This window comes from Leptonotus elevatus, chromosome 17 (assembly GCF_054856555.1).
Source record: "Leptonotus elevatus isolate MCC_2025b chromosome 17, RoL_Lele_1.0, whole genome shotgun sequence".
Lineage (NCBI taxonomy): Eukaryota > Metazoa > Chordata > Actinopteri > Syngnathiformes > Syngnathidae > Leptonotus > Leptonotus elevatus.
In genome coordinates, this window is record NC_141255.1 from 15939723 (window position 1) to 16062618 (window position 122896).

General features: G+C 40.0%; 6 protein-coding genes and 1 long non-coding RNA gene across 20 annotated transcripts; 1 reads left to right on the forward strand and 6 right to left on the reverse strand.

Annotated features, from left to right (window-relative positions):
- The first annotated feature begins 663 nt into the window (after nt 1-663).
- LOC147160179 (uncharacterized) lies at nt 664-2933 on the forward strand. 2 transcript variants are annotated; one of them, XM_086059777.1, is made up of 7 exons: nt 664-831; nt 1178-1247; nt 1350-1550; nt 1708-1821; nt 1892-2130; nt 2200-2264; nt 2335-2933. In XM_086059777.1, exons 1-7 carry the CDS (start codon nt 764-766, stop codon nt 2670-2672), a joined length of 1095 nt encoding a protein of 364 aa, XP_085915903.1. In that variant the 5' UTR covers nt 664-763; the 3' UTR covers nt 2673-2933. The 2 variants fall into 2 exon arrangements, with proteins under 2 accessions (XP_085915903.1, XP_085915902.1); XM_086059776.1 differs by having other exon boundaries at nt 688-831; nt 1708-1844; nt 1915-2130.
- A 1602-nt stretch (nt 2934-4535) lies between these two features.
- On the reverse strand, nt 4536-24484 carry ipo8 (importin 8). Of its 4 annotated transcripts, none has more exons than XM_086059895.1 (25): nt 24108-24484; nt 22074-22155; nt 21195-21351; nt 20293-20451; nt 20021-20177; nt 18853-18942; nt 18629-18723; nt 16921-17005; nt 16689-16823; nt 16177-16276; nt 15991-16067; nt 15571-15687; nt 15255-15344; nt 14803-14968; nt 12905-13065; nt 12667-12792; nt 12038-12104; nt 11777-11902; nt 11543-11640; nt 9924-10019; nt 9609-9829; nt 8982-9187; nt 5672-5902; nt 5420-5549; nt 4536-5038 (listed from the first exon to the last, which is right to left on the reverse strand). In XM_086059895.1, coding segments are annotated over exons 1-25 (3057 nt in total). In that variant the 5' UTR covers nt 24192-24484; the 3' UTR covers nt 4536-5037. The 4 variants fall into 4 exon arrangements, with proteins under 4 accessions (XP_085916021.1, XP_085916019.1, XP_085916020.1 ...); XM_086059893.1 differs by having other exon boundaries at nt 12029-12104; XM_086059894.1 differs by having other exon boundaries at nt 12658-12792.
- Nucleotides 24485-25208: 724 nt separating this feature from the next.
- Nucleotides 25209-36410, reverse strand: caprin2 (caprin family member 2). 2 transcript variants are annotated; one of them, XM_086060142.1, is made up of 20 exons: nt 35522-36410; nt 33746-34000; nt 33599-33661; nt 33430-33516; nt 33124-33362; nt 32912-32994; nt 32560-32637; nt 32275-32312; nt 31443-31589; nt 30921-30962; nt 30731-30856; nt 30544-30631; nt 29590-29630; nt 28922-29017; nt 28775-28846; nt 27723-27863; nt 27338-27437; nt 27129-27190; nt 26410-26461; nt 25209-26140 (listed from the first exon to the last, which is right to left on the reverse strand). In XM_086060142.1, the coding sequence occupies exons 2-20, from the start codon at nt 33983-33985 to the stop codon at nt 25566-25568; spliced, it is 2370 nt and encodes a 789-aa protein (XP_085916268.1). In that variant the 5' UTR covers nt 33986-34000; nt 35522-36410; the 3' UTR covers nt 25209-25565. The 2 variants fall into 2 exon arrangements, with proteins under 2 accessions (XP_085916268.1, XP_085916269.1); XM_086060143.1 differs by lacking the exon at nt 30921-30962.
- Nucleotides 36411-36569: 159 nt separating this feature from the next.
- Nucleotides 36570-39035, reverse strand: ndufa5 (NADH:ubiquinone oxidoreductase subunit A5). Its single transcript, XM_086060144.1, has 5 exons — nt 38973-39035; nt 38252-38296; nt 37164-37280; nt 36919-36984; nt 36570-36738 (listed from the first exon to the last, which is right to left on the reverse strand). Exons 1-5 carry the CDS (start codon nt 38991-38993, stop codon nt 36637-36639), a joined length of 351 nt encoding a protein of 116 aa, XP_085916270.1. The 5' UTR covers nt 38994-39035; the 3' UTR covers nt 36570-36636.
- A 525-nt stretch (nt 39036-39560) lies between these two features.
- LOC147160183 (zinc finger protein aebp2-like) lies at nt 39561-43337 on the reverse strand. The gene is made up of 8 exons (XM_086059531.1): nt 42739-43337; nt 42118-42349; nt 41798-41905; nt 41526-41712; nt 40663-40787; nt 40504-40571; nt 40192-40305; nt 39561-40088 (listed from the first exon to the last, which is right to left on the reverse strand). Exons 1-8 carry the CDS (start codon nt 43239-43241, stop codon nt 40076-40078), a joined length of 1350 nt encoding a protein of 449 aa, XP_085915657.1. The 5' UTR covers nt 43242-43337; the 3' UTR covers nt 39561-40075.
- A 1748-nt stretch (nt 43338-45085) lies between these two features.
- LOC147160184 (pleckstrin homology domain-containing family A member 5-like) lies at nt 45086-104023 on the reverse strand. 9 transcript variants are annotated; one of them, XM_086058769.1, is made up of 31 exons: nt 103792-104023; nt 103601-103677; nt 102807-102864; nt 77474-77557; nt 76911-76964; nt 75680-75836; nt 73808-73912; nt 73601-73673; nt 73189-73289; nt 72757-72911; nt 70483-71481; nt 66910-67196; nt 66523-66755; nt 66009-66086; nt 64250-64369; nt 62422-62475; nt 58024-58104; nt 57522-57569; nt 57357-57437; nt 57132-57284; nt 54018-54119; nt 53834-53939; nt 52949-52992; nt 51643-51840; nt 50394-50535; nt 50074-50195; nt 49798-49992; nt 48469-48558; nt 47843-47982; nt 47195-47358; nt 45086-47013 (listed from the first exon to the last, which is right to left on the reverse strand). In XM_086058769.1, exons 1-31 carry the CDS (start codon nt 103881-103883, stop codon nt 46979-46981), a joined length of 4428 nt encoding a protein of 1475 aa, XP_085914895.1. In that variant the 5' UTR covers nt 103884-104023; the 3' UTR covers nt 45086-46978. The 9 variants fall into 9 exon arrangements, with proteins under 9 accessions (XP_085914895.1, XP_085914894.1, XP_085914897.1 ...); XM_086058768.1 differs by having other exon boundaries at nt 50074-50198; XM_086058771.1 differs by lacking the exon at nt 58024-58104 and having other exon boundaries at nt 50074-50198.
- An 8173-nt stretch (nt 104024-112196) lies between these two features.
- LOC147160185 (uncharacterized) lies at nt 112197-116825 on the reverse strand. The gene is made up of 3 exons (XR_015090512.1): nt 116618-116825; nt 116226-116355; nt 112197-112543 (listed from the first exon to the last, which is right to left on the reverse strand). It is a non-coding gene; the product is annotated as an uncharacterized LOC147160185 (long non-coding RNA).
- Nucleotides 116826-122896: the final 6071 nt, after the last annotated feature.

Consider the following 122896-nt stretch of genomic DNA (forward strand, 5'->3'; position numbering starts at 1 on the left):
CTGTTAAGGGTATACTGGTAATTGTAGTACAGTACAGATACATATTGACGCCTTAAAATCATGGCCTAAATTTGATATTTCAGGAAACAAAAAAATTAGCATTTTGCATTATGAGATGATTTAGGCAAAAAAATATTTTGGCCAAAAAAAAGCAAACTGGCAGTTATTTTAAGAGGGTGACGATATAGCAAAGCATTACGTGATTGAACACAACAAAATCTAATAATGGTGTTTAATTTCAGAAATAATTTGGCAAAAAAAACTTCGGCAATTATTTTAAGAGAGTGACGATATAGCAAAGCATTACGTGACTGATCACAACAAAATCAAATAATGGTGTTTAATTTCAAAATTATTATTCCCAAACGGACACTTGCAACTCTAATGTCCCCTGGCGGACTCCGTACAACTCAGACTTGCAAAAAAACAAACAAATAAAAACACGAGTTTAAATGGCAATAAAGCTTTTGGCCACCAGAGGGGGCAGTGTGCACAGAAAGCCCAGCCTCACGAGATGAACCATTTTGTGGAGGTGGAATCTTACGCGCAGATGCAGCTTCAGCCTACAATACAATTTACAGTCCACTAACGTCAAATTATGCCCCTTCTAACTGAAGAAACGCAATTTCAATTTACAGTGGGTTGTGTCCTGCAAGAATGCAGCAGCCAATCCTATAGCAGTGGGGCGTTCCCTGCCTAGAACACGAGTGGGCTTACTTCCGGTATCCCCAGCTTCCGCAGGAAGTACCGCGAGCCCGAAGACATGCAGCTGCCAGTTTCTCCAAATCGTAAACCAGGCGTGAACAGACTGAGTGGAATTACCTTGAAAGGGTAAGAAATTACTTTTATTCCTGCGTTTAAACTTCTGGCACCAATTTGGGAGAGAGAAGAGAAGCTGGAACAGTTTGAAAATGTATCCCTTTGCCTGCTACCCACCAAACAACAACGATTTCTTGCAGCCAGTCGGGAGTTTTAAACGAGAAGTTTCACGTGTTTATTGAAGAATTGAACACTTAACAACTTCCCGTATTTAAAGAAATAGGAGACGTGATTGCTACATTTCAAAAGACGCAAAGTGCGTATCGCTGCCTGCCGTTCACGGTAAAATAAAGCTAGCAGGAGATTTGCCGGTTACGGCACAGTAACCACTGCTTTTTTTTCTTATTGCATGATCAAGATCCTGTGGCAAGAAAAGATTTACTTGCACCAACCTTAGCAAGAATATTTCTGATTTTCCCGCCTTAAAGGTACATCTCGTCCACTTTATATTGCAGTGATATAGTGACCAGATTTTCAAACCCGAACGCACTAGTCTTGTCTTGTTTCAAATTTTCCCTCGTGTTTCATAGGACTATCTGCCAGAAAACTATGATTATCACGTCTGCGACTTTGACCTCATCAGAGAGACCGATGATCACGTTGACTTTAAGGCAACTTTTCGGATGGTCTTGTCATCAAAAGATGAAATCCAGCTGTGGCTGAAATTGCACGCCGTCGGCTGGAGGGTGGACCGAACATATGCAACTAAGGGCCAGAAAGTTATCTTTAAGGTAACACATGCTTTCTGATCATAATTATTTTATATATGTCTACATTGCTATTGCACAAGCACTGGTCGGCCAGGGATGTCAACAGCAGTCGATGACAGAAAGGCGTGAAAAACAGCAGTTTGACATCTGTTTGATTTACTTGTGTTGTCCTTTAAAGGTGGACTACAGATGCCAGCATAAAACAAGACCCCGAGGTCCTGTAAAAGTGCCCGGCCAGAGCAAAAACACAGACTGTCCTGCTAAAATGAGCGTCACGCTGCTTCGCACTCAAGTGAGCAGAGGCAGGCAGAGTCTGTAAGTGGACTTTGCTGTGAATATGATGACATATTTGATATCACTAGCTTTTTGTCTGTCTCCTCATCAGAAGCGCAGATTCTCACCTGCCCATCTTTCCTACAATGGTGAGCATTTGCAATGAGCACAACCACAACATCCGAGTGCCCGAGTCACTTTTCGAAGCGCCGTATTCAGCTTTGGATGTGGTGGAGTACCATTTTGAGGAGGATCATGGGGCCGATTGTGTCGTCGGCGCCGCCACCGCAAATGGAGCTTTCCGCCCAACTCTCGATCACTGCTACGTGTAATGTGGACGTTCTTCGAAATGAAATGCATGAGTCAAATGTGTTAATTGTTCATTTGTCGTTGTCAGTCATAGCTGGCCAGAACAAGCAGACTTGGAGGTGCTACTAGTGCAGGAGGATGCTTCAGAAGAAGGCAAGCAGTTCAAACTCTTCAAAAGTGGACGCCGTTATTTTCACTAAGATGATTGGTTATGGATTTCCAGCCTTGCATCAAGCTGCAGCGTTGGAGTTTGAAGCCATGTGCCAGAAGCTGTCAGCTATTGTCAAGAGCGACAAGTCTCTCACTTCCTCAGCGGCCGGCGTAGTGAAAGCCTTTCATAAAATCCAGAACAATCCGTCGAAGATCGCCACGGCCCTGCGGATGTTTGCGAGGTCCGGAGCCGTCGCCACCGGGCGCAAGGTCACCTTGGGGGGAAGACGTCGCCTCGCTGCTGGACGCTCTGCCGGGGTCGCCGCAGGACTTGACCTTGTACGCAGCCAGTCAGTCAAAAAGGTCATAAGACCAGCTGGCAAAAGGAAAATAGACGCTCAAAATAACTGAGGACTGGTAAATGTATGTGTGTACAAGTAGCATCGTTTTTTTGTTTGTTTTACTTCTTTTGAGTTTTTGAGTGTGCAGTATATTTTGTCAGCATTGATTTCACAATGCAAATGTCAAAAGGAATGTAAAGAAGATAGCATAGGCTGTAACTTGCTCATTTCTTAAGCGATTCTCATTAAGTGCCCTTTATAGTAAACTTTTTTTTTTTTACGATTTTTTTTTTATAACGAAAAATAATAAATGTTTAACTTATTAAAAGCATTTACAAGGAGTCAGCTTTTTTTTGTGCTTTTAAATGTATTTTAATATTCAATACTGTTGCATTCCAACTCTGCTGGCCATTATATTTAGCATTTTTAATGCTGGATCACTTGTGAAGTGAGAATTGTCATCATGTAGTATGTTTTTAAATGTAATCACCGCACACTGGACGGCTGGGAAACAAAATACACACATACGCACGCACACAAAATGAACGTTCACAAATATGAACTTGCTTGCAACCGCTGATCTGTATAAATTACTGGATAGCCGATAGGCCAAGACTTTTGAAGTCGTGAGGCCGCCATATTGCTCCTCCCAACAAACGTTTCTCAGCTACGATTCTATATATTTATAATATCGAGGTTGAAGAACATTTGAGACAGTAATTAGAAAAAGCATGATTTATGATGTTTTAAATTTGTTAAACATAAACAAGAGGAATTCAGACATTTTACAACTTGCCTTTAAGTATATGTATAAATTAGATGCTTAATGATGTTTACAGAGGGAAACTTCTATAGTTTTTTTTGGGGGGGGGGGGGCACACTGCGCATTTTGCAAGTGGACTATATTGCGCAATCACGTCAACCCGTGTGACGATCTGTTCTCCCAACTCACCATTGGGGGGGGAAAATGACAAATTTTGGAACAGTGATTGAATGTCCAGCAAGCGGAGGAGCGGTTGCGCTTGACTATTGAAGTCATGCAATTGATTACGATTAAAAGCTTTAATCGCCTCACACCCCTAGTTTATAGAGTAGTCTGCTCGAGATGGGAGGAGTAAGATGGCCGCCCTGTGGCTTCCACGGCTTGCACGTGCATGTATAGGCGATCGGCTGTCCCGTCAAAGATACAGATCAGTGGGTGTTTTGCACTTGTTCCCACAGAGAGCTCCGCCTAAACTGTTTCTCCGAATTCCCATACAAATCTCCCGTAATTCTACACTTTCACAAACTGTTTATCTGCCGCCTGGACTCTCTTATTTCTTTGGTGGGTGTCCGCTGTGTCGTCGGACATATGACACTGGACTAAACCGAAGTTTTTCCTCATTCCAACATAAATAGCACTTTTTGCCGCGTTTAGGGCGTCACGTGACCATGGACCAGTAAAGCAGTTTGCTTTATTTAATGAGTTTGTTCTTTTTTGGTGAATAAGTTAATGATTGTTAATGGATGATTTTTGTTATGGTTAATATAAGATACGGATATTATTGACATGCTTTAGTTACTTTTTGTATTAAACCTGTGTATATGTTAAAATGGTTTGCTCGGTGGGAGGGGCTAGTGCAAACTCGGTCCTCGGTCCGGAGTCCTGTGTCTTCTGGATGTTTCCCTGCTCCAAAAACCGCAGGACTCCGGTACCAGGACAGGACAGAGGACACCACTGACTTACAAATACAAGTAGATGAACCGTTTTTCCATTTGGGTCTCATGCTATATGGTCTTTGTGTGGTGACGTTGGAATGGTGTGAATTAGCGAATACATGTAGAAATTGAGGCAAATAATGTAGAATACATGAATTTGTGATATTTTTTCTTTATGCCCTTGGTGTGAGTCTGTAAACAATCAATACTTGAGCACCAAAAAAAAAGCAAGCAGTGAGATTTTACATGATTTTATGATTCTCAAAATTGTTTCAGTAAAATTTTTCAGTACACAAAACAAGAAAATCCATTTTTCCTTTAGGACACCATCGGCAGATTGCAAATGTATGTCCAAAGTAAACATCAATCTTACACTTTCGAAACCCAGCAACCTGACAAAAATCTTTAGCGCGCAAATTCCATCTGATGAAATTGTTTGCTACAGCGACAGTTACAGGAGGTTATATTACATTACATGCAAACACATTTGTGTTTGTGTTATTTTTTTTGAGAACCACACACAGGCACACACTGCAGTTTACTAACAGTAAGAATGACAACTATGACTTTTTGAAATGTCAAGAAAATATAAATATAGTCTGTCGTGGTGGATTGTAATTTGTGGGGACTACATAAATTGCACAATGTCCCAAATGACAGCAAATGAATGTGAACCTAAAGTTGCCTGAACAAGTCAGATCAGATCTTCTTTAGAATCCTCCGCACTTCAGTGGAACTCTGAAAAAGGGGGGAAAAAAGTTGATCAACACACAACAAATAAAACACACCTCACGTGTATTATTGTAAAATTATACATATGGATGTGCTTTTTGCAGCATTAAGGTCCAGCCGTTAGGGATCAGTCTGTCTACTTTGTATTAGACGGGCCACAAGGGGGCAAGAAACGGCGGTTCAAGTTCAGCATGAGCAAAAAATAAAAAATAAATGTTGTTAAAACAAAAGAAAATGATTACATAAAACTTGATTGATTTTGAATCCAACTTGGATATCAATGTACCATCGATTTGCACACAAGAACTCTGGGAAATGAAAATGCTTGGCACGTCGGAAATCCACGATCCATGTTTGTTGTCCGTCACTCGTCATGTTGTTCCTTACCACTGGCCCTTGGTGGCAGTGCTCCTCTTCTGCTGTGAGATGCTGTAAATCTCCTGGAGTTGGGATTTCTGGTCATCGCTGAGGGGTGCAGTCAAACGCTGGTACCAAGCCACATCTGTATTCTGGATCCCTGACAAGTTACACACATTTTCAAGCCTTACCTACTCATTCAAAATAGAGTGATCTATCGATTGATCAGCAAAAAAAAAAGAAGCAGTTTTTACAAATGTGCAGAGGAGGGGGGAGACTTACTGAGTAGGGCAGATGCAAAGAAGTGATATTCATCTTCTCCATTGTCATAGTCGAGGGGTGTGCTGTACTCTTCCAGAGGTGTTCCTTCAAAGCAACTATCATCGTCCCAGTAGTCGTCTTCATCGTTACTCTCATCTCCTTGGCCCATCGGCACGCTGGATTGCTGCTGCTGCTGCTGCTGCATGATACTGCACTTTTCATTCACTTCATCCTCATCACTGGGAATCTCCTCTGCAGATCAAGAACATCATTTGCATTTTTTCCCCTTTTACTGCCAAACATAATCCAAAAAGAAAACCCTTTCCAGACGATTTCGAGCATTTTCACTCATCTTTCAAGGCAAACTGAATATTGTGTGCTATGACTACGTTAACATGCTGGAATGACTGGATTCCATTTTCTCATTAGAAAAAAAAAAAGTATGATTCTACCTTATTCCGTTCTTTAGTAATCACCAATTGAAAAAAGGTAATTTGAGTGACACCAAGCTGTAAAACAAGCTTTTTGTGAAAAGATACATTTTCTGCACAACAGTGACTTTGACACTAACGTTGTTTAGTGACACTGTGAATTAGATTTAATATGACAAACGCTTTAATCATTCACGATATCCTTGAAAACGTGGTATTTTCTAAGATCCACCATCTTTTCATGTCATTTGAACCACGGGGGCACATTGAAAAGAGACACAATGCTGCCACCTGCTGGCCATAATTAGTGGGTGTTTTTTCTTCTTCAGCTCATTCATGAAACCAGAGCTGCCAAGACTTGCTGCCCATTGAAGAAAATAAAAAAACGTAGTTGACGTCAATTAACGTCATTGGTTGTCCTCGTTGGGAATTCCGTTAACGTTATTTAACGTTCTTAGCAGGGGAAAAAGTTAACTCACTCAAATTTTGACTATTTGTCCTACATATCATTCCAAATCTAATTCCAAAGAATTATTAGGCATCAAGCAGAGGTGCACGTGCGTGTGAATAATCATGCGTGCGTCAGATTCGATTGCCTCAACACGTTCCAAGAATATCGCAGCCATCAGTGACTGTGAGCAGTCAAGTTAACGGCCACCAACGACTGCTTGATCGGGAAAGACAAGCACAGAACTACTTGTGACGTTTTTATTTTGAAGTTGGCATTGTGGCGCTTGCATAGGAAGAACAAGCGCGATGGTGGCCAGCTTGAGTCACATTACATCAGAGGTGGGCGATTTATTTTTCAAAGTTGTCTTGCTAAAAGCCACCAACGCACTAACTGATTTGTGTTAAATATGAATTTAATGTCTCTTTTTATAAAGCATTAAATTGTAGTGTCACTTGTGCCCCATTAAAACTGACGGAAAAAATTGTTTCAGTCACATCAAAATAACCAAGCTATCGCCACATATTAACAATAAATCACTATTTAATCAACATTCATACAAAAAAATGTCTCCAGTGTCCACATTTAAAAAAAAATCTATTTTTAAAGTATGCTGACACGCTCAAATCATTCCCAGGGCAAAATCCTCTCTTCCCTCCATTGTGCAGGAAATAAGATTGTTGTTAACATGTTGCTGTTGTCGCTATTCATTAAAAAAAAAAAAAAGTTGCTCAAATGATTTGTGAAGTCACTGCATATAGTGACAATATATAAAGTTGGCAACACTTACAAGGCGTTGTTGTTCCTTTTGTGCGCCAAAACGCATGTACATCAAAATAAAAGCAGTGCATACGTGACATTTTAGTTTCACTTCCTAAAGACTGACTGGGCAGCACCAAACAACAACATCTGGTGTTCATTTGAGAACCACGTCAACATTTTGGTGTGTAAGATTAAGAACCAGTTGTAAGCACAACTAGGACATGTCTGCCATCTAGTGGTGAATGGTGATATTATGACTTAAAACTATAGCGCAGAGGTGTCAAACTCGGTCCTGGAGGGCCGCAGTCCTGCAGGTTTTGGATGTTTCCCTTCTCCAACACAGCTGATATATGATCAGGTCATCAGCGAGCTCTGCATGAGCCTGATAACGATCCTGTTGATTGGAATCAGCTTGTGTTGGAAGAGGGAAACCTCCAAAAGTTTGACACCTATGCTATAGCGGATGCATTTTCGCCGTTCTGCACCCGCAAATTCGCATATTGGTGGATTTCTTTTTCAGTTTTTTAGCCACAGTAACCCTGCTTTTTCGTGAAAAACCTATATTAAATCAGTGTTTTTTTTTTTTTTTTATGTTTTCCTGCGTTTGTTACCATTTTTTTTTTTTTTTTATTAACCAATGGACCACTCAAGAGTGAGGTCAGGTGCCCACGGGCAACCAGTTGCCCATCCCTACTGTATATGTAAATGCATTGTGTTTAAGACTATATTGTACTGTTGCAGCATATTTATTTTATATATATATATATATATATATATATATATATATATATACATACGTTTTTAATAATTTGTCCTGCACTCTTAAAATTTGTTTTATGCTAGAGCATACAGAAGGCTTTGATAAGCTTCTGACCTGAAGAGGTCGCTTAAAGCAATGGTAGTACAAAAAACGGCCAGCACGTGGCAGCAGAGTATAAGAGATTAGCCAGGGCCATGTTGCAACAAGCTCTTTTTTCCCAGTGTTGCTCCCAAAAACATATAAATATGTTCTATTTTAAATGTCTTAAGTGTCCCAAAGACATATTTCTACGTTTTAGGTGTGTGGTTTTTTATAATGCTAAAGCATGCAGAAGGCTTTGATGCAGCCTCTCAACTGCAAAGAACAGTTGACGAAATAGTAGTTATTACACAAACGGCCAGGAGGTGGCAGCAGAGCAAAGAAGGTGAACCAGGCCCATGTTAAAAAAAAAACTCAATTACTCATAAATCTAAACAGGTTTGTGAATAATGATGAAACTTAGCTATATTTTAATGCTAGCTGCTGCAAAACGGAAACAGATAGAAATATATATATTTTTTCCTGATGAAAGAAGATAATCTAATCTTTCTTTTGGTAGATTGCATGTTTTTATAACAATAGAACACAATATTCTGTGGGCCTTGCAAAATCAGTCAAAATACAGTAAAACAGCCGGGAGCAAAGGGGGTTGCTTCAGTGAAAACGGCTGCCAGTGAAAGAGTTAAAGTAGAGCTGCAGGAAAATGTTTGATTTATACTCTTTTTTTTTTTTTTTGTTGATGCTGATGACAGTAAGCTCTATCAATACAAGCGCACTTTCCATATCCTTCTGTCGTATGACCATTTGACTGATCGACATCAGCATGAATATGACGGATGTTGTCCATATCATTCAGCCCAAAGGCACGCTTTCTCACACACACTGGCTCACCATTTTGATCTTCATCCAAAGCCCTTGTGTTGGCCAGCAGGTCAGGTTTGTTGACTTGATGAGAAGCAGAAAGGTGCTTGAGGCCCAAGAAGAGGAGCAGAATGGAAGGAAGGATTTGGGCGGCGACGCCCTCCAGCGCCGCCGGACGGCTCGGAAGCTCCATCAATACAGTCAGGCCGATGATGCACATCTTACGGTCGTGGATCCTACCAGTCGAATGAATCAAAGATGCAAACGGTCAACATAGTTGTAATATTAGAAAAGTAGGGATGGGCGAGTATTGATACCAGGTATCGGTATTGGGCCGATATCTGGCCTTATTTCAAGTATCGGTACTTGTGACATTACGACTTCTGGCCATTTTACAATCAGGAACTAGAAATTAAAAGAATAGAAATTTCCATTCATTGTATGCAATTTTAAGGGGGGAAAATTGCTATATTGGGGTATACATATAGACTTGTCTTTAAAATGATAGTGTTTTTTGGGGATATTTTTTTATATTGAAGGTTGGTATTAGAATGACTACTCAGGGCTGAACTGGCAAAAAAAAAAGAAAAAAAAAGGGGGGTCCTGACATTTTGACTGATGCCCACTGTATATATAAGGACAATTGGTGTTTCTGACCCAAGGAAGAATTCCGTGTCGTTCATCCACTGGTTGATGAAATGGGCGGTAATGGTCTGCGGCTTTTGGGAGAAGCGTGCGTTATCCAAAGTGTGCATGAGAATGGCTGGGCTGTAGTAAAGAGCAGCGATGGCCACTTCCAGGCACATGATCCTCAGCTTGTTGGACTTGACGCCACGTGTCAAACGCTCCAGCGCCGCCTCCACAAACAGAGGGATGCACTGCAGTGAGCAGACAGAACACACACTTGTTACTTCCTTGATGAACGGCAAGCCAGACCCGGAGTCGGGATGTGTTGTCGGAACGCTTTGTGACCTGGTCAATCCCTCTGCCTTTGCACTGCAGTATGACCACCTCCAACAGTTTGGCGGCCTGACACTCGGCTTCTTCGCCTGAATCTGAGGTCAGCACCTAGCACAGATGAATGATCAAAACTCACCAGAGATGGGAAGTAACAAAGTACAAATACTTTGTTACTCTACTTGAGTAGTTTTTTTTAGCACTTTGTACTTTCCTGAGTATTTATTTTTTAGATACCGTATTTTCGTGACTATAAGGCGCACTTAAAAGTATTACCCCCCCACCCCCCCAAATCGACGGTGCGCCTAATAGTGAGGTGCGCCTTTTGTTTGAGTTCCAAAATCTGTAAATGTTGTTGTGCGACTACGAGAAGCGCTCCGCTTGACTGTCTGCGTGGGAACATTTCTGCCGACCGACAGTCAAGCGGAGCAGTGCTGACATATTGCTTATACAGGAAATCCAGCCCTGGTTGAAGACTGGCAGGCATGAGAAACCTAAAGTCTCAACTGAAAGATGACATGCGTTTCTCATGCCTGCCAGTCCTCAACCAGGGCCGGGTTTCCTGTATATAAGATACAGAAGGACGTCATGGTGCTCACTGCTTGCACTTTATGGAACTGCGAGAGCGAGTTACACCACAATTTGTGAATGAATTGTGCATGCATGCTTGAGCTAAACGTGTCAGCTTGCACTAATGTTGTCGCTTTCGCAAAAGCCGGCATCATTTCTGAGGAGCCGCACAGTAACAAGACTGACTCTGACAATGATGAGAGGGAACCTGGCTGAACTGAACTCACTGTTTACATTGTTAAATACTTAAATAGAGTACACCCAAACCCAGTTTTGTTCCGCTGCCTTTTTGCATGCATGCTAGCCTATGTTTTAGCGTGAAAGCATGCTAGCGTATGATGAACCGAGCTTGTGCCAAATAGTGCGGTGCGCCTTATGTGTGTGTTAAATACAGAAATAGCACCCGTAACTGAGACTGTGCCTTTTAATGGTACTTTTTACTTTACATTTTATCAGTATTTTTTACTTGATACATTTATAAAACAAAGTCGTTATTTATGTTTTTAAATGCATGAAAACGATTCATATGTTGACCTGGAAGAAAAAGCAATGTCAATGTCAATGTCTCCTATGAAGTCCCCCACATCCCAGCTTGTGATTGGTTCTACGACACGCTATCACATGACGTCCAATTTGCTAGATTAGAACAACAAGTTCATATGAGGGCAATGCGCGCCGCCACTACAGAGAATAATTTGAAATTGATAAGAACGCTGCAGAGTGCCAGTCAACAATACGAAAGAAGGTTCAATCAGGTCAGCGAGGAGCGGACCAGCAACATGAGCGCGTGATACTCAACAGTGTCGACTCGACGCAAAGCAAGCCATAAAGTCAACCCATTTTTGCTCCATTAGCTAATATCTTTCAAATTGACGTAGGAAGAAACATCCGGAAAAAATACTTTTTACTTCTACTTGTCAAACTATACTATTTTACTTTTACTTGAGTAATTATTTGAGTGAGTACTTTTACTTTTACCAAAGTTGTTTTTTACACAAGTAAGTGTACTTTTCTCAAGTAAAGCAAACCTAAACTGCAAATTTTTTTGATTTAGTTCAGATTACCTTTTTGCACATGTTGTAGATGATCTCCAAATTCTTGGGGCTGGATAGGAAGACATCTGTATCCACCGTGACGTAGTTGTGCAAAAGTGGCATCATATCTGTACCACAAACACATCATTTGTTTTAAAATCACAGAGGATTATTATTGTGTCATCAAATAATGTTAATAAGATGACACTGGTGCCCATGGTATGTAAACTTGTGAGCACAAGGGTCAAGCCAGGTGAGACCAACCAGTGAAGTAGTCAAAGCAGTCATGCTGAAAGACGTCATACAGGACACTCAGCAGCTGCCACATCTGCGGCGAGATGGCCTGGCATGTGAGTCCGAATGCCAGAGACAGAATCTCCTCATAGAATTCTGTCAATGAGATCAGTCAATGTGACTTTTTTTATTCTCCACATATTTGACGAGCACCACGGAAAATAAGTAGCAGTAAAAAAGTGTGAGTTTGCCAAACACGATAAAGCCCCTGCACACACACACCTGCCATACCTATGGTAGGTTTCTGCAAGACCAGGCCAATCACCTGCAAACAGATACCTTCCAGCTGTTGGGTGATCTGAGAAGGGTAGAAGATAAAAAGAAGACAAAACAATCATATACAATATAATATTCCATACAGTATTTCATTTTGCTCCTTCCGAAGTGTGTACCGTACTATAAGAGCATCCATTTATCGAAAAATGCTCAGATTGACCTATCCCCCATTCAGGTGTGTTGAGGTAATTTTCTGTCACTAGGTGGGATTAGTGTTTCATGTTGGACATTGGTGACAGGACCAGTACGTTTTTCTTTCCAAAGTCAGAGCAATTGCTATTGAGAACCTGAAGCAACTTATGGACTCCTTCACTTTGTTCATTGTAAATTACAACTAGTAACCAGTCAGTCCACACAAATAAACATATTTTTTAATCACATTTATTATTGCTAAATTGCATTGTAATGACTTATTTGTACAATGTTGCATGTAAAATAAAGCATGAATATCAACTGCATTTAAACTTTTAGTGCCTCGAGACATAATGCTTTTTAATGCTTTTAGCAAAATCCATTGAATGACTTTTAATGTCCCGCGGCAAATCCTGTCTACGAAAGGTGTGTGAGTACTATACATGAGTAACCTCCTTGTGGTCCTCCATGACGGTGAGAATGGTGTCGATGGTGCTCAGAATGCCAAGGGCCATGACAGTCTTGTCCTCATTCTCCTCGTATTCCTCACTCTGAAGAACCCTGGTAAAGATCTCAGCCTAGGAAATACATATTATACAGCACACGCAATTGTTTCAAAACATACAGCAGAACATTGATTGGCAAACTTCACTCATTCAAACCGAGACAGTTTGCGTCCCAATATCCTACCAGGTTCTGCGTCATGTCAACAGCAATTGCGGCAACTTCTTCGTTGTACTCGCAGATCATCTTCTGAATGACATTCGTCAAGTCGTCATTCTCTGTCTCTTTGACCACATGGAGCAGCTGTTGCATAACAGGTCGAATGTGCGGCCTGATGTACAGCTTTGCTATACAAGCACACAGACACACACATACAAAAATGACAAAAGATAATTAGTTGGCAGTGTTGGTCAAGTTACTTCCAAAATGTCATATATTTAATATTACTAGTTACTCATAGTAAGGTTCTTTACAATATTACCGTCTGTGTGGAGTAATGAGTTACTCAAGTTTAAGTTGTTGTTTTTTTTTTTTTTTAATCAGGGATTAATTTATTTAATCATGATCTTGAGATTCTAAAAAGAAAATGCAAAATTTGCAACCATAGCTGGTAAAGTATAAACTATATACTATATAAACTATATAGCAAGGGGTATAATGTGAAATATTTTCACTGCGTTTGATTCATATATGTATCAAGATGTACTTTTCAGATATTTAAACTTTGGTCCCCTAAATAATCACAGGCTGTACACCATAAATGAAATGATCAACATATTCAAATTACATTACACACAAGGGAAAGTTCACTTTATATTGCCATATGCCATGTTCCTCTAAATAGTCTAACAAATAATAGTGATAGATGAAGTATAATTGATAACAAAATTGAAACATGAAGTATTAAGTTGACATTTGTGGCAATAATAGAAATTCAGCCCCGCAGGCGCTTCATTTATTATGCACGCCACGGCAATGATGTGACATCAGCATAAGTGGACCTCTCCAACTCTCCATACGTCGCCTCGTTTCCCCAAAACATTTCTACCTCTTCCTGCCTCCCAACTCTGGTGATATGAGATTGACAAGGCACGGACTTACATATAAATCCAAGTGATAAGATGATCCCCGACACCACGCAGGACCATATGTACTTCCGCAAACCGGTGTCACGTGACGTCACGTTTTGGGTGTCTCGATGTCGTGCTTTGTGCTTAATGTGAATGAGTACATAAAATAAATAAAAAAGTGAACGAGTACATAAAAAAAAAAAATATATATATATATATATATATATATATATTATTCTTATTATTATAATAATAATAATACCGCGGGAGCACACATTATAATAATAATAATAATAATAATAATAATAATATCGCGGCACGGTGGCTGACTGGTTAGCACGTCCGCCTCCCAGTCCAGAGGACGTGAGATCGAGTCTGGGCTTCGGCCTTCCTGGGTGGAGTTTGCATGTTCTCCCCGTGCTTGCGTGGGTTTTCTCCGGGTGCTCCGGTTTCCTCCCACATTCCAAAGACATGCATGGCAGGTTAATTGAACACTCTAAATTGTCCATAGGTGTGATTGTGAGTGTGGATGGTTGTTTGTCTCAGTGTGCCCTGCAATTGGCTGGCAACCAGTTCAGGGCGTACCCCGCCTACTGCCCGAAGCCAGCTGGAATAGGCTCCAGCGACCCCCGCGACCCTTGTGAGGACAAGCGGTTAAGAAAATGGATGGATGAATGAAAAATAAAATCCGAATTGGGTAGTTTGTCCAATTGAGTTTGTTTAGGATGACGTCATTGGCCACTGGAGCTCTTCTTTTGGCTCAGAGACAAACAGATTTTTTGCTCGCTAACAGCCAATCAGAATGATCATCATTCTTCATTATGCAAGTGATGGCGCATTCATTCAAATCTTATCTAAAAACACAATGACGCTCAATGCCTAAATGGTATGTATATTTACTGCATTGTTAGTTGCACAGACACTTCCTGTATGTTAAAAAAAATGTTTTTAGCTTATAGCAAATCTGAAAAAGTATCAACTGATGATGTTTTTGAACAACATTCGTCCACGTACCCTCTTCCTGATTGCTGATCAACATTTGTAAAGCAATCGCTGCCTCCACCTTGACTGGCATCTGGTTGTCATCAACCAGGTCCTTCTTGACCAACTCCACAGCATTCCTCAAAGCCATCACGTTGTGGAAACGCAGTTGACTGAAGCAGTGGAGGACCCAGCATGACTGACAAAAACAGCAAAACCACAAATGAATAAAAGCATTCATGACCTGAAAGTGCCGTCAATTCACATGTTATGATTGCAGACTTTTTGTTTATTCCTCAGTCCACACCAGTAACACTTGCTTACAAAGCCAAACATCTTTTGAATTTACAGATGAATTGCCTTAATTGGAGTCAGCCCAGAAAGCTGAAATAATATTAGAAAACACGCCTGTGGTGGTGTGGTTGTAATAACAACCATGCATTGTGTTGGTTTAAAACATAACTTGTAGTGTATGGTTGACTTACCCTAGCTCGCAAGTAACCTAATTGAGAGTTGAGCAAAGGAAAGACATAGTTTTGTAGCATCAACTCCATCTGCTCCATGTAAATCCGCTTCTGTAGAACACACAGAAAAGCCCAAAGAAAAAAGAAGAAGATTGAAAAAGAGTCTTACAACTCCTGTAAAAACGGATGACGTGTATTTAATTGAGAATCAATCAATCACTGAACTCATGACAGTAAGTGGAGACCCGCCAACAAGATTAAAAACAACGTTCAGGAGTTGTCAACAAAAATAGATATGTCAATATCACACAACACTCACCCTCTGTAATGTACATACCTTAAGTAGCAGCTCAGCCAGTGCTCCAATGCAGTGCAGTGCTCCATCTTTCCTTCGGGAGTCAGACGTGGGATCCATCAGAATCTGATGGCAGAACTCCATCATTTGAGGCAGAACCTTTTAAGGGAAAAGTAAAGCGTTAAGTGGACTCATCTTGAACATGTTTAGATGAAACACCCGAAGTTTGAAGACCATCAGATAAAGTCTCTTAGAGGAGTTAGGTTAAATATAACCTCTATAAAAGGCCCCCCAAAAAATGGTAACAAATTCCAAACGTAAATCAAAATGGCGGGTTTTCATTCATGTTGAGAGTCTCAACAGAGAAAAATAATAAGAATTCCTACAGAAACGATCGCGCTGAGTCCCTAACAAGGTAGTCTAGTCCTTTTTTCGATGATGATACTGCTTTCTTCTCCTCACCTCCTTTCTCTTTCGTGCAGCATTGCACAAAAGGCTCTGTGCAGCAGTGGCTGGAAGGGCGTGATCGTCATAAAGGTCTGTGGAGAAAAAAAATATTTTCATTGATCTGAAAGGCACTGACATCTCTACATGTCAGTTATTCATTTCCCGAGATTCAATGTAATGCGCGTAAGTCAAAGTACACACAAAACTTCATGCGGATGTATTCAAATGGGTCTTCCTGCCACAGCCTCTCGTCCTCATCTTTGTAACACATGAGTGGGAAGATCACCTCCTGACAAATGGTCTGCAAGAGATTAAAGTCACAAATCACTCAAAACTAATAGTGCATTTTCTTCTTTGCTTTAATAATAATTTCCTGTAACTTCTTCCAATATATACTGTTACTTATTGGGACAGCATGTAGACTTTTTCAATTTTCCAATTTTCATTCATTAAAATAAAAACATTTAAAATTAAAATTGGGAGATATGTTGAGAAAATAATGAAGTTGCTGTTTACAGATTTTCTTTGGCAATGTCACACAATATTCCTAAAAAAAAGCCTCTTTTTTTCCCCAGACACAAAACCCCCCGAATTTTCTGTAATGAAAATTGCAATGCAAATGTGTTTATCATGAGCCTTGTATTTTGACAATTAGGTTGGACGCCCCCCTCCCTCCAAGAAAGAATGATGTCAAACTTCATATTTCCTCTGACCTGCATGTGAGGCTTCATGTGTTTCCACGTCAGAGAATGTGAAATTCCCTGGTGGAGGTAGTTGAGACACTGCTGCAGAACACGAGGAGTAACATACTGCTTGTGCCTGTATTGATCCACTACCTTCAACAAGACCTGGGCAGATAGCGACAACAGAAACGGACAAGTCAGAGCAAGAAAGAGCATTGATTTGGCCTCCTGTTCATTTTATATCCAGTTGACAATCACTTACGAGCTGTAATCCCACCGCATAGGTCTTCAAAAAGAAATCTGCAAATTCAAAGTACTCTTTTGTCACGTTGCCTGGGCTTCCGTATCTGGCAGGGGAAAACAACTCAAATGAAAATGTATTTTATTTGGATATCATGTGATGGACAGACAAAAAGTGGGGTATAATTGTCAAGTGGAATGAAAAGTATCCATCAGTGTCATTATTAAGGCCACACGGTGAAACTTTCACCTGTTGGTCCAGGAACAGGTAGAACAGCTGCTTTTGTGGAGACCTGCCTGGCTTCTAGCTCTGCTATTGATGCCGGCTGCGTATCCTGCTATGTCTTTTCTCTACTCCGTCCTCTTCCTCACTAATCCCCTCCTCTGTTGCTGCCCCTGTCGTCTCTTTCTGTCCTGTTCTAATATTCCTTCTTAAAGTGGAAGTCAACCTTAAACATTTCTTGATAATAATGTGTTATATATGACCTCACTTGTCTAAACATGACATTCTGATTAATATATTTGTGGATTATGAGTTAGGAAGCAAAATCCAGCCGCTTTTATCCATCTCAGGAGGCGGCCATTTTGCCACTTGCTGTCGACTGAAGAGGACGTCACAGTTGCCCAGGCAACGACCAATCACAGCTCGCCTGTTTTCTGAGGCTGCGCTGTGATTGGTTGGTACCTGAGACCTGAGCAACATTGATGTCATTTTCAGTCGACAGCAAGTGGCAAAATGGCCGCCCCCTGAGATGGATAGAAACAGATGCTTAACTCATATTCCACTAACGCAGTATTAACCAAAATACCATATTTAGACGAGTGGGGCTGCATAGAACATATTATTGTAAAAAAAAAAAAAAAAGGGGGGGGGGTGATTTCCCCTTTAAAACAAGAAGAGATTCTTGTGGGCTTTCTCTTTACTGTCTCAAATGGACTGACATAACATAGCTAATGTTAGCTACGTAAACTTATTAACTCATTCACTGCCATTGACAGCTATAGACGTCAAAAATTCATTCGAACTATTTTTATTAGTTTCACATTTTTTTTCCACTTTTGTTAACAAGAGTATGAAAACCTAGAAAAAAATGTATTGTATGTTTAGAACAGATATACAATTTGTGATTATTCGTGAGTAAAGTATTGAAGACATGCGATTAATTACAATTAAAAAATTTAATCGTCTGTCGCTCTTAATTTTTTAATAATATTTTCTTTTTGTTTGATTACTTAATTATTTAAACTCGAGATTAATCACAAATTTTATCTGTTCTAAACGTACAATAATTTTTTGTCTAGGTTTTACTCTTACTCTTACTCATACTCTTGTTAACAAAAGTGGGAAAAAAATTGAAACTAATAGAAATAGTTCAAAAGGAATTTTTGACGTCTATAGCCGTCAATGACAGTGAATGAGTTAATGACAGCATCTGCACAACGTAGAGAGGAAAGTCGACTTAACGGTCCAGGGACAAAAAATAGTGTCCCTTTGTACAGCAGTTGTCAAAGTCCGTTCCACACAGTCAATAGACAGAAACTGGTTGTGCTGCAGTTTTCACAAATATACAGTTCAGACTAGATCCGGCAAACAGATGCGGCTACGCGGTGGCCATGTTGGCAGGGGCATGAAAGGAAATGGAAATGGAAAGCATGGGCGTTAGCTTTGTGTAGCTATTGTGAGTTGATGAGAGTGAATCGCGATGTTGCAAAAAGGGATCCACGCTCACCGCTTGAACAGTCTCGTGATGACACGCAGTGCCCATTTCTTGCACTTCCACCACGGTAACTCAGGACGGTCATCTTCATCCAGTTCCAAAGTCTCCTAAGAAATGAAGTGAAATGTGACCTTGTGATTCTACAGCAAGCAGTGACCTCATACACAATTCAAGATGTAATGGAGCCGTTCGAAATGTATTAGAACAGTGAGCGACCGGTTAGTAATTTGTCTTACAGCAGGGACGTCACGATCCATTATGGCACGAAAGACTTCCATCCATTGAGTCATCACCGTGTTGTTGATCAGCTGGAGAGGAAGCGAGTACTGCAGGTAAAAGATTAGTATCAGTACCAGCAGCAGGAAAAAAATTTAAACACAATTTTGAAACTGGGCTGGGCAAAAAATATTATGTTACACAACTATTTGTCCTTTGGAATTGGGAACCAGTTCATCTACACAGCAAATGCTGTCGTGTCAAATTGAGTTAAAAATCTAGTGTTAATTATTTTCGAGTTACTGTACTGGGTGTTTATTTGGGAGTTGTTTGAACGCTCACAGTGCAGAAAAAGCTCTAGCGAGTCACACTCATTGACTCCAGGCTGAGTTACCTGATACATCCGGGCTCTTTTCTCCTACAAGGCAGCCGCATTTTCCCCTGGATTTTAAGGACAACTCTGGGTCTGGATTATTCGGTTTTAGAGTAGTGTAATTTATGTTCATTATTTTTCTGTTAAAACTAAAAATGAAGTGGATATTTTGCCGTACCGGCAATTTGTATTTACCGTGAGTCGTGCAGGAACTAGGCCTACAAGAAAGAATTTTGCGGCAATGAACATGTACTATCTCATGGTGTACTTGTTAGTGTTGTTGCCCCACCAAACGCAAGGTACCAGGTTCGAGTCCCACTGTCTCCATTTGGGTTGGAAAATAAAAACTTGTCAAGAAGTAACAGTAAAACTGTGAAACATAAAAAATAAAAGTAATGAAAATAACACTTTGTGGATAAAAGTAACAACAAAACTGTTAGAAATTAACAGCAACAAAAAAGAAAGGAAATAACACTATTAAGTGTTAAGAAATAACACTAACAATGTGAAAAAATAATCCTGATATGTGAAAGTAGATAACACTTTAAATTGTAAAAAGTTCACATTTATGTGTCAAATAATAACTCTATGGGTGTTGTAATTTCACTCTACAAAAAGAGTTACATTTTTACACTTTTAAAAGTGCAAATTTAATTTGTAACAGTCTGGGACAGCAATAAATGCTTTCAATACAAAGGGACGTGAGCAGTGAACCTCTAACACACAGCGTTGCACCCCTGCACAGCAGCGAGCGATACTACCTCCATATCGGTCCAAAGATTTGATATCGGCAGCCCGAAAGAGGCAAAACATACCTGTATGAGGGAATGGAAGATTTTAAGGATCTGCTTTTGAATGAGGGCCGAGAAGATGGTGGCGTCATTCAGCAGCTGGATGATGAGCTGCTGAATCCTCGGCAGAAAGATTTGCATGGCTGCAAGCAGCGGCTCCCTCTCATCCGCCTTCCTGTACCTGAAGTGCAAACACGTCGTCATTGGTAGCAAAGACGTGTTCATTTCCCCACACAGGACAGCAACTTTTGATTCCTTTGTGCGTAAATAAATGAGCACAACAACAGGTGACTTACTCGTAGGTTTTGACGAGTTGGTAGAGAGCCAGCAGGCTGCCATACCAGCTGTCACTGTTGTTGGACTGCAAGTACAAGCTCAACTCGTCCACTATGGCAGTCCAACGTCCTGGGAAGTCGTGCTTGATGATCGTTCGAAGACACATCGTCAGCTGGGCGCTGCGTAGCAATCAAGTTGCTCGAGTTATTACTGCCATACGATTACAGTCACATTTGATTTCAACTCCGATTATACATGTTAATAAGATGCTGATATATATTTCCAATCATATACCGATCAATTAGAAATATCAGCTCAGGATAGCTAATACTAATGGCTCATTACATAGTGCTTTGCTTTGTTTGTTGTTGCTTTGCTGTGAAAAAGAGTTCAATTCTTACTTTTGCATAGTTTCGCCACTCTAATGTTTAAGATCATCCAAGAAATGTAACCATCAGACAACGATAACTCAAGTAAACATAAACACAGTTATTAAAAAGTGATTTGATGTATTATTATTATGACAGTCTAGTAATTCCCAAATTTTTGGTAAACATGCAACCAGCACGTGCACACACAGTGTCAATGAAAATACCACAGGGAGTTATGCAACATATACTGTAGGTTGTAACTAGTCTGCCTCACTTCCTCCAGTTCTATTGCATTGATACATATTAGTCATTTTCGTTTCATTTTTAATTAGAACAATATTAACATTTATCAGTATTAAAAAAATGGATCCGCAAATATAAAGGCCTCCCTGTTTACAATATAGATGCCCTCCCCCCAGCTGCAATAAACGACAGCAGCAAGCCACTATTTCCACAAATTGTGTATGGACAACCCTGCCGAATATAAAATGTAAAATGGAGTTGACGGTAAAGATGGCAAATGGCATGAAAGTTTGCAAACAGATCTGTACCGTATGGTCTCGGGACAGCGGATGATGCCCTCCACAATGTGGTTTCTGATCTGCTGGCGGTCGTTTTCATGAATGTTGAAGGGGAACACCACTTTTCCCACAGATGGCTCCCTGTCCTGCCAATACTGGCCAATCATGTTCTTCAGATAGATAGCCGCTGTGGGAATGCACACACAAACAGATAAACAAATAACAAATGCAGAGTGATCAAGATACAGTAGAAAAATTCCCACTGAGATTTTGAATGGGTCTGCTAACTGTTGCATATCTGAAACCCGCATTTGAAAGTCTTGCAATGGTCCAATTTTGAAAGACTGTTGCTAAAATGCTAACAGTTGGCATGCTAACATATGAGAAGATGGCATACCAGGTACAAAAAAACACACCCGTAACCCTGGCCCGTGATAAGGGAATCGATCTAATGCCAACATGATTACACTAACCATTAGCAAGATAGCAACCTGTGTGAAGAAAGCGCTGAGGTATAGAAATGAGGACTGTGGTTCTAATTATAATACGGATTAATTTTTAAGGTGAGCAATTGTATTTTGATTTGCTTCGTATCATTCTTTCTTTTTTGCTTTTTGATATTTCTGAGTTATAAATATTTTATTATTTTGGCCTTGTTGACCCTAAAGTTTGTCCATTAGTTATATATCGAATGTTGAATGACTAATATTGTAACGATATGATTTTTCATCAAGTGTCATGATAAAGATGTTATTCATTTTCACCATTCCTGATCAATACACTTCTGTCAAATGCCCATGTCTATTAGAAACGACTGACTAAACTAGTCATGGAATTGGCAACATCAGTGACTGAAGTCAAACACAACAAAATCTGCAAGACATTCATTCAATGGTCAGAACACCATACCTGCCTGCCGAACTGGAAACTCCACCTGCTCTGATGCAATGATCTGAAGCAGGGTTGGTGCAAAGTTGATGATCTTGTAGGACTAAAACGCACCAGAACAACCAAGTTCATGCAACATATTAGTTAATGCACGTAAAACACAAAGTGGGTCACAGAAAAACTTGAAACTGACAGATGTACAAACACAATTTTCAAAAAAGTTGGGACACTATAACTGAATGCAATTATGTGGAAGTGCCCCAAAAAAATAATTGAATTCAGAATAGAACATAGAGAACAGGTCAAAAGTTTAAACTGAGAAAATTTTATCATTTTAAGGGAAAACTATGTTGATTTTAAATTCCATGGTGTCAACACAAGGCCATTTTGACCACTGTGAGGCATCCCCTCTTCTTCTTACAACAGTCTGCAAACGTCTGGGGATCGAGGAGACAAGTTTAGAAATAGGAATGCTGTCCCATTGTTGTCTAACACGCGTGTCTCGAGCTGTTCAACTGTCTTGGGCTTTCTTTGTTGCACCTTCCCCTTTATGATGCGCCAAATGTGCTCGAGTAGTGAAAGAAGTGGACTGCAGGCTGGCCGTTTCAATACCCGGATCCTTTTCCTACGCAGCCATGATGTTGTAATCGGTTCTGCATGTGGTCTGGCATTATCGTGTTGAGAAATGCGAAAAAGATCTTCTCTGAAAGTGATGATGCCTGGATGGGAGCATTTGTTGTTCTCCAATCTGAATATACCTTTCTGCGTTGACGATGCCTTTCCAGATGTGGAAGCTGCCCATGCCACACGCATTCATGCAACCCTATACCATCACAGATGCAGGCTTATAAACGGAGTGCTGATAACAACTTGTCCTCTATAGTCAGTATGATATAGCGCCCCAGTTTTCCAGTTTTTTGGAATCGTGATTCGTCTGACCACAAAAACAGGTTTCCACGTTAACCCCTGGCCCAGAGAAACGCCTGCGCTTCTTGGTCTGCTTTAGAAATGGCTTCTTCTTTGTACTGTCGAGTTTCATCTGGCAACAGCGGCTGGCGCGGTGGATTGTGTTCACCCACAATGTTTTCTGGAAGTATTGCTGAGCCCTTTCTGTGATTTCCCTTACAGTAAGCATTCCTGTTTGCGGTGCAGTGCCGTTTAAGGGCCCGAAGAGCATGGGCATCCAGTATGATTTTTCGGCTTTGACCCTTACACACAGAGATTGCTCCACTATCTTTCTGCGCAACATTGGAGGAATTGGTGATTCTCTACTCATCTTTGCTTCTGAGAGACACTGCCACTCCAAGAAGCTCTTTTTATACTCCAATCAAGTTGCCAATGGACCTCATTAGTGGTAATTGGTCTTCCAGCTGTTTTTTTTTAATAAGAGCAATCAACTTTTCCAGCCTTTTATTTCTACCTGTCCCAACTTTTTTGAGATTTGTTGGCACCATGAAATTTACAATCAACATATTTTCCCCTTAAAATGATACATTTTCTCATTTAAACTTTTGACCTGTCATCTATGTTCTATTCTGAACAAAATATTGAATTTCGGCACTTCCACATAATTGCATTCAGTTTGTATTCACAATTTGTATAGTGTCCCAACTTTTTGGGAATTGGGTTTGTAAAAATGGTAGAGCTGATGTGACTTGCCGGAACGCTCCATACATGTAAACACATACGCAGTGCCAGTCAGTCTCTTTCCTGTTCTTAACTACTACGAGCTGAAACTGGATAGCTATTATAGAAATGTAGTCGTGAAACACCAGTTTAGATGGTACATTACATTTTTCAAAAAAGTCTGCGTGGAACTGTTACAGAAAAGTGTAAGAGACTATCTATTACAGGTGATGCAACAGAATATTAAGCCATGCCATGTTCAAAAGATCCAAATGTTGCCTGTCAGATACAGCCCCCAGCCACGCCCCCCCCCTTTTTTTTTGAGCACCTTGCCCTCCAAAGGTCTCTCTGCACGCCCCTGCCCCTAACCCAGGTCAAACAGTTTCCTCTCATAATTTCAATGAGATAACCAATGTCTTTAGCACCCACCTGATTGAGTTCATCTTCAGCCGCTCTTCTCAGATTCGGGTCGATAGTACCTCTCAGAGCCTGAATTATCCGGTTGGGATCCATCACTTGACTTTCCTCTTAAGACACTACATGCAAATACCATTGACGCTCCTCACTTAATTCTGCAGGCCGTTGTGGGCATGAAAAAAAATTGTCGTTAAGCGGTGACTGAATTTGACACGTTCAGACCAAACAAAACCTGAATAAATATTGCTTTCGTCGAGAGCCGCTACTGAATATATTAGCCAATGGAAGTGGATTCATCTAGGAAGCAAAATAGCATCCTTTTCAAATTCCATCAAGCTTTTAAAACAACAAAAATACTCTGCCGGTGAGAAGGAACTGGAGGACGTAAACGTAAACTGAAAGCACGACTAAAACGTACACTTTACGGCAGCACTCATGAGTGGCTCTGGAAGTCTGCTGCCTCTTTGCGTCTTGGGGTTGTTACTGCAAGACCTAGTTATTTAGTTTAAAACAATGATTTGTGTACTATATTAATTTAAGTTTATTGATACACCGTTGTATACAATAATACAAATATAATATAAATAGAACAAAGAGAGGAGAAAAGGAAGGCCACAACGGGAAAAAGTAACTCTGGGATGGAACATGAAACACTGTGCCAGGGCCAATCACTTATTTTCAGTCCCGGAGTTTCATCACTTTCAAGGCTCAAACCGGCCCACTTTACTTCACAGTATTTGAATAAACATGAGCTCACACAGTGTACTATCAAGCATATGGCCGTATATGTGTGCCTCCACAATTTCATGTCCTCCTCCAGGTGGCAACAATTTGGGAACCAGTTTTGAGTTGCAAGTAGAGTCATCATTAGTGATGGGAAAATGAAGCTTCATGACGCACTGACTCCTCGAGATGCCACTCTTGGTTGAAAGATGCAGTGGAAATGTAATCAATTTCCTTTGCACTAGCCTTTATATTTAAACCAAGAGCACCATCTAGGGGAGTCAAAAAATATCACAAGTGCTTCATGAAGCTTCATTTTCCCATCACTAGTCATCATGTGAGCAATGCACTTATAGACAATTAGAAAAAGAAAATACAAACACACAAGAATTACTGCTCAAGTTTTATTAAGCCACGTCAAGAGGCTAAATTGACCTCTTTAGTTTGGATTTTAATTCAACATACTGGCCATTTGTGTTCAACACCATACCCACCACCAAAACAGTTTTCCTTCCATCAGAGCCCACAGCAAGTTTGACTGTCCACATTTTACCTTCATGCTACGGACATTGCATTGCGATCAAGTTGTTGGTCTACTTAGGTCAATAAATAAGTCAGAAACCCAATTTCGCATTTTAAAGACGCGTATATCTATAATTAGCTTTTGGGTGAAAAAGGGTACTAGTATGCTGGCCGACCTAATGATGTGTCAACAGTTTGGTACAAAGCCAAAATAGTGCACAGAACTCAGTCCTGGTAAAGCAGAAAACCAGAAAATGTACTATACTTCCAGGTGCTTCCATAAATGGCACCGCGATGTAATCGGAGCCAAACCTGATCACCTTGGAAGAGGGGTAAGATGGCATGGTTGCTGGCGGTCTCGTGATCCGGCGCACCATCATTGGCGTACGCCGACACCATTACCTCTTCATTGCACATCAGGTTGATGTAAAGCGGCACATTAATTGCCAGCTTAAGGATGTGGAACATGAAAACATACAGTCCATTTACAGGACAGGTAAAGCAGCCAATGTGTGTGTCGAACATCTCTCCGAAGTTGCAGTGCAGCTGATCAAAAACAATGGGCTGGTCCAGGTTGCCCGGAGCAAAATTGACGGTGCGAGAGGCCGTGAATGCAACTCTCAGTGGCTGGGAGACAGGGTAAAGTTGCATGGGAAGAACGGAAGTATGATGGTGGCCCTGAGGACTATGCGGGACTTCTACGACGGAGACGGGCAGGGAATCGCCATGTCCTGAGTCCGCCATTGTGAATTCTTCCGCACGGTCTGGGCTGCTCACCCCAGACGACTCGCGCCAGGCTGCTACAGAAGAAACGGGGGAGAGAAAAAAAAAATTGTGTACCTTTGACTGTGTCAATCAAAGCGGAGCATTATCTTTGTAAAGGCAGAATAATGTACACACAGACGTAATTGTTAATGAAAGAAAAATGAGAATTAGAGTTCAAAATCGCACCCCATATCTACAAAGCCCACGTGTATAATATGTCTTTGTCCGTGGCTGGTCCTGTATTCAAGAAAGTTTTTTTTTTTTTTTTTTTTTTTTAAAGGAGTAGAAAAGATTGTGTCCTTACCACTGGGATGATGCTGTTCTCCACATCCACAGACATGTTGGGATCCAGAGTCCTACAAACATATTAAAGACTATAAAACGTATTTTGAACACGCAGGCAGCACTTGGCATGCTAACTTCTGCTCAGCATGTACATGCACACTAACTACATGGAAGATGTAGTCAAACTTATGTAATTCACTGCCACATCCCAAGTTAGGAGAGGGTGTGCACACTTGTGCAAATACATCATCTCAGTTTTTTTTCTCCCTCTCCTACCACGAAGCGTTTACCAGTAGCAAGCTTAAAGTGGAAGTCAACCTGAAACATTTCTTGACAATACATTTTTATACGTGACCTCACTTGTCTAAACATGACATTCTGATTAATATTACATTTGTGGTATATGAGTTATGAACCAAAATCCAGCCATTTTTATCCATCTCAGGGGGCGGCCATTTTGCCACTTGCTGTCGACTGAAGATGACATCACATTTGCTCAGGGCTCAAGCAACGACCGATCCATTTTCTGAAGCTGAGCTGTGATTGGTTGCTACCCGAGACCTGAGCCACTGTGATGTCATCTTGAGTCGACAGCAAGTGGCAAAATGGCCGCTTAACTCATATTCCACAAATGTAAAATTAACCATAATGTCATGTTTAAACCAGTGGGGTCACATACAACATTATTGTCAATAATTTTTGTGGGGGGTTGACTTCCCTTTTAAGAGATTGACTTACCCTTGGAGCACCGAAGAGCGGGCCGTAGTTCTTGAGATGAGTCTGGAAAATGCACGTCCCGCCTGCCAAACACAAATCAGAGGCCAGTATCAAAATGTGATTCCTGCTTAAAATGTTTTACACAATACCATGAAACTATTTGGCTGCAGTCTATGCAGCTTATTTAGTGAAATTGAATACAAGTTTAGACAACTTTGGCAGAGACGTACCCAGCGTCTGCGAGTCGTATTCTGAGGGTGCAAACTCGGGTGGTGTTTGGGTGCTGGAATTGCTGTACTTTGGCTCGACCTTTGCACTCCCGTTGAAGGCCTAGAACACAAAGAGATTGGTGTCTAAATTAGCATGATATCGCTATTGAAATTCATCCTATAGTCAAGCTTGCACAATTAATGAAGTTTAACTAAGAAATAAAGCTCATACACAGGGGGGTGTTGCGACGTGACTGAAATGAGAGCAGCAGAGTTGAATGAGTCTTGGACAAAAAGCCCTTTTGTTGCTCAAGTCTTTCATGGAGAGGATGCAAATGATTGTCCATAACGGAGAGCAGTTTGCTCAATTATCTTTCAACGAGATCAAATAAGTTTGAAGACTTACTGATGGCATGTCATGAAATTGCACGGAGGTGACAGTTTGCCTTGTGGGCGGTGTGGAGAATGTGTGCTTTGGAGCAGGGATGGAGATGCTCAGTGCCATCCTGTCACAGGGAGAAATCTTGCCCGGTTCAGCTACCAGTGCCTGAGGAACACAAAGTATGATAACACGAGTTCATGTCCCAGCTTCGGGAAAATGAGGAGAGTCACAGAGTACATATTAGACATGGGGCAAAATATCACGTTTATCAATGTGTAATACCCATCTGAAGTGACTCCATATTTTCCACCCTCCAACACATATGGACTTCTAACTAGTGTCAATTTCGTCAACAGAAACTAAACAAAAATAATTCAGTCAACGCACATTTTTCCCCGGACTAAAACCTACATTGACTAAATCCATATGCATTTTTGTCGACTAATGAAGAAGAGACGAAAATGTACTTCACTTAATAAAAATTGGATTAAAATCTATGGACATTTTTGTTCATGAACAAAAACGAGACGAACATTATATGATTTTGTAAAATCTTGTCTGCTAATCTATCACTGTGACACACCCCCTTTCAAATCTGCAGCTAGTGAGTGAAACATGCACAAACAGGAGGTGGATTCACGGTGAAAAGTTTTTTTTTGTTTAAAAAATAAATAAATAAATAATAGTTATAACATAACATTCCAACAATAATGTTAATCTGACCGCTAACTAATTTACTAGCTCATAGCCACTTGTTGATATATTGTAATTGTGTTTCATCAAAAAGATGAGAACATTTTATGTGATAGTTTTAGATCCGAAATGTTCAACATAATCTGCTGACAAAAAATATATATACAGGGGTAAAATGATTATCCTGACTAAAACTAGACATATAAAATTATATTTTCTTGGACTAAAATGATAGATTTATATTAGACTAAAAATACACTAAATAAAAACAGCATGAGGTTAACTAACTATGATTAAAAACCAACAACCGTGATTGAAACTGGACTAAAACAGAGACCAGATTTTAAAATGGCAGGAAAAAATTAACACTACTTCAGACTGACAGAGATGGCAGACTCCGGCGTGGAAAACAACGGTGAAGGAAATTTCTTCTGTTCAGCCAAATGCAGAGGCTCCTGTAGAAGGACGAAACAAACATGGGGTGAAAATTGATATTGCAAAACATGTCATACTGTTACACAGAATCTTACATGTGAGGAAATCTCCAGCCCAAAGCTTTTTAGGCACTGATCCCCATTTGTCAGTCTGGCTTTGCAGTCTAGAAGTCTGGTAGGCAACGGGGTGGACTGTGAACGCAGATGAAGTGATTAACACTTTACCATGACAGTAGATATATATATATATATATATATATATATACACAGTATATATGTAAAAAGTCAACACACCCCTGTTCAGATGTCATGTTTTTGTGGTGGTTAAAAAAAAAAAAGACCAAGATAAATCATTTGTAAACACTTTCCACCTTTAGTGTGACCTGTAAACAGTACAACAAGACTTTATTTCAAAGATGATGATTGTTCCTCGTATTTTCCGATTTCTTGGGGAAGTCTAAAGTTTGTGTCCCAACACTGACTGTTATTTGGAACTTTGACGAAGACCCCAGGTCCAGATGAAGAAAAACACGGATGGCCTAAAGGTTCGAAGGTCACGGGTATTTCAAAGTTGGCTTTCGGCCTTGCCATTTAAGATTCTCGGAATATTTGGATGATATTCTGCACCAAAGATTAAATTTATAATTGTAGTCACATTAATGGTGGAAAATTTGAAAAGATTTCTTGGTGTCATTTTTTTTCACGTCACAAAAACTATTTCCAGTGTGTTTGATAGACACTGCTAAATGTAAATGACTGCTTACATGCATTTCTTTTGGCAGGGCATCACCTGAGTTCCTTACAGCTGTTGTTTGGGAGAAAGAACACCACGTATGAAATATTTGGGGTAAATAATTTTTCTCAAACTATACAAATCAATATTATTGTAAAGACTGTGCTTTACATTTCATCAGCACATCCTTGATGCGCAACTCAACTTGATTATAAAGCACTTTAAAACAATTGTTGCTGCATACAAAGTGATGTACATGGAATTAAAAAAATTAAATAAAATCGGTCCGCGGTAAACAGAGGTAAAAGAAAATAAATATAAGTAGCGTTATGGAAAATAATTATTCAGCACATAAACATAAATTTATAACTTACTGTATTGTGGACACCTGTATTTTTGTTAATGGGCTTTTCACTTCTTGCATGTGAAGCAATACCAAAGCCTGCCTGATTAGCCTGCTGGGAACAGACAGCTTGCTTTCCTGTCTAGCTGACCCTCCCTTTCTCCTCCCAAATTCCTAACTAGGCAGCATAAACAATCTTTCTGTGAATCTTACTGCGCACTCTCACACATTGACTTGTGTATATTTGAAGCTTTAAATATATAGAAACCCAAAAGACAAATTGTTTTCCAGATCATTTCATTTATCTCTCCTAACTGCTGAAAATGCCACAACAGTAGTTAAGTAAATACAATTGATAAGTCAACAAGAGTTAGGCATGGGACTGTGTATAGAATTTAGCGCCATCCAGTGGTGAACTAATAGAATGCAACGGCCAAAGTTGGAAGTGCGAACGAACATTACCACTACTGGTGTAATATAATTTGCGATGCCGATTACTTACTATTGCCTGACTGCCAATTTGCATCGCGTTAAGGGATTGCTACGATACAAAAATGTACAGTTCTAAATTGATAGTTTTCTTTCTTTGGCACTTCAGCGACACAAACCTATTCAGCATTCATTCTAAAATTTGACAATTACCCAGAGGAGATGACGACAATTCTGATGGCTCCTTTTTAAATCTCGAGTTTCCATTTTCCGGGGAGGACACACAATCGAGAAGAGAATCCTGGAGACAAAATGTAAAAATCAGTACCTGCCATCAAAGCTTGTGTTTTCTATCAATTTGCTAGCACACTGGTCCAAGTTTTCAATTGCTACATTCCACCTGCATGAAAGTAAAAGAGCCATGGATGTTGGTCATCAAGTCCTCCAACTGTTTTTTCCTCATCACAGGGTCTTTGGGTAAGGTTGGAGAGTTGAATTGCATTTCAGGTAAACCTTTGTCAGCGCCCTGCCAACAATCACAAGGCGTCATGTTCAACATTTTTGGGGGTAATAAACAATTTTGTACTCACGACTTTGGAACTTTGCTTTCTTTTACTTTTCCTCTGCTTTTCCTGAAATCAAAGAAAATTAACACATTCACATGACATTATCATCCTGTTTTCTGTCCCAAGGATGACATTTGTTGTAATTGTGATGATTAGAACTGTGAATGATGTTTTCTCACTTTTTGTTTTTTTGACATTACTTTAAAATCGCCACAGTGTGGTTTTGTTGTTCCTGTAAACTTTTATTGCTATTTTCTTCCCTCTATTCTTTTTGTGCCATACTAAACCGTTTGCACTCTTACAAGATTATACCAACTTATTTTTTTAGGCCAAGAATATTGGTACTATTGGACTGCGGTTCAGTGGAATCACATGTACATGGATTTTTTTTATCCAATATCTAAAAAAATAAAAAATAAAATAAATAAAAATAAAAAGTTAGCCGTACTTCAGAGACATTTCTCTGAAAAAGCTAGGTTTGTGTGGCTGCAACTTTTCACCAATATAGGTCTAACAAAACATGAAGCCAAGGTGGCATTAGCTTACCTGCCTACTAGCAGCTGATTTGCACTTGCTGGCAACGGGCGCTTTGGGGATGAAAGTGGCTGCTCCTTTCCATGGTTTGGTGACTGCGGCCTGAGGTGTGGTGCCTTCATCTGAGAAATCCAAATCCCACCAGTCAATTGGCTCATCCTGTCCCAGAACAACAAACTTGTCATTAGAATTCTGAGCAAGAAAACGCAATGGCAGACATTAAGTTACAGCCGTGGAAAAAGGGTCATGAAATTAAATAGTAATGAAAAGTTGTTAAAGCTGTATTTCAGTGGAACAATAGCTCAAAAGTTTTTGTTTTGGACAGACAATAATTGATTAACTCATTCACTGCCATTGACGGCTATAGACATCAAAAATTCATTTGAACTATTCTATTATAGTTTAACATGTTTTCCCACTTTTGTTAACAAGAGTATGAAAACCTAGAAGAAAAATTATTAATTGTGAGTCAACTATTGAAATTATGTGATTAATTACAATTAAAAAAATGTAATCGCATGTCGCCCTAAAAAAAAAAAGATTATTCAAAACAAAATGTTTAGGTTTCCATACTCTCGTTAACAAAAATGGGGGGAAAATGTTAAACTAATAGAAGTAGTTAAAATGAATTTTTGACGTTTATAGGCATCAATGGCAGCGAATGAGTTAAAATCAAATAAGAAAAAACAACAACAACTTTCTAATGCAACGGGGGTAGTAGTCGTAGTAAAATAGTCAGATGTTGAGCAGCGTACTGGAACAGATTATATTTGACCTCAAAAGGTTCGACTGTAGAGTTTCAGTTTCCCCTCTTTAAAAACAAACAAGTGAATTGTGACCTTACCGCTTTAGAAACTTCAGAGCACATCAACTTGGATTTGGCTATCAAAGACAAACAAAGAGATCGGACAGTCACAAAAAGATACTTTGATGTAATTGTCACCATCATTATTATTATTTATAATATGCTCGCCATTGTTGTCCTCTTAAAAAGGCCAACATCAAGATGTGTTAAGGTCAGTCTTTTTATACATTAGCATAAAAATGAGTCTTAATAGCACTGTCACAGCATGGGAGTCAAACATTGGCTGTAATCACAACAATGTCAGCTGTACCTGCATGAACATACCTGGAGTTGTTTTGGAAGGAAGACAAGAGAAGTACTTGCAGTTCAGCAATTTGCTAAGCTCTTCTTTCAGCAATTTGTCTGCAAAACAAATTTGAGACAATCCTGTTTTTAAACCACATGGTTCCTTCCTTCACACGCCGAGGGTGACTTAGCTAAGTGGTTGGGCAGCGCTCTAGCGCCCTCTAGCAGCCATTACTGTAGCTACAAACTGTTAACACAGTAGCAGGAGAAATTGGGGGTTTCAGTAGTTTGCTCATGAGCACTACGGTTGCCAGGGACAGAGGACCTTTGAATTGTAACGATCACGTCGAGCGCTGGAGTCACGCCCGTCGGTAAATTCTCCCATACGTACAGGTCGATCCAACCACTGGTTTTTCTTCTCCCTCCAAGAGGTCAATGTAGATCACAGCCGCGTGCTCCATCTGCTGCTCTAAACTTCAACACAGCAAAGACAAAATTCATGCAAATTTTAGTCCATTATGTGACGTCTACTCCCGTTTGCAAGAACAGTAGTCAAAATCAAGTCGAGCTTGAAAAACTAAAATGGGCACAAATGTAACTCACCTCTGTTTGTCATTGTGCCCTTGTCCGAGTAATGCGGCCAGCTGGCTCAAGCTGTTCAGATGGCGCGCTGGTAGGTAAGGTGCCTGGTTGTATCCGTGTAGCAGGTCTTTCTTAACGTGTGCCTGTTGTATGCTGGTTAGAAGGTGTTGGACTCGCAGCACCATGCTTAGCCGCCGCCTCTCCACTTCCATCCTGACCAAATGCTCTCTCTTGACTGCTTTCTTCTGTGACGTCAGCAGCTGTTTTGTCCGGGGCAAATGTTACTCTTCTGATCAAGTAAGTGTCAACTAGCGATTAAACTCTTACGTTTTGAGTCAAGCTGTCTAGGGTTTTATGGAGCTCCTTGGCAAACTTCAAGTTATGCACCACTTGCTCATAATGATCAGTAGCAGCCTAAAGGGAAAAAATATATCAAACTAACAGCTTAGTCATGGTAACCACACAATTCGATGTCATTTTGAAAACATGTTCTCACCATTTGGTCTTTGTTCAGACTCTCACCCGAGTCAAGGCATTTCTTATAGTGTTCCAGTTTCAGCTACGACAAGCAAGACCAAAACCCGTAAATAAATAATCCACACGCACTCCAATAAGATATTTTCCCACATTTTCCTGTTCCTACCTTCTTTTTCTCCAAGTTGCGGATCTTGTGTTTGAGGCAGATCAGTCCATCTTCTATGTAGGTTTCATACCCAGAATAGGAAGTGGGGAAGTCAAAGGTCGGCGGGCTACCCGGGCTTGCAGGCAAGTCTCCTTTTGGACTGGCAACAATCACAGAACCTTCCATTCTTTCCTTCTTCTCATCTGATTGTTCACTGGCAAGTGTGACACCCCTTTTAGGGGAAGGCGGAAGCTGCACCATTGCTAGGCTCCACAACTAAAACAGAGGGGAAATAGAGGTGCTACCATTAATTAAACTAATAGATTATCAAACTCATCGATAATTATTTTTGGATAATAGATTAATCTGTTAGATACCCCCCTCACATTTAAAATTGTCCAAATGTTCAGACTTCCCGCTTCTCAATAGTAAATATCTGATTTCTGTAGTCTTCAATGAAAGCGAATTATCTCTGTGTTGACTCAAAATAAAACATTTGCTTTGGAAAACAATGATCAACATTTTTGATTATTTAATGACATTTTAGGGATAATAATAATGTCATGTTTTTTTTTAATAAAAGGTATGGAAATATAGGCCTACATGCTTTTACTTTTTTACAGTAAAAATGCAACTGTTTCAAAACTAACAAACTTCTCTCACATTCTGTAGGTATAAAAAGAAAGATTAAAGGAGTGACATTCAATAGGCGACAGCAAAATCTAAGATTATCTGAAATACTGTTTCCAGTCGTCTTTTTTTGTCAAATGTAGTATCTCATCTAGTGGCCAACAGTGGAATTACACCCAAATGTAAACAGGAGGCAGAACTAATTATATATATATATATATATATATATATATATATATATATATATATATATATATATATATATATATATATATATATATATATATATATATATATATATATATATATATATATATATATATATATATATATATATATAATATTTTTATATATAAATAAAGAGGCATTAACAGTATTTGTGAAACTTCACTTGAGTAGCGAGCATTTTTAGCATGCGATCGACGTAGGTGCATCGCTGTGCATTTATGATCTTAGATCAATATTCTAAATTGGACTACTAATACAATGTTTGTATTTGTTCAAAGTCAAACTAAAATGAAAACCGAGAGGAAACAAGTACTTCTTTCATTTGACTTTGCCAAAACCCTCCAAAATAAAGCAGTGCCTGGCGCCTATCCTAAGCCTGTTTGAATGGGATGAAATATTTTGCAAATAATCTGTTGTTGAACCGCTGCGGCACACTGTTTTTTCACCTTTATCCAGAAGGAATTCTAAATCCTCATTTGTTTTTTGGGCCGTAAGATATGAACATAAAATGCACACTTCTGTATCACATTGAATTTGATATGCCAATGGTAAAAATTTAAATAGTTTGACCCCTGAAAGTACCAATTTTAAATTTTTCTTATCATAGTAATTTTATTTTTAATTACGTTTAACAACGTTGAAACAATTCCTACTCATTAAAGTATGTGATTAAAAACGGGAAGAAGAAAAAAAAAAGTAATTAATTTCATTCAAGACTGATTGTTTGACAGGTAAGCCCAAAGTCAAACATTGGCCATGCAGTGTGAGCACGTGACCCGGCAACATGTGCTTTAAAATCACTTTAGTCAACTGACGTGACTTCCAGAAATCAACATTAAATTGATAGAGCAAATGAACGACCACATCGCCAATCAACCTTTGACATCATTCCAAAATAAGGCAAACCCATTAGAGAAATAAACAAAATAAAACACCAACCTCGTGGCTCGAGTTCAGGCGTTAATTCCAATATCAAAACCAAGTGAAGTCAGCAGCAGCAGCAGCAGCAGCAGCACTCCTACTCGATGACGATTTGCAAGGTAGTTACGACTCAGTTTGTAGAGGGCGCCTCTACGTCCGCTTTGGATTTATATTGCGCTCCGTTTGGAATACTTCCGGGTCAGTCCCAACGTGATCAAACTTAGAAAAATGTCGTGAATGGGTGGTTGAGGGCTAAATCTGGAAAAGTGGGAAAGACAATGGATGGAACTTATTTACATGCATGACAAATAAATGTAAAATTACGCGAAATAATAATATGAATACCCTTCCCAAACAAATAAAAACCCTGTAGGCCTACCTGAGTAAAGACAATAGTAATGATAACGAATTATAACTACAACAATTAAAGATCAAATTCAAATAAAATATGATTACTGCAATACTGTACAATAATTGCACACACAAAAACACATCACATAACTATGCAAAACAGTACTGTGTAGGAGTCTGCAGCTAAATAGAATTTGCGAACAAATGGATGGATGATTAATTGATTATGTGTAATGCAAATGTAGCCTATACTTGCCTTGATTTCCCCCAAAATAAGTCATCTATGACGTCATCATATGGCTGCCTTGGAGACCACATGACTGATGCTTACTCAAAGTCTTGAGAGGCGAGAATGTATCAGGTCGATCTCATGTATGTTCAAATGAGTTGAAGCTTGGAAAAGCTTGCAAAGATTTTTACTAAAGAATTAAAAGCTTATTATGTTTTCATAATAATATGACATTTTTATGTTATTATTCTTAGTTACGTTAACAGTAGCCTATGCCCGCAAACTGTGCTAAATGTCTGACATCGAGTGCTTCCGCTTCACATTGCCACTTAGTTTTTCCTGTCTTTGCTACACTTCTTTCCACCTCACCCCGCCTTTTCCTTTTCCCTTTTATGAATTATTAGAAACTAACGTAATTACATCCACGCCACAGTGTATTTATTAGAAAAGCTAGGTGATAAAAATGACATCAAGAAAAGCAAGCAATTTGGATCCAATGAGTATTCATTTTATTAATAATAGCATCAGTAATATAATTAACAAGATTTTTTTTTCAGATGGGCCACTTCCACTGGTTGGGAGGAGGCTCCTCAATCAGCGGCTCCCATGCTTTCCACTCGATCATTTTTCTTGATAGAGTCAGCTCGCATTCTGCCTGTAAACATGAAAACAGCACATTTGATTGTTCCACATCATCCACTCTGCAGTTGTATTACTTGAACTCATTCCATTTAAATGAAACCAAGTTGACAACTACATTCACATGATGGCATTTCTCTACAAAATCAATGATGCAGTACATTCTTGACTCAAATAGTACCGAAGTAAACATTACCTGAAAAATGACCTCTTCAATCTGTCCACAATTGATCTTCTTCTCCAAATTTTCAACGTCGGTCTCCTGTGAGAGCATGAAACATTATTCATCATTTTATTGTCAGTCTTATTTAAATCTTGAAAGTTTCACTTTGCGCTATGTGCACACAGACAGTCTCAAAAGCAAACATGTTTTTTTCGACTTAGCAGTTCACACAAAATCTCAGGTTGTTGTTGTTTTTGAAATATTGAGAAGGTGCTCACCGCTTTGACATGGTTTAACCTCTCGCTGACCAATTGTTGAGTATACTTCCTGTAGGCAGCGTCTTGTGGCATGGTCTGCAGCACTGTCAGGATTTTGGTGTAGAGAATCCTCAGTCGCTGAGTGCAGTTTCGAAGAATGACAGGTAGGGAAACAAAGACAAGAATGTTTTTTCCCCATTCATCATTTCAATAAGACTTTAAAGGATTCCCAGTTTTTTCTACATGAATCATGTACAGTATTTACATGATACAGTATCAGGAAAAATGATTTGCCCTCTTTTCAAATTCTTATTTTCTTGCATAGTTTTCCCACCTTAATTTTAAGCTTGTCAAACAAATGTCAGTGTTTCCCACACCATGTTAATACTGGGGCGGGCCTCCCTAGTAAACTGGCCACCACCCAAGTAGATTTCAAGAAAATTTAATTCAATAAATTAATGAATTCAATAAAAAAAAAATATATATATATATATATATATATATATTTTTAAAAAAAATAACATGTCGCTACCAGATATACCGCATGTAATATTAGTTCGCAGTCACTCACTTGTGGATCATGAGGTTAGAGGAGACGCAAGTAGCAGGATTGGGAATAACCCCCCCCCCCCCCCCCCCCCCCCCCAAGGAGTCCAACTACCCGATTACACCCACCCAAGTAGATTTCAAATCTGTGAGAAACACTGAATGTAAATATCAAATATAAACCAAGTAAGTATAGGCTTCTTTTTTTTTTTTTAATTAGAGTTCGTTTTTATTTTGTTTCTTAAATTCACTTACTTTTAATTAGTTTTTAGAGCGGGTTTGTTCATTTTTATATTATTTATATTTATAAAATGCTTCAGTTTAGTTTACATTAGTTTTGGTATTAGTTTTACGTTAAAGCTGTTGAACTTGAAAATATGTTTTCTGTGTCTTTAGCTCAAGGTGCCTCTGCAGTTACCTGCTGCAAAATGAGCAACCTGGATCAATCATCACAGAGCACTAAGCTTCATGTTGCTGACGTGATGTGCACTCCATTCTTACCCAAAGTCATCCCTACTGACGACTTTGGTTTGCTGGCTGTGCGCTGGATGTTGGCGTCTTACCTCATGTGGATTGTTGGAGACTGCCAGGCCCACCAGGCCGGTTGTCTACAAGAGAACATTGGGGATTTAATGACAGCATGGAAACACATATCGCATTTTTAAGGAACCTTTTACAAATATAAACAACATTATTACAAGCCTGTACATTTATTTGGGTTGATATTACCCCAAAATCCCATATCGGCACAAATTAAAACCATTTCGACACTCATTGCTACTAAAATGCTGAAGGCGCTAACATATTTTATATGAAGATAACACATCACTCCTTTTTTGTTGTTGTTATACATTAATAAACACCCGTGATTGCTCCATAGATATGAAAATGCATTTATTTCCTCAAATCCCAAGATTTTCCCATGACAAAACTGCCATAATAAATACTGCATTTATATTCTTGCCGCGAGATAAGTGATGTTGATAGGCTTGTAATGAGCTGCAAAATCAGCTTTATTTTCTTTATAATGTGTGAAACACACATCGCCACATCGTCGAATGCGAAGAATTTTATAGTGACAATTTACGTATACGCTCGATTCGAATCATGGCTCATGAAATGAGTTCAGCTTCCCGCTAGCTAGAGCGGTCACTTTACTTTGACGTCTAATACGAAACACTCTGTTGAATAGCAATGACTAAACAAACAATTGGGGAGCTAATATTCCTTTTAGTTGTTTATTTCGTGTGTGACAAAACTATAAACATTGACCTCTGCTTGTACCTTTTTCAGGAGCCCAGCCATCGCTTCAACACAGGACGACGCTGTTTATGATTTCCGGCCACTGTTTATGACGTCACTACGTGGCCCCGCTTTTCAACGTGCCTACGTTGCGGCCACCTTGGTGGGGGCACTTTAACTATCAAATAATACTCTTACCCGTAAATAAATCATAACTTAACCTAATTTAAACCCTTTTTATTGATTGTAGGTTGATTGTTTAATTGGTTAAAAGGTTTAATTGATTGTCAACATCAAAACGACTGTCAATTTAGCACATCTGAAAAGAAAATGATAGTTTCGAATAATGTAGCCTGCGATTATTTATTATTTTGGTCCAGTGGCCAGCGAATCCAGGAAATGTATCTGTGGCGTACATCATCTGCCTGAGAACCTAGGTCAGACATGTAGGAAGGCAGCACTTGTTTCAAATACTGCATTTGTTAAATGTCTGGACTGTTAAGAAATGCTGTTCTGTAGTTGTTCATTTGATATATGATGAACTTTTTTGCTTTTAAGATGTTAAGGATGCATTTGTATGTTAAGACAAAACAAGTCTGGTCAGAAGGAATGAGTCTCGATGTAGGAACTTTATATGTCTAAGAAAACAATTTACACAGGCACAATACAGCAGGTGGCATTAAATTGTTTAACAGGCTGTCACATTTCGCAGTAAGAAAAAGGCAATAAAGCACTAACTACGGTTAAAGAAATATGTTTCATGATGCTGACATACCTGATAATTACTTTAAAAATGTCCTTCTAAAAGCAGATAGAATTTCACATGACAAGGGGAAATCAAACCAGAGCAACTATTTCATCATGTTTGTTAAAAAAGGTACATACAACTACGGTCCACTTTGAGTAAAAATCCAAAATAAAAAAACAAGGTAAAAAAATATATTACAAATCTCAAGTATTTACAAAGACTGCTTCTCTCTACAAATGTGTCTAAGCTGAGTCCTCCGTTCACTAAAATTGATTTGAGTTCAACATCTAGCAGGCATGGCTTCAGCAAACCATGGAAAGAAGAAGAAGATAAGTCTCTAAACTCTCTAAAAATCTTTGTATATAGTTCAGGATTTCTTCAGGACTAGACGAAATCCTCAGAAGAACATCCTGTGAGTGGAAAAAAAAAGAAAAAGAAAAAGAAAGAATACTTTTGTTAACAACAAAAATTATTCTGGGTTCATTGTCTTGTCACATGCGCATACACACACACCTGCAAATATTGGGATCCAAGAGAACAGCTGTGTCAGCTGGCAGCTTGGACAGATGCACAACTTTAGTCTTCTGCTGCAGTCTGTCACTCTCACTCACCCAAACGTCAGGCAGTCTTTTACAAAAAAAATAAAAAAATCCATTGACATCTCGTGACAATAAACTAAGATGCCTGCTGCCAAATGAGAACAACGATGACACAATCCGTGAATGACTAAAATGATGTGAGTGAGCATCATCAGCACTATTAGTAGAGTAGCGGGTATTAAATACCTGAATCCCATGGATCGGAGGGAGAAAAAGAAAAACTTACATGTCTTCGGGTGTCCAGTGCAAAAGGACTTTGACTTTGCCAGATTCTTCTTTCCTCCTTGCTATTACCTGAAAACACACACATACGCCCGACTGCTTTTAACACGAGCAAACGACATGCAGTATTATTATTATTTTTTCATTCTGTGTGTGTGTGTACCGTGCTGTGGAACACAACACTGTGCCCGTTTCCAAGGCTCTCTATGTGTGTGGCCAAGTTGAGGCATATTGCTCGATGGCGGATGGCGTCCATGGTCTGGGCATCAAAAAAATCATGAGGGCGGGCTAAAAAAAACACACACACACACACAAAGAAAAGGGGACGCCAACTTTAAAATTTTCTTTACAATAATATGTTCTAAAGAAGCAAAATCTAGCCATTTTTATCCGTTTCAGGGGGGGCGGCCATTTTGCCTCTTGCTGTAGATTGAAAACGACATCACAGTTGCTTATGGCTCAGGTAACAACCAATCATGGCTCATGCCCAAAGAGGTGAGCCGTGATTGGTCGTTACCTGAGCAACTGTGACATCATTTTCAGTTAACAGTTATTGGCAAAATGGCCGCCCGCTGAGATGGACAAAAACAGATGGATTTTGCTGCTTTATTCATGTTCCTCAAACGCAATATTAATCAAATTGTCGTGTTTAGAATGGTGGGGGCATATAACACCTATTATTGTCAAGAACATTTTTGGGTTAATAATAACAATTCTATTTATGCCATGTCTGTTTTGAACTTCTCGCCTCCAGTTTAACATCTTATGTGTACTGTTTTACTGTAGATGTCAACTTTACTGATGCACAATTACCAGTAGATGGCAGCGATGCAATATTTTCAATATGAGATCAGCACACGTTCAAGCCCTTGGCAACAAAAGTGAGTACACTCCCAAGTGAAAATGTCCAAACTGAATAGTTAGTCATTTGTCCTCCGTAGTGCCATGTGACTCAAGATCTGATGTAAATAGCAAGATCAGGAAAAATAACTCTTGGCTCTAAATAACGATGGCGCGTGTACGTACGGAGTGAGCGTCGATGCTTGTTCTTGAGCTTCCTCCTCTTGTTGAGGCCAGCCTTTGACGGCGACTCCTCCTTCATTTTGCCTTGGTTGGAAACCTTGGACGAACTCTGGGAGCTGAAATGAGTTGGCACGTGCCGCGCCAGCCCACCCTGAGAGGCAAATGTGGCATTGCAGCCTCCAACCACACACTGCAAACACACACGCACACACATAATTACAGAGCGGCAGGCAAAGCGTGCGGACGTCACGGTCAATCTGTCAAGCGTACGTCACCTTGAATGGTTTGTCGCCGCTGTGAGTCAACATGTGCCTCTGCAGCCAGCTCTGGCTGGTGGACGGTGTGTTGTAAACTTTACAGCCCTTCCACAGACACACAAATACCTGCAAAACAAACACAGGCACTTGTAATGTTGTTCCAGAGTAGTATTTCAAAATGCATGTAGAAAAGAGGTGACTTGAAATACTGCAGAGCCCTCAAAGTTCAACGCAATACAATCAAAGATTAGGACTGACTTTTAAATTGTTCTAATCTGACAACAATGTCAACTCCATTCATAAAACTTTCAACTAGAAATATGAAATCCAATACTGACTCCTCCTCTCTGTCCATCCACATGCGTGGCTCGGATGTGATCGGCCAGATCAGGGCTGCAGGAAAAGTGCGCCTGGCAGTGATCCCAACAGCACGTGTAGCTTAACGACTTGCCGGTGACTGGCATGGAGCCGTTGCCTGCAACGCCGGAACCGCCGTGACTGGCCAACAATGCTGGGGTGGAACGGCCACTTGATGCTATGCTCTCCATGTCCATAAGTGTGCTGCTGATACTAAAACAACAACAACAATACATAAATCAATTAATAAATAATGCGGGCAAAACATTTTTTCACCAGGGCATGATGTTATGCCACTGATTCATGGTAAAATAAAGTGGTGAGGTGCCGGTCTCGGCAAAAGAACTACTGTGTTACAAAGTTATTAGTTATTAAAATTAATTAGCTCAGAATATATTGAGGCTGCTTACTTGCCGAATGAAAAAAAGATGTAAGTTCAAGTTTAATATTGTTATCTCTCTTTTTTATATATATATCTTGCAGCCCTTTTGCACGTGTAGAGAAATGGGGGGGGGGGGGGTCACTTTAGGGGACTAGGGGAACCTGTTCGTATTTTGACTGAGTGAAGTGGCCATGCTTGTTGCGTTACAACTTTGGCAGACCTGTCCTCGGAATCCATCCGACTAAGTGGCTCTCCGTCCGACGAGGTCACTTCCAGGCTGGCTCGTCTTTTCACACCGCCGTGCTCGTGTTTGTCGGGCGCCTTTGTGGGAGAGCCGTCGTTGCCTGCCTCCCTTTGTTCTTGCTTCAGCACCCGGGAGCCCTCTTGGGCGGACTCGGTGCTCGTCGCCAGACTGCCCTGTGCGGGACTCTTGCCTGGCTCGGAGACTTTCCCGTCCCCGCCGTAGTCTCCCTCGTGCCCCGGCGATGGCGTCGCTTCGACGCGCTCGTCAGAAAGCAACGAGTTATCGTCGTTTTCCGCCGCAACACCACGACCAGCAGCAACGTCCATTCGTGCCCCGATGTCGTTCTTGTTATCCGGTTCCTGTTTGGAGTCGGACACGGCCTGTCTCTCCGAGCCGGCATCGGCGCTTTCTCTGTTGTCAAGGCGCTCCGACGTTGGCTGAGAATCTTGTTCGGCTCCCTCGGCTCTTATCTGAGCCATATTTGGCGTCCGCGGATGTGACTTTGTGGAGATTCCAGTGGAAAAAGTTGCCTTCACGATGCTGCTCTTCAGTCTGCAATTCAAGCATTGAACACAGCAGGCGTTTGTGGTGACGTCACGACTCCTCATGGCCAAAGATCGCGTAAAAGAACTTACTAGCACTCGGGAACTTCAATATCCTTTCCTTAAAGATTTGGGACTTTCAAAATAACATGCTGCACATGTAAATTAAAAGTCAACTTGTCTTTAAAATATGTCATATTGCAGTTGCGACGATAGCCAGACTGCAGTTCTACTGCAAATCCGGCACCGCTGCTTCTGTTCGTATGAATGACTCATTCTACATACATAGACAATCTTTGGCATTGTGGTCGAACTCCTCCACGTGTTCCAGTGGACAAAATTATTATGTTTTTTTTTTTACCAAACTCTCGCCCTACAAGGTGCATGCAAGTTTTATATTATGAATTAGAAAAATATTTAAATTGGTGAAACATTTTAAATAATTCATTACAAAGATCAACATTTGGATTGTTAAAAATTGTGGGAGTTCATTTTAACTCCAAAATTGTCAGCCAATCGCAGGTCATTTTAACATTTTTAGAGTTAAGCAACACGACACAAAGTTCATTTTCCTTCATTCTATGAGGCAGCGTGTATGAACATTACTTCTTTCTTTGGATGTATCGGTATGAGTGTAATGGAAATTGTATTTGTGAGTATGAGGATATGATTTATAAATGTATTATGGTATATATCTATTAATTTTATGTACATATGTGGCTGGCAAATGTGCGTATGTTGAAGTGCACTTGTTTATACGACTCGCATCGTTTGTTGCTTTGTTTTGTTGCCCCTTTGTGTGTGTGTGCGTGTGTGTGTGCGCGTGTGTGTGTGTGCGCGCGTGTGTGTGTGTGTGCGCGTGTTGCAGAGGTCTGCATCATCATTAGCAGAGTATTTAAGAGCAGGAGAGACAGGAGAGGGGTGCCGAGATATTGTAACCTTTGCTGATTGCCATCGACACTGCCAACCTGATACTCTCGTGCTCTTTGCAACTTCGTCCTCGCCAGCAGTGCAACTTGTTCTTCTGTTTTTTTTTTAGTAAGTACTACTATGATTTTCTGTTCTCTGTTACTCCTTCAGCCTTGTGTAGGTTTAGAGTGATTTTTGCGTTTGCCTTCAGTCTCCTTCTCCCGGTAGCTCTCTACCCACCTTCCGAGTTGTGTACGGTTTGTTTCCGCGTTGGCCTCGTGTCACGTTGCTTTTGGTTGTCGTCTTTATTCACGCTGGCGTGCTCCCTATGTTCAAATAAAACCTGTAAGCTTGCTTCTTTGTTTTTGTCTGCCTTGGGTCCAAACACACGTTTTGCACAGCTGTAACAATGACTAGGTTTATACATTTCATTTGGTTGAAATACATTACCTTATCATTTTATCAACATAAAACGAATAAGGGGTAGGACTAGATAAGTTAACTTCCTCCTACCCCTTTCGAACATGTAAACTCTTTTCTTTATTCCTATTCTTGTTTTATTTTTCTTCAATTTATATTTTAGACTTGTAATGTGTTTTCTTTAGGTTTATATGTATATACAAAACCATTACAAGAGCATTTGCTCATCTGTGACATGATTCCCTGAAAAAAGATTTACGGCGATTAAGTATCAAAATAATGACATAGCCTGTATGCTGCCATATTAGACACTTCAGTTCTGTATCAATGTATTTAATCTATTTAAGTGTACAAGAAGATTGTTTACCATTGAATAAAAATGGCATTGAATAACATATTCAAACTAATGATGGTGATACTTTGAAAAACAAAGACCAGAAACAGCAATCAAGTTTGTATGAACATCAACATTTATTACACAATATAAAACACATGGCGTATGAACTTTTTGCATATTGGACCTAATAACATTAATAATAATCTCTATAATATATTTGCTATTTTTCTCTTTAATGTGTACATAAATGATTCTTTTTTTTTCTTTTTTTCTTTTTTAAATACAGATTTTACACTTCTTTAATTTGTTTTATGTTCTCAAGTCCTCCTTATTGCTTCGTACATGTGCTATTCTCTGGTTCTCCCACTGCGAGAACAGATCACAATTCACTATATCTTCTCTCTTTCAGGTTGTCAACCTTTTTCCTTCCCTTGGACAGAATCAACGTGACTGTCGACTCAATCCAGATCAATGAAAATCATAGTAAGCTCAAGCAGAAAGCAATGGTCACTTTGGAGTTGAAATAAAGCACTGCATGTGTTGTGTTTTTGGTGCCATTCACCGTTCAAGACTTCTCAAAATGCTCCAACTATATACAGCTGTACACTTCAACGTCAATCTAACCCCCTTGAGGCTGTACGATGCCATAATTAATTATATTGTAGTTAAATACTAATAACAAATATTTACTGCATATCGAAAAGCACTTTGACTGTAGTTCGAAGCAAAACCATCCGTATCCATCACAGCAGACGCTCTTGTGTCACTTTGTGACAAAAGCGACTCGAGCATACAAGAAGACCGCATCAGCAACATTACCACACATTTTTATCGACACGTGTTTGTATGCGAACCTACTAAGAAGTATTAGTACCACAGCCCTCCAAAATTATGATGTCAACTTTACAAGGATTACGTCGTAGTTTGGTCAATTTTGTCGGAATAAACGTTTGCGAGGAACACATATCTACAGTACCTTCCCTATCGATATATATATATATATATATATACATTTCTTTTCAGTGTAGACCTAATACTTCTTCGTACAAACTAATGTAGTTAACCAGTTGCAGCATCATCATTTCTTCCGAGGCTGGTCTTGTGAAGAGCAGGCTGACAGTTGCAAAACCAACCAACCAAACATTTCAATAAGTGTGGAATATATTGTTGATTAATATCATCTTGAAGCGAGCGAGGCGAAGTGGAGTGCACGACTTGGCGGCAACCAGCAGAAGCACAATTGATCGAGGGTCATCAAGTTTACAGTCTGGAGACGAAAAGCCAGGCCTCGTCTCCAAGCAGCATGGAAACAGGAGTTTGGAACATTCAGAGCGACTTAATTCATGAATAAATTAAATATTATTGATCCATCTGTTTTTGTCACATGCCCATCCATACCTCACGTACAACTGCCCAGCAGCAAACAGGTTCGAAAAGTGTTCAGAAGTTTTCTTAAATCAAGGAACTTCAAAAGGTGTAAAAACAGAAAGACTTTTAGTGCCATTTGCATTTGTCCGCGCAGGGCAAATATAATTCACAGTTTTGTTTTGTTTTATTAGACATATCTTTTCGGAAATTATGCATGACATTTTCCAAACCTAATCCATATATATGAATATCTCCAAAATTTGACTACTGAATGCAAATTCAGTTTGTTTCAGTAGTTGAATTCAAAAAGTGGAACTTTTGTATTGTACAGATTCATGATTGAACACTGCAAAAAATATTTTGTATATTTCTCTACACTTTCACTCTACATAAATATAAGGTTCACTTTTTGAATTGAATGACTAAAACAAGTGAAGTTCACCACAATTTCTTGAGATGAACAACGTTTTGTTTTGTATGTCAAAACTTTGGCATCAGGACACCTAACGTCTCTGCTTGCCGCCGACTTTTCAGTCTCCTTGTTGTTGTGTTGTCGTTTGAGGAAGCTGGGGAGGAGGCTCTTTGCAACTTGCTACATTTGGGCCTAATGGGATGTCACCGTTGAGGTCCAGCTTGATGCTCACGTGTCATTGCTCACCATAGAGAATATTTGTGCTGGAAGACGGAGAACAAGGACGGAGTTCATTATGCAAACATTCCTGCGTCACGAGCTCAACACCTTATACGGTCGGAAAAAAGATGCAGGATGAGATTCACTGGGTGTTTGGGAAAATACGGGTTCAAAATGTGCAAAATGCAAATGAAGGTATCAAAATAATGATTGTTAGATACTTACAAGCCAATAAGTTGTTATTGTTGTGTTCCTTGTCATTTGCTGGTAGCTGGTTGTAGGATTCAAAGTGCTTCTCCAGGCTCTCCTTGCTGGCATTTTCTTGCAGCTCGTCGACCTCCCCTTCTTTTGGCTCAGGGCTTGGCGTCTCTGGATCAGGACTGTGGAAGCTGGAAGCCATACAAGTAGAATAGCTAGCTCACTTGATTACTCACAGAAGAGGATTAAAATGTCTATTTTCTTTAGCTTGCTTTCCTGTCTAGCTGACCCTCCCTTCTCCTCCCAAAAACCTAACTAGGCAGCATACAGAATCTTCCCGTGATTCTTACTGCGCACTCTCTCGCAGGTCATTTTCTTCTTGTAGATTGCTCTGTAAGACTTTTGAAGTTTCAAATATACAGAAAGCCAAAAGTCTTAATTGTTTTCCAGACTGTTTTATTCATCTCGCCTATCTGCTGAAAATTACACAGCCGTGGCGCTACCACTACGATGAAAAATAAAAGTTTGTAGATGTCTTCAGGCCTGCCTGGACTCTTATCAGACGTTAATTTCACCCCACTTAGTGGGCGTGACAATCAGTTGTACTTTATTTTTGACAGGATACGATCATCTGGGTCAAGTTAAAACAGCAATGGGGTATACACACACACACACCTGTTTTCACTGGTGATATTTGTTGGCCAGCTGGTCATATCTTCTCTGCTTTTGTCCTCAAAGGAGTGAAGGTTTACTATCTCCACATGCTTGGTCTCAGCGTGCACGTCCAAAATGACTGCCGTCTGCCTCTCACACAGCTGACAAATGGAATGTAATAGTGGACAAAAGAAAATCCGCTTAGGGGCGGCAATAAAATGATGCACATGCATATCCTTCCAAATGAGAGGTTAACCCATTCACTGCCAGCCCAGTTCAAATGGAACTTTGACGTCTATAACCGTCAATGGCAGTGAATGTGTTAACGGGCCGACCTCGGGACTCGAGCATAGCAAACATGGCCGACCAGTCATTGTTTATAAATGTGAAAATGCCACGGAGAAATCAAAGTATTCAAGTTATGTGAGCTTAGCGAGTGGCAACGTAAGATGGCCGCACATACAAGTAGTTCGTGTACTCAAAAGACAAAGATACCTTGCGGGTACAGCGTGCGCAGAACATACACCAAAGCTTTGTTCAATGGAGGTACACCGGTCGCATTTATTCAGCTTTTTTTTACATGACCTTACAATAGCTGAATATTACCAATATTCAGCTTTTGAGGTAAACTGGTACTGGCAGGCTACCTCATTTTCTGTGTTGTTGGTGTCAGTTTGCAGCAAAGGCCCACTCGGCGAGGTCCTTTCCCTGTCACGCCATGTGTCTTCACACACCTCCTGTTGATTCAAACGCAATCACGACAATCACTACATCATCATAACAATCACCGAAAAGGAGCCACACACATTCAATGACAGTCCAAAAAAGAACAATCGTACTTTTATCAGTCCACAAAATGTTGACCCACTTTGGCAAATTGTAACCTCCCATTCCCAAATCAAGGATTAATCTCAACATCTCAAGAAAACATTTTGCACTTTGACCCTGACATATTACAAAATATTGCAGCATGCCAACAGACACCATTCAGGTGTCATGATAAACAAAAACAAAGGAAATTGATGGTAGGGAGGTAAATATTTAACACTTAATTCAAAAGCAAAAAAGTGGCTCGAGGACACAACAATGTTAAATAACTAGGGGTGTCAAAATTAGTGCGTTCAATTTTGGATAATTTAAAGTTCCTTTAACGGCACAATTTTTTAAAAACGTGCGATTAATGACCGCCCCCCTTACTTAGAAAGCCTGTACTTGGGGAATTCCAGTCGCAACGCAGCAAACACGTCCACATCCAAATTTTGCAGTAATAAATGTAATAATAATGCATATAATTGTGGAGACTGGGGTCAAATTGTATTAAAAATTAAAAATGTGCAGAATTTCACAAGTTACGTCATGTTAAAGATTAGATAGCTCTTAATATGAAAAGGAAAATGCACTGAGCTATTACCAATGACTTACAAATGCAATTATGCCATCTAGTGGCAGAAAAATTACCTCAACACAAATCAATATCACACTCGTTATTCACAGTACAGTACATCTTTTTCATTTTAAACTAAATTTTATGAATTATTATGAAATTATCATTATGCATCAATGACTGAAAGATACAGCCATATTTCCATTAGTTTAACATTTTTCTCACTTTTATGTTAACCAGAATATGAAAGCTTTAAAAAATATATTTGATTGTACATTTCATTGTTCATTTAGAACAGATTTATACTTTGCGATTAATCGCGAGTTAACTATTGAAGTAATTCCATTAATGACGATTAAAAAATTTGAATCGCCCGACACCCTTATAAATAACAGAAACGTAACTTTAAGTAAGATTTTAAAGAGTTAAGCAGCAAAATCCAGCCGCCACTTGCTCTCGACTGTAACGACCAATCACGGCTCAGCTTCAGAAAACAGGTGAGCCGTGATTGGTCGCTGCCAGAGCCCTGAGCAACTGTGATGTCAGTCCTTCATTTCAGTAGTCAGCGTGTTCCGTAAAATATTTGTGCTACCTGCGGCATAACAAAGTGGTCGTCTTTGCTGAATGAGTGCGAGCGGGATAGGGCTTCTCTTCTCTTCTCTCGCTGTGATGACGCCTCTTGGTGTCTCCTCATCCTTTCCATCTGTTCCTCCACGCTCATCCTGGCTCGGCCCACCTCTCTCTCCCCAGAGCCAATCTGGTCTAATAGCGCACTTCTGGGACGATCCTGCAAAGACCAAAAGACGGACTTACTCAGTCGTATCATCGAGAGGTCGTATTCTGAATTCAAGCCCCAAGCAAAACATACGGATCTGGGTTCAGGCTTTTTGGTCTTTCTCAGGGTGACGTAGGAGGCGATAGTCGCGGACTCGGGAGTGCTCATGGGAGATTTGGTTCTCGGAGGAACAATGCCCACTGGGTAGAGGGGTACTGCTGTGTGGAACAATCATCATGATAAGTTATATATTAAAAAATATTTAATATAAAAACAGTTGGGGCAAAAGTAATCCAATTATGGATCAAAAATGGACAGATCCACTTTAGGGGTCAATTTGACCCATTTCTTAAAATCGACCCAAGTAGAAGATCGGTCTATTTTCAACCCATAGTTTTTAGAGCGTACAGTACCTTTTGTTGCTACAATGTCCATCTTCTCAGCAGACGTCTCATTCTTGTCCTTGTCTTTGTCCTCAGCGTTGACTTCGTCCACTTCCTCTTTGACCGTGGTCAGCTCAGGTTCGCTCTTGTACAATCGATAGTCTGGACCTTGCTGCGAGGCGTCGGGGAGAACAAACAGCATTGAGGCACACGCATACAGTATATATGCAAGACATAGACACTACTAAACCTCTGCAGTATTGAAAATGGGACAGAAAATGCTCATACTAAATGAAAAATGTATATTGCCCGACTTTCATCAAATTCAATCAAATATGACCTTTTCGTCATTATTTAACAAACTGTTTTGTATCATGCCACATTTCTCAGCAAAAAAGGCTTTGCAAATCACACCAACACGAACCGCATGCATAATCCACATCAAAAGGCATGCATAAGTTGTCTGTGTCAACAAACTGAGATGGCTGATGTGGAATGAAGTCTTAAATAATAGAGCGGGTTGGAGCTGGTCCGTTCCTTCATCATCAGGTTCATGATTCGAACCCAAGGCCTCTGTTAATCCTTTGGCAGGCTGCTGCTAAGTGCATAAAGCGAGTTAAGGGACTGCTTGAAAATATGCGGAAAATTATGGTTGCTTGAATTGGCTTAATAGCGGCGTAAATCTCCCCAAAATAGAAAAAAAAAAAAAAAAAAGTAAACATCTACTTTGCAGCAATTCAACTATTGCAGGGGGGCTTGCAACTCATCACAAGTGAAAAGTAAGGGAACACTACTAACAATATACAGTAGATATTGACTAAAATAGTACAAATCAATACAATAATGTACATTAATTGGATTTGCATTCTAGTTGGTTCTGATTGGCTGCTGACAACATCATGAATAGACTTTATTTGGCTTTAAGCACTTTGATGTCATTTTCTAGCCTGAACACACCACAGGAAGGTCATGATCGTTCGCTGTAAGATTCAAGAGTCACTCTACATACAATTACCATCATCTGAGAGCTTTGTTGATCTAGAATTAATTAGCTTGTTATGTTTCCTCCGAACTAATCCCAATAGCTGTACGTCATATTTGCTTCAACAGCCTATTGGATGGTCTAAGTTCTCATAAGTCTGCCCCTTGAAAACGATGGAAATGTTCAACTAAGGATCTCAAATGAAGTGGGAATGTGAAAACGTGACAATGAAAGTTAAATAACAGCAAGATGACTGATGTCACAAAAACATCTACGGGTGTTTTCCTTTGTTCTTACGCTGTGCGTGCCATTCCTAGCGCCGGTTTTGCGGTCCTCAGGACGCTGTGTGTAAGGAGGCAGGCGGCTGCTGGAGTTTGGATGGTGGGAGGGCATGTGAGGGGGGTGCTCGGATGAATAGTAGTACTGTGGTAGAGGCGGACGGGGGGGAACGCCGTTTCCCGTCTTGATAGGACTGAGTGGCAGCAATGTGACTGCCTGTTAAAAGTTAACACAGCTGGTCTCATTCCAAGAAACTACAGATTGTTACTTTGTTGACGCAATGACAGATGTGGGGAGGGGGGGGGGGGGGCACTGTCAGTGTTTATGACTGTAGTTCTTGACAATCACATTCTTAAAAAAAAAAATCTTTTTTTTTTCTTAGCAACTTCCTTTTCATTTTTCCCAGTGGACTCAATTTAATGGATGAATTATGTCAAGCTGTCCTGACTGGCACATGTTAGTTGGGCGTGGAATGTTTGAGATTGGCAATCCAGTGAGCAGCCACCAAAACAAGCTCATTTATTGTGTATTCGGTTATTCTTTTCTGTTGCTGCATCCACGATTTATCTTGAGCTTCATCTTTCTCTATTATCCATCCATCCGTCCATTTTTTTCATATGGCCTGTCATTAGGGTCAAGGGAACCTCACACCAATGGACCATGCAGAGTCCTGAATGGACCTAAAACACGCCCCCCAAAGTGGGAGGAAACCAAAATGCTCAGACTTCCAATGGAGAATTGAATATCCCTTACGCTGAATGCACATCGGAAACTCAAAGTCAACCTTTCACGTTTCTTGACAATAATATGTTATATGTGACCTCACTGGTCTAAACACGACATCTGATTAATATTATATTTGTGGAATATGAGTTAAGCAGCAAAATCCAACTGTTTTTCTCCATCTCAGGGGCAGCCATTTTGCCACTTGCTGTCGACTGAAGATGACATCACAGTTGCTCAGGGCTCAGGCAATGACCAATCACAGCTCACCTGTTCTCTGAAGATGAACTGTGATTGGTTGTTCCCTGAGACCTGAGCAACTGTGATGTCATCTTCAGTCAACAGTAAGTGGCAAAATGGCCGCCACCCGAGATGGAGAAAAGATTTTGCTGCTTAACTCATATTCCACTAACACAAAATCAACCAGAATACCGTATTTAGGCTAGTGGGGCTGCATAGAACATACCATTGTCAAGAAATTTTGGGGGGTTGTCTGTTCTAATAGTAATAATATAAGGTAAACAAAATAACAATAATCATCATCAAACATAATATTCAAAGAGTGTGTTTTGTGTTCGGATCCGAATGTGGAGGAACTTACTTCATTCTTTTGTAGGCTGGAAAGTGGCTTGGAATCAGAACAACCTGCAGAAAAAAATCTTGTCATGAGACTTGAATTGTTCCATGTTTGCAATGTCACGTCACAAACAAGTTTCCGGAGATTTGGTATGATTAACTAATTTGCTCCCAAAATTAAATTACATGTTTTAAGTGTCCCAAAGACGTATTTATACATTTTTTTAAATGCATTTGATAATTTTAGAGCATACAGAGGGCTTTGATTATTGTTATTACACAAACGGCCAACAGGTGGCCGCAGAGCATATGAAATGAACCAGGGCCATGTTGAAAAAACCCTCAATTACTCACAATTCTAAATCAATTTATGAATAATGATGAAACTTTCTATTCTAATGCTAATTGCTGCAAAACAGAAACTGATAGAAATATACTTTTTTTTTCCTGAAGAAAGAAGAGACTCTAATCTTTCTTTTGGTAGGTTCCATGTTTTTATAGCAATAGAACACAATATTCTGTGGGCTTTGCAAAATCAGTCAAAATCCAGTAAAACAGCCGGGAGTGAAGGGGATTGCTTCTGTGAAAATGGCTGGGAGTGAATGAGTAATGTATTTTGTTTGTTTAACGAAGCGTGGCTGCCGGCGTGCGCCTACGGCCCCGCCGACCACCACCAAACATTTGCACCATTCATACACCAGTGTGAGTAGCACTGAAAGCAATGTGTGTGAAGTGTCTTGCCCAAGGACACAACGACACATGCCTTGGGGAGGGCGGGGATCGAACAGCTGGTTACTGAACGACCGTCTGTACACCCTGAGCCACCGCCGCCACAAAAATAATTGAATGTGTGTGTGTGTGTGTTTTTTTTTATGGCTTCATTCTGCAATCGTTAGCAAACGACACTCACTGTCTATGCTGCGCTGTGGTTTATTTTTACTCAGTGCCTCCATCACATCCTGAATTCTCCACAGCTCCTTCTGGATCTGGATATGCCGCTGGCTTGGAGGCTCTGTCTAAAGACACACACATACATGCACACAGTTAAAATGCAAATAACTTCAAAAAGCGACTGTGTGTGGAAGGTGTGTAACCTGAGGGCTGCCCAGGGCTTCCAGCTGCTCCAGTAGGTTGGACTTTGCCAGAGTGACGTCTCCCTCCAACCTATCATACTCCCTCCACGAGCGCTCCAGCTCCTAGAAGCACCAAGCAGCCAATATCAAACCCACTTCACAGCGGTGACCTGTGATTGCGCTGGCCAGCTTGACATCATCCGCCCGTGGAAGTCTGCTCACAGTTCCTTATAAACCAACTTTGTGTGCTTCAACATCTGCTGAATAGGCTCCGTTTCAAACCACATCTCAGTTTGCTAAAGTCACATGACCAAACCCAGAAAACAGGTGAGCCGTGATTGGTCGTCGCCTGAGCCCTGAGCAACTGTGACGTCATGTTCAGTCGACAGCAAGTGGCAAAATGGCCACCCCCTGTGATGGATAAAAACGGCTAGATTTTGCTTCATAAATCATATTCCACAAATGTAATATTAATCAGAATGTCATGTTTAGACTAGTAAGGTCACATACACCATATTATTGTCAAGAAATGTTTAAGGTTGAAATCCCCTTTAAAGGTATTTATTGTATAGAGACCATCATTTTCGTCTTAAAGGGATACTTGACTCATTGAGCCATTTTCAGCAGTAAGAAGATATTTTGTCTATAATTAATGTGATAACTTCATTGTACAATTAAGATCTTTGAAAACAAATTTTGCCACTTGCTGTCAGCTGAAGATGAACCTGTGCTGAGGAAACAGGTAATGACCAATCATGGCTCACCTGCTTTCTGGGTTTGGTCAGAAAACTGAGCTATGATTGGTCGTTACCGACTTCCTCAGCACAGGTGATGTCATCTTCAGCTGACAGCAAGTGGCAAAATTTGTTGTTTAAGGCATTATTTGTACATGAAAAATAATGAAGTTATCAAATTAATTCTACAAAAAATATTAACTTTTTACTGTTGAAAATAGCTAAATGAGTCAAGTATTCCTTTAATGTATGACGTTGCGCACCACAGGGAACTATCAAGATAGAAGGTTAGCCTTCTCTCTTTCCAAAGATGCTCCCAAAGATGTATTTATACGTTTAAAAATAAATACATATTTTTCTTATGCTAGAGCATAAATGATGCAGCCTCTGAACTGAAGAAAATGCTCAAAGCATTGGTAGTTATTACAAAAACAGCCAGGTGGCAGCAGAGTATAAGAGATCAACCAGGGCAAGCTGATTTCCCCCCTGTTTTAAACAGATTTGTGAATAATGATGAAACTTAAGCTATATTCTAAAATGCAAAAACGGAAACAGATAGAAATATCCTTTTTTTCCCCCGATGAAAGAAGAGACTTTCATCTTTCTTTTGGTAGCTTCCATGTTTTTTATAGCAATAGAACACAATATTCTGTGGGCCTTGCAGAATCAGTCAAACACAATCCAGTAAAACAGCCGGAAGAAAAGGTTTCTTCAGTGAAAAGTCAGTGAATGAGTTAATAATACTAATGATACTCATAATACAAACCCAATTTCCCAAAAAGTTGTGACACTATACAAATTGTGAATAAAAAATTGAATGCAATTATGTGGAAGTGCCAAATTTTAATATTTTATTCAGAATAGAACATAGAGAACAGGTCAAAAGTTTAAACTGAGAAAATTGTATAATTTTAAGGGAAAACTATGTTGATTTTAAATTCCATGGTGTCAACACAAGGCCATTTTGACCACTGTGAGGCATCCCCTCTTCTTCTTACAACAGTCTGCAAACGTCTGGGGATCGAGGAGACAAGTTTAGAAATAGGAATGCTGTCCCATTGTTGTCTAACACGAACTGTTCAACTGTCTTGGGCTTTCTTTGTTGCACCTTCCCCTTTATGATGCGCCAAATGTGCTCGAGTAGTGAAAGAAGTGGACTGCAGGCTGGCCGTTTCAATACCCGGATCCTTTTCCTACGCAGCCATGATGTTGTAATCGGTTCTGCATGTGGTCTGGCATTATCGTGTTGAGAAATGCGAAAAAGATCTTCTCTGAAAGTGATGATGCCTGGATGGGAGCATATGTTGTTCTCCAATCTGAATATACCTTTCTGCGTTGACGATGCCTTTCCAGATGTGGAAGCTGCCCATGCCACACGCATTCATGCAACCCTATACCATCACAGATTCAAGCTTATAAACGGAGTGCTGATAACAACTTGTCCTCTTTAGTCAGTATGATATAGCGCCCCAGTTTTCCAGTTTTTTGGAATCGTGATTCGTCTGAGCACAAACACAGGTTTCCACTTTAACCCCTGGCCCAGAGAATTGCCTGCGCTCCTAGGTCTGCTTTAGAAATGGCTTCTTCTTTGTACTGTCAAGTTTCATCTGGCAACAGCGGCTGGCGCGGTGGATTGTATTCACCCACAATGTTTTCTGTGATTTCCCTTACAGAAAGCATTCCTGTTTGCGGTGCAGTGCCGTTTAAGGGCCCGAAGATCATGGGCATCCAGTATGATTTTTCGGCCTTGACCCTTACACACAGAGATTGTTCCAGATTCTCTCAATCTTTGGATAATGTTATGCACTGTAGATGATGATTACTTCAACCTTTGTGCAATTTTTCGTATTGGTAAACACCTTTCTGATATTTCTCCACTATCTTTCTGCGCAACATTGGAGGAATTGGTGATTCTCTACCCATCTTGGCTTGTGAGAAACGCTGCCACTCCGAGAAGCTCTTTTTATACTCCAATCAAGTTGCCAATGGACCTCATTAGTGGTAACTGGTCTTCCAGCTGTTTTTTTTTTATAAGTGCAATTGACTTTTCCAGCCTCTTATTGCTGCTACCTGTCCCAACTTTTTTTTAGATTTGTTGGCACCATGAAATTTACAATCAACATATTTTTCCTTTAAAATTATACATTTTCTCAGTTTAAACTTTTGACCTGTCATCTACGTACTATTCTGAACAAAATATTGAAATTTGGCACTCATTCAGTTTTTATTCACAATTTGTATAGTGTCCCAACTTTTTGGGAATTGGGTTTGTAGAAATGAAACACACCCATTTGACTGCTGTGTGAGACCTAACAACAGCATGTGCCTCAATGTGCAACTGCAAGCTTAACTACGAAATGTGCTTGGACTTGTGACTGCATACTTAATGACGTTTGCTCACCGTGTTGACTCTGGAAAGTTCTCTGCAGGTGCTCAGCAGGCCATTTTGGAGCACGTCTCTCTGCTGGACCAGACTTTGTGTGGCTGAAGTCGTGGTATGATTCTGGTCACTTAACTCTTGACTGGCAGACAGCAGCGCCGTCTCCAAGGTGTGCTGCGAGTGGACAATACGCATTACCACACATAGTTTGCCTGAAACATCCCATTCCACACTTGAGAGCGTTACCTTTTCTCTGTGTAGTTGCTGTACTTTCTCCTCTTGCGTCCTCACTAACTGGTCTTGCTCACAAAATCTGCTCAGTTTGGTCTGGCAAAGCAAATTGTGGGGGGTTAACAACACGCGACATGCTTGTAACACGCTACTGCTAATACTAAATACTGTTTGTCTTACGTCAACGTCATCGGTGGGTTGGATTACTGAGCAGTCATCTGGGGTGATCTGGTAGAAAGAAAACAAACACGGAAAGGAAAACAATACACCGTGTTCACTTTTAACACTTTTATCGTGAGGACGAGGATGAGGAGATGGCAAATCCATGACTATATAGCATTGGACTATAAGCCATGTTCAACTTAACTCAACAGCAAACAGCCAGTGAAACAAACGAAAACCATGTACACAAATGATAAATAAAGAGGTTTTCCTGCGGACGTGATGAACTGACTGACTACATCCAAAATGGCGAAACGGGTGGTGCACAAGGGAGGACATGGAAACAACATCACGTCAGATAAAAAGGCAAAGGTCTGGCTTGAGGCAACCGTCTGTAAGTAGAAGTTTCATTTAGGAGGACGAAAACAACATTAATTTGAGAACTCAGTTGCCACGTATGGCGCATCCCAATTTGACTGAGTGAACAGTGACTCAAGCCAGAACCTGCCTGAAATCTTACTTGCTGGTAGAGTTGCGGCCGTGGTGCCGAGTTCTCGATCATAGTGTGAATCATGAAGATAAGAGGCTCATTCTCCTTTTTCTAGCGTGTTGAGGAAAAACAGGACATGGTGCTGTCATCTCTGCTGAAAGCTGGCGTGTGGTATATTAAATAGGGTGTCAGGCGATTACATTTTTTGATCGTAATTAATCGCATGACTTCCGTAGTTAACTCACGATTAATCCCAAATTTTACATCTGTTCTAAATGTACAATAAAAGGTACAATCATTTTTTCCCCTATATTTTCATAGACTTGTAAACATAAAAGTGAAAAAAAAAATAGAATAGAAATATGGCTGCATCTTTTAGTTACTGATACAGTAATGCCATAATAATTCATAAAATTATTGAAATTAAAAAGATGTACCGTACTGTAAAAAAGTGTGATATTGATTTGTATTGAGGTCATTTTTCTGCTACTAGATGGCATAATCACATTTGTAAGACACTGGTGACAGCTCAGTGCATTTTTCTATCTATTTTTCAACATGAAGTAACTTGTGAAATTCTGCACACTTTTTAAATTGTAAAATACTTATAAAGACCCCAGTCTCCATAAATATATGCATTATTATTACATTTATTACTGCTCAATTTTGACGTGGATGCGTTTGCTGCGTTGTGACTGGAATACCTGGAATAGTCATTAATTGCACGTCAAAAAGAATTAGTGGTGTTAAAGGAACTTTAAATTAACTCAAAATTAACACACTCATTTTGACACCCCTATTAAATACACTAGAACTGATCCTCTGCACCAACTGCAATGTGGCAGGTGCAAATTCATGCTCTTTTACAGAGCAGCAAACATTTATGCATACTACCAAGATGGCATAAGATGTGAAATCTTGAATGGCAAATCAAGTTGTTTCACTAAAAAGGTATTTTTAATGGAAATATTTCCAAAGTGGAATTTTAGGAGATGAAGCTGCACTGCAATGCATGCTCATGCTAAAAACTACAAGGACCTCTCGTTTGGCCATAGCGGGGAAAATCCTGACAATCTACCCAGTCAGGATGGCTTCACATCATCCTTGTCATAATGACCAACACCGGGTTTTGCCAAACATACAGCCTTGCTTTCCAGAACTGGCGTAGTGAATTTGACCATGAAAATATACTCAACAATGTTCATCCACGGAGAGACTCGGAGACACAGTAGGTGATGTGACTGCTGAGCTAAAATTGCTGAGGATACGGAGATGTTGCATCTGGTGCCCAATGTAGAGCTCAGCTCAGCAGTAATAATTATTTATTATTCACACTTCATAAGCAGTCCAAATATGCTTTCGTAAGCATACACGCAACAAAGTAGTCTGAAGTAGACTAATTGTGTCAAACTCCGATCCGGACCCCTGTTGCGTTCCAAGGAATACAGCTGAAAATGAATATTTGCTGGAAGTGCTGCCGCTTTCAAGATTCACAAGCATGTTTCTGCAGAATAATGGAGCCACAGTTTATTCTCACTTTATTATTTGCCACTTTGTCATTTTCAATCCCAAAGTTTTGGAAACCGTGAGATCAAATCCTTTACTTTTGCTTTAGGCTGAAAACATTTTAACATCAAAAGTTGCATACACGACTTGTACATTTTCACGTGAGCAAAATTGCTGGTATCCCTATTAAATGTATCATTCAAACAGTGCTGAATGTCTAAGGTTTTGCCTGTGAAGACTACATAACAGTAAGAAATGTACGCAAAAGAAAACCAGAGAACTGCCCATGGGTCTAAAACAGAGAATTCTCCTTTTTCCAAACAAAGGTCAGCACCATCCATAGCGTTTGGATGACACAATCAAACTCTGCCATCTTGAAACCTGCTTCCACATCAGTGGTCGTAGACCTGGCGTGGCTCACATCCGACCTCATTAACTCATTCACTGCCATTGGCGACTATAGACGTCAAAAATTCATTTGAACTATCTCTATTAGTTTAACATTTTTTTCCCTACTTTTGTTAACAAGAGAATGAAAACATTGTACATTTAGAACAGATATAAAAAATTTGATTAATCGTGAGTTAACTATTGAAGTCATGCAATTAATTACAATTAAAAAATAAGACGCGATTTAAAAAATAATAAGAAAAGATTATTAAAAATTAGGGGCGTCAGGTGATTACATTTTTTATTCGGAACTAATTGCATGACTTCACTAGTTAACTCACAATTAATCTGAAATGTTATATCTGTTCTAAATGTACAATAAAAGGTACAATAATTTTTTTCTACGTTTTCATAGACTTGTAAACATAAAAATGGGAACAAAATTTAAACTAATAGAAATATATTATTACTATTATTATTATATTATATATTCATCCACATCACTTCTCCTTTTCACCCTACCAGCCAAAACGAGGTCTGACCTACATCCTGATTTCAATACTGTCATCCATCCATCACAACAGCCGTCGCCTCACACTGACAAACAAATAAAATCCTGGATTCAAAGAAACTTTCAACAACTCAATTTTCCAAAACTTTCGGCGGTGCACCATCTGTGCTGGTCTCTGGGACTCCACCAGAGACTCAATTAAGGACTCACAAAAGGCATTCATGGAGGGAGCAGAAAGAAGTGTAAGAAATCTTCTGCACTGTATGCTCAATTATAGCTGCTTGAAAGAGCTCTGCCACCTGCTGACGAAAAATTTAACTGCGTATACCGTTCTTCACATACACACCACGCACATTACGTGACATCCGCAGACAGGGCGCGGGAAATTCTAACCCGAATCCAGTCTGAAAACTATTTGCCAGAGGCTTGCAGGAGTACCCATTGTGAACAGCTAAGGTGTTAATCTACTAATTAGAAGGCATTTCAGTCATAAATGGTCAAATAAAAAGCTTATTGTAAAGTTATTTTTGGGGGGGAAAGTTCCATATTGCAACTTAAACTGCATTCAAATCGACTTTGGGTTGTGGACAAAGCATTGCGGCGCACAGACCAAGGAGGGTACTAAATAAGACAAACAAGACCGAGCCCTGATGCGGAGCAGGCAGACTGTTGATTGGACTTTCATCAGAAACAAACACGCTCCAATTACGGTCGCTTGGTGCGCACTATTGTCTATGGAAGTGATGGCAGGTTTTGGACTTTAGAAGTTGGACCACCTTGTACATATTTGAACACATAGTCAAGTCTCCAGGCCACAGAAGACAATAGAGATCCGGACGTCACGTGACTATTTCTCTGAACACGCCCCCCTGTGGCAGGAAAGTCGCGGCGCAGCGTTAATGGACTAGAATGGCGAGAAGGGCTAAAGCTAGCGTTTAGCCTTCAACTTTCCGCCCAAGAGCATTAACAGTCACTTTGATGAAAAGGACATGAAATACATGCGCGAGGTGGACATGTTGGATTGCTGATGAAGTGTCAGGAGGGCTTTTCTTCCTCAACTCAGCGACGCTGCAATGTGGAATTACCTCCTCTCTTGCCGAAATCTGATCATACTAAGCCTTTACAAGTTTGTACAATCCAGATTTAACACCCTTTTATGTGTGCTCAAAATGCCATAGGAGTTTCACGCAAGTCTTGCAGTGTTATTTATGTACGTTAGCAACTTAGCAGCTGCTAATTGGACAACGGCCGCTGTCATTTATGCCTTAAAAAGTCTTCTTTATGGTGTTGGTCGGTTATTAAATTCAACTGTGTAATATGATATATCTATTAAACCGTAGCAGCACAAATGAACGAAACTGATTTTTTCCCCCACATTTTGCGTGTGGTAACAGTTAGCATCTGCTGATTCAGACACCATGCACAACGTGGAACATTGGCTACACATTGGTTCCTATTTTGGGTAGCCTGGAGCATGCTCGATCCTTTTTTTTGCCTCTTCTCATTGGGGCAGCTGGTCCACAACAGCTGTCAATCATTGTTCAAGTGTGGCGTTTGCCGTTTGACGCGTTTTCTATGCTGCCAAAATGGCTTTGCTAACGGCCATTTTGGAAGCGTGATGCCAACGTCCGGATCACTATTGAACTAATAGTTCCGTTATATTCTCAATAGAGGATATGCTAAACGTCCTCTTTCCCCCATTTTCAAGCAGTTAAAAAAATCTGTTGAGTTTTGTTACGCTAATTAGACTATCGGACTGTATTCTGGGACCTGATAAGATACACATGTGGTCTAAACTAGTACCTAGAAGAAGAAAGCCACAACGGTCACTGAAATAACTTGAATCTTAAAAAAGTCTGGTCAACACGCATTTAGGTGAATCCCAGTCTCATCAGTTAACCAGTTCTCTGACCATTGCGGATTCTTTTTTCTTTGACGCAAGTGTAACATCAATTGCCCACGTCAAATGATTTGTTTATTTTGAAAGCAGCCCAATTGGAGGAAGGTCAGGTTGTCCTCACCTGATTGTCCAGGTAAACAAGGTTCCTCTGAAGATGATGGGAAAGAACATCAGTCTGCAGTGACAGCAGGAAAAGGAGGGAAAAGAAGCAGAAAGCGAGCTCTGTTTGGTAAGATGGCTTCAAGGATTCGACTGATTTCATCATTGGGAAGAAAAGAATGAAAAGAGGCTTTTATTAGGCAATAACTTCCCATGCGCCGTATCTATTTCTCAAATCAGACATCGTAAATTGTCTCTCTATTTTTTCTTTTATTATTATTATTGCCAAAGGCAAAAGATTATCTCTCTGAATGTACTAAACTCTGCTAATAGCAATTATATATTTGAACAGAATAATGGCCCCCGTAGCAGACTTCTCTGTAAATGCTCGACTTTTCATTTCTGACATCGTCTTGTTCTTCTGTAGAGCAGCTCAATAGCGCACTCAAATGTACTTCAATTGCTCCAAGATGGGATCAACTGACAATTAATATAGTCAGTATTGATCAATAATAATTAGGATGCTCATCCAAAACAGGAACAGAACAGTGGATATATAAATAAAAAAAATGATTGTATCAACACAAGAATAAAGATCAAATCATGAGTGGTTTGACCTAAATAGTCGAGCAAGTCGGTGATCATAACATGAAGTTTTACTCTCCAAACATGCTCAAAATGACTCGTCAGAGAATGATGAATACAAATGGTCATTGGTGGAGATAATACACGAGGGAAATGTCTGAGGCATCTCCTATGACACATTTGCGGCATTACAACGCTGTCACGGCGCTAATATGCATGGACGGAGGGTGTGTACTCATGCTTAAAACACGCACATGCATACACATCCCCACTCACCACCTACACACACACACAAAATCACCAACAACAAATCACAGCACACTTTTGCAATGTTTCCATTATGAAACTGATTTTGGGGTGTAAATAAAACAACATCAAATTGACAATTGATGAGTTTTCTTCTTTTTTTTTATTTTTAAAACCCATACTGTGCTCCTCCCTTACAGGCCTACTGTATAGTTTGGGGCTGTATTTTCTCCTTATGTTTCCCTTCCTGTTTCCATCTTCTTCTTTTTTTTATGTCTCTTAAAACGGAAGTCAACCCCAAATTTTTGGGGAGAATAATATGTTCTATGCAGCCCCACTAGTCTAAATTTGGTATTCTGGTTTATACTGTGTTAGTGGAACATGAGTTATGAAGTAAAATCCAGCCATATTTATCCATCTCAGGAGGCAGCCATTTTGCCCCTTTCTGTCGACTGAAGATAACATCACTGTTGCTCATGGCTCAAGCAACGACCAATCAAAGCTGAGCTCTGATTGGTTGTTACCTGAGACCCCAGCGATATTGATGTCATCTTCAGTCGACAGCCAGTGGCAAAATGGCCACCCCCCTGAGATGGATTAAAAATGACTGGATTTTGCTTCATAACTCATAATCCACAAATGTAATATTAATCACAATGTCATGTTTAGACTAGTGAGATCACATATAAAATCTTTTTGTCAAGAAATGTTGAAGGTTGACTTCCACGTTGCTCTGTACTCGTGACATTAGCAACGGCAATACATTTGATTGCGTTCCACTTCAAAGAATCAATGGCTCAGTGAACTAACAACCTAATTCCAGTCAAATGAAACCAAATTCAATTTCATATGGACTAAACAGCAAGCCACCTTGAGACACATGCATCAGCTGATATGTACACATATCAACACATAATGCAAGGTTTAAACCGTAAAAGCAACGCCAGCATCAAAGACTGTGCCGGTCCGTGCGCACCCACACCCGCAAGCACACATACATACACACACTCAGTGCTGACCTTGGGGTTGGGCCCCTCTATTCCCAGGGCCATTAGTTGGGATACTGTGTGCTCCCGCAAGCTGTTGAGCTCGGCTTGCTGGCGGCGGAGCTTGATGAGCATCAGTGTCAGTTCCTCAGGCTACGTGGAGCATCACACAGAGGAGAAATGAACTGCCACATTGGAAACAACATGCTGAAGTGACTGATGGCTCGCAAACGTAACAGTCAGGGACGAGCTCATCACAAGCCAACAAATTGGACCAGCAAATTGATATACTGCTGGTCATACTTTGAGAAAGTTAAACGAGGTCAAAAGACAACTACGAGGAGGCCCGTCGTACATTATATTACAGAGATGTGTGATGACTTCAAATTAAATATTCATGAGATGTTCGGCAAGCAGTGAGGGGCTTGGTGGGGTTCTTCCAACTGCCGTGTGACATTTTACTCTCATACATAATGGACTTGAAACTAAATACCAATCCATATAACAACTTATATAACAACTTGCCTTGTCTCAAACAATTCATATTTTTATAGTCACACTAACGATGGACCTGTAACGCAGCCAATGCCTGGAAAGCTTGAGTCCCAGGCCAAGCCAACACATACACAGATACTTCATTATGCATCCAGTATTCTTACTTCCAGGGTGAAAAAGATCAACAGCCATGCAGCAGGCTTAAAATAAAAAAAAGGTTGTCTTCATGAAAAAACAACAACAACAACCTTCGTAGTGCATTCTGACAACTCAGTTCTCTGTTAGATTTTTTATTTGCCTTTGAATTGACGTTCAAATGGCAGAAAATGAAGTTTTACCCATATACAGTACATAAAAACACTGAGCACAGAAAGTCTACTAAAACTGTCAAAATTCATCAATTAATCAACAAGTAATTGATGATCAAATTAATTGACTATTTTAATAACCAAGGAATCGTTTGGCGATTTCAGCTAAACAGTAATTGTTCACTGATTTTTGTAGTCCTTCTTGAAAGAAGACTGATTATCTTCTGTGTTTAACCAAATAAGACATTTGCAAACATCAGTTTTTACTTTGGAAAACAATGACTGAACCGGACAAAACAAACAAAATCAATCCCCCTTTTTTAATCACTGTACAAATACGAAGTAAACACCAATCACTAGTTAATAAACAGTAATGAGGGAGAAAAATGCTTTTGTAATACACTTCAATACAAAATTAAAATGTGTCCGACTAGTCGATTAATCCATTGATGAATCGATTGATTAATCAACTGCAAAAATATTCGATAGTGACAGCACTAAAGTCTACACTTGTTCTTTTGAAAACATTTGATAACGGTGTTACCCAAAAAGAAAGATGAGTCATGGCACAAGTGAATACAGTAGATCAGAGGTGGGCAATCTCGGTCCTCGAGGGCCGGAGTCCTGCAGGTTTTGGAGGTTTCTCACTTCCAACACAAGCTGATTCCAATCAACAGGATCGTTATCAGGCTTATGCAGAGCTTACTGATGAGCTGATCATATATCAGCTGTGTTGGAGAAGGGTAACATGCAAAACCTGCAGGACTCCGGCCCTTGATGCACACCTCTGCAGTAGATGCTAGTTGAAATAATGATACTTTCTGCCAACGTGGATAATTCAGGGGAAGAGAGGTTGTCTGGTGACCTTATTTGTAACACAGTAAAAAAACAATATCAGCCAGTAGTGACAAGCAGTAGTGGGAAAACTGAAGGCTGCAAAAGCTAAATGGAAAAGGTTTATTTTGACTGTAAAAGACTGCAAGACTCACCGTTTTGCCTTGCAGCGACTGAGGTGTAATAGGTTGAACACCGGCTACCACTGGACGCCGTTCAAGTGTGCTTCCAAACTGAGGGAGAAAAAAATGCCCCCCAAAAAAGGTTCTTAGCAGGCCCTTGAATAAAGCTGGAATTTAATAATAGATTTGAAAGAAGAGTGAAAACGGGAAGTATTTCAAGGTCAGCCTTGTTTTTGCTGAAGATTATTGAATGGCAGAGCCTCTTAAATTTCGATTTTTACGCCTACAGAAAGCAACAGTTGCGGGTTCATTTTATATTATATATCTTTGGGAATGATTCTTGATGCATATTGTGAAATGATAAGTTTGTTAGTTTGGAAAAAAACGGGATGTATTTACTATAAACGCATAGCGGAATCGGGACACCATATATATATATGTTGAATGTTTTTGTCTTCTCCATTGCTCTTGTTCACACTCAATGCATGTTTTTCAAAGTGTTTGGTTCTACCACAGTTGATGCAGCCATGAATGGCCTGCCCTTTACCTTGGCAGGGTGTGTCCTGTGCAGACGCTCAAGCGTCCCATCTTCTCCAAAGTTTGTGGAGGACACTTCAAAGTGGCAGCTGCTGGTGTTGGGAACGCCTTGCTGGCAGGGAGGGGGCAGAGTGTTGTAGAGGGCTAACGACCCGTGAGATGGCGAGGTGGGGATGGAGTGGATGGCGGCGTGTTCGGATATGTTGCTCATTGTTTTTGTGCTGGGAAGGGTGCCATAATGACCTGAAGAAGAACAGAGAACGTGAGAAAAGCATGTCACACGAGGATCGTATTGTACAGTATATTATCACCGTTGGGCAGAAACCTCCTATCCCTTTCTTATTTTTACAAAAGTAAAGTGAGGCCAAGTTTTTTGCATGCTGCTGCTGATGGCTACCTGTTGGTAGAGCCAGACTTTGCCTGGAGAAGGCCTGCCTCTGTTGCCATTCATACAGCTGCCACATGGTGTCGTCCCTCATTGACCTCCGCTTCTCGGCCGCCGTGGCGGCGCTGGTCGAGACGGGCCGAAGAGCCCGATCATACGCTGAGCCCGCCGCACTGCAGATGCTGTCGGGCCTCATTGCGCTGTTTCGGGGTAACGTGCGGTAGCCCTCGGGGTATCTGGGTACAAGCTGGGGATGGTGGCTGGGCATGTTTCGGGGTAACGTCTGGTAGGATGAAACACTGGCAAACACAGGAAGAAGAGGAGGAGATTACTGGTTTGCTTCTCTAGATTTCTTCTTTTGTTTCTTGATGATCAACTTGTATTTCCTCGTCCATCACGCCTTGGAACATTTAAACATGAACGAGGGGCTTTCTACCCTTTTCTATCCATTTAAAATGTTACCTTGAGAACATACAACATAAAAATTACACCCGGTTTTGCCACTTAACTTATTCACTGGCAGCCATTTTCACTTCGCTCCCGGCTGTTTTACTGGATTTTGACGGATTTTGCAAGGCCCCCAGAATATTGTGTATTGTGTGAATATTGAGTCTCTTCTTTCATCAGGAAAAAAAAGTATATTTGTATCGGTTTCTATAGCTAAGTTTCATCATTATTCACAAATCTGTTGAAAACAATGGGGAAAATAGCTTTTTTGCAATATGGCCCTGGTTGATCTCTTATACCCCGCTGCCACCTGCTGGCCATTTTTGTAATAACTACCATTGCTTTAAGCGACCTCTTTAGGTCAGAAAATGCCTCAAAGCCTGCCATAAATAATGAATAAATACATTTTTGGGACCATGGCAATATTTAAAATAGAACGTTTTTATAAGTTAGTTTGTTTTTTATTAAAAATATTATTTAATTAATATAAAATATTTGCTACTTGTTTTATCCATCCATCTATCCATCCATTTTCTTAACCGCTTGTCCTCACAAGGGTCGCGGGGGCGCTGGAGCCTATCCCAGCTGGCTTCGGCGCTAGGCGGGGTACATCCTGAACTGGTTGCCAGCCAATCGCAGGGCACACAGAGACAAACAACCATCCACACTCACAATCACACCTATGGACAATTTAGAGTGTTCAATGAACCTGCCATGCATGTCTTTGGAAAGTGGGAGGAAACCAGAGTACCCGGAGAAAACCCACGCAAGCACGGGGAGAACATGCAAACTCCACCCAGGAAGGTCGAAGCCCGGACTCAATCTCACATCCTCAGCACTGGGAGGCGGATGTGCTAACCAGTCAGCCACCGTGCCACCTGCTACTTGTTTTAAATTTTTAAATAATTTAAAAAACAGTCTATTTTTTCCCCCCTTGACATTGTGTTACTGAAGCTACATAGATAAAACACTGTTGACTGAAGAGATTGTGCAACAACAAACCATCATAGTTTTGTTTCTAGCAGACAAACTCAAAAGAGTGACTGTACTTGCAATCTTGAAAACATCTCATTTCCTCCGCGCGAGTCTCAACGCACTGAAAACAATGATGTCACGCCCTCAGACATGAATGTTAATTTGAATACTCCCACAATGCACTTCACTTTGTTCAATATCAGAGTTTACCTTAAGTGTTTTATAATTAGGCATTAGCTGTCAATAAAATATGTGTCCTGAGAGAGCCACTGTTGCTGAGAAATGGGTTCCATTTATTCATATTTTGATTTAATTCTTGCTCGTTACTGCATCCCTCAGGCAGTCAACTGCAACTGCTTGTAGTGGTATAAAATTTGAATTTTGAAGAGATAGTCGGATTACTTGTTTGAAAAACAAAATGCGTTAGATTACTTGCTAACGTAGCATAAAACGCTACTTTGTTACGTTAGTGACATCACTGCCTATAAGCGCACTAGTGTCTCTCATTTAACATTGAATTCACATTCACACTGCACCCACACTAAACGAGCAGAACGGAGTTTTGGGGTAACGCACGACTCCGGCAGTCCTCTGACTAAATTAATTGTAGCTAAGCAGCAAACCCGACTCAGACGCACTTCAAAGGTGACACAAAAAGCTTTTTGCTCCTTCTAGACGACAAGGCCGGCGCAAGGACGAAGGACTGTAAAAGAGTGAGGAGGCAGAAAAGCTTTTAAGCAGTTGTACAAGTAGTCCAAAGAAAGCGTAGACATAGTTTTCGAGGGGGTAAATTGTGCTAACCATTCACTAATCCGTTGTTGTAAGTTGTACATGATATTCAAGGGACAGCAGCGTGAAAAATCTACTTTTCTGAGCTTTCGGGCCCCATGCCCGCACCGCCCACTTTCTCTGAGACCTCCATGGAATAGTGACAAAAGTAGCCTTTATCAGTTAACATTCTGTCCAAATAAATTCGAAGCAAACAATTATCCTTCACATTTGCAATTCCAAAGTGCAATGACAATTGAATGTCTTAAAATTCCACAAGCGCTGGCCGAAACTGGTGTATACAAAAACTTTTTGTGCTGTTGAACCCAACTGAACGAATGGTGTAGTGGTTAGCACGCTCGCCCTGTAAATAGCAGGTCTGTAGTTAGCGACACCTCAGGGTTCTTTTTTATTTTTTATTTTTTATTTCTTTTCTTTCTTTTCTTTATTTTCTTTCTTTCTTCCCTCTTCTCCCCTCCTCCACTACAATTTATTGCGGCAAGGAGCCGTTTTGTTTCAAATGTTTATTGAAGAATTGAACATCCATCCAATTTTCCACATGTCAAGAAGACGCGGTTGTACTACAACGGTTGTCCGGTCTTGCGTGGCCACACAGCGCTCCTTGGCAGCAGCCGGCTTGGACGAGAGGGGCGCGGCAACCACACGGGGAGAGGCGGGGTTTTACTGAACCGGGTGTTTTACTTCCACATTAGAAAAATAGCCAGCAAAATACCTAATATTTCATTAAAAATTACATCGCCATTGTGTCAAAGGTAAGATTTAATCAATATATGCCTTTAAAGGTGAGAATCTTTGACCGTCTCACAATTCGATTCGATTCCGATTTTTGGGCCTGCGATTCGATTCAGAAAAAAAAAATTCAGGGGCGATTTTTGATTAAAAATTATTTGATTGACAATGATTTCTGCAAAGAATAGTCATGATCTGCTTTAGTCGGACTCGCTAATGCTAATTAAGGCGCTACTCGCGGCACTTTTATCACTCAAAAGAACGTCTATTCATACAAAATGCTTCAGGAATGTATACAGAAGCATGTTAACATTACTCACCAGCATGTGCTCTTTCTACGCTGCAAAAAAACAACAAGTTTTAATGGAATAACTTGATTGTAACTTTTCCCTTCTACTCTCTAATGTGGCTACAACTTCAGTGTAGCAGAACGTGCAGAACGTGCAGAACCACACTGCCCCTAAGTGGCCAAATCGTGTACTACATGAACAGCGCTCCCAATAAAGGCACGACAGTATAAAATAATATAAATGAAATCGATTTTGGGAGATTTAAAATCGATTCTGAATCGTACTAAATGAGAATCGCTTTTTTGGCACACCCCTCCCTACAAGATATGACCATTTAATGTTGCAATCATCTTACCTTCTGTCCTCTTCTGTGCGAGTTCTACGAGTCATGTGCTCCAACTGCTGAATGGAATTGGTTCTGGACATGCCCCGATCCGGTTCCGGAACCGGAGTAGCTGCCAGCCTGGCCCGGCTTTGGTTTTCTGCCGTCAAGCCGCAGTCACTCGTGTGGTCGAGCGGCAATGATCCGTTGACCTGCGCAGGCTTGGGCAGCGCGAGTGCGGCCTGGCCCTGGCGGGAAGCGGACACGGCCGCCGCGATGGCAGCCGCCTGGGCCGGCTGCAGTTTGATGTTGCCGATTTGAGCGCGAGACAGCTCCGCGCTGGCGTCTTGCTGGAAGCGGCGTTTATCCCCATGACAAAGGGTGGCATACTTTTCCAAGTCTCTTAGCGTAGCGTATTTATCCCCTTCTCTGAGTGTGCTGTACTTCCTCACTTCCTTCAAAGTGTTGTATTTGTCCACAATTTGTAATGTTCCATATTTACTCTGCGTCTCCTTTAATGAAAGCTGCCTCCTCACTTCCCTCTGAGGGACGTATTTTGGTGTCTCTTTGATTCCCATTTTTTGCAGCAGAAACGTGTCTTCATCTTTGGACAAAAAACACTTATCACCAACTTGCGTCGGAGCACATTTGTCATCTGTTGGAGTTGCTCTGTATTTGTCATCCACTTTCCGATGGGAGCACTTGTCCAAGTCCCTGTGAATGGAGTACCTTTCACCGTCCTTTTGCAGGAGATACTTCTCACCATCCTTTTGGAGCATGTAGCTGACACAGTCTTGCTTCAAGCAATACCTCCCTGCATCTTTCTGCGAGGTGTAGTACTCTGGCTCATTCCCGCCGTACGCTTTATCGGCATCTTTCACTCGTTTCTCATCGGTCCGCGATAAGGAATGTTGACGTGCGGGCGCACGATTGCGTTCGTTGTTCTGGAGCTCCGGTCGGCTGAAAACTCGCTTGTTCAACATGTTGTTCAACTCCTGAGGTGCCGGGTGGTCTACTTTCAACTTGTCCAACCTGTGGCAGAAGCAGAAAGGGATGTAAGGCAGTTGAAATGAACAATGATTTTATGGGTTTGAACCAGGGTTATTACAGTTTGGGAATGTTTCATTTTAGTTAGTTTTTATTTTGTTTTGAGTTTTGTTTTTAAAATTTAGTTAGTTTTAATTAGTTTCAGGGTGGTTCTGTTAGCTTGTATTAGTTTTAGTTATTTCATAAATGTTTAGTTTTAGTTAGTTTCAGCATTAGTTTTAGTAAAAAAAAAAAGGTGTGTATTACTTGTGCGCAATATTTAAAAAAAAACATGGGAGCATTGTCATCTGAAGGTGCTTTTCTATTGGCTGCTGCTAGAGGACGTCACTTTTGTGTGACACACTTTCAAATGTCCTTATTCCGGTTAATATAAAAATGTACCATCCCCAAAGGCTCATGCATTCAATTGATTACCACAGACTAAAACAAAGGACATGTTTGCTATAATTATAGTTAGTTTTAGTTAGCTTTGTAAACATAATATGTAGTTTCAGTTAGTTTTAGTTTTTTTTAAAGGCATTTTCTTTTTATTTTATTTCAATAACCAAATTGTTTTTTTTATTTTAGTTTTAGTTTTTTCGTTAGTTTTAGTTAACTAAAATAACCTTGGTTGGAACTGGCTCCATTCCTTTGGGATTTTTAACTACAACAACTGAGAAATAGGATTTGTAAAGTGTTAATTTTATCCGCCATTTTTAAATTTAGTCTCAATCCCGCTTGTTAGTTTTTAATCATAGTTCGTCAACCTCATCTCGTTTTTATTTAGTCCATTTTTAGTCAACTATAAATCTAGCATTTAATCCAAGGAAACTTTTATTCGTCTAGTGTTAGTCTACAAAAACTGTCAACATTTTAGTTTAGTTTTAGTCAGGACAATCATTTTACCCCTGTATATTTTTAAATCAGCAGATTATGTTGAACATTTTGGATCTAAAATATTTGACATAAAATTTTATCTCATTTTTTTGATGAAAAAACTACTTTTTTGGGGCCGATGCAGTGCTTTTTAGTCATTATTTTCCTCTATTTTACCCCAAGAGCCTGGCCCACAAATTAGAGGGACCTAATCCATTTTGAATATAGACAGCAAACTGAACCAACATCAGTCAACATATCAGTGAGAGAACAATGTGTTAGACAGGTATGGTCAGAAGTCGGGTCGAGCCAGGCCATGAGTCAAAATGGGCCAATGTTTTTGTGGCAGTCCAGCCCTGGTTGTTGCTACCGCTAGTTTGTAATGATGAATGATTAAAAACTAACATGTCAATCTGCGGGCATTTCCCCTCAGTCAGCGCAGAGTTTTTGACGTGTCCGCCGTGGACAAGGGCAGCATCCGTCATGACTTTCATCCACGACTCCATTTCTTTGGCTGTGTCAGTGCAGAAATAGTACGTCCTCATATTGGGGTGAGTGGCCTACCAGGAAGAGAGATTAGCAGAGATGAGATAAAGTCACTCAGAAGGAAACAGCACGACGCTTTGACACGATTCCTGTTGGCATCTTCGATTTGTGCGACAGCGTGTTGAGGCGTTTTATAATCCAATTTACAACTAAACATGAGCCTGATCCCACTTTAAACAGCTGACTGTCATGATGATGACTTCACTTGTGTCAGCCACTATGAGAAGATTGTGACATTGACCAACGATGACACAATTCCTAACATTGAGGCTCCCCCCCCCTTATTTTCACCTTAAAGGCATATTTTCTGCTGATGTGGTCATCCACTGACAACATAGAGATGTGAAAGCTCGGGAGCAGGATACTACCCAGGATGCTGTCTTCTTTTTCATCTACAAAAAATTCATAAAAATAACATTTCAAAGATGGGAGCAAAATCATCAATACTTTGCTGAATAGTGTTTACATTTAAAATTAAAATCAAACAACAATTTTATTATTTTCTTAACTGGTGAGGATTTCCGTGTAATATAAAAACATGATGGGAAAAAAAAAAGACATTCTGATATGCACATTTCCCAGCATTTGTGAATTCCACATCAAATATGTAATAAATTCAGTCGCCTACGTCCTAGAATATTAGTGGAGGTTTTGCCACTATAATACATGCAAGGGCAGTCTTCAATCGATGGCGTCTGCTTACCGCGATAGTAGAAAAGGCACATGTCCGACAGAACAAACCACCTCTTCTTCCATAGCTTCATGCCTGTACTGTCCTTCGGGGTCAAAGTTGACAGAAATCAATATTTAGTCTTTCTCACAAACTATACACATATGACAACATTTTTTTTCATCCCTTCCACTACCTTGTTTCACTTCCTTCTTTGACATTTTCGCCTTTCGGCCTTACCTGCTTGTAAAGCCAGTTGCTTTTGACCACTGGCGTATTTATGTTCCTCTTGATTGAGTTGGACCTCTTGCCAAAGTTGTGAACTTTTTTGGAAGACCTTGAGGGCTGTTGAAATAGAAAATAAAATGCAGACCCATTTGTTTATACCCTATATCAAACTCAACAGTTGTGAACCAAGTACTGTAAATCAATGTTGAATTTCTTAGAACAACTTCATAAATGTTTGGCTTTGGATGTCAACAAACAGCACAATGATATAAAAACTGATGCACTTACTGAAAATGCCATGGAAAATATTTTAATGATCACATCACTGTATGAAGATGATATTGAGTCACCATTAGATAATGACCCATTGTCTCAGATTTGCAACTTCTGGGGCTCATTCATCAAATAACTTGAAAATAAATGTATTATTCAGTGCTACAAGCTTATTCAAAAACACTGTGGCATTCAAAATGTCTTCTTGTTTGGGATTTATTCTGACCTAAAAACAAATCCTGAGGACACCTGACAGAATGCTACTAGAATACGCAAGGGACAAGAAAAGGATAACAAATATATTTTTTAGCACAAATTAGAGGATGTGTCATTGTTATTATTGTTATTATTATTATTATTATTTTAGTGCAGCCTAGATTTTGATACACCAAACACTGACAGGGCATGTTAGTTAAAAAAAAAAACAATATTTATGTGACGTCATCTTATTGTTGTTATTATGGAAATTGAGCTGAGGTATGTTTTATGTCACAGCATGAGGATTCTTAAATTAAAAGCAAAGCATTCGTTTATGTCTTATGTCTTCACCAGTCACCGAGACAAATTCCTAGTAATGTGATATGTATTCACTTACATGGCAATAAAACCAATTTTGATTCCGATTCTGATTCACATTCATAAATATAAATATATACACACAAATATACATGACATGTTATATTTGATACAAACTCTTCTAATTTAGCAGAATTCAAGATGAAAGAAATACATATTTGTTGCATCATTTTGTGATTTCAGCTTAGTATTTTCTTCATGTCACAACATGTTACATTTTAAATCAAAAGCAATGCATTTCAATTCATAATTTATATCAGTGCAGAAAACTGAGGCCCATCCAAGTTTATAAATTATGACTTTGCATGAAGATATGAATATTGCATATGAGATGTTATACTTTTTTTTTTTTTTTAGTCTTTCACTCAGTGTAAACAAGAACCACTTATTCATGACTGCCTGAAGACTGATTTGAATTCCAGGGCCACATTTACAGAGCAAAAATATGCTTTTTGTGCATCAGTATTTTATATAACAAACAGTATGAAGTTATTTGAGGAAGAACATTTTCGACTAAAGCAACTGTGTTAATGTCCTCCTAGGACCTAAACTGATGTCAAACATAGCTCCATGCATTGAAACGAAAAGAAAATTTCCATCAAGTGGTCTCCAGTTAAACGTCTAGTGTGACTTATTTCTTCAAGCTTTCTTTTGCTATTTTTGCAGATGGGAGTAGTTAGAATGGTTTTGCACCGTTGTGGGAGTGAACACAATCAACTTATTTCTTGGCCAATAAAAGTGGCTGCACTTGTTCCCTTTAAATCCAGTGCAGGAAAGACATGCACAGAGGAAGCAGACTTGCTGGAGTTCATGCAGAAGATTGAAGCATGCAAAGTACATTTGTAAGTTATTGCTTTTAGCTGGCCTGAGGTGTAGTCTACTTCCTGTCGCTATATTGTAAGGTGCAGCGTGGGCTGCCATTTTCCCAAACATGGTCATCTAGATTTGCCCCAATCCGGAAACAAAGTTGCGGCAGTTTTGACGGCGAGTCCACGTGCGCCTGTCACTAGGCAGACCACAAAAACGTACACTGACCCGTGTGAATGATGACGAGTGAGTCAAAGTGGTTGCAGGGCTCCCGGTGAAGTTGCTGTTGTCTGAGCCACCTGTGTAGTTGGACGCTTCGCTCATGGTGCTCATGGGACGTTCCTTTTTATTGTCGCTATTCTCCTGCTCTGTCTTTGGAGCTGTCCTGCCACAAGGTAAGAGACACACGGGGATGCATGAAACATTTCACCCATGACAGTCAGACTTTTTCATAGAATGAAGAATTATAATGGCTGTAACGGTTTGTCGTTACACCTTGGATATTAATCTTGACAATAGAGATACTTTTTGTTTTTTTGCAGTGACAAATTCAGGTCCAAATCAACAAATCTGGTTGTCTTTGCAACACAAATCTACTGTAGAGTTCAATTTCACCTTAAAGGATTATAGTCAGTATAATAAAATAAATGATCATGAAAACGTGCAATGGAAGTGAAAATGCTCCATAAAAATGCTTGTGTATCTGCTAGTAAGATGAGGATTGTTCAGTCCTATGACAAATTGTACCCCAGTCGTCCCATTAAACAGACGTCATCATCGACCCTCAGGAATAGAAAAGCAAAAGAAGAGCTTGAGTGACGTGTGAAATGTCGTCAGGTAAGTTGATTGATATTATTGAAAAACTAATGAAACTAGCATGGACAAAAATTGTACAGTAACCTTAACCTAACATTTTGTAGCAAAGCCTTTTGAGGATGACGACGCTTGAATTTTGCTGATCTGATATGAGCAAAATCATCGGTCCAAAGGAGAAGCTTTGTGACATGTCATTGATGCATTTCGACAAATTCCAATCCTCATTACTTTCAAGTTATTTCACTAACCATTTTTTCCACAACATTTTTGCCTACAAGTGTTGCAGGGTGTGTGAAAAGCAATTTTCTCATTTAAAATACTTCCAAAGTATGAATGAATTAAGATTGCATTAAAAAATGTATGTCTTGGCCAGCCTGGAACTCCGGCTTAACAAAGGAATTTCCAAAAAGGGTGATTGTGGGTTAGCTACTGCATTCCTGCTGAAATCTGTGGACACGATTCTGAATACGAAAGCCGGTGGAGTGAACTGCAGCTACTACAATTATTTCTTAAGGGAAACCATTAATATATTTTTTAACAATATAGTCACTTTTCACCACCCTGGTGCATTCCAGTCACCATTCAGTGTCCAAATATATTGAGTGGAAAAAAGCTGCTCTTTTTGTAATGATCAGTTTATTACCTGGTGTCAGCCTCTACGGGCTTGTCAGGATGGACAAGATTTCCATATTTCACACTAAAAGAACGGGAGATGACAAGATGACAAAATGATAAGAATGCAAATCCATGACTCAGTCAAATAAAAAAATAATAAAGGATGACAATGGGAAATGACATAAAAGAGCATAAAAACAGGTAAGATGCGTGTCACAGACACAGGCAGGTTCATGTCTGCATATGTGCACCGTGTACTTAATTAAGAGACTTATTTGTGTTATTTTGATGTTTTAACTTTTAAAATGGATATTTTAAACTAACAGAAGTCACAGAAGGACACATTTGATGTTTAAGAAAGGTTCAGAAAAGTAGTGCTGTAATATTGTCTTGTGAATAAAAAGCTCAGATTCAGAATGTGTGTCAGAATGTGTGCATGTTCTGGTGCGTGGTCAGTGAGGGCACTCAAAACACATCGATCAGGTTAAGGAGGATTGTCCTTGAGTATGTACCAGGACCATTTTGATCCAGGGCTTGTTGGTGGAGAAGTGTCCAATCTCTTGAACGTAGAGATCCTGAAAAGAGACTTACTGTTCATTCACGACGAAGATGCAGTTGTCCTGGGAGGGAGCTCCGGACACAGGATGCTTACACGTCACCTTTCGCTCATTGTGACTGGGGAAGGAAAATAAAAGAATGTTGGAAAACAAACGTCACACAACACTATGATAATATGGCAGACAGTGCTTGTTAAAATGCATTGTTTGCAGGAGTACAGCCATGCCTGGAGTAACAATTGAAAACTTTCATTTGTCTTTTCTTTTTATAACAATAAGATTTGCATTTACCTTTAAAACCAAAAAAACAAAAAAACTTTATATATACAAGAAGAAAAGAACGTCAATCAATTGACAACTGCAAATTCACCTATTCACTATTTTTTGTGCTCTTCTTGCCACAAGATGGCGCCAAATCACTGGCTCATAGGAACGTAGTCATTGGTTTCATGCAAACACTTTGAAGTGATGTAGAGTTATGAACAATCGTTGCTGCTTGTTTTTGCTTTTGCTCAAACTAGCAAGGAAAGGATGTCTTCTTATTGCTTGACAAGTGCTATTCTTATGAGTTGTAGAAGTTATTATATACCCCATGCACTTTTTTTCAAAATCTTCCTCCTGCCAGACTCTACAACACATACTTAATACAGCCATGAAGATCATCGATGGCACTCTACCCACTATAAGACATTTTTCTCACTTACAGAGCGTTTAGCATCGCTAGCGACTATGTTAGAATGTTAGAACTGCATTAATGTGAGTTAATGTTGGAATTGAAAGTGAGCATCATCACTGTGTATGTACTGCACACAAATAGGCCAAGTAGGTGACTCAGTTTCAGCAGTATGACATCATCTGTAATTATGATCTGTTAAAGGGGAAGTCAACCACATGGCAAACATGAAATTCTGATTAATATTACATTTGTAGAATAAGAGTTAAGCAGCAAAATCCAGACGTTTTTATCCATATCAAGGGGCGGCCATTTTGCCACCTGCTGTCGACTGAAGATGACATCACAGTTGCTCAGGGCTCAGGTTACAACCAATGACAGCTCAGCTTCAGAAAACAAGTGAGCTGTGAATGGTCATTGCCTGAGCAACTGTGATGTCATCTTAAGTCGACAGCAAGTGGTAAAATGGCCGCCCCTTGAGATGGATAAAAACGGCAGGATTTTGCTTCGTAACTCATATTCCACAAATATATTCATCAGAATGTCATGTTTAGACTAGTGAGGTCACATATAACATATTATTGTCAAGTAATTTTTAAGGTTGACATTCACTTTCAGTGGTGGGCAGCAAACACGAGTGATTTAACATTAGGTTTGAAATAGTGATGTCACCTCAAAATATTGCATCATTTTTTTAAATACATTTAAAGAAGCTCTCGTTTAGTTTGATTGAAATCAAATAACAGGAGGCAAAATAAAAGAAAGTAACGTTCAAGACACATTTGTAATATTCCATTTTTGCAATATGGCAAAAGTAGAATAAGTGTTTAGCAGGCAACAATACCGCCGATTGCTTTTGTAGAGAATCAGCACCTCTGAATGAACCAACAATAGCAACACAGCCACGTTGGACCAGCTTCTTTTCACAAGCAAAACGGAATATGCCTTGGCAACAGGCTGTGTGAGCATTGCGTCGGCACTGATCCAAACGCGTGGCGTATGGATTCAGCTACTGCACAAAAACATCAAATACCAGAAACGGAACCGCAGAGTGTTGACTCACCGGAGGAATAGCAGAAGGTGTTAAGTAGGGAAACGGAGCCCGGAGGATGGCAGCCGCGTTCATGGGCTTTCCTCTGACTGATGGCAAGCAATGCTGCTAGTGCAAGTCGCTAGCTGCTCGACAGCACTCCCTGCCTCTCTCTCCCCTCTTCTGCTATTCTGCACTAGTGTTGTCATTCAGACGTGGCAAAGTTGTAAGTTGTAAAAAGATGTGGGAAGCTGATCTACAAACCTGCCACACTCAATATTTTGTCTTTCAAATGGTCAATATTGCCGCATGTATTGAGATGGCGTCTTAAAATTGCACCTCTGGAAAACAGATGCAAACACAGCGGTGCGAGCATTAGGGAAAATGAAAATGAAAACGTTTTGTCAAATGCCAGAAACAAAAATAGTTACGATACATCATTTATTGAGCAATGCAAGTTTGTAGCTTTGGAATAATATAAGTGCTGACTTGTAGCCAGTCACAAGAAGGAGTCATGCCATATCACCTGACAAAACTTCTTATGTGTCTGGATCATTTCAGCACATTGTGATGAATACTAAAAACCTTCACAGCACAACATTTTATGGTAGCAACAATCTTTTTTTTTCTTTATAGCAATTAGCTTTAAGGGGAAGTGAAAAACAATGTTGTTTTTGTGTTTTTTTACATTAATATGTTCTATGCAGCGCCACTGGTCTAAATATGGCATTCTTATTCATATTGCGTTAGTAGAATATGAGTTAAGCAGCAAAATCCAGCCATTTGAATCCATCTCAGGGGGCGGCCATTTTGCCACTTGCTGTCGACTGAAGATGACATCACAGTCGCTCAGGTCACAGGTAACAACCAATCACAGCTCATCTTCAGAGAACAGGTGAGCAGTGATTGTTTGTTACCTGAGCAACTGTGATGTCATCTTCAGTCGACAGATAGTAAGTGGCAAAATGGCCGCCCCCTGAGATGGAGAAAAACGGCTGGATATTGCTTCATAACTTTTATTTCACAAATGTAATATTAATCAGAATGTCATTTTTAGACTAGTGAGGTCATATATAAAAGATTATTGACAAGAAATGTTCAAGACCACATTCCACAATATTGTTAACTTAAAATTATTTAAGTCTTCCTTCATTCCTCTTGCTAGCATTCTAATAGTATGTTGAAATGAAGTGTACTTACAATCAAATCTATTGCAACGTGTACTTTAACAGCGCACAGCTCGTTGCATCTCGTCACCTCCCAAAAACCACAAACACATTGTGAAATTCGAGTTGCTTGGCAACAAAGGCAGAATCTGATTGATAGATATCTGATATCTGAAAGATATCAGCTGGTTTGACAGCAGCAATTTCACGTTCACACATTAGAAAGTGGTGGGACGTTCCTTCATAATCTTCTTTACCTCTTCTGTTTTAATTGTGCAATAGGATTTCATTTAACGCCAAGCGTTGCTTCAGCACTCCACATACAAATTCCTCGTCTGTTTGTGACCTCGGGACTGACTTGACAGCTCATATTTTAAGTTTGGCTTGTATAGGGTCCCTGCTGATAGTGAGTTTTTCTTCTTAAAGTAACTCCTTGTCATTGTTGTTTATTCTTCCATTCATAATTAATTGTGGTGTATTATTAACAGCCGCTCAGTATAGAACCTTCCACTCTACTTTGCACATGGCGGCTTGATGTGTCCCATAAAGAAGCATATTTGGGGTGCATTATTCTACACATTAGTTTAATCTATTTTTTAAATGTATTATTTTTAATCATTATTAAGATGATATTTAGATTGTGACCCTAAACATTCAATAATAATTGAATCGAGAGGTCAAAACCTGGATGACATCCCTCAAAGTGCCAAGTCAATTCCATGTCTGTTTTTTGTCCACAGAGCAACGCGTGCATGCTTCCAGTAGTGCTGTGCAGCACTCCAGGTGAATACCAAGCAGTGATCTAAACAACCAGTGAATGCTTAACACAAACATCCATAGCCGTGGAAATGCTTTTCATGTTTTCTGGAAAGCGTACTAGGAGAGGTAGTCAAGAGTCTCACACTACATTCTGTCTACGTTCGAGATGACAAATCATCCTGTATGTAATGTAATCTGATTGCAAACTCTGATTGCAAACTTTTTTTGGTTATTCATCATATTTGGATGTTTTTGCCCGTGACCCCTCACCCCCCACCCCCCACCCCCTCCAAACGCCCCCAATGTCCCTTTTTAAGTGAGCCGCCACATGATGATTCATGGCATTATGATAGCAACCTTATATGTAAAAGAAGTAAAAACTGCATTGATTCTAAATGACAAAAAGATGCAAGTAAAGGGCAGAGTGAAGATGAAGTGAAGAGACGTGTAATGGCCGCATCTACTGAGGGATAAAGAGATGGTGCACTGTGCTGCGCCTGCTGCCACCGTTTTCCTGCTTCAGGCTGCAGTCGTCATGGTTACCCATCTGCAGACGCAAATGGATGTGCCTCAAGCACACACAAGCCAGCATACCCACACACCCACGTTCAGCTTACCCATATACACAAGGGCAGATAAACAGGAGACACTGTACATGTCACGAGAAATTGTTAGATTGACACACGACAACGCAGTTCATCATTTTACCGGTGAGAATTAGCATCAATACTCAATCAAATTTTTTTTAGTTCGTATTCACACAAAGAACTGAATCAGCATGAATGAAAACATGCTTACATTAATGTTAATATACAAAATTAGGCTATAAAATAGGGGTGTTAGGAAAAATCGATTCGGCAATATATCGGGATATTACGGCGCGCAATTATCGAATCGATTCGATATGTGGCTGAATCGATTTTTAAACATACATTTTTTATGGGAGTATTCAACAAAACGTCTTACTTAGGGTAATGCAGTACTCAAGGACAACAATTTAATTTCTGCTTGGCCTACTTAACCACCTGAGAAGTGATAAAACACAAGTACGTTAACAGTTGTTAAGCTACCGTACGCGCTAAGGAAGAGCGATATGGATTTTACATCTACATTTCCATTTCCTGTGTCATGTCATAGAAAGAGAATAGCTCAATTGCTAATATGCTAACAGCTGGTAAACTAACATATAGGAAAATAATGACCTGTGTAGAAAGCGCTAAAACTGACTGACAACTATTGTGTTAAGGTACCATTTTAAAAATGAGCTAAAATGCTACGTTATGCTAACATATAACAAGATGACACTGAGTCCAGAATTTGTTAGAGCAAAGCCATAGCGTTGATTAGCTATTTGCTCAACTGCTGAATTTAACAAGTCAGTTTCATGGTTGAAAAGAAGATGCAATGACTGTATGAGAGTGATAACATTTTTTCTTTTGAATTGATTCATAATACTTCCTAGGATATTTTCCTCTACAGCCACATGCACACTGGACCCCCCCCCCCCCCCCCCCCCAACCTCATGATGAAACCCCACAATATTAAACCCGAGCTCTCTACAGAATTGAGAAGCTAAATTACTCTGGTACTGTAATACCCTCTTGTGGCCACTGACTAACATGACAACAAGACAACAAATGGAAATACTGTACAATATTCCCTACAGTGTTTATCAATTTATTCCAAAAACCATAAAACTAATATGTTAGTGGAATTGGAGTCTGTTAAATTGCCCATAGGTGAGCACAACAATAGAAAGTTTTTTTTTAATTGCCTGTTGGTGGAAACAATGAGAAGAACACGAGCAAGGAACAAAAATATAATGAGGTACTGTGAGGCTGGTGGTTTTGCTATTAAATCAACTAAAATGTCCCAGGATAAAGTGTTTGAGTTCACAAAAAGTCATTTAAAAGTGAACAATAAATTATAGATGGATTGGAAATTGAAAAACATTGCTAAATCAATCAAAAATATAATTAAATTCCAATGAATCCATTGCAAAGCCTCAAATTAATGAATTCCCACCTCTAAAATGTTTATGCATCTTTTAAGTCAAAGTTAAATGATTCGGAATAAATAAAAAAATTTGCAATAAATTGACAATTCAGTGTGTTAATTAGAAGTTCCAATTGTTTGATTAATCACAATTAATTAGTATGAATATTTTATTCTTTACACCCCCAGTTTTATCATGAGTCAGCAGTTATCTTCCTGTTTGCATTTACAGTGTTACGATGGCAGCAGTTTGACTTGGAACACATTCCAACCATCCATCCATCCATTTATTGCTTGTCCTGTATGGGTTAGGGTTAGTAGGACTTTATTTATTTATTAATTATTTTTTTCACTTTAGTTTTGCATTGCATTTGAGAGGTTCCATTGCACCAGAACAGGTGCAACCAAAATGGAAGCCGTTTAAAAAACAAAACAAGAATGCCAAGTGAGGAAAGAAGAGAGAACAGAACAGGACACGATTTGCTCAAGGATCAACAATAAACAAGAAAGGGCATTGTTGCGCATTGGCGAGGAAAACTGAAAGAGTCCCACCAAAGGGAAGACAACACAAGACGACAAGCACGACGACGGAAAACATCAATAACGAAGAGCACGAGAGTTAGGAGCACACAACAAAGGATGCGATCTCCCTCCTTCTTGAAGTTTGTGTACACACTTCATTAGAAGCCGTAAATTAGACAAGACAAGGATGGGGAAGCCGAATTCTCCGAGCCCCATCCCAAGAGATTGCTGTGATGAAAGGCAGATGTGATACGAGCCTGCTTTGAGTGCCAAGAGCACACTGAAGAGTTATCTGCTCCACCCAAACTTCCCCTGATTGCACCAATTAGCTTCTACAGTCAAGCAGGCGCAGATGGGAGGAGAAACGAGACACTGGAATCCAAGCGGCCTCTACGTCCACTTGCAACGTTGATACTTCAGTCCATTTGCATTTACCTGGATGGCTTCAATGTAGACTACAACATACAACAGTCAACAATTAGACAAATGCACAAATCTCTCACACACATTCACACCTGACCCCGAGCGCTTTTGGAATCTGCAAACAACATGACAGAGGCGTTTAGATGGCGTTCTCGGAGCGAAAGCAGGCCAGCACAGGGACATGCAAACGATGAAATCACCTTAAAAGGGCTGCGCTGAAAGCGTACGTGTCTCGTGTGCTTGAGTATAGCACCGATCAGAGAGTTCCCCCCCAAAAAATCATCACAATATTGAACAATATGTCTTCTTGATTGACTTTTTTTTATAATAAAATACTGTACACATTTTCAATTCTGTGTCATAATTATTCCATAAAGGAACACAGACATCTGCTTGATGTTTGTTCTTGTCATCAGATTTCAAACAGCTTCAGCATGGAAACGTTAATTATTGTGTACTTTGTACTGTTTTATTTCAACAAGCATGTTTATACATATACTTTATCATGTCAACGGTGTAAATCTACAAACTCAATAATTCATAAATAATGCTCAACATTAAATTCATCTTTTAGGGAAGAACGCGGGTCTCTTTTTTTTAACACTTTTTCTTAAAAAAAAAAGAAAAGAAAAAAAGAATGCGAGTCTCCACGGCTTGAACTTTGGCCATATTCCATGCCAAATTTTAGTTTTTGCTTTCTTTTAACTGCAGTTATGAATGAAGTGAGTTAAAAGTCAGATTTATGATGCTGACAAGTGGTTTAATAATTCCAATACAGCAATGAGGAGATTCCCTCTTTGTGTCGGGGAAAGGATTTGGAACTCACAAACCTCACAGGGCTGAAATATTAATGCCTTCATTGTAGTATGAGTGATAATTCTATTGAGAAATGATAGTGAGGATTCAAAATAGAGACCTATAAAGAGCAAAGGACTAAACGCACCCGATAAACTGCTGCTCATGTTGAAAATCTTCTTTTTTTTTTAAGAGTCTGCATTGGCTCAAGAATATACCATGAAAAATGTTTTTTGTTTTTTTTATTAAAGTGCCTGTACATGTAAAAATGTGTTTGTTTTTCATGTGCATGGAAATAACCAGTAAATTTTGTGAGGCAAAACAACATGCAAAAAAAGCTATTCCAGTGAAGCTGGAAAGAAAAGAAAAAACATTTGAAAGAAAGTGAAGGAAGTCGTGCACACATGCGGGCCTCAGCGGAGATTCTGCTTGGCACACGTAACGCACACATGTCTGAACAGTTGGTTACTTTTCAACACAGAGTGACCCACAAAGTCAAATCCGCTGGTGTACATGACACACAAATGTGCAAAGTGGGATGACCATTTAAGGATGGCACAATGCCCAAGTGTGAGAGAGGCCAAGCACGCGGAAGCGGAAGTGCGCACACACAGTGTCATTGCACTTGAGTTAGCCACGGAAGGACTGACTACGTTTATCCCGAGGGGGATGTCATCAAGCATGACTGCTGCAAGTGGGAGTACGTCTACTTACTGCATGTGTGCCATCATGTCATGGCAGACATTTGGCATAACGGGGCCGGCGGTTCTGCTGGTGTTGGCCCAAGACAACTCTTTCTTACACACCACTGTAGCACGCACCAGAGTACTCATTTTACAGCCATTATTATTCTTTACAGACACAAACTGCCTTGGAAGATATTTGTTGTTTTCAGTTCATCAAAACTAATCTTTGTTATGTTCAACCTTAGCTTGTCCATGATCTTATTTACCCCTGGAAAAAATCAAGTCAGGGATCACCGAGACCACATCTCCAGTTTGTGAGCACAGAGCGCTATCAGTAGTGATGGGAAAATGAAGCTTCATGAAGCACTTGTGATATTTTTTGACTCCCCTAGATGGTGCTCTTGGTTTAAATATAAAGGCTAGTGCAAAGGAAATTGATTACATTTCCACTGCATCTTTCAACCAAGAGAGTCAAAAAATATTACAAGTGCTTCATGAAGCTTCATTTTCCCATCACTAGCTATCAGTGAGCTAAAATTCTGGGCTGCTGACATAGTTCAGCACCTTACTTGAATGCTCCGGAAGTAAAAAGTTTAACTACTTTTTATATATATATATATATATATTTATATATAGTTCATTCCCCTTTAAGACCGTGTTCAGCGTGTTTAGTCACGTGACGCCACCCATCCAGTCTAAACAAGAAGGGAAACAGACGATGAGGAAATGACGGGTGGTTCATATGAAAAAGCGGCTGACACGGAAGTAAAATTAGTCGAAATTGATCCTGTTGTAGCTGTCCCGAAAAGAAATTCGACATCTGTCGTTTGGAAATATTTTGGGTTCCACAAAGACGATGTTGAGCAAAAGAACACAAAATGAACCACCCAGAGCAAGACGTCTAACCTTTTTCAATACCGACAGCACAACTATACTGTTGAGGTCGAAGATGCGGGAAAAAATTTAAGTGTGAAGCAAGGTTCGAAAAGTGCCACCCCCAGACAGCAGCCCATAACGGAGGCATTTTCGGGGTGAACACCTCATGAAAGTAGCTGCCAAAAGGTACATCATACCATCGCGAAAATACAACACAGAGAGGCTGCCCTTAGACATGTCAAGCATTTTTATTTGCAATTGTTTATAGGTGTTGCATTGACATTTATATTTATTTTAGGAATTTTCTTTACAAGCCACACTACAAAAAAAGTTTACAAGAGAGGTAACCTTTTTCTCATGTTCTAATGTCCAAGTCATGCAAGCAAAATTGAATATTTATACTTGAATGGTTACAAGGGATTTTCATACTTCTATATTTCATTCAAAGTAGCGTGTGCCAGTTGGTCAATAAATCAATGAAAAGCAGTTAATTTTCATTTTCTGCAGTTATTTTCAGATATAGTGGTCGGCATGGGGGGGGGGGGGGTTATTTATAGTGCATTTATTGTTATCGAGGTAAAACTGCCCAATTTATCGTGATATTGATTTGAGGTCATATCACCCAGCCCTATGGGAAACAGAAGAAAACCCCGCACAAGCACAAGGAGAACCTGCAAACTCCATATAGGAAGCCCAAACTCACAACTGTGAGGCGCATGTGCTAACCATCTATTCACCGAATACAAGTTATGTAATAACAACTGCCAAATGAACATGGCGGGAGAAGGGCAACAGTATGTGTCTACCTATGAAGGATTAGTGAAGACTGACTTTCAAATGGTCAACAAGTAGCAGCGCTTTTCCACAGAACATGTGATGAAGCTAAATAGCCAAACGTTCCAAAGCATTTAATGTAATCTGACATTTCCATTAAAGTTAGAAAAAAAAAACTGAAAATGATCTGTAATGCTAACAACCACAAGAAGGTAATCTATCATCTATTACATCGTGATACATGATTCTTATCAGTAGCTCTTTAATCATGGCTTAAAGCATCGACAAAAATTTTGAGCGGCCAGATAGCACTGACGAGCTGCTAAACTTTTGAAACCCAGCGCTACTTCAAGTACTGATGATTTAACTAGGTAGGAAACAGATAAATAAATCTCTGAGAATGTAAACATTCAATGACAAAACCACAACAACCGAGGTCCCATCACTGGGGAGCTATTTTTAGAAACAGGCCCTGTAGCATCCTTTGTTGAAATAAAGGTGGTCTCTCTAACTGATGGTTCACAATTTTAATTAAACCAAGTCTGAACACACTGTAAGAGCTACATTACAAGTAAACAGAAAATGCCATTAATAACTCAAACGGTATGTTTTGTGTATCCCTTTACCGCATTTAAGCCATAAACTACCTTTTACTACCTTAAATTAATACGTTTTGTAGCCTTGACATTGGCATTGTATATAAACATTTTAACATTGCCCTTTACCTTTGTAAATGCCTTAAAACAAAAATAAACCATACAAAAAATATAGATTCATAGTAAATAAAACAGAATCTTGAGCAGTAGCGTTGCTAAATATTTACTAAGGTGCGTTAGCACACTCTAGTGGATAAAAACGGTAGCGTTTTATTGTGTAGTAAATCACACAAACAACGTGAAATATAGCGACAGTAGGTAACAAACAATAAAACGTTACTCCAATACAAACCTCGTTCTCTTCTCCACCATGTGCTAAAGAATCGTTTGCTGAACAATTTACTTTTTCAGTTTTTCTGTGGCGCACAAACTTTTTCTCTGCACTTGGAAGTCGCCGCTACTAATGGCGGGCGGTACGTCATTGGTTACCACGTCATTTCCACAGTTTGTGAGACCTTTTCCTGTATCCTTCAAAATAAAAGCATAAACTATATTATAACAGCACAATAAAATAAAATAAAGCAATTCTGCAATACAAAAACAAAACAAAAGTAATAGCAGGGTCATTTACAGGCCAACAAATTACTCCTGAAATACAGGAAGAAGTCTTCAATTAATTGTCCCAACACTACTTGGCGAATTGGATGAACTGTTGAATGAAAGCCTTGGTGAAGCCTGCAGGTAAATGTTACGTTTTTTCTCACTAGGTCAAGTTAAAAGAAATGCTATTGTAATCCCTGATCTCAACCTGTTGGGTTATTAACTGTGCATGTAGGTGGAACTACAAATTGTGTTTAGGCGTGCAACTTTTGCTAATTATCAATCAACAGGCAGAAAGTGAGACTTTTTGGATTACTACTTAGCCGGTTTCCAATAAAGTAAAGTAACTAGCTACTACAAGCACACAGAGGACAGATTTATGAGATTTGGCCTCCTCCCTCAATTTTGAAGAACATGATTGAAGACTGCGAAGGGTAAGATCGATATGCCAAAGGAACGGTTTACTTCTAGTTATTTTACATCCCTTTTCTTCCACTAGTTAGTATAACCACATTACATAATACAACAAAATCTTCAAAGCACATCCGGGTAAATAAATGTATTATGGCTCCATGAAACCAAGGTCGATCTTAAAATTATTTTACCGAGTATGTGTGCTGTCTAAGAACTTAACTTAAAAAAGAAAAAGAAGTTCTGTATAGATTTAGTTGGAATTCTAAGCCAGACGATATTGACTGATGCCAAAGTGTTAAAATTTCAGGAATGTCCTCAAATAGCAAACTAAGTTTGTTCTAATGTTTACATGTCCACTGCACCATTTTAGGTTGAACTAGTTTAAATTTTCGTTTGAATACATTGGACATGTTTGAAGATAATTTCTGAAAACATGAAAAGTCTGAGATCATCACTTCCGTGGCAGCCAATAAGCTAACTTCTGTTCTGACAAGTATCATTCTTACAAAGGGATGACGTGGAAAGGCGGAGAAGCCATGCTAATTGCTAAGCTAATACACACGGCTAGCATGTTTAACACCTGAATTAAGTGCTTGGTTTTTTTTGTAGCATGTAACAGTTTTTATTTTTCAAACTCAACTCAACCTTATTTCTAAAGCACTTTCAAATTATCATTGCTGCATACAAAGTGCTGTACATGGAGTAAAAATCAGTTCTGCAGTAAAGACAAGTAAAACAAAATAACACAAAATAAATTCATGAATGAATGTCATAAGTCTGGAAATAAATAGGTAAATAAAATAAATAATAAAAGTCACAACACAGATGCTCGTGCTGGCTTCTTTTTACAAAGGAAATATTTTGCAGTTTAATTAGTGTAATAAAACAATTTGAGTGACAGCCTCTGCAAAGGCTGAAAAATAGAAAGCAAGAAGGTCATTTGGATCACACGTGTTTACAAGAGTCTGGACATAGCTGGAGGCTGCAGCTGCTGCAGGCTGCAACTGCTCAGGGGACTTGACAAAATGAGACTGCAGTGATTCCGAGTGCGACTACATGCGAGAGGTGCAGAATTCAGTTTAGGCACAAGGAACAAGTGCGGCAGGTACTGGGCTAGCTTGCAGTAGCTTCACGCTATAAATAAAATGGAAGGAGGGGGATTGGTGGTTAATTTCCACCAGATGTTATTTGATTGGGATGACTATTTGTTCTTCTTTTTTTCCCAAAGGTCGTTACTAGAACTAGGTGCCTTTTTCAGTACCAGGTTGATTAAGATTCCAGGTCAATAAAGGCTTAATCTACTACAGGAGCACATAACAGAAGAAATCACTCAATGGTTAGTCCTCTGTGTAAGTCAGCTGCATTTCCTTCTATTAAATCGATGTACGTAACTGAAACTGATGGCAATGGAGCTTTTGGTGACAAACAGCCAAATACAGCAAGTGAGCCTCCCGTCTCTGTTGCATTCCCCTGTGGGATTGCAGAACCTTTTTTCATCCTTATTACACTGCTCGAAGGGCCTGCAACAGCATTGCGTCATTTTGGGACTACATTGACATGATTGTACTACATTACAAATAAAAATAAAAATAAAAAGAATAATGGATCCTCAAAATATGTTAATGAAATTGTATTTGTGCAGCGTATTCGGAGATTCGTGTCTTAGTTTCACGACAACATTTAACGACATTCACAAGCAAAGCAGAGAAAACAAAAGTACAATTACTAAAAGAATGTACATTGACAATGATCAAATAAAACCCAAGAGTAAAGAATTAAGACGAATTTTCTAAAGTAATTAAAAGAAAAACTAAAACGAATGAAAAAAAAGATGTTTAGAAGACCGTAATTAATGGTTGCTGCACTGTTTTATCAACACTTGTTTCATTAGCCCGTCTAAGGCACTTTGCCTTGTGTGTTAGCACTAAGCTAGCTGACCGTGTGTGTTAGCACTAAGCTAGCTGACTGTGTGAAATGATGTGGTTTGATTAAATGCACAACATGTAATCTCTTGTTTCATGTTTAAACTTGAACTGGGAATGGCAAGAAATATACAGACCACCTTGCCACCTTCACGACAAACTGCTTCGTGTAAGTCAAGGTACCGCTGTATGCCAATATTGAAAAGTAGAATTTGAAATCTCCACAAACATTTTAGTGATCGATGTTAAAATGTGCCAACTGGTTCCTTGTGGATATTGAGACTTGGCAGAGTTAAGACAAAAACATCACAAATATGAAGCCAATCCTTCTGGCTTTGTCAGATTTCAACATTATTTTCCATTAGGAAAAAATAAAAAGAGAAATCGTCATTTCCGTGGTTACAAAGTCGCCGCAATAAGCCTTGCATGACATGGTAACTTAGCACAATAACTTAGATCATTCTTATTGGTTAAGTGTAAACTAAATTAAACACTGCACTATTACAATGATAAAATAATGTTACTGATTAGAACTTTTCCTTGCCTTTTGTTTGTGCTTTACTTTGAGTGAAGAAGTTTCCCAGCCAGCACATTGCTTACTTGCCACCCTGTTTCTAATCCTGTCTTCAATCTCAAGGCTCCCTCCGAGAAAAATCATTTGTGATGACTCATTTTCCACTGATTCAAGCTTCTCGAGAGCAAAGAACAAATTAATATTACATCCAAAGTGAAGCTTTCATCTGACAGCCTTTAGAAACTTGGAATTCACGCTTCTCTATATCGTCCATCCTGTAGTGCAGCTCACTTTTTCTTCCAGTATTCTTGTCGCTGTAGTCCAGGTTTCTTCTATCCAATAAAGCTGAAATAACATTAAACGGGCAGTGGCGGTGGTTCGACACCTATCTGCTGAGCCCAGAGGGAGAACAGTGGTACTTTATTGCACAGCTAACTTGGCAGATTTATGGCTTTGGTGTGTGTGGCGGTGAGCGGAACTATTCTCCTTGAACGTAGTGCAGTTTACACCATTGGCTTCACATCATCGACAAAACGCAGGAAAGTCATGTGTGATAAGAAGACATGGACCACCAATAAGTGTAATAGGAAGAGCACAAAAATGCACATATATGGAGTTTTTTAGCAAATGACCGTTCCCCCAAAAGGAGAATTTTTGAACCCGAATAGGCGGGAGATGACAGTGCGCATGTAAATGAAGTATAAACTCGAAACTATCTGCCTTGTGACAAACTGCAGTTATTCTGGACAGACGAGACCATTTTTACACAAGTTTTGTTTGTGCTTCCATCTGCTGCTTTTAAATCCATAATCATAAAGCAAGTATAAGCCTCCTATTGATTCCAGAGGAGAAGGATCACCTCAAAATCCTATTCATGTTGTCCATTTGTTTGTTTTTTGCACAAATGCTTGCCGGCTCACATGCACAAACACACGCGCACACAATGCCAAACGGATTTGTGGGCTTTTAGCTCAACTCTTCAAAACCAGATTGAAAACATTAACATACAGCAAACAGCCAATCAGCTGCTGGACCGGATCTAGAGAATTTCATAAACTTGGCAGAGCCTGGACCAGATCCCCTTGATCATTGTAATCCTGGCCAGCCTCACTAGTAGATTATCTATTCATTCTGTGAAGAGAAGCGAGAGCCCAATGTGCAGCAAGGAAGGAAGCTCCCATTTACCCTGCGAGCTCCCGAGATGAGGTGACAACAAGCACAATTAGATTCGGAGATTGGACAACAACATCAAAACAAAAACAGTAAGAGGAGTTTGTCAAATATGACCTCTATAACACAATTACAAATTAAAATCTAAATTAGCGATAGACCGATCATCGGCCGGGACAATTATCGATGCCGATATTACGGCATTAACATTTTTACTTGGGATGCCAATAATGCTATTTTCAGCCGATACTGATAAATCAATCATTTCGAAAGTACCGCTATCGATAACCAATAAGTGAGCCGATAATTGTTTGCAAAACGAACTTGAATACAAATATACTTTCGAATCCTACTATAAATCTAACATGTACACATACATTGAAACATTGTGTAAAGCACCATGAAGCTGAATTTGATTGATATCTCTGTTTCAAAAAACAACCAGTACCTCATTTTGAGTTTGCCAAAACAGTCATGTTTTAAAAATGCAACAAAAAACTGTCAGCGTAACATTAAGGGGAGACAGTAAAGAAAGCCCACATTGGCATCTGCCATGTCGCCATGATGCATCTTCTGTCAACACGAGGTCGCGCGCATTATGACATCACAAATATGCGACACTACCATAGGCAAGGGGAGGGGTTGAGGAGTTGGGCACAACTTGAGACACAACAACAACAGACGGACCAACGTGGCATGTCTATTATTATCTACGGATTTCTTTATTATCTGGTTTATCTGTATGACGTCAAATTAGTCGATAATTGCCGATAATTATTGGCCACCCATATTATCGTGCATCCCTAATTTTTACGAATCCGAAGGTCGATAAAGTTGGTATCTGACTGAGCTGTGAATGCTTGCGAACGTAGCGAAATTTAGGGTTTCCATCAGGATTTGTAATATGTTTAAAGACCTTTTGAACATATTCAGACATTTTTTTTATTGTCTGCAAAGATCTTTTGAAAACTTTTACGAACCCTCACAAAAAAACCAAATTAGCCACATCCGCATGCATTTGCAACTTTTCATTTATGGATTTATTAAATTTCCACTTCATAAAAAAAAAAATGACACTGGGAACTACCTAAACTTTTAAATAAATAAATAAATAAAATTAAGAATTTATGCTTAACTTTTGGAAAACTTTATTTGCAGTAGAAAATTTAAGAGAACTATTTACTTGCTTAGTTTTTAATTTAGCTTAATACATGCTGATGACCCTGCAAGCTCCCTGCAATTTTTGTTGCTGCAAGTTGTAAATTTTTTATATATTTAAAACAAAAAGGAATAGTTTTTTTGTTTTTTTTACGCTGATAATTTATCTTTTACTGCAAATGAATATCGGCTTGAAATATCGGTTATCGGTCTCCTTGGCTACTAATAATCGGTATCGACCTTGAAAAAACCATATCGGTCTATCACTAATCAAAATGGCAGACTTCCTGTTTGGTTTAGCATAAGGCTACAAAATACTTTTTTGTAGATTTTGGTCTATTAAGATATGCATCAACCAGGAACAACCAGGAAAGCTTTGTTAAAGATTTGTAGAGGGCGCTATTGAGCCATGAATTAAAAAATTGCGCACGAAATTTCTAAAATACTGATGTTCATGCAGATCGGATCTTTTTCTATTAATTCAGTAGCATCTTCTGTTCCACCTTGTCCTGATGTGTTCAGCAATGACCTCCAGTATGGAGTCATTCTTGCATCTATAAATGTAAAAGGAGACGTGTAACCATAAACACACATCATCATAAGCCTGCTGCACAAGACTCCAACACTGCTGAAAGAATTCAGGAGAGGTCATTCAAAGTCATGTCCTGCTTTCATCAAGGTATTTGAGTTTTACTTCATTTTTTCTTTTTTTTTTGCCACCCACAGCACTCATCAAATGGAGAGAAAAAAACAGCTTTATGCTTTATGTTGGTTCTTGAAATGAGAAGAACGTTCCCACAACATGTCCCACATTTCAAGCACGTAAAGAACATACATAATGGGTCAAGGAGCTTTCTCCATTTGAAATATCTTCAGATGTCCATGAAAACACCGTCAGTTTCTCTGATTCTGGTGATCTACCCCTTTCCTGGCCCACTTTCCCCTCAGTGAACACTCTCGTCTTGAATTACTATAAAAACAAAAACGTTTTACAAAAACATTCAATTCTACGGAGCCAAACAATCAGCAACTCCCAGTTCAAAAGTGGGACTTAAACAACATGTGTGCACTTAAGCAAACATGTGTGTTTGGTCTGCGTAGATTGTACAGGAAATCATTAAGGAGAAGATCTGCCCCACCAAGCCTATGACCCATTTCACAACTATTTGTAGCAAACAACAAAAACAACAGTTGTATCAGACACACCCACTCATACGGGACTCGGATGTCATCATCAACTTGATTTTAGACAGGTTTAGTATCATAAACGACATATACTACATAGTAAAGAAGGATCTTGACATTCCTGTAACATTTTGCCAACACTAATTCATATAAATAGGAAGGATAATATCTGGGACGGCTCCGTTTGCTTTAAATGCACCACAAAGTACAGCCTCCAAAATAGTCATGAAAAAAATAATCAAACACTATCAATCTCTCAAACAGATTCAATAAAAAATAAATAAATGAAGGTAATCCTCGCATAGGGTGGATTTAAGGATTTATTGCAGTACCGCTTTGTTGTTCTGCATTAACATTGGCAAAGATTCGACTTCCATGGGATATATTTTTTTTTTCAGCCTCAAGTAATCTGGAAAGCTTGACGAGCCCTTGCTGAGGTCATCAATCCGTGGGACAGCCTGTCCGACTTTTCTTAAATCGGAATGAGATGGATACAAATACCAAGTTAATAGGTTCATCACTAAAATAACTAGAAATGTACCCGATGAGGAAGAGCTCGACAGTGCGAGTGTTTTACGCGCATTTGGGACTAAAAGTAGACCACATTTTCAATGTTTTGATTAATGGTGTCGAGTTTTAAGCGGCCATTTTGGCCTGTCCTAGTAGTCCTTAAGAACAAATCTCTCCAATATTTTTGTCAGATTACCGCAATGTATGTAACATTAAAAAAGTGGACTTTTCATTCACGTGCATGCGGGTCATGGCGGAGAAGCTTGATTACTCGCCGTAAAACATAAGACTCAAATCAGCTCGACAAGGTCAGAGCCAGACCAAACGTCTGCTGGGTGATAAAGGACCTGCCCCGAACAGATTTATAAGACACCCTCCTGACAGAAATGTACACATGTAGATATGTTCCAGGTGAAAATTCACTATACAGAGACCATATAGAGAAACTCATTAAAAGAGGATTTCGAGGAGGATTTCCACAACAGACAGAAAATCTGCGAACATTTTAATCGCTTTGAGTCCTTTCTCTGGTGTACCTTGCAAATGAAATGCACCCTACAGGCATGGGGTGCGAGGGCCTGTGCACCACTTTAATGAGCTGTTGTTGATTTGCTGATCTGAACATAGTGTGCCAGAATCAGCTGCTGCTTCTGCAGTGAAAGCACCACCATTGTTTTCCGGCACACGAGGGACAAAGAGGCTACATTAGTGTTACTCTGTTTATTTTGCAAGATCCCCAAAGTACTCAGTAGCTGCTACAAACAAACACACACATACATACATACATGCATACATACGTACACAGTCCTGCCGAATGATGAGTCAGTCCAACAGCCGCTGTATCTGTATTCGCCCCTTATATAATTTGAATGCGGCCACATTCACACGACAGTAAGATATCCAAGGGGCCGGATGGATGACCATCTTGTTTGCGTGAATTCTGTTCACTTGGACTGACCAATGCTTTTGGCCCCTGTTCCAGTCTGTGCTCTGGAAAAAGTGAAAAATCCTCCTCAAAAGTCCGATGCTATCCGACGGAGTATTTCAGACCTTTGTATTTGAAAAGAGAAGATTATCGTGAATATGATCAAACCCACATAATAATCTCCTAATCTTGACACCCTCTAGTTTGCTTGAGGTGAGGGGAGATGCAATAATCACTCTTACTTTAAATAAGTAAGCATCTCAAGAATCTTATTTGTTGTCTTCAGCTTTGCTTTTGATACAAATCTCCTGAAAAAACTATTCAGCTGAACGTCAACTCGACAATTGATGGTTGGAGCTTGTTGCACACTGTAATGTAATAATTTCCTGAAAATGTTATCAAATTTGCACTAAAACCGATCAAAATGAAATAAAACCCAGCCATGTCATAATTTCACCAACAATGTAACAAAAAAGCCACGTTTGTTACTATAACAACATTAAAACACTGATGTAACAATTAACTCGACATGTCTGATTGTTTAACAATAAAAGATGAATGTAATATTATTAAATTAAAAAAAGAACAGGAACATTTAACTGTAACACTTAGAACTCCCAGAAGTCCTTGTGGCAGAACGGTTCTAACGAAGTGGGCGGAGTTTACTTGGATTGGTTTAACACTAAATAAATCATCTCTATCAAATAACTCCAACACTGACTTCCATTTAAATCAGATGGTGTTAAAAATACACTTTGAGATTCGAAATCAACTCTGAAACATTTAACAACTAAATTTTAACACTTCAATTGTTGCTGCGAATGTATAAAACACAAACAACACAACACTTTGGACTGAAAATCTGTCAAGTTTTACATGATCACTTTTGAAGGGGAAATAAAAAGCCACCTGAAAATATAATAAATCCCCAATAATGCAAAATGGTTTATTTTATCGGTTGAATGTTATTCAGGATTTTTTCTTCCATTTTTGATTGAATTTTTTTTGTCGTTACAATTTTTTTTTATCATTACGCTTTCAGGTGTTACATACCAGTCCATCTTAAAATAGAAGCATTCATCCGCTAACAGTACACTAGCTGACAAGCAGCCTAAATCCTCACATCAGCTGTCAATTAGCAAATTCAACAAAGAATATGCGTAGAGTAAGGAACAAGGACAAGCAGTCTCATTATTGTGAAAATGAGCAGTTAATGTTGACCTTAACGAAGGCTAAAGAAACCCAACTAGCGTTTTACTCAAGTCTACACCAATCACAAATCACACTCAGACACCTTCACTGCCTCACAGACATCTGGAATTTATGGAACTCTAGCAAGGCAACGTAACAAGGTTTGTATCAGGGTCACTAGTACAATGCCGTTTTGGAAAGCATTCCCCCTTTTTTTATTTTTTTTTATGATAGCACTGTAGCAGCTGTATTACGCGACTGCTGCTTGAAGAAGCATGCAACATGGGTTGGATACGTGCACAAGAACTGCAGTACATGGAAGCACTCGTCTGTGCTTGAGGTTGAGAGAAAATAATTTAGCCGTGCTGGGCTTCAAACCAGTCAAAATGCTTCAAAAAATCTTGGCAGCCAAAACCGTTTTCTGTGAAAGACCTTGGGAAAGTCTTTGTACATAAAGTACATGCGATGTACTAATAAGAAATTGAACACAAAATGAATAATGCCAGCGAGTTATCACTAAAATGTCCAGCAAACCGGATACAGAGATCCATTAAAAGAAAACATGTTTTATAAGCTACAGTAAAGACAAACTGATTCAACAGGAGTTTTTGCCTTTCTATGTTTGCTCCATGTTCGAAACAAACAACAAAATCATTTGAATAGAGCTTTGTCAGCTCAGCCTCGCCCCGAGGCCAAACAATCGTAAACATGCCCTCTGACTCATTTCGTTTAAAGTTTTTGGCGCCAGGTGATATCTTTCAGTGGAGTCCAAATTAGTTTTGGGTTGTTGTTGTTTTTTGTATGACAGCTCCATTGGTTGGTTTGTGGGTCACTCACTACAGTCACGCACTTTATCCCAAAGCAAGCTAACTGTCATGGCAAAAAGTACAAATTCCGTATTACTACTTGAGACATTTCTGTCCATCGAAATTCAAGTCCTTTAAAAGCAACAACAAATCTGTTTTCAGCTTCATGTCATGAACTTGTTTGTGGCGCATCATCATCGAGTTGAAAAATGTGAGAGTCCAAACATGACAATTAGCAACACTGGATCTATAGAGATGTGATTTCTAAAGTCTTGCATGCTGAAACTGAGCGGAATCCAAGTGCAATGGCAAAGGACGATCACCCACCCACAACATTCCATCCAATACTGTGAACCATGGGCACTAAAAGTGTCTCCCTGCGCCAGTGTGAGCCACCAACTGTGTGGCAGGTTAATTCCATTTCCATGATTCCTTACGGGAAACGCCGTCAAATCCATTTGAACGTATGAGAGGAAAGCAGGACGGCATTGCCTTACTGATGATCAACTCAAAAATGTGACAAAGTAAGATTTAGGAAGAAATCGGAAGGATTTGCGAAATAACTGCTCATTCAGCATCGGCCAGTCAATATCAAGATGGCCTTTTGTTGAATCAGGTTAAATTCGACTGTACTCATTGCGCTCCAGGCTACAAACGCAGTGCCAAAGTAGGCACGCCAGTTGACTATTCAATCGTTCTCGGTCTGTCTCTGTGTTTAGACGTCTTCCCACGCCATTTGTAAATACAAATGACTTTCTGTCTTCTGATCAGTGTCAATAAAAAAGGCTAAGACTTTATTGGCTTCATTTCCCAAGAATAACACATTACCTAAAATCTCATTTCTGTTTCCTCACACCAAATGACTGTTCTCAGTGATTTCACCTTTGACACAGCGATCAAAGCGATACACTAGACGCCTTGAGGCATTCAAGTTTGTTTTTACAAAACACCCAATGGACATTTAGATAATATGTCAAATGAAATTGTACAACAAAGATTTTGCTTAACACCGTATCACTTCAAGCTTTTGCAATCACCGCAAACATGTTGCCGAGAACGCAGACACCGACGCTAACATAGAAACATGAGTAAAAACGTATAAAGTACAAGAGAAGCTACTTTGTCCAAGTGACTGGCTGAATGAAAGGGGAAAAGAAATCGAGCAGTCCCGAAAGTGACATCGTTCAGTCGAAGCACAGCTTTTCCCGAGTGTCTTTTTTTGCGTTTTTACTGCGCGATGGTTTGCTGTTTACATATTTAGCATTAGCATTTTCTTCTCAACAATTGACAACAATTTCATGATGCACTGCAGATAACTACAAGATTTAAATGTAACAGGAACGACTAGTTTAAATTCACGTGCATGTACAGTATATCGTATGTTCATAGAACAGTAGTGCTTCACCTTATGGACAATTCCGTGCTTACGTCACAAGTCAAAATGGCGGTCTTAGTCGGTGAAACGATGCTCTCCGCTCATTGAAAAGCATTGGACTTTGGATGGTTGTGATTTGATGAGTGAGGATTATTTTCATGTTCCGAATGTGATGAAATGTATTTTGGCTACTTTAACGTTCTGCCTTGTTTGTATGCTCGTCACAGACAAAAGCAATACAACACGCCGTTTGTTTTCACCGTGTGAAAGAAGCATTTGCATTGCGGACAGATCAGAAATGCCCGGATGTTCGGAATTGTGTAATACAATTTTTTATCTGATTAAAATTCAATTAGTAACATTAAATTGTACATAATCAAAGCCTCAAATGAATTCAATTTATACAAAATGTAATAGGAGGGCCACCAACAAGATTGCAAATCTATTCTTATATAAACAAAGCATGTTATGCTAGTATCAGGTGATAGCAGTCATGATCAGATCTCACACAGTTGCAAAACAGCATTTGACAAACGTGCTATTTGTTATTTTCAACATCAATATTTTTAAAGAAAGCTTTACATATTACATTGACGGCACAACAGGTAGCCCTGGGTCTTCAATCATTAAGTAAACCAAGTAGCGAATGTCATCCATTTTATACATTTTTTCTATGCTAATTCTAAATTCAACAGTTTTCACACCCCTGGTTGGCCACCTCAAACAAAAGCGTGTATATTCCCAGACAACTCGTTCACTCAAAAATGAAATGAGGTTAATAACACCGAGTTAAACTCTTCAACAAAAAGCTCACAAGCAATATTGTAATCATAATGAACGACAGCACAAGAAAAACGCACTCTGGCCACTAGTCAAAGTATTATAGACGACATGTTTGCTGCGACCCTAGAAAGGATATGCAGTATGGAAAATGTGTGGATGAATAATACATTTATCATACTCTGATTATCTACAGGTTATATCCACACCTGCATTCACTGCGTATCATATAAGTCACAATACCTTTTTTGCATGCATGATGCATGTTGTATTTACCTGTCTGTGTGCATGCATGCCTTTGTGCATTCTACATGCCAATGAGCAGAGGTTCGGCGCTATTTTTAGAACAGCTATATTAGCTCGCCATATGTGTCAGCTGTTGTTCTCAAAATGGCCACAGAGCACATGCTGCAACAACTAGACAGAAAAGTCATCCAACAAATGAACCCATTACAAATGAGAGAGACAGACAAAGAGAGAAAAATATGTTGCTGTCAAACAGGTCCACTAAATATATATGTAAATGCACACAAGACACTGAGAAAAGAAGCGCAAGCGCGCGCACACACCAACAAGTCGAGCCTGTTCAGCTCGAGCGAAGCTCTGAGTCACACTCGCTTGACAAACGTGCGCCCAACTGACAGTGCAGGCAAGTCACCCGATTGGACAATAACAGACTGCTGCTGCTGTTTCTGTACAGCACTCTCCATGTCTACGTTGTGCACACACGTGGACTCAATTGTTGGTCATCTTACATTTGTGAGTAATATGTGAACCGGTAGTCATGAATCAAGCTGCTTGGAGATGGCCTGATAGCTTTTATCTTATGATAGACCAATTATCGGCCGGGCTGATTATCAGTGCCGATATTTGGTATTTTGGCGGATATCTGCCTTTTTTCCAAATCTGAAGGTTGATAAGGCAGCGATCTTACAGAGCGGCGAATGCTTTCCTTAAACGTTGCAAAACAGTTGCATAGATGTTGACCGTACTTGGCACAAAAACATTTTGAACATGTTCAGACGATTTTTTACTATTTGTGAACGGCTTTTGCTACGTTCCCCAGCATTCACACATAGAGAGATATCAACCGGGTTGGTGATTGATGGTGTATAGAAAAAACAGAAGTGCAAATTGAGCATTTTTCTTATATTGAAATTTGGAAAACATTATTCACTGTAGAAAACTTTGTTTAATTTTTGAATTTTGAATTTACCCACATGCCAGGAAGCTTTCTAAACTTGTTACAATTATAAAACAAAACTGTCTCTATTATGTTTAAAATGAGACAGAAAACCTTCAAAATGTTGAAAATGTGAAAAGTTGTTTAACATACTTCATGGCATTTCAACAAAGTAAAAATTGTTTTAAGTTTAATGCCAATATTTTCCCTTTGAGTGAAAGTAAACATCGGCTCCAAATATTGGTTATCGGCCTCCTTGACTCCTAATAATCGGTATCGGCCCTGAAAAAAACAACCTTGTCGGTCTATCACAATTCAAAAGAATTCTGTCGAATTTGATTTCCTTAACAGACATGTACCAACAATTTTGTCCACATGTGTAAATTCCAGATGTACAGCGTTCCCTTATGATGCGGGTCACTTGTCGCAAGCTCGCTGTTTATTTTTTTGTTTTTGTTTTTTAACAGTAAGTATACCTTTTTTTTTTTTTTTCATTTTTTGAGAGAGCTCAGTACTGTTCATTCGGTAATCTTACCGATTCAACACTATTTTTAAAATTTTATGAAGGTTTGAACATGGAGAGTGTTTAAGCGAGAGAGAAATGTGGGAAAATGTAAATGCCTCTATGAGAAAAGTGTATAAAATGTGTGGTGAGAGGTTTTACAGCCTTAAAACATTTACAAATAAATGTAAAAAATAAAGCTGACATATTCATGGATTTCACTTACTGCAGGTATTTTTTGTTAGCTTTGGTCCACATTTCTAATTTTGGTCTTGGGGAAACCAAGATAATTCCAACAAATTGTCTTTGAGTGTTGATTTTTGCAACTGCACTTTTTGGGCAGCATCCATTTTGTGAGAATTACGCAACAATCTAAAACAGCAGTTTAAAGATCTTGTTAATAAAATGTTTGCGTGCTTCACTGCTACTGTTTTGGTTAGCAAATAGGTCAAATACAGTGTATTTTTGTGATCATATAGGATGGACTAAGGATTGTTGAGTTAGTACATTTTTCTGATGGGAAAATATTGCTATAGTGTGTATTGGAGGAAGATGTTTTGAGGAAATACGGTGTATGTAGCAAGAGCATAACCGCAGACGGACTGAGTCAACATGAGCAGACAAAGAGAAGGCCATGCTCATTCACAGGGAATGCCGTGTTACAGGCGACAAACATTCATATATTCCTCCAGAAGGGCAGCAAGGGAGCTTGGTGGGCGGCGAAGACACGGCAGGGAAATCTCTGCCTGCACACTAAACAAAGCAGCCCCTCGCCGGCTGAAGATGGCTACTGCCACATCTGCACCACTTAATCATTCTGCCTTCAATTGCACTCACTTGATGAAGCAGCGAGCACCCTCAAATGTGTAGCCTTCCTCCCATCCTGTTGGTAAATCTGCAAAAGGAAGCAATGGGAGATAAACAGACGAGCGTTACAGCTGTGCAGGGAGATGTGATGTGATCTCTCTCTCTCTCTCTCTCTCTCTCTCTCACACTCACACACACACACACACACACACACACACACACACACACACACACACACACACACACACACACACACACACACACACACACACACACACACACATACCGACACACACTCGCATGTGATGCAGTAGCGTCTGGACTGGGCGTTCAAGAGCTCATTTGGCGTGTGGCCTTTTCCACAATTCCTTGCCCACCACCGATTCCACCATTGCTCAATCGTTTTTCTTTGTTTTATTTTGCGAGCTGCGTCTGTATAACATCCAGCTGTTGAGCACATCTGCAAGCGACGATGCACCGCTACGCTACCGTCCAGATGTGTGCTTCCCTTTGCCTCCTTTGCAGCGTATCGACGCTATTTCCGCAAAATCTCTTTCCAAAGTGGCACTGCGGGGGAATTTGCTACATCAGCGCACGCCTACGTGACGGAACTTTTAAAAAGTGTGTCGCAAAGTGGCCAGGTGGATTAGGAGGGGGACGCCGTGCGCGAGGGGCGAGCACGGGAGAGAAGAGGAGGCTTGTTGCTTTTGCTTTGCTGCAGAGATCTTCACGCAACTTCTCGTCGCGAGCCATCACGAGCAGCGATTACATCGAAAGCGAGAGAGAGAGAGAGGGAGAGAGAGAGAGAGAAAAACATGACTTGCCTGGAGTTTTTCTGTGTCCTGTTATGACAGCCTCTCCGCTAAGAGGCTGCAACCAGGTTGTACTCTTGGCTTCTTCGCTGTTAACAGAAGAAGGAAAAACGGAGGGGAAGGGGGATGAGAACGCCGAAGAAAAAACAGACGAATTAATAACCAGGCCCGTCGAGAAATCCACGCCTCCACACGATATTTACTTGATGAAGAATATCCGTCCATCCTGGGTGACGCCGTAACTCCAAGAAGGGGGAAGACAGGAGAGCCAGTCCGGGTTGGGATCCGCCGCCATGTCTAGCCGAAAAGCTTCTCAGGCTGGCTGCGGGTGCGGGTGACTTCCACTTGACAGTCGAACGCGAGCTGGCCGGGGTGCGCGCTGCCTGCGCGGCGCTGCGCCAGCGCGCGCCCGCGACAGCACAACAGGCGAGAACGCGCCTTGGAAGACGTGCGCGCGCAGCGCCAAATGATTTCTGCCAAATGTCAGGAGGCGGGCCCACTTTTCTTCACATTCACAATTACGCAAGACTTCAGTTGCTTGGAGAGTTTACGCCTTGAAAGAAATAATGAGTTTCTTAAAGTATGCAATCAATTAAATGGAAAAAAAAAAACCGTCTTGGAAACTTGTAGCGTCTACAAATTAAACCATTGAGAGAGCAAACTACACACTAGATTTTGACTTTTTGTATCAAGGCAATTTTTCATGGTAACAATGCAAAGACCCCAATATATATATATATATATTTTTTTTTTGATCCTCTCCAAAAGATGGTATTGAGGAAGAACTGCCAAGGTAATATTTAAAAAAGTTAAATGTTTTGATTAAGGTATAGTAAAAATAAAAAAAATTAAGCTTTTTAATTTGTGTTTATTTTTAATAGTCTTAAAACCTGTAATTATTCAACTTTATTTAAAGGTATACTTGACTAATTTAGCAAGAATTTTGCGACTTGCTGTCAACTGAAAATTACATCACAGAGCTCAGGTAACGACCAATCATGGCTCAGTTTGCAAACATCACATGACCAAACCAAGAAAGTTCGGTCAAATGTGTTTTGAAAAGGATAGTTATCAAATCAATTAGAGGCAAAATAGTAACTTCTTACAGCTGAAATGGCTAAATGAGCCAATCCATTTAAAACCATTTTGTGACTTCATTTCAGGTACCTCTGTTTAGTGACATCATTAAAATATTTGCTTTATTATTAATTGTATTTATATTTTCATTTAATTTAATAATTTTATATTGTATGAATATCTATATACAGTTTTAATTGACTTTTTGTCTGTTGTACTTGGTTGTTTGTGCTGTTGCTGGTTTTGTTTTTGATTAACCAAAAATTATAAACCAGATGAGACTTTTACAGAGCATAGAGTACTATTGTAGTTTATTTCAGTTACTTTTAGTAGGTGTGAGGGGTCGTTTTTGTAATCATTTTTGATTTTAATTTTTTATGCAATTGTATCGAGCCGAACTTAATCAAATTGTTCCACTTTGAAATATATCAAAATACATATCAAATCTTCTTTTATTGGATAGATATTCTATATCTTTAAAGGAAATGCCACATTTATAGTACTGACAGCCAACTCAAGAGAACCTTTTTCATTTGTATTTCCTGTATTTGTGTGATTATTATTATTATTATTTTAACATGTCAGACGGTCCTAGATCATTCCGTTCAGGTTGAAGCATATCTCCAGCTGGTAGCAGACCTAGCTAATCCTCAATCCTCTCTTTCAGCCCTAATGCAGGCTAATGACGGAGCTAATACTCAGTAATGAGTGGCTCATTTTGAAAGAGCTGTCAGTCAGAGGACAGCATATTTTACAATCTTTCCCTTCCTCCATTATTGATCTTGCATCATATACCGGTAGCACTGTGTTGACAATCAAGCCACAGGAGGGCATTTCATAGCATTTTGCACAGTCGGTTCAAAAAAGATTGCATGATATGGTAACTAGTCACTTATTTTAATGTTATTCATCACATTATAAAAGTACTGGATGTGGATGTTGATCAATTGGATCGATTAATATGCAGCTCTAGTGGAGTTTTTCAAAATTGAGTTTCTAAGTAATATTAATGACATAACAAAAGTCACAATGTGAAATGATGCACTTGGTGAAGTTCTAAATGATCATTTAAATCTATTCATGACATAATTTGCACTAGTTGCATTCTTCCCAAACATTGTGTTAGTAGGACTGAAAAACAAGTTTTTTCCCAAACTAGTGATGAATACGGCCCATTGTTTCTTTTGCTCCTCGTGATAATGGTAAATTTGAACTTTGTGTTCAAGACGCAGAACAGAACAAAGCACACTAATCGTTAGGTAACATTACAGTGGCTTGCAGTCATCACATTTTGCATGTAGACTTTTTTTTAAGTGTCAGTATATTTTTATCTATCAATATGTGTAGGAATACTTCATAGCAATTAAAGCGTCGCGTTTGATTACAAACTCTCTTGTCTTTTATTGACGACAACTCAAGTGGAGGTAAGCATAACTTTTACGAATACAAATATTCAACCCAACATGTTGATCATCACTCTAGTGCTACTTCTTTCTCCAAAAGCTACCCAAGCAAAATAGATGAGCTTGGTAAACAACATTATGCAATAAACTGAAAGCCTGCCAAATCCCACTGGGTTCCAACCATCTTAGTTAAGTTAGCATTGAATGTTGCAACAAGGCTCTGGTCAGGAGTTTGACAGACATGGTAACCTCATGACATATTTGGCATTCTTAAAGCCAACAACCTTATTCCGTTTATGTGTTTGTTTATGTGACAAGACTCCCATCACTCAACTCAACTCGAGATTTACACAACACTTGAAAACAACCGCTGCTATTTTCTTAAGATGAAAACAGCAGCGGTCCTAGAATTGAACCTTGCGGAACGCCAAACGTACCATTATACATGCAGATTCATATTGCACAGATAGGACAAGCAATGCAGCCAATCACATCAGTGCCAATCATTTGAGTCGGGTGTGTGTCGTGACCTCAGTCGAACCCCTGAGACCGACTCACCGAACCCATGATAAGTACCAATGTTAGAGAACAACTGCAACAATTTGCAGTCATTTTGAAATCCTGAATGTTGTAAATTGCGACTTTTCAAATGCATTCGACGGTGTTGTTTCTTGGCTCTCTGTCACTCAAACACACAAACAAGACAGATCAACACCCCAGCAGGGGTCCACAGTAATCCGACTGCTGGGTGGTGCCTCTGCAAAAGCTGCTTTGTGTGTGAGCAGTATAGAGAGATCTGTGATTAAGACTGGCACTGTGCAGGATGAGATACTGAAACTCCTGCCAGCTGGTCACCCGCCGCAAAGTGCAGCACGCGACCGAGCCCCACCAAAATTTGTAGCCCTGGTTCACAGTATCCAGCATGCAAATTGAAAAAGGTGTGCAACATTATTTTGTATGTACCAAGAAGTAAAGGGGAGCCTCTCCAGCTCTGTGCAAAAGGATTACAGTCAGTTCACTTAAATGGGGGATTAGATTCTATCAACTGTCCACTAAATATATTCTTCTCACTTTATATTACCTTGACAATGCAACAGGAAGAGGATAATAACACACTAGTGATGTACCAATATACAGTAAAGTAGGCAGGCCTTTTTTTTCTTCAATGTATGGAAAGTAGTATATCTGCACTTTTAAAGCTAAAGTGCCCTCTCAAAAATTCTTTATTTCCAAGAAAGACAAATCATTTTCACATTTTCCGCTCTGGTCAGTCACACTACAAATCATTTTGCCAATCTGTCAGCACATAAATGGCTCTCAATGGTCCTACACTTCCCTTCCTTGCCTGAAGGCAGATATTTAAGATTCAGTAGTTCAATTCAAATGCCCTTTGACAGACCGTCTGCTTGCATTATTCCAATTATATATATATATATTGTTGTGTATATATATATATATATATATATATATATATATATATATATATATATATATATATATATTGTGTATATAATCGCTGCTATGTGAAAAACCCTTATGTCCATTTGTTTTTCGGGATGAAACTGAATGCAGACATTCAAAAAATTAAAAAATTAAAAAAAATAAAAGGAGAAAAAAGGACATAAGTGTTTTTTATGACGGCGTATTAGGGTCACGTATAAAAATGTTTTTTTTAGAGGGCGGGGCCAATATTCCGAGAAAAAAGCTCGCAAGTTTTGCCATATTTGTGAGTTTATAAGGGTGGCAAATTTGCGAGAGAAAAAAACACCTTGCGTACTAGTCGGATGTTTGTGCCAATACTTTTTGGTCGGGTTTTCAAATAAGGAGATAGTAATGGCTTTAACCATATGATGTTAAGCATTCGCTCTTTGAAGCGTTGGGTACGGCCAGCGACATTGACGCCTCGCTTTGCGAAGGTCCACACCCTGAAGATCAAGCATTTTAGTTAATTTGTTAAAATAAATATTTACTTGTACATCTATGTTTCCAGAATTATTATTTACACATTCATTCATTCAAGTCTCTAAGTTGATGTGTCGAATCTGCTGCGCTGCGTCTTTCACTTGCATTTACCTCAAGTATGCTAGCTCCTGATTGGTTAATGTTGAGTCAGCTGATAGAGGATCATGAAGTGTTGTCGCTCTAGCTGAGTAAAGTTTAAATTAAGAATGAATCTGTCTCCATCCTGCCTTTTCATTTTATAAAGTGTCCCATTAACTAGTGATGGGAAAATGAAGCTTCATGAAGCACTTGTGATATTTTTTGACTCCCCAAGATGGTGCTCTTGGTTTAAATATAAAGGCTAGTGCAAAGGAAATTGATTACATTTCCACTGCATCTTTCAACCAATAGTGGCATCTAGAGGAGTCAAAAAATATTACAAGTGCTTCATGAAGCTTCATTTTCCCATCACTACCATTAACCACCATCAAATACTCACATTAGACTATAGCTACGCTATGTGTAGTTCTTGTAAGTTTCTGAGTTTTTTTCTTGCAAATCTGCCACTTTATAAAGTCGAAAATTGGCAATTTTTTTAAGTCGCAAACTTATGAGTTTTTTTCTCGCAAATTTGCCACCACCCTCTAAAAAATACCCTAATACGTCGTCGTAGTTTTTCACATAAGAGCGATGATATATTAGTTTACTGCGGAGCTTTTAAGTTGCTAACCAATCCAGCAGCACTTAAAACGGCCTCTCACCTATAACAAAATGCATTTTGTGTCAATCAAAGCCATCTGAGGATGGTTCCTAACAGCAAAGAAAAATATTTGATCACAGGAATCCATCCAAAGAATAATGGACCACAAAATGAAACATGAACTTGAGGATCTTTGGATGAATTGTTGCTACGGTTTTTGAAGGAATTCATCAAGTGGAGGCTGATGATGAGAAGCAGCTTACCCCCCTTGACTATAAAAGGAAGAAGCGGTTACTTTTCGGGAGCTCGTCACTGCAGGGTGGGGCAGGCATAATGATTGCAGATCCTCAGTAATGAATACACTAATTCTGCTTTTGAGGCCTCCTGCTCATGTGCGCTCCTCGCCGTGCGCTATGCAATCATCTTAAAATGGGAGAGGAAGGAAGAGGACGGATGCAATCTGAATCAGAATGAAGGAGAGGAAGTAGCTCATGTAAAACGGGATCATCCAAAGAAATATGGATTCTAAAAAATATTTACGTGACAGCCCTAAACTCAACTAAAAACAAAACATTTCTTGAAGAGATGAAACATCAACAAACCTGCCCTGCAAATGAATAACAATTAACTGAAAACTATTAACTATAAGTGTGACTTTTTTAACATACGCTATTTTTGTGCGATTTACAGAATTTGCACTGATTTTTTTATTTTTTATTCAACACTTCAACTAGTGAATCTAAAAAAAATGTTTGTCTTCCTGGCCAAAAGCAAGACGACGAGCTCCGCACACTCCACTTTCAACTCAAGAAGAAAGAATGGCATCAAGCTGAGGACTTGTGTTCCCTCCTACTGACATGAAGCCTCTTTGCAATGCATAATTCAGCTGCATTCAAATTTTCAGCCATTACAAGGTTGATTTTTTTAATCTCCTGATTCTTTGCTTGTGTGTGTTGCACAAGCAGCCATGCAGCACCTGCTTTCCTGAACACATGTCTCTACATTTCCTTTTTTGGGGGGTGAGATTTTAAAGCAACCCCCCCCCCCCCCAAAAAAAACATGTCTCTTCATTTCCTTCTTTTGGGGTGAGGTTTTAAATAAAAACAAACAAGAAAAAAAATTTTTTTACTTTTAATTTTTTTAATTTTTTTATTTTTAAACAAAAAAAATAATCTTAATTTCCGCCATGCCTAGAATGAAGAACTAACCAGGTGTGATGTAATTTCATGTTTATAATATACAGTATGTGTAAAAAAAAAAGGGGGGGGGGGCTCTCCTCAATTGCTAAAAATCAACAATCAAATAATCCTTCATGGTGCCCATCCCTCGCCAGTTACAAATGGTGCATTTTGAGCCCCTCCAGGATGAGCAAGCTTCTTAACCCTGCATCTCTAAGGCCTGGTACATAAGGATTGTTTAATGGATGGATGGGGCTTTGGTAATGGAGGCTTTGAGTCCCACAGTGGCCATAAATAAATAAGAAAAAAGATTAAAACATAAAAACAACAGTCTGCTTTCTGACTATTGAGGTGCCCTTGACAAGGTGTAACTTGAGTTAGATTGTTGTTTTTTTTGCTGCTGTCTTTATTATTTTTGGGATCAAAATATAGAATAAAATGCAAACATGCAGCAAAGGAAGACGATTTCAATGAATATTCAATGATGCTTGAGGACAGGGAGGGGGAAATAAAGTCTAATCCGTAAGATCAGTTATTCACAGTGCTGCATGCTTTTTATTTCTATATTTTTGATACCACAACATCCATCCATCCATCCATTTTCTTAACCGCTTGTCCTCACAAGGGTTGCTGGGGCTGCTGGAGCCTATCACAGCTGGCTTCGGGCAGTAGGCGGGGTACACCCTGAACTGGTTGCCAGCCAATCGCAGGATACCACAACATGCTATACGCATATATGAATAATACAAAGTATTTTTCTGTTCCAACTTCTATTACCCCCTTCTATCACTCTCCCATCCTTTTGAATTGAGTATCACTTTCTCCCCACTGTCTCTGGATCTGCTTATTTGATATGTGGCACATGGTCGTGGACGTATTCCATATTTCAAATGAATATTCCATTTGGAGTGATGAAAGCTCCGTCACTGGAGACGTACACGCCGGCCAGAGGTCAGACCGTGAAAAGAGCGGGTGACTGAAGCTGCATGTGAGGCTTTCAAATCCATTCGACAGTATGAGGATAAAACCTCGCAGGCCTTTTAACATGACTAGATTGTGCGTCTGTGCATGACTTAGTTATTGCATCTCATATCAGGTGTAAAATACAATCTGTTCCATGACATCGGTCCAACTTTGATTTGGTCGTTTGTCAAAATTATGGAGCTCACATTTGGAATCATTTGTTCCGGAGGCCAAACTGCAGCTATCGAATGAAACGTACTGGCAATGTTTGAAGTATGATTATGTTCAAAACAATCACAAGTCAAGAAGGGCGAGGAGAGGACGATTATCCAGCTGGAGGTGACCTCTGAGTATTGTAACGACCCCTGCGAAGTCCCGCAGAGATCTGTACTCAGCCCTCTCGTTGTCCCAATGTACATGCTTTTCTGCTTGCTAACATTGCAGTTTAAAGCTGTCAAAATTAATAGATTTTTTTGACAAGTAATCAATTACTAAATTAATTGACAACTATTTTAATAATCGAGTAATTGTTTAAATCCATTTTTTTTATAAAAAATTGTCCAAAACCTTTGATTTCAGCATATCGACAGTAATTGTTTACTGATTTCTGTAGTCCTTCTTGAAAGAAGGTTGATTATCTTCTGTTTAATCAAAATAAAACATTTGCAAACATCTGTTTTTACTTTGGAGAACAATAACCAAAACAGTTATTTATTTATTTTCATCATTATACGAATACGAAGTACGAAATAAACACCAATGACTGGTTATTAAACAGTATTCAGGGGGGGGGATGCTTTTGTAATACATTTTAATGCAAAATGCAAATTAATCTGATTAGTCAATTAATCGATTAAATAATCGATAATTGATTCTAAAAATATACGATGGGGACAGCAGTATTGCAGTTAGTACAAAAAGTTGCTGCAAGACTTCTGATGGAGACTATAAAATTGGATCATTTTACTCCCATCACAACCAACTTTCATTGGCGATTGCGATTTCAAAGTTTTCTTTTGTACCGTATGTTTTTACACATCCAACAAAATACACTTCTGTGATTCAAATTCAGCATTGCATTTATTATCTTGCAAACTAAGTTCAGACATAGCTGAGTGCTTTACAATTTGACTGCAAGAGAAAAAAATGATGTCATGGTCAGCGGCGGAGCAGCCGCCTGCGACCGCTGACACGCTTTGGGCCGTCTGGCTGATGGTCCTCCTGCGGGGCAGTCGCAGGGACTTGAAAGGCTCCCTGATACAAGACAGCAGCCCCGACTGACTGGGCTGCCCCAGATACTCATGGGAGATGTCGTTTATTCTCCGAAGTTGTTCCTGTAGCAGTTGCGCAGGTCGCACAATCCCTCGGCTGCAGTTTGGGAAATAAAAGACGCCTGCGATGGAGAGCTGGGGACTGTGCACGTTTGTGGCTCAGCAACTTTAGACGAGGATGTTGTTGCATTTGCGTGCAGGGGTTTCTTTAGTGCTCTTTAAGGGGTGTTGGATTTACGTTTTGAACAAGACTTAGCTGGTGTATTTGTTACAACATTGACTTCAACTACACAATGTCAACTCCACCAGCACATTTGTCCGCTTTCCTTACTTAAAATTGTTTCTGCTTGGATTGGGGGAGACAGCTGCTTTCCGTTACAAAAGGAGTGAAAGACCTTATCCTCACAACGAGCTGGTACATCCTGTCATAATGAAAACCAGTGTCAGTGTGGAAATGGTATCAAGAAATTGTGCTTATTGCATGAAAGACAGAACGAAAAAATGACTTGCATACAAGGATGATTGCTAAACTGAGCATGATGGATTAAAAAAGCATTCCAAAATATTTGTTTATGAGTTAAATAGAAGCAGATACAATGAAAACAGCAGAGGCCACAGAATTGAACCCGGTGGAACACCATACGTTCCGTTATACATGTGAATTCACAATGCACATATTCGTCTGACAACTTTTTATATTGTTCGACATAGTTAGCATGAGGACTACAATAGTAAAGACATATCACGGCGTACCATCACATCAGCCACAAGTCGACTACTGAGCGCACCAAATTCCGTGCAGCACAGATAGGTCAAGCAATAAGCGTGATTACCTGCAGCCAAGTAGGGTGCATGTCTTGTAGGGCTGGAACTTTTTTTGAAAACCGTTAAAGTCGACCGGTTAAATAGTTTCGGTTCGGTCCGTGTGTGCTCCGTTCGGTCCTTTCACGCAACTCTTTTTTCCCCCCCTCATGACCGCTGCTAAGCCAATATGGCGCCGTCCATAGTTACAGTGGCATCCATGGTTACGGCAGCACCTCATAGCATGTGCGTCATATCCTTCCAGCGACGCGACAGCCAATCATTTTGCAGCAGGGCAGGTACAGCCTTCTAGGCTTCTCAAGTCTCGGGTTTCATAATGACGCTAGTCGGCTACCACCGTTAGCGTCATAAGACATCGCTGCCAAGAATGTCTGGTACATGAAACGGACGTCGGAATTACAACTGGCCGGAAATCGCTACGTTCATGACTGAGGTGTTTCGTTTCAAACGGGACGAGGGCGCTTGGTTTCACCCGAGGATATTCAATGCTAGAGTAGCACGTTGCTAGCCGACGACCGTAGGCCTCCCGCCGAATACACCCAGACGCTTTCAGACTTGACACGTCGAATTGGTGCCCTCGGAGGCAAATGTTGATCGTATTGTAAATCTCCTCATAATAAACGTTAAAGTCTGCAATTAAAGCACATCTTGTCCATTTCATTTGGAATCCAGTGTGGTGGTGCTAAGAACGTGAATGAAGAGATGACTGGCATACTAATATGAGCTGAGCTCATTCACACGTCATGTAGCGAGAAAAAAACAATACATGAGATAAACATTACTCTATCCCTATTCGATATGAATTATGTCCATCAAATAAGCCTTTTTTTTAAATTTATAATTTCATCTTATAATTATAATAGTATAATTGTAATTTGATCTGAGAGTTGTTATTTCAACATGTGGCACTTATTTTGCATAAGAAAAACATCACGGTAAACCAGCAAACAAAAATGTAAAAAAAAGTTTGCATACTGAAATAATGATCTTGTCTCAGTCACAAATGTACTGCTAGTTAGTGTGAAATATGTTGCTGTTATATATATATATATATATATATATATATATATATATATATATATATATATATATATATATATATATATATATATATATATATATATATATATATATATATATATATATATACAAACAGGTTGGTTTTACCTTTTGCCATCCAATTGAAGAGCAGTTATTTGTTATGCCTGCCACTGGCATAAATATAATAATAATAATTTAAATGATAATACAGTCAAAATAATTATAATAATTAGCTGTGAATAATATACACTTTCACTTTTTACTCCAAGACATAATCATTTTTTCTAAAACTGCATACCGAGCTAAACCGAAACCGTGAGCACAAAACCAAAAACTGAACCGAACCGAACCGTGGAATTTGTGAACCGTTCCATCCCTAGTGTCTTGACATCTGCTTAATTTCTGAGACTGACTCACCAAGCCCTGGGGTTCAGTTGAACCCAGGTTAAGAACCACTGTTCCATGATCTTTTAATAAAATATGATTATAAATATTATAATATGATATTAATATAACTAAGTCACTGTCCGAGTCTGTATATATTTTCGACCCTGCGTGGAATGCGATAAATGCAGTATTAATTTATAACCAGGTGGTGATTAATAATAATAATCTACATGAACTACAATGGTTTTATACACGATTGATGTCACATGTCAATTAACTAACTAACTAACTAACTTGTAATCACAAACACAGTAGACTAAAAAGGTTAAGAGGAGCATGACAATCAGAGCCTGACATCAAGTGCAAAATGTTTGACCATCTTAAATTATTTAGTTCATAAAATCCCAAAGTGATAAACAACTCGTGTCAGATAATGCAGATTGTAGGAGGAAAAACATTAATACTGTTAATAAAGACATAAAATGGGATTCTGAAGATTTGCATGTGCTGCTGTTGCGCTTTCATGATTAAAATTGTTGTGTAAAAAAATGTGGGTCCATGTACAGTACTACTGTTTAATGTTAATTTCGTTAACGAAAATTAAATCAAAATATTTTCGTCAACAACACACTTTTTTTCACCAGACGAAAATTAGACAAGATTCGACTAAAATCCACATTTATAAACAAAAACTGGGACTAAATCAATATGCATTTCCGTCGACTAATGAAGACGAGACGAAAATTTACTTACGAGACTTTACTTAACAAAACTGGACTAAAATCTATGGACGTTTTAGTTCATACTTAAACAAAGACCAGACGAAAATGATATAACTTTGTAAAATCCCGTCTCTGCTAATCCGTCACTGTGACGCTGTCATGTAACCAGGGTTGGGAGGGTTACTTTTAAAATGTAATCCATTACAGTTACAAGTTACCTGCTAACAAATGTAGTTAGTAACATAATCCAAGTACCATAATATTAGATAGATAGATAGATAATTTTTAATAAATGTACCTGTAATCTGATTACATGTTTTTTCCTGTAACTGCAATGTAATACAGTTTTTAAAAAATTGCAATCTGATTACGTAACGGCGGTACATGTATTCCGTTACTCCCCAAGCCTGCATGTGACGCAAAGTGACACCGCCCCCTTTCGAATTTGCAGCGAGCGAATGCAACATGCACAAACGCATGGGACAGACAGGAGGTGGATTCACGGTGAAGCGGTTATAGTAACATAACATGAATCCAACGGCTAGAACGTTCCAACAAGAATGTTAATCCGACCGCTAACTAATGCTGGCTAACTTACTAGCTTGTAGCATGGAGCCATAGTAGCCACTGTAATTGTGTGAGAAGTTATTTTTCACCAAACAGATGAGAGAACATTTTATGTGAAATAGTTTTAGATCCAAAATGTTCGACATCATTTGCTGACAACAACAAAAAATACACAGCGGTAAAATGATTGTCCTGACTAAAACGAGACTGAAATGTTGACAGTTTTTGTTGACTAAAACTAGACGAATAAAATTATGTTTTCTTGGACTAAAATTAATACTAAAATGCTAGATTCATAGTCGACTAAAAGTGGACTAAATAAAAACAGGTTGACTAACAATGATTAAAAAACTAACATGCGAGATTGCAACGGGACTAAAACTGTGACTACATTTTAAAATGTCAGATCAAGTTAACACTAGTACTGACAATATTACCTTTTTTATAAAGTAATTTGTCGATTTCTTGGACTGATTTTGCAGAAAAATTCACAAGTGTTCAGAAAAGCTCCAAAGCAAATCAGATAAATGAGCAAATAGGAAGCAACAATTCAAAGTCAACTCACCAATGAAGAGTGCAAATATGCCGTGCGCACTTTCATGTTCAGCGTGTGATTTTGGCTCTTCAGCAGGGGAGCTTTGCGGCCCAGCATGAAGTTGAAGTAGGTGGCGCATGGAGTGAAACTGAATCCCTCTCTAAAGGAGAGCAAACAAGCAAAACACAGATTAGAAAATAATGGGGAATGAAACGGAAGCTTTTTTAAAGCAATAATTCATCCCAAGTGCCAGCACTGGTGCTCTGATTAACATTACGTTCGTGGAATAAGAATTATTAAGAACCATTCAGAAGCTTCAAAATGGCAGCAAAGCACATTGCATGTGCTAAAATTCATTCCAGAATGTGAAAATTTTCCAAATTGGAAGTCATTCATTGCTATGCCCCAAATTAGAAAGTAACCTGAGGTATGCTTGGAGCAGCAGGTAGACAATCACGTCCTCAGCTTGCGGTTGAGCCCGTGTGGTGGTCTCCGTTAGCTTCCTGTGCTTGGAGGGGCGTGCCCTTCCCCATCTAGGCCTCCACCAACTTGAGAGGAGTCAGATTCTCATCCATGGATGCCGCAAGCTCCAAAATCTGCACCACTTGCCTGCCATGTTGCGTAATGTCCCAAAAGACGACATCTGAACATGTAAAGATAATAGACGTGTGTCATCTAAGGTTAATCCGAAACTCTAAATGATTAGAATGTAGAATTTGTTAGTTGGAAGAGTTGTTTTCTGATATGTGCCTTGTAAATGACTAGTGACAAAAATTCAGCTGGGATGGGCTGGAGCTCACCCATGATCCAGTGTCACTTTTTCCCCCTCACAATTGTATGCTTTTACCCCCACACTGGATCTAATTTGTTGAAAAGATAGTAGCTAAATCAAAAAAACAAAAATTGGATGATTTTCCAGTATGAAGGACATCCCATTATTTTTCATTTTCTATTCTTGTTGTTAACCCCCCACCCCCACACACTAAAAACTAACACTAAGGATCTGTTAACGCAACTTGATTTAATACATAATTGCAAGTTTAAAAATGCAATTAATTGATTTAGATACACTTTATAAGTTGCTAACACTATTTTATGAGTTGAGATTAAATAATAATGATGGTAATTACATCAACTTGATTTCGCATGTCAAGTACACTCAAAATTCTCAGTTGGTTGGCTCAAAACCCAATTCAAGTTGGAATAACTTCATAAACTTAGCTTGATAACTTTATTTTCTCAACTTTGACTCAATTGTAATTTGAATACTCCCACAATGCCTTTCACCACGTTCAAGCTGTAAATACCAGATTTTCCTTTCTGTTTGTATTTGCGTAGTGATTTAATGATTACTGTAGTGTTAGGAATCAGGGGATTTTTTATTTATATTGTATTATTTTATTATTCGTTAGTTTTACATTAAAACACACGTGTGAGGGTCGCACCGTTACTTAAAAGTGTCTGCTGTTTAGTTAAGTGTTGTCAATTTTCACTTACTACTACATCCTACAGGCTGAGAATTGCAATGTGCCTCTGTGTTTAAAATCTCAACTGTCTTAGAAATCTAAGTGTCTTATAAATTAATTAATGCAAAATGTGTTTTAATTACAAATGCAGTTTGATTGCTTGTCTGGAGAAAGTCACGTGACAATGTGTAACGATAATTACTCATAATTAATACAAGGAGATAAAGTAGCCTAGCATATGCTTCAAAGCTAAAGTAGCTTAGCCTACTTCCAAGTGGAAAATTCAGTTGTTGTAATGCATGTTTTGAGTTGCCAACTTAAAAATGTGTCCTTATGATAACAGATATTAAGTAAACAGTACTTGATCATCTTTTACTGAAGAGGAAAAGTTATTTCATCCAAAGTAATATTGTTTGTTGGTTCAACACCATTCAAATAAGTTGTCACAACTTAGAAAGACTAATGGAAGCTGTTTCGTTGATTTATTTATTTTTTGTTGAGGCTAAATATTTTTGTTAGCGTGCAGTGTGTTTTTTAATTAAGTTCTACTTTCCTTTTCTTTTTTAATTGATGGGGCCTTTTTTTGTCTGTTATATTAGCGTGCCTGTGTAATGTCTACTACTCTACTATGTGGAGTGTGTCAATTGTGGTATGGTTGTATGTGTGCGGCCTTTGTTGTGTCTCTCATGTCTATTGTGCAATTTTCTGCCACCCGTCTTTGCCAAGTTTGCCAAGTTATTGTACCTCAATGGCACCGTTCCTGGTAAAATAGAGGTTAAAAAAATAATACAGGTCACAGCTCACACCAATAAAAGGTGCTACAAGCTCTCAAATTATAATTTTTTTAATTAATAGACACACTGCATTAAGTCATATAATGTTAATCTGACAAAAAAAAAAGTGGATTTTCTTCAACCAATGTCACTCGCAGGTCTTAATGCAAATTTGATTAGCAGCTAAGAGCATGTGGGCAATCCTTTAAAAATGATTAAAGAATACTGCCGCTGAGGATAAGGCGCTTTGATGGGATTTTAGGAAGACATTGCAGTCTTAAGGAGATATACAGCCGAATCCTCCTCAAGCGTTGTCTTTCACATTATGATCATACTCGGAAAAACATAATAGGCTCTGACTGACTTATCGTATCTCACATAACACACAAACCTTTTCTATTGCGGCGCGTATCACACATCTGCTTGCATTGTTTTTCATCCTACGCTTCGTCAAAATGAACGGCCAACAGAGAGCGACGACACCTGCCAACCGCAAAAAAGAGATCACATGATCGACTACCCCAACAGTGTGGAAGATGTGTCAACATTCTGGCAGTAAGCCACCATCTGATTCAGCTTCTGTTGACCAACATTCCCCGTTACGACCAAATCAGCGTGTGAAAAAGTATTTTCCCTCTTCTCAAATTCTTATTTTTTTACATAGTTTTTCCACTTTGTGGGTCAGATTAGCAGTTTGTGCATTTGAACAAGTGTGGCTGTTGTACTCCTCCGTGAGTCATCATCTTATCGTGGTGGAGGGGTTTGCGTGTCCCAATGAACCTGGGAGCTATGTTGTCCGGGGCTTCATGCCCCTGGTAGGGCCACCCATGGCAAACAGGTCCTAGGTGAGGGACCAGACAAATCATGGCTCAAAGGACCCCAATGATGAATACAAACTTTGGATCTTCGTTTCCCTTGCCCGGACGCGGGTCACCGGGGCCCCCCTCTGGAGCTAGGCCTGGAGGTGGGGCTCAAAGGCGAGCGTCTGGTGGCCGGGCCTACACCAATGGGGCCCGGCCGGGCACAGCCCGAAAAGGCAACGTGGGTCCCCCTTCCCATGGGCTCACCACCGGTGGAAGGGGCCAAAGGGGTCGGGTGCGCAGTGAGCTGGGTGGCAGCCAAAGGCGGGGGCCTTGGCGGTCCGACCCTCGGCTACTGAAGCTAGTTCTGGGGACATGGAATGTCACCTCTCTGACAGGGAAGGAGCCCGAGCTGATGTGCGAGGCTGAGAAGTTCCGACTAGATATAGTCGGACTCACCTCCACACACGGCTTGGGTTCTGGTACCAATCCTCTCGAGAGGGGCTGGACCCTCTTCCACTCTGGAGTTGCCCACGGTGAGAGGCGCAGAGTAGGTGTGGGCATACTCATTGCCCCCCGGCTGGGCGCCTGTGCGTTGGGGTTTACCCCGGTGAACGAGAGGGTAGCCTCCCTCCGCCTACGGGTGGGGGGACGGGTCCTGACTGTTGTTTGTGCTTATGCACCTAACAACAGCTCAGAGTACCCACCCTTTCTGGAGTCCTTGGAGGGTGTGCTGGAGAGCGCTCCCCCCGGGGACTCCCTCGTTCTGCTGGGGGACTTCAACGCTCACGTGGGTAATGACAGTGAGACCTGGAGGGGCGTGATTGGGAGGAACGGCCCCCCCGATCGAAACCCGAGCAGTGTTTTGTTGTTGGACTTCTGTGCTCGTCACGGACTGACCATAACGAACACCATGTTCAAGCACAAGGGTGTCCATATGTGCACTTGGCACCAGGACACCCTAGGCCGCAGTTCGATGATCGACTTTGTAGTCATGTCATCGGATTTGCGGCCGTATGTGTTGGACACTCGGGTTAAGAGAGGGGCGGAGCTGTCAACTGATCACCACCTGGTGGTGTGTTGGCTCCGATGGCGGGGTAAGATGCTGGTCCGACCAGGCAGGCCCAAACGTATTGTGAGGGTCTGCTGGGAACGTCTGGCAGAATCCCCTGTCAGAAAGAGTTTCAAACGCCCACCTCCGGCAGAGCTTCTCCGTTGTCCCGGGGGAGGCGGGGGACGTTGAGTCCGAATGGACCATGTTCCGTGCTTCCATTGTTGAAGCGGCCGATCGGAGCTGTGGCCGTAAGGTGGTTGGTGCCTGTCGGGGCGGCAATCCTCGAACCCGCTGGTGGACATCAGCGGTAAGGGATGCCGTCAAGCTGAAGAAGGAGTCCTATTGGGCCTTTTTGGCCTGTGGGACTCCGGAGGCTGCTGACAGGTACCGGCTGGCCAAGCGGAATGCGGCTTCGGTGGTCGCTGAGGCAAAAACTCTGACATGGGAGGAGTTCGGTGAGGCCATGGAGAACGACTTCCGGACGGCTTCGAGGAAATTCTGGTCCACCATCCGGCGTCTCAGGAGAGGAAAGCAGTGCGCCATTAACACTGTGTATAGTGGAGATGGGGTGCTGTTGACCTCGACTTGGGACGTCGTGAATCGGTGGGGAGAATACTTCGAAGACCTCCTCAATTCCACCAACACGCCTTCCTTTGAGGAAGCAGGGTCTGGGGACTCTGAGGTGGGCCCCACTATCTCTGGGGTCGAAGTCACTGAAGTGGTTGGAAAGCTTCTCGGTGGCAGGGCCTCGGGGGTGGATGAGGTTCGCCTGGAGTTCCTAAAGGCTCTGGATGTAGTAGGGCTGTCGTGGTAGACACGTCTCTACAACATCGCGTGGACATCAGGGACAGTGCCTCTGGATTGGCAGACCGGGGTGGTGGTTCCTCTTTTTAAGAAGGGGGACCGGAGGGTGTGTTCCAACTTTAGAGGGATCACACTCCTCAGCCTCCCAGGTAAGGTCTATTCGGGGGTGCTGCAGAGGAGGATCCGTCGGGAAGTTGAATCTCGGATTCAGGAGGAGCAGTGTGGTTTTCGTCCCGGCCGTGGAACAGTGGACCAGCTCTACACCCTCAGCAGGATCCTTGAGGGTGCGTGGGAGTTCGCCCAACCAGTCCACATGTGCTTTGTGGACTTGGAGAAGGCGTTTGACCGTGTCCCTCGGGGAGTCCTGTGGGGGGTGCTTCGGGAGTATGGGGTACCGGGCCCCCTGATACGGGCTATTCGGTCCCTGTACGACCGATGTCAGAGTTTGGTCCGCATTGCCGGCAGTAAGTCGAATTCGTTTCCTGTGAGGGTCGGACTCCGCCAAGGTTGCCCTTTGTCACCGATTCTGTTCGTAATTTTTATGGACAGAATTTCTAAGCACAGCCGGAGTGTCGAGGGGGTCCGGTTTGGTGGCCTCAACATTGCATCTCTGCTTTTTGCAGATGATGTGGTGCTGTTGGCTTCTTCAAGCCGTGATCTCCAGCTCTCGCTGGAGCGGTTTGCAGCCGAGTGTGAAGCGGTTGGGATGAGGATCAGCACCTCCAAATCCGAGACCATGGTCCTCAGTCGGAAAAGGGTGGAGTGCCCTCTGCGGGTTGGGGATGAGGTCCTGCCCCAAGTGGAGGAGTTCAAGTATCTTGGGGTCTTGTTCATGAGTGAGGGTAGGTTAGAGCGGGAGATCGACAGACGGATCGGTGCAGCGTCTGCAGTGATGCGGACGCTGTATCGGTCCGTTGTGGTGAAGAAGGAGCTGAGCCGAAAGGCAAAGCTCTCGATTTACCGGTCGATCTACCTTCCTGCCCTCACCTATGGTCACAAGCTGTGGGTCGTGACCGAAAGAACAAGATCCCGGATACAAGCGGCCGAAATGAGTTTCCTCCGCAGGGTAGCCGGGCTCTCCCTTAGAGATAGGGTGAAAAGCTCGGTCATTCGGGAGGGACTCAGCGTCGAGCCGCTACTCCTCCACGTTGAGAGGAACCAGTTGAGGTGGCTGGGGCATCTGGTCCGGATGCCTCCTGGGCGCCTCCCTGGGGAGGCGTTCCGGGCATGTCCTACCGGCAGGAGGCCCCGGGGACGACCCAGGACACGCTGGAGAGACTACGTCTCACGGCTGGCTTGGGAACGCCTTGGGATCCCATCGGAGGAGCTGGCTGAAGTGGCTAGGGAGAGGGAAGTCTGGGCTTCCCTGCTAAAGCTGCTGCCCCCGCGACCCGACCCCGGATAAGCGGAATTGAAGACGGAACGGAACGGAACGGCTGTTGTGGCTCTGCAGTACCTCATAGAAGAGGTTGGTGTGGTTGAACGAGGCTGTGAGTGAGGCCCAACAGTTTATTATCTGCAAATTATCCATTTTCTTTTCTTCTTTTTCTTTTCCTTTTCTTTTATTATTATTATTATTATTATTATATTATTTACATACAAATGGATTGTCTGTTTTCAGTTTAAATCTGGATTAAAACTGCGGGTCTAAGAGTATAATTACAATTTAAGAGCCATGTTCCCCCAAAATTACAACAGGTATCAGGTTCAACCGTACTTTTTTTTTTTTAAGATCAAATTCTTGTTACAAGAACATAAAAAAATGGGAGGTTGTTATGCCTTGTTTTAACATGATGATATTTTG

Bases quoted from the DNA above. Each gene is read 5' to 3' on its own strand.
- LOC147160179 (XM_086059777.1), top strand. From the start codon at position 764: ATGCAGCTGCCAGTTTCTCCAAATCGTAAACCAGGCGTGAACAGACTG. The intron at 1,822-1,891 runs GTGAGCAGAGGC...TGATATCACTAG, and splicing joins TCACGCTGCTTCGCACTCAA to CTTTTTGTCTGTCTCCTCAT. The intron at 2,131-2,199 runs GTAATGTGGACG...TGTCGTTGTCAG, and splicing joins ACTCTCGATCACTGCTACGT to TCATAGCTGGCCAGAACAAG.
- ipo8 (XM_086059892.1), bottom strand. From the start codon at position 24,191: ATGGATCCCAACCGGATAATTCAGGCTCTGAGAGGTACTATCGACCCG. The intron at 21,352-22,073 runs GTATGGTGTTCT...GCATTCCCACAG, and splicing joins GTTTCCAGTTCGGCAGGCAG to CGGCTATCTATCTGAAGAAC. The intron at 12,793-12,904 runs GTAGGATATTGG...TGTATTTCCTAG, and splicing joins TTGACATGACGCAGAACCTG to GCTGAGATCTTTACCAGGGT.
- caprin2 (XM_086060142.1), bottom strand. From the start codon at position 33,985: ATGGTGCAGCTTCCGCCTTCCCCTAAAAGGGGTGTCACACTTGCCAGT. The intron at 33,662-33,745 runs GTAGGAACAGGA...TGCTTGTCGTAG, and splicing joins GCAACTTGGAGAAAAAGAAG to CTGAAACTGGAACACTATAA. The intron at 30,857-30,920 runs GTGAGTACAAAA...GATTGTTGGCAG, and splicing joins GAAAGCAAAGTTCCAAAGTC to GGCGCTGACAAAGGTTTACC.
- ndufa5 (XM_086060144.1), bottom strand. From the start codon at position 38,993: ATGGCTGGGCTCCTGAAAAAG. The intron at 38,297-38,972 runs GTACAAGCAGAG...GTTCTCTTGTAG, and splicing joins TGGCTGGGCTCCTGAAAAAG to ACAACCGGCCTGGTGGGCCT. The intron at 36,985-37,163 runs GTGAGCACCTTC...ATGCTCTCACAG, and splicing joins GGTTAAACCATGTCAAAGCG to GAGACCGACGTTGAAAATTT.
- LOC147160183 (XM_086059531.1), bottom strand. From the start codon at position 43,241: ATGGCTCAGATAAGAGCCGAGGGAGCCGAACAAGATTCTCAGCCAACG. The intron at 40,572-40,662 runs GTACACACACAC...GTGTGTTTTCAG, and splicing joins GTGTTGTGTTCCACAGCACG to GTAATAGCAAGGAGGAAAGA. The intron at 40,306-40,503 runs GTAAGTTTTTCT...TTTTTGTAAAAG, and splicing joins CACTGGACACCCGAAGACAT to ACTGCCTGACGTTTGGGTGA.
- LOC147160184 (XM_086058768.1), bottom strand. From the start codon at position 103,883: ATGGCGGCGGATCCCAACCCGGACTGGCTCTCCTGTCTTCCCCCTTCT. The intron at 66,756-66,909 runs GTAGCCATCAGC...GTTCTTCTTCAG, and splicing joins AAGTCTGGCTCTACCAACAG to GTCATTATGGCACCCTTCCC. The intron at 47,983-48,468 runs GTAGCCTGCCAG...TCCATTTGTCAG, and splicing joins CCAACAACACAGAAAATGAG to CTGTGTGAGAGGCAGACGGC.